The 135,744-nt window shown below is 35.3% G+C and overlaps 4 protein-coding genes and 2 non-coding genes across 6 annotated transcripts; all 6 read right to left on the bottom strand.

The window, feature by feature from the left end:
* Nucleotides 1-56,269: 56,269 nt before the first annotated feature.
* LOC126973752 (uncharacterized) lies at nt 56,270-81,039 on the bottom strand. Its single transcript, XM_050821071.1, has 9 exons — nt 80,796-81,039; nt 79,603-79,779; nt 63,126-63,189; nt 62,824-62,880; nt 61,436-61,583; nt 60,044-60,155; nt 59,259-59,408; nt 57,545-57,701; nt 56,270-56,343 (listed from the first exon to the last, which is right to left on the bottom strand). Exons 1-9 carry the CDS (start codon nt 80,922-80,924, stop codon nt 56,270-56,272), a joined length of 1,068 nt encoding a protein of 355 aa, XP_050677028.1. The 5' UTR covers nt 80,925-81,039.
* Nucleotides 81,040-82,525: 1,486 nt separating this feature from the next.
* On the bottom strand, nt 82,526-98,651 carry LOC126973729 (uncharacterized). Its single transcript, XM_050821061.1, has 9 exons — nt 98,487-98,651; nt 96,158-96,337; nt 93,357-93,627; nt 91,990-92,059; nt 90,582-90,747; nt 90,280-90,375; nt 90,071-90,169; nt 89,772-89,983; nt 82,526-82,780 (listed from the first exon to the last, which is right to left on the bottom strand). Exons 1-9 carry the CDS (start codon nt 98,640-98,642, stop codon nt 82,555-82,557), a joined length of 1,476 nt encoding a protein of 491 aa, XP_050677018.1. The 5' UTR covers nt 98,643-98,651; the 3' UTR covers nt 82,526-82,554.
* An 8,916-nt stretch (nt 98,652-107,567) lies between these two features.
* LOC126973708 (uncharacterized) lies at nt 107,568-125,384 on the bottom strand. Its single transcript, XM_050821036.1, has 8 exons — nt 125,186-125,384; nt 123,097-123,223; nt 121,895-122,000; nt 113,444-113,591; nt 111,947-112,039; nt 111,311-111,409; nt 110,027-110,241; nt 107,568-107,806 (listed from the first exon to the last, which is right to left on the bottom strand). The coding sequence occupies exons 1-8, from the start codon at nt 125,333-125,335 to the stop codon at nt 107,590-107,592; spliced, it is 1,155 nt and encodes a 384-aa protein (XP_050676993.1). The 5' UTR covers nt 125,336-125,384; the 3' UTR covers nt 107,568-107,589.
* Nucleotides 113,789-113,862, bottom strand: Trnac-gca (transfer RNA cysteine (anticodon GCA)). The gene has a single exon. It is a non-coding gene; the product is annotated as a tRNA-Cys (tRNA).
* On the bottom strand, nt 114,615-114,688 carry Trnac-gca (transfer RNA cysteine (anticodon GCA)). The gene has a single exon. It is a non-coding gene; the product is annotated as a tRNA-Cys (tRNA).
* Nucleotides 125,385-132,340: 6,956 nt separating the features above from the next.
* On the bottom strand, nt 132,341-134,553 carry LOC126973690 (uncharacterized). Its single transcript, XM_050821011.1, has one exon. The coding sequence runs from the start codon at nt 134,465-134,467 to the stop codon at nt 132,365-132,367; it is 2,103 nt and encodes a 700-aa protein (XP_050676968.1). The 5' UTR covers nt 134,468-134,553; the 3' UTR covers nt 132,341-132,364.
* Between the last annotated feature and the right edge of the window lie 1,191 nt (nt 134,554-135,744).

Raw genomic sequence — 135,744 nt, 5'->3', positions numbered from 1 at the left:
TATTATAATAAAAATGTAACTTTTATGGAAAAATGTAATGTGTAAATACAGTTACAATAACACGTTCTTAATCTTTTCAAAAAGTATTTTATTAGTATGAATTAATTCAATTTTTTTATATTATCATTTGTACAACAGTACTCCAAATCACGACACGACATTGAAAGAAGAATTAAGATAAACTTTCTCGACTGACACTCGATCGGCACAATCTCACAAAGGTTCTCTATGTTCATGTTGAAGTAAAAAAAAAACAAAAAAAAGTGGTCAGTGTTAATGGCTGATTCATTATTTTAGTTAAGTCAGGCGCTTGCTACAATTTATATTGTTTGATAAACTCGATTTATTACTTACATATTTTATTACTTGATTATTAATGATTTTTATCGAGAAAATCATTTAGCAGTATTCAACATTTCCCGTTGAATCTTAAAATGTTAAGTTTTAAAAAAATTGGTATTTCATTAAACTACAGCGGACTTTAAACTAAAACTCAAATAGTGTCATATACTAACTATTGCTTGATGGTAAATAGTATAAAGTGCAAAATTGTGTTAACTGGTTATTTTCCTACTGTGTTCGTACTTTAGTTATTACATTAATAGCTTTCTTAATGATACCATAGATAGAGAATGGAGCGACCGCCCTTATTTTATTATCGATATTGTCATTAAAAATCTGATTATTACGAAATAAAAAAAAATAGCCCGCTGTGTGCCTTGCGTCCGCCTGAGGCATGTATTTTCGAATTATTGGTAGTTTATGACGTTCAATAAATCATTTCAAATCCAATTTTAAATAAAAATATTTGAATTACAATTTAAAATGTTGAAAAATTAACGAAAAGAGTCTAACACAAACAACTTTATAATTAATAATTCAAACAATTTTTATTAGTCTTTAATGGATACATTCGCGACCTGATCTTTCTGACGATAACACAATAAATGATTTTGTAATAATAAGATTTGTCTTGTGACAGAGCTTTGAAAGAACTGTCAAATAAAAGTTTTACTTAATGGCACCGCTATCGAAAAACTTTGGTACAAACCTTTGAACGGCCTCTTGAACCTGGACACAGCCTCAGCATTTCACAAGAATATTAAAGATTGTAGATTCGCGACTTCTCCGCAGAAATTGCTTTTTAATCAAATAAAATTTTCACTTACCCTCGGGGTGAGCGGCGAAACTCGGCAAGGGATCGCTGGAGAGCACTAGTCCGCTCATCTCAACCCTCGGCGTTCAACTGATTTTCCACCGAGGAAAACTTAACTTGGAAGCGACACAACTCACCCCCTTCACGGCCGACCAATGGTTCGACGGGAATTGCATCGGAGGCTTCCGGATTCATGCGAATGTGTGCTGCGGTGGGAGATCCTATTGGATCTTTTAATGTGAACGTAAATGCATATGAAAAGGAATTGCGAGATCCTTCTGTGTGTATGTAGGGCACAGCTTACGTGCAACAGGTACGACTTCCTCCAGAATATCTCGCTGGAAATATTTGATAAGTTTTCATGCGAATACACAATTGACTTTTATTAGTTTTCGTGTAATTTATGAGCTAAATATAATTTATTTGTTCTTGTTTTAATGGAAGAGGAGATATAACCGTACGGGTTACCTGATTTTAAGTAATCACTGCCGCCTGCATTATCTTGCAACACTCACCTTCACCAGTGGGAGGCTCCTTTGCACAGGAAGCTGGCTAGATTATGGGTACCACAACGGCGCCTTTTTCTGCCGTGAAGCAGTAATGTGTTAGCATTACTGTGTTTCGGTCTGAAAGGCGCCGTAGCTAGTGAAATTACTGGGCAAATGAGACTTAACATCTTACGTCTCAAGATGACGAGCGCAAATGTAGTGCGGCTCAGAATTTTTGGGTATTTTGAGAATCCTGAGCGGCACTGCATTGTAATGGGCAAGTCGGATCAATTACCATCAGCTGAACGTCTTGCTCGTCTCGTCCCTTATTAGCATATAAAAGAAAACTCTGGAATCATAGGCCTTTAGGGAAAGTATCGTCCTGGAAACGGATGATATACTAATATGTGGCATGTCGTACGAAGCCGGAAATCGGCGGCAGGAACCAGGTGAAACAGCTCTTTGAAACGCTCTTCCATACATAATTGAAAGTTGATCAGAAACATACATACATACTTCGGAAACAAATGGCGCTCTGAGAGGGAAGATGCGGCGCAAGAAACTCTCCAAGCATTCTTTTTTGCGCTTTGTTTAATGAAATATACAATATTGTACAGTCATTTCTATCGCTATAAAATAATCACAATCTAGTCCCAGGCTGTCGAATCACTTAGATATTCAGCTGTGGAGTAATAGGATTTACGACAGAGTGATTTTTTTTTATAAAACATTTAAATTTATTTATAGATAATGCCTGTATATGCTTATAGTGGCTGGGACTTTATTATAAAAGTATACCTTTGCCCTTAAAGCTATATGTATCTTATGAAGCCTACTAAAATTAGTTACAAGCAATCCCTTATTGTGTTATAATAATGAAAATCACTATTAAGAGCAAAAAGGTGACGATTTTTATGAACGTATATTAAATTTTCATAAATATACTGACAATGAAATGACTTGAACAGTCATTATATTAGTCAGTATAAGGGATCATCCATATATTTCGTGCAACAAATTTTATGGATTCTTAACACTCTTCCCCATGCTTGTCACAGGTGCTGTGTGTGACCTTTGTAAATTTTTTCCAATTTTATTTTAATCTATATATATATATATATATATATATATATATGAGAGATATATATCTCTGGAACCATTAAAGCTAAAGACTTGAAATTTGATAGGAATATTCTTTTCACCGAGTAGAGGTCAGCTAGTTTTCGGATTTTTTCAAAATTCCATCCGCAAGAGTTTTTTTTTATTATGAACAGAACAACGTCTGTCGGGTCAGCTAGTATATATATAAGAGATTTGCTCTTATATATTGACTCATCACGATATCTCTGGAACCATAAGTCGTAAAGACTAGAAATTTGGTAGGAATATTCCTTTCGCCGAGTAGAGGTCAGCTAAGAATTAATAAATATTAATAAATTCTAACCGCGAGGGTTTGCTTTATTATGAACAGAACAAGACGTTGTTTCGGTCATCGGGTCAGCTAGTAAGTAATAAAATACAACAAATAGAGCTTGTCAAATTTGGTTGAAAATTGTTACGTAATTTATGGATAGTAGCTAAAATAGAAATGCATTTATTTACAATCATTATCATCAGCCGGAAGACGACCACTGCTGGACAAAGGCCTCCCCCAAAGATTTCCACGACGATCGGTCCTGCCCTCATCCAACGTATTCCGGCGATCTTGACCAGATCGTCAGTCCATCTTATGGGGGCCTATCAACACTGCATCTTCCGGTACGACATTCGAGGACTTTATTGCCCCAACGGCCACTGTCTGTATGATGTATATATTCATATATCCATCATACATATTTACAATAGGAAGTGACAATATTATAACATACTGAAACTACAATTGGTAAACGTTATGGAGCTAAATCAATTCGGAAAGGGGTGTTGACATGGGGAGAAGAACTGATAAGATACTCGCAGCCCATCTAATAATAGCTAATAACAAAATTAATTTATTATATTTTTAAACCCTCACTTCTAGCATTAATACACAAATAAAATTTGACAATAAAATTTTATGAACGATGCGGGACTCGAACCCACGACCTCTCGCGTTCCATGCGAGTGGTCTCCCAACTGAGCTAACCGTTTGAGTGACGTATCGTCGGTAAAATCTTGTATGCTTTGTTCATCTCTCAGGTTGTGGCTTCATCTACAGGATATACTTTACAGTTGATAACCTGCTCAACCCCAATATTTGCATATTAGGAAATTGACATGAGATGTCGCTCTTGCTTATCTAAACAATTTTTTATGTTTTTAAAGTGATAACCCTCACTTCTAGGATTAATACACAAATAAAATTTGCAAACGAAATTTTATGAACGATGCGGAACTCGAACGCACGACCTCTCGCGTTCCGTGCGAGTGCTCTCCCAACTTTAAAATCAAATCAAAATCACTTTATTCATGTAGGTCAATTAAATGACACTTATGAAATTAAAAAGTAGCAAGAAACTCAATGCCACTCCTTTAAATCATGATTTACATGTCAATAACAATATAAAATGTAAAGTGATGCAACAAACAAACTCAAACGTCAAATAGTCAATGCCTTACAAGAGTAAGTCAAAAAAGTATATGTTAATTAATACAAAACAAAAGTTAATGTGTACTGTAGCTGCATCATCCACATACACCGTAAAAACATATTAACTTTTAAGAATCCGAGCAGAGCTTCCAGTAACAGGATCATCCTGCCACCACAAGTAGCGCTCATTCACGAGCAAGACGCATGGGTCAGCCATCGCCTCCCTCGACCATATTTTAGGGAAGGGGACGACGTCCCATGTCGCCGCCACAAGCAGTGACATTTAAGCGACTGATGACTCATAAATGAATTGCAAAAAAAGAACACTAAAGTTAGCTCCACTCTATTAAAAGTTTTTTAAGATTCTTATAAACAATAGATCGGTTTAGGTTTTATAATATTGTTATATTCGCCATTTTAAAACTAAGTATGTTGATCTGTCAAAATCACTGAATTAATAATTAACAAGTCTAATTATGTCTATAAGAGTCGTCGGTCGCGATTTAAGTGTAAATTTATTCAAGTCGAGAGATCTTTTTTGTTAATTGCCCGCGGGTGATTTTCCCGCCATTTCCCGCCCTAATTGAAAAACCTATTCGCACTGTAAATGCAAAAAATATTGTTTTATACAACTGCGGTTCATTAATGCGAAACAAAGCAAAATTACAGCGACAATAAAAATTTATTTTGGCCTTAAATTGTAACTGTTTCATAATCCTCTTTGATTGCGTTCACCGCAGGATACAAATATGTAATTGAAATCCCTCGAATTGAATTGTTTGACCGGTACGTGTGTCCAGCTTGACTTGTTTGGTTCTTGACCAGGGCGGCAGCATTGGTAATCTGGCTGTAAACTAAATCTTAGAGCGCGTCTCACATATCCCAACTAATCCTGATTTGCTTGCTATCTGAATGTTTCTCGAACGACCACAAATTAGTATGCGCGTTCCATTCGCTCCAGAGTCCCACCGGGATCCGGGATTATTCTGTATAATGGTTGTAATTATTTAAGCTATAGCGCTGTCATACTTATAACGCAATTCATATCGGTTTGTTTGTTAAAAGCGGGGCTGTCGTGAATTCTTATCGGTATGGCGAGCAAATTATTAAGTTGCTAATTAAATGGTCTTTCTTATAGAGGAGGGGGACGAACGTATCACAGGAGGAGGATCACCTTATGTTATGTGATCACCGTCGCTAACAATCACTTGCAACACCAGAGGCATAACAAGAGCCTTGCCGGCCATATAGAAGTAAACCTTTTACAGCCGTTCCCAATATACTATCTACAGATAGAGTTAAATTACTACCTTCTACTGTCAGTCATTAGCTGTCAATAATCTGAAGCTGTCCCAATATACCCGAAGTCATTCTTATCGCCTTATATTGGGACACGTGAATTTCAATTTCCATACAAACTTCTATCGCTAGTAAGCTTAAGATGAGTTTTTATCAACGATCAACGAGTCAACGATACTTACTATTTTTACCTCAAGTAAGAGATAGACTGAGTATTGGGAACGGCCGTAAGTGTTCCATATGGATGTCAAACATTTTTTTGTATGGAAAAGGAGGACAAACGATCGTACGGATAGCCTGGTATTAAGTGATCACCGCCGCCCAAATTCTCTTGCAAAACCAGAGCAATCACAGGATCGTTGCCGGCCTTTAAGGATGGTGTACGCGCTTTTGAAGGTACCCATGTAGTATTGTCCTGGAAACACCGCACAAGGCTCATTCCACAGATTTGCAGTACGTGGATGAAAGTTCCTTGAAAACAATACTGCGGAAGAACGCCACACATCCAGTGCCACTCAGGATTCTTAAAAACCCAAAAATTCTGATTCTTATTATATTATTATATAATTGCCCTCGTCTCTTTGAGACATAAGATGTTAAGTCTCATTTGCCCAGTAATTTCACTAGCGACCGAAGCATAATAATGTTTACACATTAATACTTCACGGCAGAAATAGGCACCGTTGTGGTGCCCATAATCTAGCCGGCATCCTGTGCAAAGGAGCCTCCCATTGGTAAGTAAAAGTAATAAATCTGGCCTGGCAATAAGCTCTTTCTAGACATATAAATACTCTAAGTTTTTGACATTTTGATCATGATTATGATCCTACATTTACGGCCGTTATCAATAACCTATCTATCCTTAGTTTAGCTTACTAGAGGTAATTCAAATCTATCCTTTTACGCTTACTTACATTTCAATAACTTATCGACATTAAGCATTGAACTATAACTATATTGAACATAACTATGGATATATAAGGTCTTGTCATTAAACAGTGACAACAATGTATCCGTTACTAGAGATACGTTATTGAAAACGGCCGTTAGTAATCACGTTTAATCCAACTTGACATATGCCTGCTTTCACAAAACTGTATTTTAAAATAATAATTATCGTACACTTGATATGGGCAAGGATCTCAAGTTAAAAAAAAATATTGAATTAGTCGTTACTTTGCGGAAATCCATAATTATACAAATGATTTAAGTTTTCTTTAGTGTTAATTCCGCCAATATTTGTTTTTAAAACAATTCGACACGTGTTTCGCCTCTACACGAGGCATCCTCAGGACGCGTTGTCTCGCCAAAATCTGGCGATACCAATATCTGAGATATTTGATTTGAAACAAATATTGGCGGAATTAACACTAAAGAAAACTTAAATCATTTGTATAAGATCTCAAGTTCTATATTGTTTCCAAACAAGACACTCATTTATGGAGATACAATATTTATTCGAGGGAATACATTTGTGAGCATAATATTTACATTATTCTAGAGAGCGTGCCTTGGTCGCTACAATCATTTTGTACTGGCTGGTTACGTCTAACACGGGTTGCATGTTCCTGGAGATCCCACTTACAAATTGAGGCAAGACCGAGCTTTATTCTGATCACTCTGATCTCAAGCTAACCAAGCTAACTTTTATAACCAGAACTGTTACACGAAGGGCTAGTCATATTGAGCTGCCAATGGTGAGAAGTAATTATGGAAAACAGACAATAACCTTTGAGGGAGTTCAGATATATAACAACCTGCCCACAGAAATAAGAAATGCCAAAACATTGACTTCTTTTAAAGCGAGCCTTCAAAGGCACATACTCAATAATTATGAAATGTTTCAATAACATATGTAGGTTGTTTTATGTCTTATCTGTTTGCCTAACATTGAATTGCATTCTGTACCCACCATAATCATTGTTTTACTTTACTTTGTAAAATATTAATTTCTCATGTAAGTGACAATAGGTCTTAATGAGAATAAAGTTATTTAAACCTAACTTTGCATCACTTTTTTTAATTAGTAATTGCTGCCTTTGTTTTCATCACCCTTAAATAATACAATTATCACATATTTTGACTCTATTGATTGGATTAGACAATAGTCCATTTAAAATTTTGAAATTGATATAAAACAAAATAAAGAAAATGTTTAAATGTATCGAGATTCAAGCCCGGTGACGTATCGTTCATAAATATTGTATGTTTTGTTGAACGCTCAGGTTGTGGCGTCACTCGAAGGGTTGGCTCAGATCGCGAAGCGCTCGCACGGAACGCAAGAGGTCACGGGTTTGAGTCCAGCATCGTTTATTTGTTTTCAAAATGATGAGAAAGAGAAGTGTTATCACTTTACAAAATAAGAAATATTTTATACTAATTAAGTTAAGGAAAACATCGTATGCTATTTGAAAGTATTGTGTTTGAAGTTCACAACTAAATGGCGAGACGCTTGGAACTTTTGAAGTACTTGAATCCTGGGCGTTTTCACGCAATGTAAGCGCACAGTAGAGTTACAGAGCATAACTTATTTTGGACTTGTCTCGCACTTTCACAAGTAGGGGAATGTGGGGGGATACCGGATATTTAAGACAATGATGCCGTAACTTAAATACTACATGATTTATTAACTTTTTCAACATCGTAAGTCTTTAAGTATATATTTGCCAATACTTTGATATGCAAAAAATTGAGATCAATCTTAATGGATAGGAAATACAACAGATTTATTAAAAATATATGTATCCAATTTCACCCCATACCTATGGGTCAAACCGGATAGGTCTTTTATATTAAGCAATCACGATTTTTAAAGCCAAATGAGCATAATTTCTTTAAAAAAAATACTGCATGTTATAGTACAAGGCTGAACAGAATGATGATTCGTAAAAAAAAATGGAAATAATAGATCAATAACCTTTTTTTTTTCAATTTTCATTCATAGACGCACGCGCTGCAGTTTAACCACCGCCGCCATTTGCAACCGCACTGAGTAAGCGATCGCGAGTATTGTTCAACAAGCCAAAATGTGACAGCTTAACGCGCAGTAATAAAACACCAACTGTCCGTATTTACCCGCTATCCGATTTCCCCTCACATTCCCCTACTTATTCGCTTTAGAACTGTCATGTATGATTTGAGATGAGTACTTTTGAAAAAAAGCGCATACATGTAAAAGGCCTGCATATGCAAAGGATGAAAAAACTTGTAACAAGTTTCTTACATCTCAAAATGATCACGTTGTATCGACATTCTTGGTAGCTTATTTTAAATGTATTGACCACAGTAGTTTGTTGTGTATTATTTGCAAAGTGAGTATATTAAAAAATAAAAATTGCTACCGAAAATTACTATTATACGCGCACGAAATCGTGGGTAAAAGCTAGTATAAATTGACACATTTTTACACAGATTATCTTGCCCCAAACTAGGCATAGCCTGTACTATGGGTACAAGATAACGATATATTTAATACAATATACCTACTTAAACATACATTCATACTTATAAACATTTTACCAGTGGGACGCTCCTTTGTACCGGATGCCGGCTAGATTATGGGTACCACAACGGCGCCGATTTCTGCCGTGAAGCAGTAATGTGTACGCATTACTGTGTTTCTGTGTGTGAAATTACTGGGCAAATGAGACTTAACATCTTATGTCTCAAGGTGACGAGCGCAGTTGTAGTGCTGCTCAGAATTTTTGGGGTTTTTCAAGAATTCTTAGCGGCACTGCAGTATTATAGGCAGGGCGTATCAATTGCCATCAGCTGAACTTCCTTCTCGTCTTGTCCCTTATTTTCATAAAAAAAACATCTATGACTCGAAAACAAACATCCAAATTCATCATATAAATGTTTGCAACTACCGGGAATCAAACCTAGGACTTCTAGCTTAGTAGGCAGAGTCACTAACCACTGTGCTATATGGATTGTCATTATAAGATCTAGTTGTAAATAAAATCTGATCTTACGTTGGGAAACTTATAGACGGTCGCATGTTTTGCGTAATCTCCGTAGTCCGTGTCACGCCACGTGATTTTATTGTGTGATTTATACATCCTTGTTGTACGGGTTCTGAAAAAGCCAGAGGGTTACAAAATATTATGTTGTACTTTTAACAACAATAATCGGTTTGATAAGTCGATATTATTAACAAACATTAGGTTGGAGGTTTGGGGCTATGCGTGGTATTTCTCAGAAGGTTTGAATAAGAAATGAGGTGAACTGTCAGAGAACTAACACCACAAATATAGCCTTTTGAATAAGCTCGTTGAAAAGGCAAGTACAAAATCAACCCCAGGTAGGTAGGAGTTAGAGTGGCTGGTAGCAGCTAATTGCTGTTCGCTAGTCTGGTTTAAGATCAAAAATGTCATGACAGATTTGAATATTTCAATAAGTATTTTATATGTTTGAATACGGGGGTTGTTTAATTGAACGATGTGTGTTGCCATTGATGACATACGGAACGCAGACGTGGTCGCTAACTGTGACCCTTATGAAGAAGCTCATTGTTGCTCAGCGGGCAATGGAGAGGGTTATGCTGGGAGTTTCCGTATGAGATCGAAGAGTTTCCCTACGAGATTGAATCAGAAATTAGAAGATCCGTAGGAGAACCAAAGTCACTAACAATGGGCAAAGATCTCAAGTTAAAAAAAAATATTGAATTAGTCGTTACTTTGCGGAAATCCATAATTATACAAATGATTTAAGTTTTCTTTTGTGTTAATTCCGCCAATATTTGTGTTTAAAACAATTCGACACGTGTTTCGCCTCTACACGAGGCATCCTCAGGACGTGTTGTCTCGCCAAAATAGAGAACCAAAGTCACTAACAAAGTCCAAATGATTGCAAAACAGAAAAGAAAGTGGGCAGGGCACATAGCTCGACGGAGTTGGGGCCGTTGGAGTAGTAAGGTCCTCGAATGGCGACCACGTACGGAAGGCGTAGCGTTGGTAGGTACCCCACAAGATGGACCGATGATCGCAGGACCGATCATCATGGCGATCTTTGGGGGCCTTTGTGCAGCAGTGCAGTCTTCTGACTGAAATGATTACTTGAACGAAAAATTAGAAAAGTTCCAAAGAACTAGCTGAACAATTAATTTTGTACGGGGTATGCGAGAAGAATTGATAGCATTACATTCTGTGACAGTTTCACGGTCTATAAATACAATACGATACATATATGAATATTATTTATTATTTCATACATTTATTTATTTATCAAGAAAATGTGTGAAATAGCGGAAAATAATCTAAGTCTCTAATAATATAAACGCATTAAATTTTAATTATAAAAAAAATTCTTTGAAGCTATATTTATGGCCAGTCTAGTTATACAATTGAATACGATACATAATTTTGCGAAAAATAATTTAATTGAAAGTGATATTAGACTGAATTGTGTCATATATTTGATGTACACAAAGGCAAATTATACGAATTTCCGTCTGCGTCCTTTGTGATAATTCTTTTTTAAATAGGTTCCTAGTATTTTTTTGCATCGAAGGATAGCTAAGAAAACGGCCATATTAAATAATTTGTGAGCCAAGTTTCAATTATCATTTGTTTTGTGTTGAAATAATATCATTTTTTGTCTCGCGTTTTAATATTTGCATCCATAATTGATGTTTTAATGTTGATAAATAACCAGTGTTTAATCTTTTCTATAAACCAGAAGAAAAAATGGGATTTAAATTGATACATTTTTATAAATAATTTTTGGTGTTACATTTTTGACTTAATTTAAAAAAAGGTAACAAACCTCATAACTCAAAAGTGGTTCACTTTTGCGTTATGCATATGGGAGTTAAAATTATCGCAAATAGTGACCCCTATCACCTCCTTGCGAAATACGTCGAATTACCAATAACCCTGTATTTGAACTGATTTTTTTATGACAATAAGGGATGAGACGACTGACGGGCAGGACTTCAGCTGATGGTGATTAATACGCCCTGCCCATTACAATGCAGTGCCGCTCAGGATTCTAGAAAAACCCAAAAATTCTGAGTGGCACTACAATTGCGCTCGACTCCTTGACACATAAGATGTTTCTCATTTGCCCAGTAATTTCACTAGCCGTAGCTAGTTTTATAAACACAGTAATGCTTACACATTGCTGCTTCACGACAAAAAGAGGCGATTATTATTTATATTGATGGATATGTACAAGGAGTGGTGGTTTAAAAACTTTCTATCAAAGTATGTTGTTAGCTCTGAAAACAGACAAAGAATAAAATTTTGCTGCAACATTAATATAATATCGTTATAAATTTCGATTTCATATATAATTTCTGTAATAATTATCCTTGGTTATCACTTTAAAAAATAAAAATTTGTTTAGATTAAAAAAGGGCGACATCTCAAGTCAATTTCTGATCAAATGAAGCCACAACCTGAGAGTTGAACAAGACAAACAAGATTTCTGAATGTTACTCACTTGGCTCAGTGGAAAGAGCGCTTCCACAGAACGTGAGAGGTTGCGGGTTCGAGTCCCGCATCTTCATAAATTTTGTCATCAAAATTTAATTTGTGTAACATTAAAATATTTTTTTTTATGGAAAAGGAGGACAAACGAGCTTCCGGGTTACCAACTGCATCAATAAGATCTTATCATAACATGATAAGGAGAACACATCACCGTCACCTAGAGACTGTAATAGAATGACATCTTAAAGGTTCTGAACCTAAACTACAGGTACCGTACATCCGTTTAACGGGCTATATCTTATAAGCCGCTATGGTTACAAAATTTCTTATCCACAATGCCCTAAGGAATCAAGAAATGCAGGAAGCAGCCAGTGACTGCTCCTCGCAGCAGCAGGCTAAGCTGTTACTAGGCAACTATCTACGTAAGCGTGCCAAACAGTCATAAGCTTGGACGGGAGGCAACTGAGAGCCCTCACAGGGTTCCTCTCAGACTATTGCAAGCTGAATGGGCACCTAGCCAGAATGTGTCTCAGTGAATCAAACCTGTGTAGATTCTGCTACGAAGCCTCTGAACACCCCAAACACATCCTTCTGAAATGCGAGGCCATTGCCAGAATCAGGCTGGGGTGTCTTATAATACCTTCACTTAAAGCAGAGGACATGCCCTGCCTGGATCCTCTGAGGATCCTACGCTTCTTAAAACTAATAGGTCTTGAGAATACAATTTAAACCCCGGCACACGATTCCTAGTCAGTAGCCTTGATTTTTCCACAGCAACAAGCAGGGGGCACAATAGCAATCTGAATACCCTACTCATAATAATAATTACAAAGATTTTATTTTGAAAAAATAAAAAATGGAGTGTTAATTTTAGCGCGTACACCTTTAATAAGACCGGCAACGCTCCTGTGATTACTCTGGAATTGCAAGAGAATGAGGGCGGCGGTGATCACTAAACACCAGGTACACTCGTTTGTTCTCTTTTACTAATTTTGAGTTAGGCTTTGTAGCTGACAATTATAATGATACAATGATAATGTAGTGTCTTATTGTTAAATTTTCACTAAATGTCTTCAAACACTGTAGCTTTCGTCGTAGTCTCGTAGCTTAGTTTCGTAGCAAAGTCTTGAGGAGATTCTTAGTCGTATAGTCATATTGCTATCTTCATTATTTGACATCCCTATAACCAATATTATATCTGTATATGTTTTAAAAAACGATTATTTCTTACGTTTTACGTTTTTATCTATGACCATTAGGGACGAGATGATCAGGACTTTCAGCTGATGGTCACTGATACGCCCTGACTATTACAATGCAGTGCCGCTCAGTATTCTTGAAAAACCCAAAAATTCTGAGTGGCACGACAATTGCGCTCGTCACCTTGAGACTTAAGATGTTAAGTCTCATTTGACCAGTAATTTCACTAGCTACGTCGCCCACACAATACAAAATAATACACATTACTGCTTTATGGCAGAAATAGGCCCCGTTGTGGTACCCATAATCTAGCTGGCATCCTGTGCATAGGAGCCTCCCACTGGTTGAAATACAATTCAAAAAATAATAATCTGTTATTCATAATGTTCATAAGCTAGCAGATGAGATAATCTTGAAGAAAATTGTTAATGATAATGTCGTGCTTCGAGCGCCGGTGAGTTAGAGGGTCTACTCAAAGTTCCTGCTACAGGCAATTTAAAAATTTGTCCCAAAGGCGACGATTTGTTGTTTACATTATACGAACAGGATACCGCCCGCACCCAGTGTCTCATACCATAGACATATTGTATTTAGACCGGGCCGCGTCACATCTAAGTCCATAGTCAAAGTCGAAGTCAAATAAACTTTATTCAATTAATTGCTTTTGAATCGTCACTATAATAATTATTTCTTTTAAATTACTGAACCTACCATGTGTTCGCAAAAAGTAGAGCTCGTGAGAAGAACATACAAGAAAATCAACGGCCACTCGTTTCAATCAAATAGATTTATTTTACAATGGTTGTAATATACATAACAAACAAGTTCCAATAATATCAAATATTTCATTATGTAACACACTGTAAAAGTAATGAATGTTATCTGCATTAGAAAAAAATTATTTTAGTATTAATGGCAAGATTAGGTATAGAAATGACATAGGCTGATTTTTTTAAACATAAAAGATATTTACGAAAAAAGCATAAATTTGATTACAAAAGTGTACTACTATGGACACTTGAAATAATTACTTATACGTATGAACCTGGCGAGTCTTTCTTTTGAGTAAAAACCTTAATTCAGCATTAATAATAAGTAATAATAATATAGACACACTTTTTACACAAATTATCTTGCCCAAATTGTATATAGCCTGTGTTATTGGTTACAAGACAATGATATATTTAATACAATATACTTACTTAAACATACATAAATTCATGTAAACATACATAAATATATTTAAACATCCATGACTCGGAAACAAACACCCATATTCATCATATAAATGCTTGCACCTACCGGGATTCGAAACCGGGACCACTAGCTTTTCTTTTTTTTTTTTCTATGGGATAGGAGGACAAACGAGCGTACGGGTCACCTGGTGTTAAGTGATCACCGCCGCCCACCAGAGGAATCACAAGAGCGTTGCCGGCCTTTAAGGAAGGTGTACGCGCTTTTCTTGAAGGTACCCATGTCGTATCGTCCCGGAAACACCGCACAAGGAAGCTCATTCCACAGCTTCGTGGTACGAGGAAGAAAGCTCCTTGAAAACCGCACTGTGGAGGACCGCCACACATTGAGATGGTGGGGATGATATCCTAACTTGTGGCGTGTCGTGCAAAGGTGAAATTCGGCGGCAGGAATCAGGTTGAACAGCTCAGTAGGTTTATAAATGATTTGCCGAAACGCTTACAACCAGTACATCCAATTAACACACACATCACATATAATTAATTCTACAATAAGCTCAATTCTAAATAATATTCTTCGACTAAAAATCTAATGAATTGAATCGAGCAGTATCTAAGTGAACTTAATTTATATTAAATTAGGCTTATTATGAGCATACATGTTAAATATGCTGAAACTTATGGGAGTGGCTTAATCACATGGTACACCTTTTCACCACAATAGTAGGCAAAAGAGATAGCAAGTGCGCAAAACAGTCCAGAAGCACATAACTTAAGCAACATATATTTTTTTTAAATATGATAATTAATACCTCTAAATAGAGCTGTTAGGCAACGAATGAAAATAGACCAGGTAGTTTAGTGTATGTGACAATCTACGTCTTACACTCGCGATATGAATGTCACTTTGATTTTAGTGTGCGTGCGCTACTGAAAATAGAGCTTAACAGTTCGCCGCTTTATTAAAATTAAATTATCCTAGCCCAGGGCGTACAATGTCAGATGACCGATAAAAGAAATATTCGTGTAAGTAATAATTGTAACGATTTACTCGCAAAGATTGTATCAGCCACGTCTAAATATTATAAAGTCTACGTAAAGTGTGGTACGCTCGGGTTGAGGGGGAGAAGAGTTGATTGGAAACCCTATTCCATATTTATTATGGGCCCATTTCGTCATGTTTATTGACATGCTTGTCAGTAAATAACCAAGTTTACTCACTTTTAAATATAATATAATAATGTTTTATAGCTTTTCTATTAATATTATTAGTATAAAAAAGGCATTTATTTTCTCAAAATTGATTCCTTTAGAATTCTTTTTGATGTCATTTCTTATACTACTAGATACTACTACCGCTTCGGAAACAAATGGCGCTCTGAGGGAGAACAAGCGGCGCAAGAAACTCTCCCAGCATTCTTTTTTTTGCGCTCTTTTCAATAAAAATATACAATATTGTACAGTCGCTATAAAATAATCACAATCTAGTCCCAGGCTGTCCGATCATTTAGATATTCAGCAGTGGAGTAATAGGATTTACGACAGAGCCATTTTTTTATAAAACATTTAAATTTATTTATAGATAATGCCTGAACAGTGGCTGGGACTTTATTGTAGAAGTGTATACATTTACCCTTAAAGCTATTATGTATCTTATGAGGCCTACTAGAATTAGTTACAAGCAATCCCTTATTTCTAGTGTTATAATAATGAAAATCACTATCAAGAGTATAGTGCTTTTAATTCGCTTATTTAACAATAGCTGACCGTACATACGTTGTTCGATTCATAATAAAAAAAAAATCTTGCGGGTGGAACTTCGTTAAGATATCAGAACTCTACTCGGCAAAATGAAAATTCCTACCAAATTTCAAGTCTCTAAGCGTTATGGTTCCAGAGATATCGTAATGAGACAATACATAGGTAGAAACCTCTTATATATACAGATTAAACGTAATAATAACACACACTCACTCACATACACACACACACACACAGTTTTCAGACTTGTTAAAACGTGCGATAATTGTAAAGTTATTAATCATCTTTGTTTATTTCTTTAATGATTATCAAGTATTGAGTATCCGCTAAAGAAGTTGCGAGATATTCCCAATACAAATGTCCTAAGACAACTTACTGGGAAGTCTCAACCATTAAAATATATATGCAATCATTGAAATAAACGAAATTTATTTATTTAAAATTATTTAGATTTAATTTATGTGTTCGACGATCATATAGAAACTATTCAAAAAAGTTAGTGTTATGGTTGAAAAAGATATAAACAGATATCATGGCCAGGGCATCATACTTAAAACGAACTTTATCATTTGCTTAAAATAATATAATTAATTTCACTAGCTATAGCGCCCTTCAAACCGTAAAACAATCAATAAATTATGAAACGGAATAAATCGAAAAGTATACCTTTTCAAAAGAAGTTGAACTCATATAAATGAGTGACGTAGGTTCTGAACAAACATAAATAAAAAGAAAAACACACCACCAGTAGGATGCTCCCTTGCACAGGATGCCGGCTAAATTATGGGTAACACAACAGCGCCTATTTATGCAGTCTATCAGTAATGTGTAAGCATTACTGTTTTTTGGGCTGAAGGGCGTTGTAGCTAGTAAAATTACTAGGCAAATGAGACTTGACATCGTATGTCTCAAGGTGCCGAGCGCAATTGTATTGCTGGCCAGAAATTTTGAGGTTTTTCAAATATCCTGAGCATTACTGCATTGTAATGGGCAGGACGTATCAATTACCATCAACTGGACGTCCTAATCGTCTCGTCCCTTATTTTCATTAAAAAAAACAGGGATTGATAACCTCCTTTACGAAGTCGGCTTAATACAATTCTAGTTCATTATTTCAATATGTAATACGTCATATAAGCAATCAAAGTGTTAATTTATCACTTAATAATTTATCTACAAAGATCGTCTTTAACACCAGGTAACAGCCTTAAAGGCATTATTATCCGGGTGGTCGCCCTGCAAATAAATTGTCTGCAGAATCTTTCGATTTTCTTCAAATCTTCGTTACACCGACATTATTCTCTTATGCTTTGGCCATAAACTATCTTCACATTTATTTATTATGCCCTACCTATTACAGCTTTATTATAGAGATTGATTTCATTTCTAAGCGGTATTAAGAAACTGTAATCATTTATGAAAGTTTAATATACGTTCACAAAAATCGTCACCTTTTTGCTCTTAATAGTGATTTTCATTATTATACACTAGAAATAAGGGATTGCTTGTAACTAATTCTATTAGGCTTCATAAGATACATAATAGCTTTAAGGGTAAATGTATATACTTCTATAATAAAGTCCCAGCCACTATTCAGGCATTATCTATAAATAAATTTAAATGTTTTATAAAAAAACGGCTCTGACGTAAATCCTATTACTCCACTGCTGAATATCTAAATGATCCGACAGCCTGGGACTAGATTGTGATTATTTTATAGCGATAGAAATGACTGTACAATATTGTATATTTTTATTGAAAAGAGCGCAAAAAACGAATGCTGGGACAGTTTCTTGCGCCGCTTTTTCTCTCTCAGAGCGCCATTTTTACCGAAGCGGTAGTAGTATCTGGTAGTTATTAGAAATGACATAAAAAAGAATTCTAAAGCAATCAATTTTGAGAAAATAAATGCCTTTTATACCTTTTTAAATCTAATATTCAGTTAATTTATTTCAACACTGTAACGTACAACTGTAACAGAGAGTTTCGTAAAAAACTAATTATGTTTTTAGGGTTCTGTTGTTTGTTCGAGGTATTAAATACAGTCGGACTAGCCCATAAAGGGTTCAGTATCAGCAAGTAACATACTATAAAATTTATATAGAAAGGAAATTAGTATTAAATTATTTAAATGGAAATGGAAAAAATTCTTTGCTCAAAATCATACAGTGCAAATGAGCTTATCATTTAAACGTATTAAAAAAACTACTTACTAGATCTCGTTCAAACTAATTTTCGGTGGAAGTTTGCATGGTACATCATATATTTTGTTTAGTTTTATCATTCTCTTATTTTAGAAGTTACAGTTTGGGGGTGCACACATCTCGCGCACACTATTCATTTTAATAAATGATATTAGAAACCTCAATATCATTTTTGAAGACCTATCCATAGAAATGGATACACGTATGGGTTTGATGAAAATACTTTTTGAGTTTCAGTTCTAAGTATGGGGAACCCTCAATATTTATTGATTTTTTTTTCTATTATTGTGTGAAAATGTTAATGCGGTTCCAAGAATACATCTACTTATAAAGTTTCAACAGTATAGTTCTTATAGTTTTGGAAAAAAGTGGCTGTGACATACACGGACAGACAGACAGGCATGACGAATGTATAAGGGTTCAGTTTTTTGCCATTTAGCTACTTAACCCTGTGTCTTGAAGTTGTGAAAAAATCAAAGTTCTAAATTAACGGAAAAAAAAGATACGACCGTTTATGCCACAAAAAAACGTATATCGACACTGTCAAGGGAAGCTAAATTTATATGGTATTTTCCGTTGACTTAGAACTATGGTATTTGTAATACCGTTTTATGCTTCAAGTATATAAAAAGTCTGAAAATAAAACATTTTTTATTTAATATTTAACGAACAGGGTTAATCAACTTAACCGTGTCATGTGGGGTATCTTATGAAAGGACTTCATTGGCTTTGATAATTAAAAGAGTCTCTTGCTGTTAGACAACCGATAAAAACAGGCCAGGAATATTAGTTTAGTGTGCGTGACAAACTACGTGTTACACACATTTGTATGACACTTTGTGTTAGTGTGCGTGAAATGCTTAAAAAAGAAGTTAGTTGTAACTAAATTCTATTTTTTTTCGACGTTTTCACAGCTGTCATAGTCTTTCTAGCCGTATAAATAATCTAAGCTTAAATAAATATTTATTTTATTTTTGTGCTCGAAAAGTATATTTTATTCATTCGGTAAACTTCAGAAATATCATTGTATTGACAGTGTTATAAGCGATATAGTTAACATTTTGCATGTTCGTTTTTAAACTTTTATGATCGGGGAACTTCAACATTGTAATTATTATGACGGGTACTCACGATACATATTTCATTTATTTGATGCCGGTATTTTGATCCAATTGCATGAATCGTGGTCACGACGGAACTGCGCTGGCGGCGAGAAACATATATCTATCTAAAAACACATATCTTAATATATATAAATCTTGTGTCACAATGTTTGTCCTCAATGGACTCCTAAACTAATGAACGGATTTCAATGGGGATTACTTCATGGAGTGCAGTTTAGTCCAACTTAAGAGATAGGTTAGTTTTTATTTCGATTTGGGACCCATAATTATTTTTATTTCCAATATTTGTTTTGTTTGGACATATTTTCTGTGAGAGTATTTTTAAGAAACAATTTCATTATAACAACAAGGAGCATATTATTAAGTTACAAGAAAAATTATTGACAAATTCATCAAAAACGGTATTTTATTTATTATGTACAGAACAACGTCTATCTGGTCAGCTAGTATCTATATAAAATACATATCGTGAGTACCCGTCATAATAATTACAATTTTGCATATTCGTTTGTTCTCGATGGTTTGTTCTAAGGTATAGCTTTATACAAAGATTATTTGTAAAGTAACGTAAGTTTCTTATTTATAATTTTGTAGTAATGTTAAAATATTCTATCGAGTCCTCTCTTGGGAAGATCGTGGAATGGGGTAAAATGAACCTAGTCCAATTTAACCCCCAGAAAAATCAAGTTTGCTTGTTACCACTAAATAAAACCCCATTTGTCGTATCACCGCTTTTTGAGAACACTTCACTGGTCTCACCAAGTGTCGGAATATTTAGTCTCGAAACCTGGAACGATTACCGATTATGCGGTCATCTGGAAAGAAAAGCCAAATTGGCTTCGAAGAAGCTGTGCTGTGCGTCATAAATAGAGCTCAGTAATACTCTACTCTATAAAGCGCAGGTCCAGCCATATTTGGAGTATCCTTGTTATCTCTTATATGGTGCACCTCAATATCAGCTCGAGCCATTTGACCGCGTGCAATGCAGAGCTGTTCGAATTGTCAGGGATCCAGTGCTCTGTGAACGGCTAAATCACTTGGTGAAGCATACATCACGGGGAGTGTTCCGAAGAGCTGTGTAACCTGATTCCTGCCACCAAATTCCATCTTCGCACGACACACCACAAATTAGGTAATCGCCCTCTCCATCTGGATGTTTGGTGTTGCCCTTTAGCTATTTACGGTGTGTGTGAATGATGCATCTACTGTACACAATAACTTTTGTTTTATATTAATTAACATTTACTTTTTTGACTTACTCGTGCAAGGCATTAACTATTTGACGTTTGAGTATGTTTGTTGCATCACTTTACATATTATATTGTAATTGAAATGATTTGTAAATCGATGAAAATGTAAATCTTCATAACAGAGTGGAAATGAGTTATTTTTTTTTTTAATTTCATAAGTATAATTCCCGTGATCTTCATGAATAAAGTATTTTGATTTGATTTGCTCCGCAGTGCGGTTTTCAAGGAACGTTTTTTCCACGTACCAACAAGCTGGGGAAAGAGCATGTGCGGAGTTTCCGGGACGATATTACATGGGCCCTTCAAAAAAGCGCGTAAATCTTTCTAAAAGGCTAGCAACGCTCTTCTTTTTTTCCGGTGTTGGCTTGGTCTATGAAGCTTTAAATAAACGTGCATATATATCCTCTGAGTTTCTTGCGCCCATTCTTCTCAGGTCTGAGGCAGTCTCTTTTGAATGGGTGGTAGATTTTGACGTTCAATAAGTGATTTTAAATCCTATTTTGAATAAAAATATTTGAATTTGAATTTGAAATTGAATATAAATTCGAAAACCGAAAATACATTGGTACGTGACGTTAATATTAGTAGTATAAACATCGGTGCCAAGGGTGAAACTCAGTAGAGTAATCCATTTTATAATTTAATCCAATTGAGTCGAACCGGACCTCGATACATTAAAAGGTACATTATTAATTTAAGAGAAGCGTATCGCAACTTCCTAATAATCTACGGCAAGTACGTTAGACTAACGCAATTCCAATAGCGCTCGTGAAAATTAATTAGTCACAAGTTTGTCACAAAGCTTGTATGGAGATTGCAGCGGAAATGAGCTTCATTGGCCTTTAAATCAATATCCGGTTTTCCGTGGGTGTGGCTGACCGTGGCTATTTGAAAACTCTACAACCTTTACTTTCAAAATAATTATATTCCAGCAATTCGATTACCATGTACGGGAAGCTTGCTATATGCAATTACTGGCTACTTTTATTGAAAAATTAATAAATGGAGTGACTCGTAGTTTGCGAGCAGAGTTTAAATTGATTATCAGATGGTATAATATAGTATTACTTTACAAGTGGAAGGCTCTCCGGGAAGCCCTCCCCGATTAGACCCCTCATGGCTAGTGACGGAACCCCACGTTACCGAGCTGAGGATTGAGTGGAGATATTTGAGGACCCAACGGCGGATGTGCAGCATGAGGCGTGGAGACCATCGAGCGACATCTGAAGAACTACTTCGAGTCGCCAATAGCGCCGACAGAAGATCCCGTAGTGTTCTCCACCGGACAAGTCTAAAGGATGATTCGACGTACTAGACTGCGCAAAGTCCCCGGCCCCGATCGAGTCACCACGACGCTGATGCGGCCCTTCAACAGAATGCTCGTCGTGGAAGCTCGACCGAGTCATCTTGATTCCCAAGCAAGGCAAGAATATTACCGTCTCATCTTTCTTCTGTCCACCACCTCGAAAGTCTTCGACAAGCTACCGTTGCTGCACATCACGCCTCAGCTTCAGCCACGCGACGAACAGTTCGGTTTTCGTGCCGAACACTCCACCACTATACAAGTGACGTGGGTACTGCACCACCTCGCTTCCGCCTACAACAAGCGAGAGCAGTCAGTTGCAGTATTCCTTCGATATGGAGAAGGCGTTTGATCGAGTCTGGCATACCGGCTTCGTGTACTAGCTGTCCACGTCTACTAGTCCCCGCCGAGTAGTTAAGTCTGTGGCCACCTTTTTGGAAGACAAACGTTTTCAAGTGGCAGTTGAAGACGCTCTGTCCACGGATCGCCCAATCCGAGCCGGGGTGCCTCAGGGAAGCTGCCTGTCACCCGTCTGCTATAGCAGATACACGGAAAACATCCCAGTCGCCGACGGCGCCATTCCAGTATCTGCGTGGCATTCCATATCATCGACGACCGCCGGACGTAAGAGGACTTCCACGTGACCTAGTCTCCTAAGACACAACTGCTGATGGGCGCTCACCGGTATACTACTGACGGGCTCGACCTCGCTGCCACAGTCGGCAGATCACTCGTGACACTACGCGGGCTCGATCTCACTGCAGCAGGATACCACCGGACATGGACCAACCGGTTCCACTCAGAGTACTTGTACAACTGTACTTGCAGGCGAAGTTTATATCACTGAAAGGCGCCATAGCCCCGAACAGTTACCTTGAGGCACGTGAGGGCCTACGCGGAAGACCCAGGAGTTAGAATTTGTATGAAACCTTTAATTCAAGAGTTGAAGTGCCGTACACATAGTTAAAAACGTATATTATATTATACAGCATAATATCATTTCAGTTTATCAGGTAAAAATATTATGAAAATTTAAATTACATTTAACAAATACAAATTTACGATCGATGCGTCACTTGGACCGTTGGCTCAGTTGATAAGAGCGCTCGGATGGAACTGTCGAGAGGCACGAGGTCGAGTCCGGCATCGTCTATAAATTTTAGTACAAATTAAATTAGTATATGCTAAAAAAATAATTTCAGGAATTTGCAAAATAGTTATTATTATTGCGTATATTAACTGTGATTATCAAATAAAATCTCAACACGTGATTTGTTCAAACAAATCTGTTTAATGCTCTCTAAACGTTTGATATGATATGCATAACATCAGAGGGGCGTCACGGATGGAAGAATCGAGCACAGGAGACTAGCATTTCAATACATCACTTGCGATGGATGCGGCATTATTAAAGCCGTTTTAAAACCGGATGTGCTATTTACTTGAGCGTGCTTATTTCATTTTTTTTTATGAAAGAAAGGAATGAGACGAGCAGGACGTTCAGCTGATGGTAATGGATAGTCGTGCCCATTACAATGCAGTGCCGCTCAGGATTCTTGCAAAAATTCTGAACGGCACTACAATTGCGTTCGTCACCTGGAGAGATAAGATGTTAAGTCTCATTTGCCCAGTAATTTCACAAGCTACGGCGCCCTTCAGACCGAAACACAATAATGCTTACACATAACAGCTTCACGGCAGAATAGGTGGCGCTGTGGTACTCATATACTTGCCGGCATCCTGCGCAAAGGAGCCTCCCACTGGTACACTCCCACATCACAGAGCTTACTAGCCAAATTAGCTTTTAAGTGATGGTTTAATTCTCATCGGAATATTTAAACCAAAATTGATTTAGTTGGAGTGCCATATAAGATGTTGACAGAGTATGTATATTCGTTTTAAAAGAAAACAAAACCACTATTGTGATTTTCAAAATGGCCACCATTGAAACGAATGTTTTATTTAAATTATTTTTTTGGTATGTTATATACACAAACAACACAATTACATTCGAATATAATTTTCATAAAAAATGTTTAATTTACAGAAAAAAATTGCGTCTTTGTTTTTGATGTATAAATTCAAATACTGTTTAATCTTTTTCACCAACTCAACCCCCGATACAAAGCTTCATTTTCAGCGAGTTACATCAGCATTATTGAATTTTAATTTCAAAAATAAGGGATTACTACGTACGAGTGCTACTAGTAAAATATATGTAGTGAAATCACTGTTCAAATGAGACTTGACATCTTATGTCTCAAGGTGACGAGTACAGTTGTAGTGCCTCTCAGAATTTTTGGGTTTTTCAATAATCCTCAGTGGCACTGCATTGACATGCAGGGCGTATCAATTATCATCAGCTGAACGTCCTGCTCGTCTCGTCCCTTAATTCCATAAAAAAAAATTGCTGTTTGCTAAACCTTGATGTAGTAGTAGATGTTCTTTAATGTAGCTTATACGAAGATTATAAGAAGTACTTTAAGGATGACAGTTCTCGGTCATATTCGTCTTTGCTGAAGGCCGTCTCTGGGTGAAGGTCTGGGTCACGATTTTAACCAAGTTTATCCACTCCCTCCTAAGCTAGACTTTCGTCACTTGGAGATCGGTAGGTTGCTAAATTCTGACCTCGATAGGCCGCGTGTTCTTTCCCTCGACTTCGCCTATCACCATCAGATTGACCAGGCTGCCAAGCAGCCTTCGAGAAATACGTACGAAATAGCGAAAACACTCTGGTAGCAATATGTTGACAGTTTGGTTTTTATGCCAAGTTGTTCCAGAATCGAGACAATGGTTCTCTTTTTGCAATTTTCTCACTCTCCAAAGAGTGAATTTTCCATTTGTTTTAATGTAAGAGGGGGCAAACGGGCACGAGGCTCACGGGATGGGGAGTGGTGAGGTAACTGCCTATGGACATCCGGAAAACTGACATGAGATGCATTGCCGGTCTTTAAAGTATATGATCTCTTCTTGAAGGTCCCTAAGTCATATCAGCTTTTGAAAGAGCAGCCTGTAATAGATTCCTCAAAGTGGCTGTGCGAGGCAATAAAAAGGCATGATTTTCAGCCCTAAATACAGATTGAAATTATCTGAGTCTACACAAGCGTTTCGTATCGTGTCGGCCAGCAGGGAAAAGTGGGAAATGCTCGTGGGGCGAATCACATTTTCCCCAAAAGATATCACTTCGTGATGACCACGACCGCTCTGCCAAGATTATAACGAAGAAGATGAAGACACAAGCATTACCTTCCCTTCCCTTCTTAGTGTTCACTTTCTTTCTTTCAAGCAATTGTGTAAAATTTCATATTTGTAGCACCAGAAGTATCAGCTGTGCATTGGTGAAACATGCTTTGTTTGAATAGGACGAGTAATATACAAATGAAAAACTGCACTTAAACCTAGTTGTTGAGATGTGACAGATTGACAAGGTTAGCATTGATTTAATCTTTTGACTGGGATTATAATTCCCGTGCACCCTTTATTTTAAGTTGGTACCTGTCTTAAACCGTATTTTATATTTCTTATATATTCTTTTATATTAAAACGAAAATTATTGTTTACTATTTCATTTGTATCAATTATAACAATGAGTAATTTTAGACGTTTAAGAAGTATTTTTAAATCTTATTTTGAATGAAAATATTTGAATAGTTTCTTGTTTCCGTTCTTCTCATGTCTGAGGCAGTCTATTTAAATGGGTGGTAGTTTAAGACGTTTAATAAGTATTTTGGAATCATATTTTGAATGAAAATAATTGAATTGTTTCTTGTTCCGTTCTTCTCATATCTGAGGCAGTCTATTTAAATGGGAGGTAGTTTTAGACGTTTAATAAGTATTTTTGAATCCTATTTTGAATGAAAATATTTGAATTGTTTCTTGTTCCGTTCTTCTCATATCTGAGGCAGTCTATTTAAATGGGTGGTAGTTTTAGATGTTTAATAAGTATTTTTGAATTCTATTTTGAATGAAAATATTTGAATTGTTACTTGTTTCCGTTCTTCTAATGTCTAAGGCAGTCATTTTAAATGGGTGGAAGTTTAAGACGTTTAATAAGTATTTTGGAATCATATTTTGAATGAAAATAATTGAATTGTTTCTTGTTCCGTTCTCCTCATATCTGAGGCAGTCTATTTAAATGGGGGGTAGTTTTAGACGTTCAATAAGTATTTTTGAATCCTATTTTGAATGAAAATATTTGAATTGTTTCTTGTTCCGTTCTTCTCATATCTGAGGCAGTCTATTAAAATGGGTGGTAGTTTTAGACGTTTAATAAGTATTTTTGAATCCTATTTTGAATAAATATATTTGAATGAACACTTCACTCATTATACACAGCTCTGTCAAATGAATCTTACGTTAAGGCGGCAATAATTGATGTTTAGATTGTATCATTTATATTTTAATCTACATTTGATATCGGTCGCGTCAGTACAACAAATCAAAGCAAATATATCATAGTGCTGCGATCATAGTGAGAATTAGGTCGTGTGGGGGCCGACCGGGCGCGATCCTCTCACTCGACAGATCACCTGAAAGTGTACCACTTAATAACTCACATCCTCTCTCGGTTCACTGGGCATTCGCTGGATCGTCACATATCTCTAAATATGATCGCCCGAGCGTGATGCTCTACAGCTTATCCGTAGAGCGCGCTCGCGCCGCGTCTAATGTTTCGAGCAAAGGCCTTTACGTGATCACAAGCACTCATTAGTTGTAAATCCTTGTACTGATGCTCAATTAAACATACGTTGCTTTTGAAATATATAATTGTAATATACACTTACCCTGGCCATAAATACTGTTACAATTAAAAATAAACAAAATATTACATTTGAATTTGGAATTTGTCATTTTTATATGATTGTTCATACATTTAATTCATTTTCTTCTGAGGGGAAAATTACTTTTACGTGTCATAAGATCCTGGTCATATTGATCTCTTATTTCGGGCGTGGTTTGAAGACCAATACCGACTAAATGATGACAAATTTACCAGTGGGAGGCTCCTTTGAACAGGAAGCCGGCTAGATTATGGGTACCACAACGACGCCTATTTCTGCCATGAAGCAGTAATGTGTAAAAATTATTGTGTTTCGGTATGAAGGGCGCCATAGCTAGTAAAATTACTGGGCAAATGAGACTTAAAATCTTATGTCTCAGTGCCACAGTGGTGCCACACCACCAGTGGTTTATAGTATAAACTGCACTAGCTGCCACGACAGACGTTGTTCGGTTCATATTTAAAAAAAACTCTTGCGGATGTAATTTCGTAAAATCCTCTAAATAAAGACCTCTACTCGGCGAAAGGAATATTCCAACCAAATTTCAAGTCTCTACGCCTAATGGTTCCCAAGATATCGTTATGAGTGACTATATACGTGGAAATCTCTTATATATATATATAGATTATTTAGATAGAACAGCGTGTCGGGTGAGCAAGTGTTTATATAATAACAGGTTATATAGGTATTATAAATGTACAATCATGTTATGTGCAAGAAACTACTGAAGAGTTTAATAATATTCATTGGGTAGTGGCAATTTTCCGGAAGAGTGGAACGCGTCTTTGATCACAACAGACTGATCGAAGTTAATCTTAAGTAAATAAAGTCAATTCTGCTTTAACACTAAGAACTAGCGGACTGAAAATATTTTCAGTCTTGCAGTTCAAATTAACTGGTATGTTAACCATTTGGTTGTAGATAATAGGATAATTGATATAGAACCTTCATGGTTTGAGATATTTGAGTGAAAATTTTTTCACATGATACCTATGTAGTTATTCTTTTAAAAAATGGGCAACATTCGATTATAGACTTTTAGTGTTTTTTTTTATGCAGCTTAGACAAGAAATATGGAATCATAATTAAACAAATTTATAAAAAATGCCAAAAAAATTTAAGGGTAAACCTTAACATTTAGGGGGATGAAAAATAGTTGTTGTCCGATTCTCCATCCTAGTTGATATGCACGCTAAGATTCACGAAAATCGGTGGAGCTGTTTCGGAGGAGTTCAATTACGTACACCGTGACACGAGAATTTTACATATCAGATATACAGAACAACGTCTGTATGGTCAGTAAGTATCTTATAAGTTTTTTTTTTAATTACTACCTGTCTCAAAAAGTAAAATGAAAAGCACTTAAAGTATTTTTCCAAGCACATAATACTTATCTATTATTAAGTTGTCTTTTCGAGGTAAGAGAGAGGATGATATTCGATTTTCTGGTAAAGTTTCCCCTAGCTTTTAGCAAGTCAGTTTGATATATTGAATCTATATCGGTAAAATAGGATTTTTATCAACAAGGTTTATTAACTTATTTTTTCTGAAATACAAGGCGTAACATGCTTACATGATACATAGCTATACAAATATTATAAATATGTAAAGTTTGTGAGTTTGTAGGAGTAATCTCTGGATCTACTAAACCGCTTTTGATAATTCTGTTACGAATATAAAACCAAATTATTTGTGAGATGAGGCTTCTTTAGCCTATGAAACTCAAGCCGAAAAATGAAAAGACTTTTTCTTGGTAGTCGGATTAGCAAAGTAATTCGAAGACTACGAACTACGAAGTTTTACCAGTGGGAGGCTCCTTGCACAGGATGCCGGCTAGATTATGGGTACCACAACGGCGCCTATTTCTGCCGTGAAGCAGTTATGCGTAAGCATTATTGTGTTTCGTTCGGAAGGGTGCCGTATCTAGTGAAATTACTGGGCAAACGTGACTTAATATCATTGTAGTGCTCAGAATTTTTGCGGTTTTTCAAGAATCCTGAGCGGCATTGCTTTGTAATGGGCAGGATGTATCAATTACCATCAGCTGAACGTACTGCTCGTTTCGTCCCTTATTTTCATAAAAAAAAAAGATAAAACGGTTGAACGAAAACGTTGCTCACGAACGCTGCCTTAATGATGAGATATATATTATTATAAATGTTTTGTATATATCCATGTGGCAACATTAAAACATCAACTAATATGGTAATACAAGTAAATGAGAATGAATTCGCGGGTAAAAGCTAGTTTATACATAATACAAAACTATTAAAGATACAAATAAATTTTGACAACTGAGCCAACCGTTCGAGTAACGTATCGGTGATAAAATCTTGTATGCTTTGTTCAACTCACAGGTTACGGCTTCATAAAATTTTGTTTTCTATTTGTTTAATTAACTGCAGAAGTGAAGGTTACTTTAAAAACATAGCCAACTATTAAAGATGAAATAAATCTATTCTCATACGTGTGACATAGCACTGTAGGATCAATTTTATGGCCCTTTTTAGGTTCCAAAACACTGTATTATTTAAGTTTTAGTAAAAGTATATCGAATAATCATATGATATTAAAACTAGCTGACCCAGCCAACGTTGTATTGCCGATATTAAAATCGTGATACAAAAGTAACTGTTGATCGTAGATGGGTGAAAATTTGAAGTTGTATGTATTTTTTAATACTACTATACTATACTCAAACAAATTTAAAAAAAAATGTCAAAAAAAAAGAATTAGGCGTGGACCACCCTTAACATTTAGGGGGATGAAAAATAGATGTTGTCCGATTCTCAGACTTATCCAAAGCCGGTTCGAAGGAGTTTAACTACAATCACCGCGCCATGAGAATTTTATATATATTAGACTAGCCGTTCTATATATTAGACTAGGCGAATTTTAAAAAGAAATAAATTCAACAATAACAATAATATAAAATAATGGATCATAATCCATCTAGGATAAATTTCGCATCGAATGGTGATAGTTTCATGTCGATACGATCAGTGGTTTAGGCGTGGTTGAGCCTCAAACAATGACCATTTTCATTATATTGATATTAGATATTAATAATATTTTCTAATTAATGCTATTTTATTTTGATTAAAGAGTCTTGTTGTTAACGCTAAATTACATTTGCTTAATACGCTTATATCAGTTGTTTCTTAAAATTATTATTAATAATTTTGAGATAATTTGTACAATTTGATTGCATACATTCTTTCTAATTACATTATTATCGTCATTACCGTAAAAAACTAATTAAAATTTTATTTGGTTGAATATTTTTTTGTTTTTGCTTCAAATTTGTAAATTAATCCTAATTATTGATAAACGTATAAGGTAATAATAATAATATTGACACACTCTTACACAAATTATCTTGCCCCAAATTACGCATAGCCTGTACTATGGCTGCAAGACAGCGATATATTTAATACAATATACTTAATTAAACATACATAAATACAAATAAACATCCATGACTCGGAAACCAACATTCATATTCATCATAATAATGTCTGCACTTACCGGGATTCGAACCCGGGACCTCTAGTTTGGTTGGTCACTAACCACTGGGCCGTAGGGGTCGTATTTAATAGACTACATTACTGCAATAATCAGTAAAGCAGTATTTTATACTCAGTTGTATATAAAGATTAGAATTAATTAAAACAAAATGGCGGATACGCATCAATAGCTGCTCTTTTGTTAAAGTTAACTTACGTAATTCAAATGTATTTTAAATGTCTCATTCGTTTAGAATAGTTCCCTTTGTTTTAGCGTACAATTGACAACTCATCCGGACAGGAACACGTAATTACTACCACTTACCTTTGCAGCAAACAGTAGTGTATTAGATCTTCACGTCATTGTAACGTCGACAAGAGCCGAAACTTGTCCACTTGACCATTATTGCTGCCAATACAACTACACGTACCACAACGTAACTTCAGTTTATACCGGTTTTATCCGGATCACATATTAATAACATTACTATTTTTAGTTGCCACGGATACGGACGTTTTGACAGTAAATGATTTGGTACTATTCGCGCTTTACACTGTTTTTGAAGGGTTATGCGAGTTTTTGTAAATATCTCGCTTTTTACATTTGTTGTTTTGATAGCGATGATTTGTTTTTGACGTGTGTAAGTCACAGCAATTGTATCGCGTATGGGCAGGTCACAGGTCGTGATGACATCCGGTAACGCGCCCTTCCTGTGCGCGGGCGCAGGCGGCAACCGTGACTAAACCAACTATGCTCTAATAATCGTTCATAGAAATCGTCAGAGTGTCTAGTTATCAAATAAATTATGCTGTTCATTCTAATTTTGTGCTAGTGCGCTGTGAAGTTAAATAATTGTAATGTTAGATTCATAATTATCGACCTAATCACGAATTAGGCGAATACTTATTAATACCATCTTCGCACGACACGCCACAAGCTAGGATATCATCCCCACCATCTGGATGTGTGGCGGTCCTCCACAGTGCGGTTTTCAAGGAGCTTTCTTCCACGTACTACAAAGCTGTGGAATAAGCTTCCTTGTGCGGTGTTTCCGGGACGATACGACATGGGTACCTTCATAAAAGCGCGTACACCTTCCTTAAAGGCCGGCAACGCTCTAGTGATTCCTCTCGTGTTGCAAGAGAATGTGGGCGGCGGTGATCACTTAACACCAGGTGACCCGTACGCTCATTTGTCCTCCTATTCCATAAAAAAATGCTTTCAGATAGATATTTATATTATAAATCTACAGTAACAAGTACCTACTAGGCTCTGTAAAATAAACAATTCTTTTGCATGCAATGGCTCCTAAATTTCATAATAAATTACCAAAAAGGGTATCTGAATTATCAATAAATAAATTTGAATCTCTTATTAAACGCAGACTTATGTCGAAGGCTTATTACAGTATTGAAGAATACGTATACGATATTACAATATGGAATTGAATAGTATTATAGTTGTTTTTTTTTATTGGTTTTTATGGTTCAGCCTTGTATTGTTTTACAGGATTGCATTATTTTTAAAATATATATGTGTAAACTTTTGTGTAATTTGCATGTATTTGAATTGTATTTTTGGTTATTGACGTTGACGAGCAATCTTTTGATTTTATGTCTATAAAATATTTTTGACTTTGACTTTAATATCTACATACAGTATCATTACACTACCAATGAGCATTTAGTTCCCCAGGCCCGCTCACCTAGGTCCATTGATTGTTTGCATTGCTATTGTAAAATATAAGTTGCTGAGTTATAAGTTGATTGTGCCTACCAACACTTCGTCTTCTGATACGTGGTCGCCATTCGAGGACTTTTCTGCCTCACCGGCCATCAGTTCGTCGTAATATTTTCCCTGCCCACTGCCACTTCAGTTTCGCAATCATTTGGGCAATGTCGGTGGTTTAGTTCTCCTAAGGATCCCCTCATTTCGCATTCAATCTCGCAGGGAAACTCCGAGCATAACCCTTCCATTGCCCTATGAGGGACCATGCGAGTGTAGAGTGTTATGTTATACAACAATAAGTGTGAAATAATCTTGTGATCTTAAGGTAACTTTAGGGGTTTAAAAAAACAGGTTTTCAGAAGCGCATAATAAAAATGTAAAAAAGATTGACGCGTTTGAGATGTGGTGCTGGCGCCGCATGCTAAGGATATCATGGACGGCTTACCGCACTTACGCCTCGATCCTTAAACAGCTAAAAATAGGGAGCAGTCCACGTCTATCCACTAAATATCTGCAGCGAATCATGATATACTTTGGCCATATTGCACGACGCGGTGCTGATAACCTAGAACGTTTGATGGTCACCGGGAAAATTCAGGGAAAGAGACCAAGAGGCCGGAACCCACGACGCTGGCTGACCAAATATCCGAGCAGACTAACCAACCCATCAGCATCGCACTCCACCATGCGACAGACCGAAACAGATGGAGGAAAGCTGTAGACGAACTTAAGCGGAGTCACGATCCTCAGCAATGAGGGAACGAATGTGAAGAAGAATAAAAATGTGTCGTAAAATACCTATTGTGATTTAGTTTTAGTTGTTCTAAAGTTCAACATTTTGTTAGTAAATTGTATTTACGTATTCTCCTAATCGCTATTGCATCCGGTAAATCAATTTGAAAACGTTTTTCTTCAAAACTTGAAATGCCACTGTTTGATCCATTAAAGAGATATGATCCATTAAAACAAACAAAATAAATTTTAATTAGGCGGAATTAACACTAAATAAAACGTAAATCATTTGTATAATTATGGATTTCCGCAAAGTAACGCCTAATTCAATAAATTTTCTTAAAATAAATGGTGTTTATTACCCCAGACAATGCAACTTAAGACCACGTGATAGAAGTGAAAATATGTAATAAGAAAAACAAATATATGTTAAAGAGATTATATGTAATAGAATTTAAAGCGCAATTGAATTGCCTCACAGAATTTCAAAATCAGTCTATTTCTGCCGTGAATCATTAATGTGCAAGCATTATTGTGTTTCGGTCTGAAGGGTGACGGTAGCTAGAGAACTGGGCAAATCAGACTTAACATCTTATGTCTCAAGGTGACGAGCCCAATTGTAGTGCCGCTCCGAATGTTTGGGTTTTTTAAGAATCCTGAGCGACACTGCACAGGTGAACGTCCGACTCGTCTCGTCCCTTATTTTCATAAAAAAAGGCAATAATCCTGAGTGGCACTACTTTGTGAAGGCGTATCACTTACGATCAAGTGAATTTCTTGCTCGTTTCGTCACATTTTCTCATTAAAAGGAGTGCTTTTCCGTCTATCAACAGTCCTTATGTTTTAATTGGTTTAGTCGATTACAATAGGTTGCTACTATGACATAAGTTTTTCCCCTACCAAATAGTGCCCAAGGCGGCAAAATAAGTTGTGTGTCTTCTACCGCATTTATCACGGGGAGTGTTCCGAAGAGCTGTTTAACCTGATTCCTGCCGCCGAATTCCATCTTCGCACGACACGCCACAAGTTAGGATTTCATCCCCACCATCTGAATGTGTGGCGGTCCTCCACAGTGCGGTTTTCAAGGAGCTTTCTCCCTCGTACTACAAAGCTATGGAATGAGCTTCCTTGTGCGGTGTTTCCGGGACAATACGACATGGGTACCTTCAAAAAAAGCGCGTACACCTTCCTTATAGGCCGGCAACGCTCTTGTGATTTCTCTGGTGTTGCAAGAGAATGTGGGCGGCGGTGATCACTTAACACCAGGTGACCCGTACGCTCGTTTGTCCTCCCATTCCATAAAAAAAAAAGTTAAAGAATGTTGTTAATGTGTGGCGGTCCTCTACAATGCGGTTTTCATAGCATTCTTCCGCGTACTACAAAGCTGTGGAATGAACTTCCTTCTGCGGTGTTTCCGGGACGATACGACATGAGTACCATCAAAAAAAGCGCGTAAACTCTCCTGTGATTCCTCTGGTGTTGCATGAGAATGTGGGCGGCGGAGATCACTTAACACCAGGTGACCCGTACGCTCGTTTGTCCTCCTTTATCATAAAACATAAGACAACTTTCAACAACTCATAACTATGTATATGTTGTTTGTGAAACGTGGAGTACGCGGATGCAGCGATATAATAATGTTCTCTCGTAAAAACTGGAATTCCGCACAGACTGCGAAAATTAAGTTTATACTCCTATAAAATCGCTTTAAAATACCATTCCGTTTTGTTTCCTCTTAGTTTTATCCCTATTTGAATTTCTTCACTGGGCTTGCAGTTCACATTTTTATTTCAATGAATACATTACAATTATGACTAACTTTAGCATTGCACTATGTTTGCGTGGAATTCTACTTAATTTGTTATTATTTCAATTTTTTATGGGACCAAATGGCAAACATTCCGCATCAAACTAAAGAAGAATATCGAAAATCTTAGTGTAATTCTACTGTATAGTTAAATGAAGTATGGTCGAACTTTGACCTCTGAGCGACCAATAGTGTGAAATAATTAAGTATTTCCGCCAAATAACGGTTACTATATTAAGATTTCTTTAAAAAAAAAGTAACTTAAGAGTTAAAAAATACAATGGAGTATATATATATATATATCATTGTAAACAAAAATAAAATAAAATCTAAAATCCACTCAATATGACGATGTACTGTTCGCAAACTGTGTCCGATATAAACTCATTAACTGCACTACGTGGGCCAATAGCTTTTATACACTTAATTGATACTGTTTTAAGTGTAGCGAAAACAAACTGTGTATAAATTTAATAGTGACTCACTTATCGAGCACAACCTCCCGACCAGTGTTATAAACATTTTCAGCATCAAATTTTAAGTAAATTTATTTACGCTAAAATATTATGAAACTCAATTTTGATTTTGTGGGAATGCAAATACGAAATGCTTATTTTACGTCATACTAATGGAGATAATAATTGCGCAATTGAAGTGGCAGTGAGCAGGGCACATAGTTCGACGGACAGATGGACGTTAGGGCAGTAAAGTCCTCGAATGGCGACCACGTACCAGTACGACGCAGTGTTTGTAGGCCCGGCAAGATGAACCGACGATCTGATGATGACTAATGGAGGAGCAAAACCGCTTTTTGTGACCTGGTGATCACCTGCTGACCACACATCATTAATATTATTTTATTGATCCGAACTGAGCTATCCGCATCTAGCCGTTAGGCTTTAACATTCTTAACACTCGTATACAGGCTGTCCCAAAGTTATGGGACATGAACGGAAAGTACCTTAAATATCGAAGATAGGCTATTTTACTGAAAGAAGACTTTATGTTATTTTTAAAAGTTAGTAATTCTGCATTCAAGGATTTTCTAAAAATGACTTGCCTCGTTTGGGAATCGAACCGACTTTATTGTAAAAAAAAACACCCCTACTCGTATGATGCCAATCGAAAGAATGGCCAAAAACTAATAACTCTTCTTAAGTAACATAGTATTTTAAAAGAAAGTAGTCAATTAAGTGGGTATTTTTTTGTAAATTCATTAATTAAATGCTCAAAAAGTGATCTCTCTTGTCTTACGCAAATCGCCAATCTTTTAATGAGTCCGCTGCCTCTTGATTTTCTTATCATTTTATGGTGAATACTCGATATGATATGGCACAATTCTGTTTGTAACTCGTCCACGTTCTCGTATCGCTTTTTGTATAGCATATCTTTCACATATCCCCAAAAGAAGAAATCTAATGGTGAAGGTCCGTGGATCTGGCCGGCCATCTCATCGGTCCATTCGTACCAATCCGTCGGAAAACGCCATCAGTAGGAAAACATTCATATTACGTTGTTCCTTTCTTTTAAAATGCTATGTTACTTAAGAAGAGTTATTAGTTTTTAGAAAATCTTTGATTGCAGAATTACTAACTTTTAAAAATAACATAAAGTCTTCTTTCAGTATAATAGCCTAACTTCGATATTTAAGGTACTTTCCCTTCATGTCCTATAAATTTGGGACAACCTGTTTACAAGAATAACTTCTAAAATACATAAGTGTGATTAAACCTTGGCATGTGCCTATAAACTAGATACCCCGTATAGGCAGATTCTTCACCTAAGAAGCTTTTCGTAAAAGATGTGTTCCATGGTACATATAAAGTTATGTCTATTCTTACTACAAAAAGTCCAGAGTAAAAATATATATTTTATATTCTTTAGTCCTACATAATAATAGTTTAATGTAAGGTTATTTATTACAAGGGCAATTGGCTTTTTTTATGAAAATAAGGGACTAGACGAGCAAGTCGTTCAGCTGATGGTGATTAATACGACCTGCCCATTACAATACAGTGCCGCTCAGGATTCTTTAAATACCCAAAAATTCTGAGCGGCACTACAATTGCGCTCGTCACCTTGTGACATAAGGTGTTAAGTCTCATTTGCCCAGTTCTTTAGCTCGCTACGGCACCCTTCGGACTGAAACAATAATGTTTACACATAACTGCTTCACGGCAGAAATAGGCGCCGTTGTGTTGGCATCCTGTGCAAGGAAGACTGGTAACTGACGCTCTGACGCACTGATGAAGCCCAACTGGCTTAGATGAACTCTGCACATATTATATTTTCTGATCAAAAAAAAATTGAGGAAGAAAAGGACATACGGGTAAAATGAGCGTACGGGTCACCTGAATTTAAGTGATCACCGCCGCCCACATTCTCTTGCAACATTGCTTATTATACGGCCTTTTTTGATGATTCCCATGTCGTATCGTCCTTATTAAAAATTATATTTTTTAATAATTGCTTATAAAATGGTCGCTAAATACCTCTATTTATTTGCTGTGTGTGTGGATTGATGCATCGACTGTACCATGGCCTAGTATTATTGTTGATACAGTAGTAGTCGGCCGTGACTGTACTTAATAGCTCTTGTTTTTACGTATCAATTTACATTTTTTTTTGAGTATTTGTAGTTTGAGTATTATTGCTGCATCACTTTACATATATTGTAATTGAAATGATTTCTAAATCGATGTAAATGTAAATCTTGATATAAAAGAGTGGCGATGAGTTTCTTGCTACTTCTCCTCATTAGCTCAACCATTTACGAAGTAGCGTTTTTTGACATTCATAAGTGTCATTTCAGTGACCTACGTGAATAAACTGATTGATTTGATTTGAAATAATTTGCAAAACGATCACGGAATGCCAAGATATTTTCACTATCAGTTCATTTTTGAGTGTTCATGCTATGAAAAACTTATAGAAGGCAGGTGAAGGTATTTTACTAGGTTGTATAAGGTATCTTCCTTGATTATTGAGAGTAGTATAATAACATGAAAATAAAATATTTTTATAAATTAAATGCTTATTTTGCGTGTTAATATATCTAAATTTCTATTCATTATAACATGTTTGGTAAAAATTACTATTACATTTCATTTTTTTTACCCGACGTTTCGGATCTTTCCGGGTCAACGTCTACAGTTCTTATTCCTACCAAATCATATAACGTAAAAGCACAATTTATTTAAAGTATTTAATTTATAGAAAACAAAATCAATTTTTACCAAACATCAATTGGAAAGTTACAGTTAAAAAATATTTTATTTAAAGGTTGTAAACAGCTATTTAGGAAGACGCACGAAAAAGATCGAATATGTATCTTAAAAAATTTCATCTGCTCCTTAGCACAATTTATTGCCTAGTTTTTTTTATCAGTTTAAAGCTGATTTAGTACCAATAACGGTACGCATGGTTGAAGATGCGAAACTATTAAATGAACGCGACATACTAAAGTCAACCAGCCGTGTATCCGTCTGTTTGTCCCACAACTCTCATACCGGACATTATACTATAGATAGAACGAATATTTTTAGCTGGCTTTATTACAAATTTATATTTAGTTACTATACTTTGCGCCCAACATGCGATGGCGCTGAAAATTTTGGGGATTTCCAAGATTCCTGTCAATTGTTGGCCTTATCAAAAAGCTCATGTTTTTTTTTTATGAAAATAAGGGACGAGACGAGCAGGACGTTCGGCTGCTATTTATAGATACACCGTGCCCATTACAATGCAGATCCGCTCAGGATTTTTGAAAAACCCAAAAATTCTGTGCGGCACCACAAGTGCGCTCGTCACCTTCAGACATTAGATGTTAAGTCTCATTTGACCAGTAATTTCACTAGCTACGGCGCCCTCACACCAAAACACAGTAATTCCTACATATTACTGCTTCACAGTCGAAATAGGCGCCGTTGTGGTACCCATAATCTAGCCGGCATCCTGTGCAAAGGAGCTAGACCCACTTAGAGATTGCCACAGCTTGCAAAAGAGATACTAGTTAGAAGCAGAAGAAACAGAAGAGGGACAAGATATTATAAGATCCAACAAGCTGTAACAGTCAACTAGGTGGTTCTAGTACAATGAACAAATAACACACAATAAGAGCTATCTTAAAAAATAAAATCAAAAAACCTAATAATAAAATTTTCAAAAACCCAAATACGAATAAATTGAAATAACATAAAATACAGAAAACATTCCTTCAATGGCAACCATGTACTGAAAGACGCAGTGCTGTTAGTAGGCCCTCCAAGCCCGACAAGATGAATCGGTAAAGATCGCCAAAATAACCAAAACATAGCTTATAAAAGGCTCACATAGTGCCTTTATTTATTTTCGGATATATGTGAATCGATGCATCTATTGTACTAAATAACTCATTACTTTTTTTTTAGTAGTTTACATTCGCTTTTTCTTACTTTCTCGTGTAAGGCATTAAGTATATTTTTTATTATGAAAAGAAGGGACGAGTCTGAAGGTGACGAGCGTAATTTTTTTTTTATAATATTGACACTTTTTACACAAATTATCTTGCCCCAAATTAGGCATATATAGCCTGTGTTATGGGTTGCAAGACAACGATATATTTAATACAATATACTCAAACATACATAAATACATAAAAACATACATTTAAATATATGTAAATACATATAAACATCCATGACTCGTAAACAAACATTCATATTCATCATAATATAAATGCTTGGACCTACCGGGATTCGAACTCGGGATCTCTAGCTCAGTAGGTAGGATCGCTAACCACTCGGCTATACAGGACGTCGTGCCAATCGCAATTGTAGTGCCGCTAAGAATTTTTGGGTTCATTAGAACGTATCGTCCTCTACTGTCATAAAAAAAAAGCGTGGTACAATGAAATATTGAATATACATTCAAAATACTGCTTAGTATGACTTGCATGTGTGTAAGTTATTGATGTTTAGATGCTGTAACTAGTTTGTGCCTAAGATGGTCTGCTAAGTGCGGCTGGTCCGAGCGGAGTACTTAACCTAATATTCCATAATTGTGTTATAGGACATGTACGTTAATTACCTGGCTCTTAGCTGGTCAGCTAAGGACTTTACATGCAATACTGATACCCAGTATTACGGTGTATTATTGGGTTGGTGCATTTATTACTAGGAGACCAAATAACTAAGTAATTTGTTATCATATATCTTTAAACGAGCAATTCTTGTATATAGATTTCAGATTATATCTATTCATATAAATAAAATTGGAGTGTCTGTTTGTAATGTTAAAATAATCGTTTTTTACTACATGTATATGAATAAATATACGATATAACTGAATTCCTTCTTGACAGAGGAACTGAATTCCTTCTTGACAGAGCACGTAGTAGCGACATTTAAAACAAAACTTTTATTAAATGTTTTGTATTTACCCATGTATATAATATATACAGTATAGTACAACGTTAATACTTCTTAATTAATTAAATAAAAGTGTTATTATTGGTGTTTTCTAACTGTGTTGTGTTAAATTTTAATATTTAAATATATTGCACTTCGAATTATTTTAAAGTACCCACAACATTTGTTTTGAAAGTGTTACACGTTCTGATATTATAATTATTATATTAAGTAGTTTCTAAAACAAATAATGCCTAACAAGTGTCCTGATTGTGGGAAATTCTTCGCAGTGGCTGACAGTTCTAAGTGCAGTAAGTGTTCTATTCTATATCACCGACAGTGCAACAATATCAGTCCTGATTCGAGAATCAGTAATAAATGGGTATGTAAGTCATGTAAAGGAAGATCAAACAATAAAAGGGTAGACTGTAACCGGTCTCAGGATGGCGAAGATGTCACCATCGATTCTGAACCTAGCGAGACCCCGTGTCTAATTCGAGAAATTCAACTGTTGCGCTCAGAGTTGTCGGGCTTTAGAGTTGAGATGACAAAACTGTCATCATTGGTATCTGAATTTAATACAAGGCTCGATACAATAGAACAACGGGTGTCAAATCTTGAGGACGCCTCAAATTTAATTAAATTCGAAGACGTCCAACAACAAAATGCTCAGCTGAACAGTTCACTTGATGCGTTACGGAAGCGACTCAATAATAGCGAACAAGAGCGACTACTGAACGACGTAGAAATTACCGGAGTAGAGGAAAGTGGAGGCGAGAATCTCCTCCATGTCGTCATCACCGTAGCGCAGAAGATAGGTCTAGCCATCGACGAGCGTGACATCGTCAACGTGCACCGGCGCGGGGCCCTGCGAGCCGCGCGGGGTGAGGCGACGTCGAGCGGGCCGGCGGGAGGTGAGGGCACGCGCCCGCGAGCCATAGTGTGTAGGCTCGCTCGCCGACACCTGCGTGACGAGCTGCTGCACGCGGCCCGGGTACGGCGTCACGCTGATACGTCGGGGACCGGCATAGGTCACAAACCGCAAAGGTTCTACGTTAACGAACATTTAACATTCGATAATCGTAACCTGTTCTATAAGTCGCGTGAACTAGGCCGAAAACTAAATTGGCGTTTTATCTGGACTCGTGATGGTCAGATATATGCTAGACGAGACAGTTCGTCTAAAAAATTTATAATTCGATCAGAGTCTGATTTAAAAAAGGTTTTTTGTGTTTAATATTTATTTGTTATTGTCAGTTAGATTTCAGATTTGTTAGTTTTTTTAATATTTATTTTAATTTCTATATGTTTCATTTTAATTTTATATTATATATTTTTTCCATAGGTTTCTTAGGAGTGTTTAATTTTATGAATGATATAGTAGTATCGAATTTATACAAAAGAGTACTGTGCGGCAAATCTAAATATTATTTAAATTTTAAATTTTCAAATGGGGTGATGAGTCACGTTTTGCGTATTAGAAATTTATTATATTATATTCTCAATTTTATTAAGATAAATTACATCAAAAATAAAATGCGGTCTAAAATCAGCTATATTATGCAGTTTAAATGTTATATATCAAACGAGCTTTATTCTTTTATAATATTATATAATTATCTTATAAATTTAAAAGTTTCGTTATTGTATGGTTGCTTTAATGCTATAGTTTTTGATCGTTATTTATTAGTATTTTATCACTTTATTACACATATTCAATATACTACTTTAAATATATTTATATATTATTTAATTATTATATATAATATTATATTTAAAAATTATGCCAAATAGGAAGGACAAATTAAAAATTGGGCTACTTAATCCGGGATCCCTTGGCACAAATCACGACGAGTTTCTCGTAGCAATGGATCGGCACAACGTGGATCTGATGTGTATCAATGAGACGTGGCTGCGCGCTGGGCATGAGGGCCTCGCTCCAGCCCCGGCTGGCTACAGACTGCACCACGTGCCGCGCCCTCCCAGCGTGCGCTCGCGCGGGGGTGGTGTTGGCTTTTACGTGAAGAAAGATATTTCGATGCGGATTCTGTCGCACCCTATTGCTCCTACGGTTGAACAAATGTGGCTCAAGGTCGAGGTAAGTGGTAATAAGCTTGTAGTCGGTACAGCATATCGCCCTCCGTGGATGGACCCTGAGACATTTTTTGATGCGTTAACGGAATCTTTGGGATCGTTTGTCTGGTGTGACAATGTCGTTATATTGGGTGATTTCAATATTAATGGGTTGTGTAACAATCATCCGAACTTTAAAAAAATGGAACTTTTTTTAAATTCGTTTAATCTAATACAGCACGTCTCGACACCTACGCATTTCACTGCTCACTCAGAAACACAACTAGATTGTGTGTGTGCTAACAGAACACTTTCTGTCACACATGTTGTTGTGGATCATATAGAGGCATTAAGTTCTCATGCGTATATCACATGTATCTTGGATTTTCCCAAGCATCAAATGAAACCAAAATTTATTACCTACAGACCCTTCAAAAATATTGATAGAATTAGTTTTCAACAATCACTGGACAGCATTACATGGGACAAATTATTATTAATGAATAACGTAAGTGATATAGTTCTCAATTTTACTAGTATTATTATATCTTTGTTTGATTTTTATGCACCTAATACAACACGATTTACTCGAGATACTCAATACCCTTGGATTACGTATAATATAAAATTGATCATGAAAAGGCGGGATGAAGCATTTAAAAGAGCTCGTAAAACTAATAATGTAGCACATGTACAGTTTTATAAGGACTTGAAACGTTATGTTCCTCAAGCACTGCGTCGTGAAAAACAAGTATACTTTAACACATATATAAACTCCAATATTAAAAAACCGAAAATATTGTGGAAGCATATTAAGGACCACATTAGGCTAAAAAATAAAATTTGTAATTTACCTCATCATCTTAATGATCCAAATAAAATCAATTCCCACTTCCTTCAAATTCCAGGCACTGGCCATGTGACATTATCAACTCTGACTTACTATGAATTTCACAGACACAGTAATACAACATTTGAATTTAAAACGATTGATGATATTATAGTACGTAAAGCTCTTTTTGAACTTAAATCGCAAGCGATTGGTATTGACGAGATTTCACTTGACATGTTACTACTGACAATGCCTAAAATACTATCCGTACTAACACATATAATAAATGTCTCCTTCCAAACTAACTCATTTCCAAACTTATGGCGTCATGCTATTATCCGTCCTGTGCCAAAAAAAGACAACCCCGATGACTTTAAAGACCTCCGACCCGTTAGTGTTCTTCCTTGTCCTTCTAAAATAATTGAAAAAATTGTCTATAAGCAATTAATAAATTATTTAGAAACCTATAAAATTTTACCAGAACATCAATCCGGGTTCAGAAAGAAAAGAGGTACCATGACTGCACTCTTAGACGTAGTTGACAACATTCTAGCAGCTCAGGATGTGGGTAAAGTAACCATTTTAGTATTGCTTGATTATTCTCGTGCTTTTGACACCTTAAATTTAACTCTATTACTATCAAAATTAGCCTACTATGGACTCAGTGAAAATGCTATACAATGGTTTCATAGTTACCTCAGTCATAGAACTCAGAAAGTTGTAACCACAGAAGAAGATGGTAAAGTTCGCTATTCAGACTGTAGTAACATGAAAAGAGGAGTTCCACAGGGTTCTATATTAGGCCCTCTTTTATTTATTTTGTATAGTGCGGACATATTGCAAAATATAAAGCACTGTAAGTATCAAATGTATGCAGATGACATTCAACTATATTTATCTTTCAATCCTCACGACATAGTTGATGCAATCAATTTAATTAATTCAGATTTAAACGAAATTTACAAATGGTCAGAGAAAAACTCATTAATTCTCAACCCAGCTAAAACAAAATATATGATTTTCGGTACACAGAATGGTTTAAATACAATTGAGCGATACAATCTTGATATAAAAATTAATAATTATAAAATTGAACGTGTGCATGAAGCAAAAAATTTAGGACTGATAATGGATGAAAGTCTGCGATTCGAGAAATATATAAACTTGACAATTTCAAATTGTTTTTATCGTCTTAAAGTCTTATATAAATTAAGACAATACTTAAATTTAGAAACACGCATCCGTCTGTGTGATGCTCTCGTCCTTTCTAAATTTAATTATATGGACACCGTTTATGGCCCACGACTACTTAGTAAAACTAAAAATGCCATACAGCGAGTGCAAAATGCGTGCGCTAGATTTTGCTGGAATATTCCTCCCCGTAGTCACGTTACACCATATCTCAAAGAGGCAAAAGTACTCAAGATGGACGGAAGAAGGCATTTACATCTTGCTGTGTTACTCTTTGGCATAATTGCTTGGAAAACACCAGCATACTTATACCAAAAGCTAGAATGGCTTGGACAGCATAAAGCTTTGAATATGGATACGAGGTCAGCTTGTCGGATATTAGCTATTCCAAGCCACCGAACTGCTGCGTTTCGGGGAAGTTTTAGATATCAAGCCACCAAGTGCTGGAATGATTTGCCACCTCAACATAGTAATACCATTCAAAATTTCAAAATAAAAACTAAAAATTACCTACTTAATGATATTTATAAACCTGTTTAACTGATTGTACCTCTTTTAAATTTAATATTATAATATTAACATTTATACTAACCATAATATATATTAAAACTTATTTATTATGAATAACCTCATTTTTTATGATTTTTCCGTCGTTAGAAGATCTACATGATCTTCTTTTAACGTTAATATATTATTATATTAATATATTTTTTTAAGAGTTAAATTAAAAAATTAGATCTATACTGCATTTATTTATTTATATTCATAATTATAATTTAAAAATTACTAGTCGCTGCTACTCCCAGACTCAATAATGTTGGGGCTACTGAAAACCAGTGCTACATTGGCACCACGCTATTGCAGCTTTTTACTGAGTTAGCTCCATTTGGTGACATTCACTGCCGCACAGTACCTTTTTAGTTTTAAGCTATAAATTGTATTATTTAATTTGTTTTATTTGTTAGTTCTAAGAAATTATTACTTATTTTGGTTTGTATCATTTTAATAATTGTGTGGTGGTGGTTTTTGTTATCAATAAATTTTTATTCTATTCTATTCTATTCTATATATACACCAAAATATTTTTTTTTTAATTTTTATCTGTCTGTCTGTCTGTTTGTTCCGGCTAATCTCTGAAATGGCTGGACCGATTTGGACAGCACTCTTATTGGAAGGTAGCTGCATTACATAAGAAGGAGTAACTTAGGCTACGTTTATTTTAGAAAAATTCTTTTATTTTAGTAAAATAAAGTAATGTTGCAATGTCCAGGAAACGGTCTAACTCTAAGAATAATTTATATGGCAAAACAACGTTTGCCGGGTCAGCTAGTGTATATATAATCTGAATCTCGGAATCGGCTCAAACAATTTTCAAAAAATTTTATACAAGGGATTTCGGGGGCGATAATTTGACCTGCTAGGTTTCAATTTAAAAAAAAAATTAGTTTCATCCGTGTTTTAATGAGAAACAGCTATAATAACATTAGAATACAAAGGTAAATTTCATTACTGTATACAAGACTGTAATAGCTCCGATGGGATATTGGCTGATCCGGAAAGCAGAAGACCCCTGTTCGAATCCATATGTCCTATTACATTATTTTTCAAGTTTTGTACATTCTTCAAATTCCGAGCTAGGCTCAGTCGTCCTGATATTGTTTTTAAAGTGATAACCCTCACTTCTGGGATTAATACACAAATAAAATTTTATGAACGATGCGGGACTCGAACCCATGGCAAGAGTTTAACAAAGCATCCACGATTTTATGGCGATACGTCGCTCGATCGGTTAGCTCAGTTGGAAGATCACTCGCACGGAACGCGAGAGGTCGTGGGTTCGAGTCCCGCATCGTTCATATAATTTTATTTTCAAATTCTATGGGTGTAACTGAATAATGCCAAACTAAACTGGTTCAATGTTTTTTAACTCAATAAGTAATTTATGGTAGAAAGGATTCCTACCTTATATTCTTTATTCATCTAGACAGACTGTAATAGCTGTGAAAACGTCGATATAAATTGAAGTTGACTTTAACCTCTATTTTGAGCAATGTACGCACACTAGTACAAAGTGACATATAAATCGCGAGTGTAAGGGGTAGCTTTTCACGCACACCAAAGTAATAAACCTGGCCTGTTTTCATCGGTTGTCTAGCAGCAAGAGACTCTATCTAGACGTATATATTATCTATGATTCTAACGAATTGTTAGTGTAATTATTCGGTGATTTTCTATACTGTGAAATTATTATATAGAAATACTGTTGTATGTTTGGTCTTGTACGTTTTAATTATTACTTTGATCTGTACCTATTTTTGTAATGGAGTTCGCACCTACCAGGGTTCGAACCCGTGACGTCAAAGTAATTGTTACTAGACTATGAGGTTTGAGAGATTTAGATGACGTTTGAGAGAATTAATCTATTTATAATTTCAATGAAATGTAGTATGAAATATGAGTAATTTTAAGTCGATTTTTTTATCGAAATTAAATGCAATCTGACCATTGAATCTAATGTCCCAAAATAATAAAATATGTTTTATAAACTATAGTTGCTTCAGTTAAACAGTTTTTAATATGAGGAATTTTGCATGTGTCCATTTATTTCTTATAATTGTTAAATTCAAATGCAAATTCAAAAATTTTAATCAAAATAGGATTTAAAATCACTTATGGAACGTCAAAAACTCATTCAAAAGAGACTGCCTCAGACCTGAGAAGAATGGGCGCAAGAAACTCAGCGGGCTTTTTTTTAAATATAAAATATGGATTACAATGTGATATCGTACAATAAACATTTATAATTAAAGAGCCTGAGGGTATTCGCTTTATTCCCAGTCCGTGGTGTCACTAAGAAAATCGTTTATGCTATAATAACCATTCCCACACAAACGTTTTTAACCAATCCTTTTAAATTTCGTAACACATTTGTTTTGTACATTTTCTGGGATCATTGTAGAAGCATATACATCGCCTAACAAAAGACTTACTAACTCAACCCAACCGAGTAGTAGGCATAACAAGTTTATGTTTGTTCCTCGTGTTAACATTATGAATGTCACAGTTTCTAGAAAATTCCTCAATGTGCTTATGAACGTACAGAACACTATCAAAAATGTATTGAGAAGCAACGGTCAAAATGTTTATTTCTTTAAATTTTTCTCTTAATGATTCTTTAGGACCTAGGTTATAAATCCCGCTAAAAATAAAATACGTTTTGTTAGTATATTTATTTAAATTACTATATTAGATTTGTCATTGATAGACATCAGTGACCAGACCCCGGCTTGTACGCAGCGTCCCATATATCAGAAAAGCATACGCTTGAGTGGAATCTATAGAACATGATCAGCGGCAGGGCAATATGACCCAAGATACTCCACAGCACCTTCCCGTAGTACTTGTAACGTTCGTCTAAGGACTCTGGCGATTTGAATGAGAACGTATACATTATCCACATGGCTACATTTGCAATGAGAAGGAACATGAGAACTTCTCTGGCTGGCTTTCGCCTTCGGAGCTTCCGGCTGTTGCTGCAGCGACGTAACGCGTCTACAATGAAAGTGGTTTGTATCACCACCTGGATAACCTGTAATTATAATTAAAAAAATTGCCTCATTTACTTTTAAAAGGCATGAAAGGCATTTATTTTCTCAAAATTGATTCCTTTAGAATTCTTTTTGATGTAATTTCTAATATACTAGATACTACTACCGCTTCGGAAATAAATGGCGCTCTGAGAGAGAAGAAAAAGCGCTAGAAACAATAAAAATATACAATATTGTACAGTCATTTCTATGGCTATAAAATAATCATAATCTAGTCCCAGACTGTCCGATCACTTAGAGATTCAGCTGTGGAGTAGTAGGATTTACAACAGAGGATTTTTTTAATAAAACTTTTAAATTTATTTATAGATCTTGTCTGAACAGTGGCTGAGACTATATTATAAAAGTGTAAACATTTACTTTTAAGGCTATTATAAATCTTATGAAGCCTACTAGAATTAGTTACAAGCAAACCTTTATTTCTAGTGTTATTATAATGAAAATCACTATTAAGAGCAAAAAGGTTACGATTTTTGTGAACGTATTTTAAATTTTCATAAGTGTACTGACAATGTGTGTGGGGTATTGTTGATATCACTGTCCTATGTGATGATACCCTCGTCAAAGTTGTAGTAGTATGCTGGCGTGATAAATAGAGCACGGCAATACTTCAATCCGGACCACATTCTAGCGCTCTACAAAACGCAGGTATGGCCACATATAGAGTATTGCTTTTTTGTATTTGACGGCGTGTAAAGCAGTGCTCCTCGAATTGTCAGGGACCCAGTGTTCTGTGAACGGCTGGATCATTTGGTGTTGCGTAGAGACGTCGTTTCATTGTGTGTCTTCTACCGCATTTATCATGGGGCGTGTTCCGAAGAGCTATTTCACCTGATTCCTGCCGTTGAAATACACATTCGCACGACACGCCACAAATTAAGATATCATCCCCAACATCTGGATGTGTGGCGGTCACAGTGCGGTTTTCAAGGAGCTTTCTTCTTCGTACTACAAAGCTGTGGAATTAACTTCCCTGTGCGATATTTTCGGGCCAATACGACATGGGTACCTTCAAAATAAGCGCGTACACCTTCCTTAAAGGCCGGCAACGCTCTTGTGATTTCTTTGATGTTGCAAGTGAATGTGGGCGGCGGTAATCACTTAACACCAGATGATCCGTACGCTTATTTGTCCTCCTTTTCCATAAATAAAAAACTAGCATTTCGCGTGGCACAATAAGTCAATAAGAAACTTGAAAAACGTTGACTCGCCAAATCTTGGCCATGTTATTGTCAGAACTTAGCAACTTAGGTCTTTCAAGGCAAGTATTCGGATGGTAAGGAAATAATTAAATATGCACTGTTAATTTTGTATAATAATAATCTTACGTACCATAACCATGTAGTCAATGCTCTTAATGATATTCCCGTAGTCAATTACAGCGATCATAGATAAGACAGTTTCCATGAAGAATGCGGGCAGGCAGACAAACAGAAGTATATCATCCAGCAGGGATATGGGGTGCTCATTTATGTCCAGTTTTCTGGTCTGATTGAAACATATGACTACCGCAATAAGCATAATGGTGTGCATAGACAACATAGCACAGTTGTTGATGGTGTAGCCCATTTGGCGGAAATCTCTGAAAAATCAAATCACTTAATTCGTGTAGGTCAAGGAAATTAAGTACACGTATGAATGTCAAAAGTTTTCTTTCCATTTCCGAAAAGGTTGAGCTTGAAAAAATGGCAAGAAACTAATTGCCTTTAAATCAACATTTACAGCTTTACTACTATCGTTTTACAAATCATTTCAAATACAATATATGTAAAATGTTGCAACAAAAATACACCAAACCCCTGTTTCATCTGAATCCTGCCGCCGAATTCCACCGTCAAACGACACGCCATAAATTAGGATATAATCCCCCCCCCATGTGGATGTAAGGCGGTCCTCCACAGTTTTCAAGGAGCTTTACGTACTACAAAGCTTTGGAATGAGCTTCCTTGTGCGGTGTTTCCGGGATCATATGACATGTGTACCTGGAAAAAAAGCGCGTACACCTTCCGTAAATGCCGGCATTTATTGATTGTGATTCCTCTGGTGTTGCAAGAGAAAGTGGGCGGCGGTGATCACTTAACACCAAGTGACTCGTATGCTCGTTTGTCCTCCTTTTCCATAAAAAACCCCACAATAAATTTACTTACTCTTCAAGACTTCCCATTACAAAACCAAGTATCAGGTTGCCAATGACAATTACTGTCAAGATGAGACCGAGGAAGAGTCCTTTGTTAGACGCATGGCAGTCAGCGTAGATCACGATGTTACTGGTGTAGTCATTCTCCTCATTAGCAGTTGGTATTCTGTATTAATAGAAAAATAGCATAAGTTTAGTGAATATACGAAAAATACGGATTGCACTCCGGGAGTGCCGGCAGAATTGAAAGCAAAGGAAACACAAGTATAACTATAACCTTAGGGAGAGGCTTCGCTAATCACAAAGCTTAAAAACCAAATAATTAAACTTTAAATATACTTCACGGCTGATATTCGATCCCTCGACCTCGTGGTATTTCGGCTTCGCAATCACAATGATTCAACCAATAATCATTAAGTTGAAATAGCCGAACTATAATTAGTTAAAAGTATAATTCTTTCATCAATAATTTCAACGACTGTCTTACGAATTTCAGTCAGGCCACGTGTCCTGACGCGAGCTTAACATTTTATACCTATTCCAAGAAAAGTGCTCAACGCCGCTAAAGAAGTTTTCACTTCAAAAATGTTTGTGCCAAAATTTATAGACGATGACGGCATGTTATGGTGTGGTAAAAAGTCTACTTTCGTCGTAATTAGAAGCGTTAATGGGGACCATTGTGCGTGCAATTTAGGCCAGTTAGTTACTCCAGACACTTAAGCTTCTTCTAGAAGTTCAGAAAAGTCTTGGGATTTTCGTAGATATTTTCTCGTTCGTAGCACCCTGCACATTTCAGCATTACATGAGTGACCGTATCATCCATAACCAGAGATCCCTGCACTTAGGCCTATCCTTTACGAAAAGGTGCTTGCTTGGTGGTACGCTACCCGTTAGTTTAAGCTGATATCATGACGTATCTTATCGCAGGGGCCTCACGGAGCAGAGTTTCTTTGTTGTAGTTCACAAAAACTATTGGCTTAACGAGACTTCATCTTCTCTCAAATTTACGAGTACATTCGCTCAGAACTTTGAGTTTTTATGTTTATTATGTATTTGAAGAAGTATTTTCTGTCTATTCAGCGTTTAGTTCATAATCTTATCCAGAGATGACGCCAATTTATTTTATACTAATGATTTAGATTCCTAAGAGTATTTGATTATGTAATATTATCCTGAAAGGGACCGTTTTGAGACTGTTGTACACTATCTATGTGTTTTCTGTTTATTTAGCGCACATATCCAAAGCTACTGAACTATCTTGAGCAGAAAGACCTTGTTTACATAAAATATCAAATTAATTTTTCTTTACAAAAATGTGATATATCGGCGCAAATACTACAACACGAATTGAAAACACGTGCACGTGCACCTAAATACGGCCGCATTTCAAAACACGTAGATTAGCACGTGCGCCGGGTGCTATAAATACAGCCGCACGGTCGAGACTTGGATCAGTCGTGCTCGGGTTGTCGTACGGTACGGACCTCTCTGTGTAACGCTGCCCGTTGAATAAACGAAAGGAATAAAATACCTACTCGTGTAGTTTTCTTTAGAAGAACCAATGAGTGATCTTCAGCAAGGTAGCAATTGTGATGTCAACAGTAATGTCGTCACACCTTTTAAAAACAGAGGTTCTTTCCTCGTCAGATATGAAAAGTTATTTTTATGCTTCTTTTTGCTTCTCTCTACGATCTAATGCTGAGCGCACAAGCATAAGGTCCGGTATCCACAAAAGCGGAGACGAGAGGAGATAACCTCGAAGCTGTAACGTTATTTCCACCAAAGCGGAGAGAAAATGTGAACTGTTATAAATCAAGACCAGTCAAGTGATGTCTACGAAAGGTATATGTCTACACGCATCTCCGCACAATATTCTATACAAAAATGAGACATCTTCTCTCCTCTCCCCTTGATCCATTTCCACCGAAGCTAAGCGGAGAAGAGATGTGGAAATAACGAAATCTGATTGGTTATCAAAATATATCTCCTCTTATCCCCCTGTTTTTGGATACCGGGCCTATGTAGTAACATAATTTTAAGTGCACCTACTTGCAAATTAATTGATTGTCTGCATAGCTGGAGTTTCCATCAGATGAATCCATATTTTCACAGTTTCCAATATTACTCCATATTATATAGTACACAGCAACTGGAAAATAAATGATTAACTTATGTAACCTTTGCTTACAGTGATATATTAACATACGTTTTAAGCACTAAAGTTTGTATTTCAAAAGGTGTCTAGATTCAGGCTATCCATAAGCAAGTATATTTGTCTCTGTTTCGAACCAACATGAAGAATCTGATAACAATACTATTGATCATGGAATACTCATTTGCGAAGCTCAACTGGCAGTGGGCAGGGCACATAGTCCGACTGACAGATGGCCAGTGGAATAGTAAAGTCCTCGAATGGCGACCATGACGACATGCAGTGTTGGTTGGCGCAAAATGGACCGACGATCTGTTCAAGATCACCGGAATACGTTGGATGTGGGCAGCGCTCGACCAATCGTCGTGGAGATATTTGGGGGAGGCCTTTGTCCAGCAGTGGAAGTCTTCCGGCTGATGATGATGATTATGCAGGAATGCATTACGTAATGTACTGCGTGTTTGGTATATAACCGTTTATTCTAGCCATGGAAGGGCTGATTGGAATTGCCATGACTGTCAAGGACATGTTTTCCTAGAACACCTCAAATTCGAATAGATTTTTCCCATAATAAAATTTTGCTACTTGTACCTAAGTCACATTTGTGTGGACTTGATTGTCCTACATCAAATGCTGCACTAGTTCTACGAAATTTTCTCTTCACTTATCTCCAGAATTTTGTATACTAAAGTATGTGTATTCTTAAATTCAAAACTGTTTTCTCCTATATTGTATTTACTGTGACTAATATATAAATACCTCGGTTCGGCAACGGAATTAGATTTGGTAGTAGATTTAATGAACTCCCAGCTTTGTTCGTTTTAAGATCAGGATCATAAAAATTTGCATGTTTGAATGACTTACCTATTAAAATGTTGAATTCGATTCCAAATGGATACAGATAAGGGGACAGATTTTCAACTATTGTTATTATAATCAATGATCCCCGGCAGTCGTCATTTCGCAGACTTGATGTATTTAAATTAAAACGAAATTCACCTGGAATATAAATCAGAAATATTCAAAAGTGGGTATTACCAATGGGATGCTCCTTTGTAAAGGAAGCCGGCTATACGTACCACAACGGTGCCTATTTCTGCCGTAAAGAAGTAATGTGTAAACATTACTGTGTTTCGTTCTGAAGGGCGCCGTAGCTAGTTAAATTACTAGGTAAATGAGACTTAACATCTTATGTTCAAGGTGACGAGCACAATTGTAGTGCCTCTCAGAGTTTTTTAATATCCTGAGTGGCACTGCATTGTAATGGATAGGGCGTATCAATTACTGTATCAGCTGAACGTCCTGCTCATCTCGTTCCTTACTTTCATAAAATTTTAGAAAAGAATAAGTTTTATGGACATTTTGAAAAAGTTTTGCTATGTTTTTTTAAGTTATGTCCCTCACTTCAGGGATTAAGTATACAAATTTAATTTGTATCAAAATAGATTATGCGGGATTCGAACCCGCGCCTCTCTGATCACGTCCCAGCGCTCTTACCATCTAAGCTATCCGCATGCCGCATGATCCGTAAATCTTAGTATGTTTGTTCAACTCTCGGGTTGTGGATTTTATGGATTTGCGGATTTTTATTTTTTTTATATAAGAGGAGGATCACGGGATGGGTAGTGGTGAGATAAACGCCCATGGACATCCGTAACAACAGGTGTCAAGAGATGCGTTGCCGGCCTCTAAGGTATGCTCTTTTCTTGAAGGTCCCTGAGTCGTATCCGTTCGGGACATAATCAGCTGGTAATTGATTCCAGAAAGTGGCTGTGCGAGGCAAGAAATTTCTTGCAAAACACGCCGTTGTGGAATGTCTGACGTGACACACGTGATGCGGGTATGCATTTTGCATTTGGACGTAATGTCCAGTAATGGAATTCGGGCGCTGGAATCAACCCGAACAGCTCCTATGAGCATTTCTCGTGACAAAAGTGGTAGAAGATGCAGAAAGAACCCATATCTCTACGAAACGCTAAAGAATCAACTTGACTTGATGACTTGATGATTCGAACCACTCTTCGTTGCATGCAGTCAAATGGAAGAAGCTGGTACTGGGGAGCACCGAAGAGAGACCGTGAGGCCGAATTTGCGCCTTATATATTAATTATTTACTATTTATTTAATCTAAATTCTAATGTATATTTACCTGAAAGTGATTCTAATTCAGTGATAGTAACATTTTTAGTATTTTCATAAATCGTAATCGCCAACACGGTTTCACGCACTATGTTGAAAATCCAAAAACATAAGCTGCTTCCAATCATATGCATGAATCCAAAATATGCTAAGCTCTGTGAAATTTAATAATATTAGTAATTTCATAGTCAGTCATATTATTTACTAGTAAAACGGTAAAAAACATCGTTTCTACCTTGATGTTATTTTATTGAGAAATTGTATTACCACTAACTGTAGTACTTTTTGATTTATGAGACTAAAATTATATAGCAAAAATATACATTTGTTTAAAAATACGATATCAATTTTATGTCTTTTTCGAATAATATTCGTTGTCCGTTTGAACTTTTTATTGGTGCTACAACTAAATTTCATGGATATCAATGAATGATTCAAGTAATTATTAATTCCAGTCTTCCAAATTAACTTGCAGTCGAGCATTCTATAATGTCAATATAGTAGATTGTTATATTAATAAGGTTATTAGGAAAAGTACCAACGATATGAAAGTATCACAAATTGATAAAGATTACAATTATATCCAGCCATTTACGACTCATAATCTTAGCGAGATTAAAAAGTATTCCACATAATACGATGACAGATAAAATATTTCATTTCAATCTCTTCAAATGATAAATTACTACAGTGACATTGCAAAACATAATAAACTTACCTGCGATCTTAATATCAGAACATTGGAGTACTTGAAGATGAAGTAAAGTTGGAGGAAGCAATAGAGAGGTTGCACAATGTCGAAAACAACTTGAAGTATGTTAACGCAGTCGTCGTTGCTAATAGAGTCATCGTAAATGTAGCTCACTTGAACAACGATCAGTAGCACAGAGTGAACCAGATGTCCTAAAGCAAAACCTGAAATAGTGCACAGAGTGAACGAGATGTACTAAAGCAAAACGTGAAATAGTGCACAGAGTCAACGAGATGTACTAAAGCAAAACGTGAAATAGTGCACAGAGTGAACGAGCTGTTCTAAAGCAAAACCTGAAATAGTGCACAGAGTGAACGAGATGTACTAAAGCAAAACGTGAAATAGTGCACAGAGTCAACGAGATGTACTAAAGCAAAACGTGAAATAGTGCACAGAGTGAACGAGATGTACTAAAGCAAAACCTGAAATAGTGCACAGAGTGAACGAGATGTACTAAAGCAAAACGTGAAATAGTGCACAGAATGAACGACATGTACTAAAGCAAAAACTGAAATAGTGCACAGAGTGAACGAGATGTACTAAAGCAAAACCTGAAATAGTGCACAGAGTGAATGAGATGTACTATAGCAAAACCTGAAATAGTGCATAGAGTGAATGGGATGTACTAAAGCAAAACCTGAAAAAGTGCACAGAGTGAATGGGATGTACTAAAGCAAAAACTGAAATAGTGCACAGAGTGAACGAGATGTATTATAGCAAAACCTGAACAAGTGCTCAGAGTGAATGGGATGTACTAAAGCAAAAACTGAAATAGTGCACAGAGTGAATCAGATATCCTAAAGCAAAACCTGAAATAGTGCACAGAGTGAACGAGATGTACTAAAGCAAAACCTGAAAAAGTGCACAGAGTGAATGGGATGTACTAAAGCAAAAACTGAAATAGTGCACAGAGTGAACGAGATGTACTAAAGCAAAACGTAAATTGGTGCACAGAGTCAACGAGATGTACTAAAGCAAAACGTGAAATAGTGCACAGAGTGAACGAGCTGTTCTAAAGCAAAACCTGAAATAGTGCACAGAGTGAACGAGATGTACTAAAGCAAAACGTGAAATAGTGCACAGAGTCAACGAGATGTACTAAAGCAAAACGTGAAATAGTGCACAGAGTGAACGAGATGTACTAAAGCAAAACCTGAAATAGTGCACAGAGTGAACGAGATGTACTAAAGCAAAACGTGAAATAGTGCACAGAATGAACGACATGTACTAAAGCAAAAACTGAAATAGTGCACAGAGTAAACGAGATGTACTAAAGCAAAACCTGAAATAGTGCACAGATTGAATGAGATGTACTATAGCAAAACCTGAAATAGTGCATAGAGTGAATGGGATGTACTAAAGCAAAACCTGAAAAAGTGCACAGAGTGAATGGGATGTACTAAAGCAAAAACTGAAATAGTGCACAGAGTGAACGAGATGTATTATAGCAAAACCTGAACAAGTGCTCAGAGTGAATGGGATGTACTAAAGCAAAAACTGAAATAGTGCACAGAGTGAATCAGATATCCTAAAGCAAAACCTGAAATAGTGCACAGAGTGAACGAGATGTACTAAAGCAAAACCTGAAAAAGTGCACAGAGTGAATGGGATGTACTAAAGCAAAAACTGAAATAGTGCACAGAGTGAACGAGATGTACTAAAGTAAAACCTGAAAAAGTGCACAGAGTGAATTGGATGTACTAAAGCAAAAACTGAAATAATGATGGATAGAAATAAGCTTTTTACAATTATTTGGCGGATTTTAGTGTACATATTTTGTCTCAAACTTTGACCATAAAAAGTTATTATCTTATTCCCCGTGAAATCTAAGCTCAATATACGATATCAGTTTAGACAAGAAAGCTGTTTAGTGTGCATATAGTTCACTTTATGATGTCCTAAAGCAAAGATGCTTAACGATGGTTATTTGTAACAGTATACGTTAGAAATAAACTTATTGTAATTATTGGGACAATTTTCACACTTTTTTTCTCGTACTTAGGCCATGAAAAGACTACCTTCCCGTGAAATTAGATTTATTTTTGTTCACTGGTATAATAGGTCGAGTCTGTTTATGCCGTATCTTTCACCGCGCTTCGAACATGTGCCCTGAGTAGACCCCAGCGCTTATGCATTTTGTCTCTCTCTCATTCTTGAAATTGTAGCCGGACTAGGCTTGGAATAGGATACAATTAACCAAAGTGTAAGTATATTATTATTTTTAGTTAAAAATTGTAAGCCTAATGCACAATATATTATGAGTAACTTAAATATTAGTTGAAATCGAAGGAAGATCGGCGCTGGACATACATAATATGTGTGTCAGCATATGCCGAGCTTGTGCCTATTTGCGGCTGATATTTGATCTACTTTTATTTTAATATGTTTATGTTTCATTTTAATTTTAAATCTAATTATATTTTGTACTAAATTTTTTAGCTGCAAATAAAATATCTTATGATGATTATTATTATTAACAGGGGAAGATCGTGTGCCATACGAAAGAAAGCTAGAGGAGAGCTAGAAAGTTTTCCTGGATTTCGCATATCTTTAATCTTTAGTGCAAGGCTTTTGTCTTGAAGGTTCCATCCAGCGATGCTTCTCCTTCTTGAGAGACTTACTTGTCAAACCATCGTGAAAGTATCTAATGGTAAATGATCTTGATGAATGATCGAAGCTGCTGTCTTGCAACATCTTAATTTATATTTCAATCAGCGTAATAGTTGTTGGTCCATTGTTACCTGCTGCTCCTAGTTTCAAGTAAAAACTGCCAGAATGCCTTCCAGAACTGAAGCAATAGTCATGGTTTAGTGGTAAAAGTACTGGTGTAGGGAAGCCAATAGCTTTATTTCCCTCTGGAGTACGGTCACCCAGTTCCCCTGTTGTAGCATATTCTTCCTGGTGAATTAAATGAAATATTTTCACAAATGGTAGCTTTTGAATATGCAATTTATTGGTTCTTACGTTGTCAACAAATAATAATAATAATTAGTGCTACAAATGATACGAACAACAAACTTTTAAATTAAAATAAAACCACAAGGAAATGAAAATAAGAGGGAATATGACAAAGCAGATGCATGCCAGAACCTATCAGAATTATTTCCACTACGGTCAACTTTTAAAAGCAAATAATAATTAATACAAAGTCGGAGAAAAAAAGTGATGGTGATACGAGTAAATAAGTGGTTTATAATTAATTTGGTAAAAACTATATACAACATTTCTTTATGTGGTATTTTGGCTAGTAATTTGAAAGTAGTTTTCAACCCAACAACGGTTACGGTAATCAGCAAACCTGGTTTTAATAATTGGCAAACTATGGGTATTCACAAAAGCCGTATACGCTTATAAGTAGTATTATGAAAAACAATATAATTATATTGAAGAATTTAAAATCTACAATATACTTATATACAAACTACTCCAAGTTTAAGGTGGTTTTGACGAAGAAAAACACGGTCCATTAAAAATATAATAATACAAAAAGTAATTATTATACAAATAAAACAAGAAGTATTAGGAATAAACAATGAAAATGGTATATCAAGCGGCTGTGAGTCTATATTTTGTAGTTATTTATTTAGATTCACTAGCAGCTTATCAATTAATTAATGTGCGTTTTAGACTCTAAAACACGTCTTTGAGGCCTAGGAAGTGGCACAGCATGGATTATGATTTGTCCAAAGCATTCGACTGCGTGCACCATGAAATTTTTCTCCTAAGAATTAAACAGTGCGGTGTTGCAGTTACAGATTAAAATCTGTTATAGGAGAAAATATAAGGGTTAAAGTAGTCGACGTAAGCTGTGAGTGAGAGAATATAACTTGCAGACACTACGAATTTCTTAGGTATAACTTTTGAAAACAAAACTGTGCAGTGGGACACATTACCCAACTAGCAGATAGTCAGTTCTGCGTTATTTTAAGAGATCTTTAAGAAGTATTTATATATAAATAAGATTATAGTTTTAAAATGAGTTTCAAGACCAGATATTGCGTATATAATTTAATTAATATCTGGACGACTGAGCCTTGCTCGGATTTTTAAGAATGTACAAAACTTGAACAAAAAAAACTTATAGGACATCTGGATTCGATTCAGGGTCTTCTGCTTTCCGGATCACTCAATGTCCCATCTCAACTATTACAGTCCTGTATATAGTGGCGAAATTTACCTTTGTATTCTAAAGTTATTGTAGCTGTTTCTCTTTAAAACACAGATAAAACTACATTTATTTTTAAATTAAAACTACCTGTATACTTAATTTTATTAAAATCGTTGGAGCCGTTTCGGAGATTCAGATTATATATATACAAGAATTGCTCGTTTAAAGTATTTTTTATTCCGATGTTCTGCGAGGTTCACATGGTAGAAATTGAAATAAAATGGCAAATAAATAACGATTGTTTGGCAAAACTCATTAAAGTAGTTTTTTTACAATTTTTTACTTACATCTTGTTTTCGAAAATATTCTGAGAGCTTTGTGTCATGAACTTCTTTCGTTTTTTGATTCTTCAGTGCTATAATTTTGTATCGATTTATGTCGTAGAGCAAGAATATTTGGTAAAGAAATCCTATGCCTACCAGACAAAATGCAAAAACCTGAAAATAACAGTTTAAGATTAACTTCGTTTCAACCTGTTTATAATAAATTTACTATAGATATTTTTTTATGGACTAGGAGGACAAACGAGCGTACGGGTCACCTGTTGTTAAGTGATCACCGCCGCCCACAATCTCTTGCAATACCAGAAGAATCACAGGAGCGTTGCCGGCCTTTAAGGAACGTGTACGCGCTTTTTTTGAAGGTACCCATGTCGTATCATCCCGGAAAGGAAGTTCATTCCACAGCTTTGTAGTACGTGGTAGAAAGCTCCTTGAAAACCGCACTGTGGAGGACCCCGACATATTCAGATGGTGGGGATGATATCCTAACTTGTGGCGTGTCGTGCGAAGGTGGAATTCAGCGGCAGGAATCAGGTTAAACAATTAATTATATCAAAATACATATATATAAAGAAATGTACCAGCCATTAAAAAATTCCCAAAAATTTGCAAACTTCTGCAATCAATTATTGAAGACTAAATTATTCTGTGCAAGCTTTATATACATAAGATAGTAAAAATAATATCTAGGTCATAAAATAAATAAAACAAAACCTATTATAATAATAAGCATTGGTGACTGAAAAACTTTTCTGGCTTATAAAATGAAATAAATAGGTAAATGAACTTACTATTGATGGAGAATTATCATAACTGACGAAAGGGTCTGACGGAAAAATTATGCAACCTAAAGTAACTAATAATACAGCGTATATACAACTCAATATGAGCGAGAGATATTTTCTGAAACAAAAAACAGTGAAATAGTTATACAATTAAATTAAAAAAAAAATTTAAGGACGATGCGGGCCAAAAACCCGCGACCTCTCGCGTTCCGAGCGAGCGCTCTTTCCAACTGAGTCTTCCGTTCGAGTGATGTATCGATTATAAAATCTTGTATGCTTTGTTCAACTCTCAGGTTGTCGCTTCATCTACAGGATCTACTTTACAGTTGATGACCTGCTCAACCCCAATATTTGCATATTAGGAAATTGACTTGAGATATCGCTCTTGCAAATATAAACAATTAGTTATGTTTTTAAAGTGATAACCCTCAATTCTAGGATAAATACACAAATAAAAATTTGAAGACAAAATTTTATGAACGATGCGCGACTCGAACCCGCGACCTCTCGCGTTCCGAGCGAGTGCTCTTTCCAACTGAGCCATCCGTTCGAGTGACGTATCGTTTAAAAAATCTTGTATGCTTTGTTCAACTCTCAGGTTGTGACGTCATCTACAGGATCTACTTTCCAGTTGATAACCGGCTCACCCCCAATATTTTTGTTTTCAACCAAATAGTTTTGTTTTCAGTTTCATTTGTGTAAATTATCCCAGAAGTGAGGGTTATCACTTTAAGAACATAACAAATAATAAAATGGTTTATTATATTCATAAAATATGAAGTTTGTAGAATTGACTACACGTATATCTACCGTAAGTCATCACGAGCAACACACACTGGTTGAAAACCTTCGTCTTCATACACTCATTTCCAAAATAGTTAACAACCATGTCAATAATACGGAGCTACTCGATAAAATATCTTTTACCGTGCCTTCGAGGTATCCGCGTAAAAGTATTCATAATACATTTAGCACACCTCTTATAAAATCTAATTTAGGACTGAATTCACCAATTATCAGAGCTGGCGAACAATATAACATGCTTGTTAGAAAACACCCAAATGTATATTCAATGACTCTCATGGCACACTTAAGACTAAAATACTAACATACTTTTAAGTCATTCTATAAGCTAAACTAGTAACTTAAATTTAATTTTTCACATTATTTTTTATGAGTAATTAATTTTGAAACACCTACTTTAAATTATTATTAGTCAATGCTGTGCATTTCTTTTATAGGTGTGCATATTAGAATTGTAAATAATGTTAAGTTTATATTTGTAAATGTATTAATATGTATTCTGTTGAAGTGCCTAATAAATAAATACACTAGCTATCATTTTCAGATACTAATTTATGAATGCGTTGGAGTGATCTAGAGCAATATTATACGTACTTCGATAACCTAGCATTATCCTCTGGACTGGTGGGTGGAGGCGCATGGGTTTCCACAGATCGAATGGATTGTGCATCCATGGTAACCACTGACCGCTTCCGAGGCGTAGCTCCACCCCGCATATCGTTAAGTGGCAATCTGTAACTATCTTTTAACAGATAAAATAATACCATAAAAAAGTGGCAAAATAAAAACCTTCACAAACAGTGTGAATCTTAAAAGATTAGTGTTGATTAACATATATAAATATGGGTTACAAATAATTTATTCTCATAATGCTACGGGGTTATTTTATCTTAGTTATCCTAAATTTACTATGTGGTTATATATTCTCCCGCTAAAACGTCTGACTGTTAGGAGTATTCACATTTAAGGCTGGGTTGTATCATATTAGCTGTTATAATTAAGGTTTAAGTCAAATTTCACGTGAACAGTAACGCTGACTTTAACATAGACTGCGGAATGTGTTGCACCATCGTTATTCTTGGGATAGTTAAAGTTAAAAAGTGACATATCACATCACATATTTGACAGGACGCTATTTAACATTAACAATAGCTTTAAACAAAGATTGGACGGTTATGGTTAACAGTTAAAGTTATGATGTCATCAAAAAATTGTCAAATGGTGCAACAAATTTTTTGCTTAACCGTACTTTAATATGTTTCTTGTTGTTAATGTTAGTTGGTGCAACCCAGCCTAAAACTGACAATTAATACCATGTACGTTGAGATAAGGATTGACTTGAGCATAAAATATTGAAGAAAATTTTGCTAATCATTCTCGTTAAGTATTTTGAATTAACATATAACTAAAAAGTTTTTTTCTATGTGCAATGTAAGCAAATGATGTTAGTGATCTGCAGTTAATTTATAATAATATTTTATTTTTTACTAGCTGACCCGACAGACGTTGTTCTGTACATCATAAACATTAAAAAAAACTACGTTTAGAAAAACCAACTTCAAAAACTCAAAAGTATAAAATAATATAGATTTAATTTAATACACCTTTTATGCAAATATTATACCTTTAATATTAATAAAATCCTATTGTTTGTATGTGCTACCTTTTGATAGGGTTAAAGTCTATAATATATTAAATAGAAAAAGTTACAAATATATAAAAATTCAAATTAGTTACTCATGTTAAACTATTCTTTCAATTTGATTTCTGATCGACGTGGACATATCAAAAGAAAAACAAAATTTTAGTTTATATTTATTGTTTTTCGTGAATTTTCATTTTTTTTACCTTTTAAACCTTCCCTGGACTTCCACAAATAATTCAAGGCCAAAATAAGCCAAATTGATCCAGCCGTTATCATGTTTTAGCGAGACTAAAGAAATATAATTAATTTTTATATATATAGATTAATTAAAACTTACTGAGAGATTTGACATCTCCATTTCTATATATATACGGCCCCGGACTACGCCTTTCCCCTAAAAATGTAAAACACTGAATTAAATAATAAATCAGTTAAGAGATGTATTTCTTGAAAACATATTAATATTTTATTCCAACATCCATAAAGATTATAATGAAATATAGACAGTTGCGTGTATGGTACCTGTCTATATTTCATGAACCATGACATTTGTTAGATAAAAACTTTAAGGAAATTTGTAGTACTTGTATCCAAAAAAGAATTTGTAAGAAATAATAAATTGATGTAAATTCTACGTACCACTAGGTGTAGGTGGAAGTGAGAGGTCATTGTTTGATATGGGCGTATTTAATCTGTCGTTCATCTGGAAAGGAGAAAAAAAGACTTTTAGTCATAACCATAATATCAAGATCGTTAAAATGTGCGATAAATTAAATAGGTTTTAGTTTAAAGGTACGAAGTTATTAAGACATTATATAGTTTAGGTTATGCATATTATAACAGTTTCTTGAAATGAAAGTCTTTTCGCAATATTTTGTGTGATTGAACTTGTAATAAAAACTCCTTGGCTGTATTATTTTTATCTGGCTAGTTTTGATAAAATTAAAAAGTTACACAAATTAAATTTGAAAACAAATTTTATGAACGATGAGGGCCTCGAATCTCGCGTTCCGTCCGAGCACTCTTTCACTGAGTGAACCGTTTGAGTGACGTATCGTTGATAAACTTGTATGGCTTGTTCAACTTTTAGGTTGTGGTATCATCTACAGGATCTACTTTACAGTTGATAACCTGTACAACCCCAATATTTGCATATATAAATTGACTTAACATGTCACTCTTTCAAATCTGAACAATTTGTTATTTTTTAAAGAGTTGAACAAGAGCGCTCGCACGGGTTCGAGTTCCGCATCAATCATAAATATAACTTTGAAATTTAATTTGTGTAAGTAATTTCAGAAGTGAGGGTTATCACTTTAAAAATATCAAATTGATTAAAAAGGTTACATTAAAAAAAACAAATTAGTTACATAATATTAGTGTCAGCATTCGATTTTGGTCCTGTCATTATGAGTGAATATAATGGAGATATTAGACACATTTTAAAAATTTTATTCCAGAAAAGGAAAATTTCAACGAAAACTGCGAAAACATTTAGTGTCGTTTATTGTTCTAATGATGTTTTAGCGTCTTCAATCTGGGAATTTTGATTCCAAAGATACACTTTTGAAAAAGTGAAGCAAATTCACCATATCAGTTGTTACAATTTCTTTGACCCATCAGTAAAAAGACCGCGTCTGGCATAAAAGCCTGCTTTGCAAAGTGAATCAAATGTTACCCCACTCTTTCTTCAACATTTTAGCCTCGTACCTAGCCGAAAGAATAAATAAATAAAGAATAATTCAACATTGAGAGTACTACAGGGTTCAGTGATAGGTCCTACTTTCTACAACATATACACATGTGACCTGCCAATATGAGATACACTAATAGCTCGATATTTGGGTGCCACTCATTTGCGATTCATTATTGATACATGATGAAACCGAACCGTTTCTGAAGAGATTTTCGAGAGGAGGAGAAAGAAAAGAATTGAGATATAATATAATAATGATTACACATCTTTAGCCATTCAGCAGAAATTATGAAGGAATTGTTCATATCATCAATGTTTCACAAGGAGTTTTAGAAAGGAGACCATTCACATTTCATACTAACTTGGGCCCAAAATCAAAAGAAATACCAATTGATTGGCCCAATTAATCTGATCATTTCATAGTTAGACACCAATATCCTAAAGTCAACATGATGCTCACAGGTAATAAAAGTTGGATATTTTCATACACTTTTTCAAGGAAAAAGAAATTTTCACATTTGTAAAATATTTTTGTTATCTCCTTCAGAGATAATTCGCAACATTATTTCCAATTGAAAATAGATATCCAACAATTAAAGCCGTGTTTGTTCAGTTCTAGTAAAAAATAAAACAGATAAATAAATTTTAAATAGAGTTTTTATTGATGTACTACTTACTAATATATATATTTATATAAATGCAGTGTCCTGATGTTTCTTTCCAGTGAACTCCTAAACTAATGAACGGATTTTAATGAGGATTTCTTCATAGAGATAGTTTAGTCCAACTTGAGCGATAGGATAGTTTTTATTTCGATTTGGGGTTCCATTATTATTTTTAATTCTAATATTCGTTTTTTTATGGACATATTTTCTATGAGAGAAATTTGGTTTGACAGTTCTGCTGTGAAACAATTTCATTATTACAACAGGAAGCATATTTTACGAAATAACTCTTGATGTTATTAAATAAAATTGACAAATTCATAAAAAAACAGTATTTTATTTATAATGTACAGAGCAACGTCTGTCGGGGTAGCTAGTATCTTATTTAATCCAATAGCTGGAGGTTGTCTCGAAAGGTTATTGGCTCAATTAATGAGAATATCAAAACTTAAATATTTCATAACAGCTAAAGTTCTACTCTTGGGTGCCATAGTAACAAATGATAAAGACAATATTCTTAACACGGTTGAATTGTTTAAAGATAAATATTGGCGGAATTAACACTTAAGAAAACGTAAAACATTTGGATAATTATGGATTTCCGCAAAGTAACGCCTCAATATATTTTTTTTTATCATGCAGACCACGGACGAGTAAAAAAAGAAGGACTCCGCGCCGTGATATTAGCAAGTGAAGCACCGTTATGTTAGTGTGTCTGCGGTTATGGGGGATACTAGTTACACAATTTTTTCTCCCTTAAATAATCATATATGGCCACAAATCCTTATATAATATCGTTTTAACACGTTATCACAACGCACGATGGCATTTTTAAAATATTTTATTGAGATGCAAACTGATCTGTCAGAGACGATGACAATTCTCATAATGACCGCCTATCGGCCTGTAGTAGTGTAAGTGTGTGCGTGGGGCTATGTATTTACACGTTAATATTTTGGTGCTACACTGTTATGTAAGATGACACAGAGTCCTTATTTTTTTACTAGTCTGTGATTCCTTTTTTCATTGACCGGCGTTTTAGGTTCTGGGGCTAAAATCAATGGTCACATTTATTTACTTGTATAACAGCGACCTGCTACTAAGTGTATCTGTTATAAGTTCTTATCAATTAATTATAAACATAACCGTTTTGCAAACAGACATGCGGATGCTGTACAAAATCGGATTAATAACTTTACCATTACCTGTTTCTCCGATCATCCCAGCGCTGTTATTCACAATAATCCCATTACCCAACACAACAATTTTGTCAACCATTCCCTTTATAAAAAGCGCTCGCAAACATCATAAAAGGGTTTTATTTTTACACATAATATGAACAGTATGGATTTAACATGCAGTGTCAGTGTTTCGGCAATACTTCATCAAACAAAGTGCATGACGTTTATACGCTTAAATCGAGAGTACGCAAATATATGAAAAGGTTAATCACTAATTGAATAGGTATCAAAATATACCACCCAATAACCACAAATTTACCAGTGGGAGGCTCAGTGGGTACCACAACGGCGCCTATTTCTGCCGTGAAGCAATAATGTGTAAGCTTTACTGTGTTTTGGTCTAAAGGGCGCTGTAGCTAGTGAAATTACTGGGCAAATGAGACTTAACATCTTGTGTCAAGGTGACGAGCGCAGTTGTAGTGCCGCTCAGAATTTTTGGGGTTTTTCAAGAATCCTCAGCGGCACTGCATTGTAATGGGCAGGGCGTATCAATTACCATCATTATTTTCATAAAAAAACCCAGTTGGAAATATATGCATCAGATCAGAAGAATGACAAGAAACCCAAAGGAGATGCCTTTATTTTATATTATACTAGCTGACCCGGCAGACTACGTACTGTATCAATCGATAAATAAAACGCCTAAACTTTGGTATAAAATAAACTTAAAACAAACAAAAAAACCCTTTTTATAAAAACAAATAAAAAAATATGCTCGGTAGGAATGAAATTTTATTATTAATTTCCAATTTATTTTCGATTAATTACACACGATATTCCTTACTTACGAAACAGAGTTTTCCTGAAATACTGGCCATTTATAAGGTTTCAATTTGATATTGATAGATACACACAGTTATTAAACAGCCTGATAATCAATTCAAAGCTTTCTGATAAACTTTTTGTTTTGTTTTGTTTTGTTGGTGCGGCTAACCGCGCTAAGTTCAAGTTAAGATTGATCAAATTCAAATTCAAATATTTTTATTCAAAATAAGATTTGAAATCACTTATTGAAAGTCAAAAAAAAACTACCACCCATTCCAAAATGAATGCCTCAGGCCTGAGAAGAATGGGCGCAACAAACTCATCGGGCTTTTTTTTTCATCAAAAATATGTTTTACAATTAAAGTAACATTTACGAAGTAACAAAGTCACATTGTACAATTAAACTTATTATTTAACAGCCTGAGGGCGGTCGCTCCATTCCCAATCTGTGGTATCATTAAGAAAGTCATTTATGTTATAGTAACCTTTACCACACAAACCTTTTTTAACAATTCTTTTGAATAACGTTATACTTTTGTTTTCAACATTCTCTGGGATCCTGTTGTAAAAGACTTGTTAACTCGACTTAGCCGAGTAGCAGGCATTATAAGCTTATGTCTGTTCCTGGTGTTAACATTATGGTTATGACAGTTTCTGGCAAATTCACTTATGTGCCTATGAACATACATTACATTATCAAGAATATATTGAGAAGCAACAGTCAAGATGTTAATTTCTTTGAATTTTGCTCTCAATGATTCCTTAGGATCTAGGTTATAAATAGCGCGAATAGCCCTCTTCTGCAGCACAAATATTGTATTAATATCGGCAGCGCTGCCCCACAGCAATATACAATAATATCAATCTGCATAAAATAATTTAATAGTTAACAACTACTGAACTGAGAAAGTTCATTCATTATTCATTTTAAACTAGAGTTTTAATTTGATTTCTGAACGACGGGGAACACATCAAAGGAAAACCAAAGTTGTCTGTATTTAATTCCGAGTATTTTCATATTTATCCGCCGTTGAAACCTACTGGACTTCCACAATAATTCAAGACCAAAATAAGCCAAATCGGTCCAGCCGTTCTCGAGTTTTAGCGAGACTAACGAACAGCAATTTATATATATATATATATATATATATATATAGATTTAATTACAATAATAAGTATTATTAATTATTAAGCAGACTGAGGGCGGTGTCTCCATTCCCATGATTTAGAAAATCATTTCTGTTATACCTTTACCTCATACACGTTTTTCATAAATTCTTTGAATTTCACAACACAATTATTGCCTTAAGTACATTTTTCTAGGATTATGTTGTAAAAACATATTATATACTATTAATAAGATTAATAGCCCCAATAAATAGTTACTCCGAGTATAAAATCACTTCTCCCTGTCATGTAGTTCCGTAGTGACAAAGGAAAGACAATAGTTTTTAATTTGGAATACTTAACACTTTTACACTTTTACTTAGCGTTTCACAGAAGAATAACCCGACTTAATCAATAATAAAATTGTTCTGAAATAAATTAACTCCTTTAATTTCAACTGTATCTACTTAAAAAAATATAAAAAATAAGGAATCAGCGATTTATTCAGTAATTTGGAGGATAAATTATTTAGAATTTTTTTTGAAATAATTAAATAGATTGGATTTTATGTTTCAAGGATACTATACATGCACATGGATTCAAAAAGTTTTTTTATTTTTTTTAATGACAGTAAGGGTAATACGCCCAGCCCATAACAATGCAGTGCCGCTCAGGATTCTTGAAAAACCCAAAAAATTCTGAGCAGCACCATGATTGCGCTCGTCACCTTGAGACATAAGTTGTTAAGTCTCATTTGCCCAATAATTTCACTAGCTACGTCGCCCTTCAGACTGAAACACAATAATGCTTAGACATTACTGCTTCACGGCAGAAATAGTCGCCGTTGTGGTACTCATAATCTAGCCATTTACACATTTACACTACCACTGGTAATGTAAATGTATGTAGCCGGCTTATATTGAGTTTTGCAAAACGTTATTTTGTAAAGTTGCATTTCGAGGTTGTTTTGATAGCGCGTCTTTTAAGTGCGACATTGTTATTTTGATTCTTCTGGAGGTGCAAACAGAGTATAGGCGGCACTGTCTCCTCCTGTACCAAAAAAAACGGGTTGCACTCCGGGAGTGCCGGCAGAAGTGAAAAATTGAACAAAGAAATACAAGTATAACAATAGCTTTAGGGTACATATGTCTACTATGCTTACGGAGAGTTTTCGCTAATGAGAAAGCTTAAAAACCAAATGATTAAAAAGTAAAAATATTTCACGGCTGAGATTCGAACCCACGACCTCGCAGTGTTTCGGCTTCGCAATCACAATGATGTTCAATGACATAAAATAAATAGCCGAACTGTTATTCTGTGGCCTGGTACTAATAGGGGCAATATCAAAAATCATTATTTTCTTAGCGGCTTAAGTATACTGCAGCCCTTTTATCATTTTTTTTTTACTTACCTGTAGGAAAGCGCACACTACATTGGCCTTTTTTACATAGTAACTTTTGAAAGATTGTTAATACACTAACACCCTTTTAGCACAAAAAAATATCATACTTTTACAATAAATTGGCATTACAATCTCGTTTCATACAAAAACGTACTTTAGCCCTTTTAGCACCAGGCCACAGAATTAGTTAGAAATATAATTCTTTCATCCATAATAAATTTCTAAGACTGTCATACGAATTTTGATCATGCCACGTGTCCTGACGCAAGTTTAACATTTTATACCCATCCCAAGAAATGTGCTCAACACCGCTAATAAATACTCAATAATGGCATCAGGTTTCCTTCTTCATTTGAAAAGGGTCTATTCATTGATCTTAAGTGGCTATCGTATATAAAATAAAAAATTCTCTTCCGTGGAAATTATTAACATTATTAAACCTTGTATATTCTTTGATTAACGCGAGTTTTACACATTTAAATAAAACATTTTTAAAGGATTAAAACGCGAGTAATTGTAACGGTTTTACATTAGATGTTTGCGTAAAAGTTACATTTTTATTTTAGTTAACCCGACGTTTCAAGACCTTTCCAGATCTCGTTTTCAGGGGGACTGGAGATGAAATGACTTCATCCCATGACTCAGTCCCCCTAAACTAAAATAAAAATGTAACTTTAACGCAAACATCTAATGTAAAACCGTTACAATTACACGCGTTTTAATCCATTAAAAATGTTTTATTTCAATTATTAATACGCCTACTTGACGCATTTATTCATAATGCGAATATATGTATATATACAGATACAGTACTATTGTTGATATTATCTCGTGATTGGTAATTCCAAAAAATGTTTGATAAACCTATTACATATAGTTATAAGTCATAAGCTGATAGAGAATGTAAACGACAATAAGCATATAAAGACACAAAATATATCACTGATTGAATGTACGATAAGTAATGGCTGAGAATATTTCGGATAGGTAAGTAATAGGCATTTATATATCTAATTAATTGATTGGAATACTTCGTGATTTAACACTAACTTTTACCAGCGGGAGGCACCTTTGCACAGGATGCCGGTTAGATTATGGGTACCACAACAGCTCCTATTTTTACCGTGAAGCTGTAATGTAAGCATTACTGTGTTTCGGTCTGAAGGGCGCCGTAGCTAGTGAAATTACTGGGCAAATAAGACTTAACATATTATGTCTGGTGACGAGCGTAGTTGCAGTGCCAGTTAGAATTTTTTGTTTGTCATGAGCGGCACTGCATTGTGATGGGCAGGGCGTTTCAATTACCATCAGCTGAACGTCCTGCTCGTCTCGTCCCTTATTGTCATAAAAGAAAGATTTACGCTTAAAGCCCTTTTGTGTACATGTGTTGTGAATCTGATCATAATAGTATTGTCTTTGAATGAACAGATTATATTTTGCAATTATAACTATTATTGAAATATACGCCCGTTACAGACATGAATATTGTTTTTTTTTTCTAGAAAAAACTTAGATGATTTTTATTTATTACAGAATTCAATATGACTTCAATATATGGTTACAAAGTAAAGATTGAATTTTCATTAGGCAAGGCGTTGAAGCGGCACCGGGTATTTACGTTGAGCGGGATCGCTGCATGGGCTGGTACGTACGGTGGGGTAAGGCGGTTAGGCGGCAAGGGTGGTTTGTGGTTGGTTGCACTCAAAAAGCTTTACAGTTGGATGCGCGAGAGTGACCCCTACAAACACGGCCTGTGGTTGGAGCTGTTATAAAACAGGGATTTTATAATTGCATACATTATGTTTTTATAACAGTTAATTAAGTAAATTAATTAAGTACAAATATGTTGAAAGATGACTATTTTTAACTAACTAAACACTATAAAGTTTTACATAAGGAAAATCTTATTTATCCTATCAGAATTTTCTGAAACTTGGTAGAATAAGCATTCCATGTCGTTATTTATCATTATCATCAGCCCGAAGACGTCGATTGCTGGACAAAGGGCTCCCCCAAAGATTTCCACGACGATCGGTCCTGTGTTGCCCATATCCAACGTGTTCCGGCGATCTTGACCAGATCGTCCGTCCATATTGTATTGGGCCTACCAACACTGCGTCTTTCAACGTGGTCACCATTCGAGTACTTTACTTCCCCAACGGCCATCGGCCCGTCGAACTATGACCACTAAATAAATTTGAAGAAGACCGTTGAGTTACGCTTCCACCAATTGGTGGCTTGTAATACCTAAAGTGCTTAACGCTTACCAAATTGTACGGTACGAGTGAAGCCTAGGGGCGTATCACTCGTCCCAATTAACACGCTCTATCTCCTCTTTCAAACTTTCGTCTGACCTGGATTGCCAGGTACCAGATACATGTAGTCTCACCTCCCATTTGTGATCATCCTTCGGATATCGCGAAGTCCTAATTCGATAGCACTGTTCGATCCCAGCGGACACTCCCAAGGGAGTACCGCTTGCGCCTCGGCGTTTAGTGGATAGGCACTTAGGTTTTTACGTGAGTCCCACATAACATGTTCATGCATACCAACGAAGACAGAGGCTGCGTTGGTATGTATTGCTATGCTATGGTGCTATTTACCACCTCCCTCCCGTCGTCCCCTCTTTCCCATTGACTGGGCGCAAAATAAAAATGAGTTTCGCAACTGTTCTATTACTTGCCGCCGATGATCTGGTCAAGAGGACCGCCCAGGACCGATCGACGTGGAGATCTTTGGGTGAGAGGCCTTTGTCCAGCAGTGGACGTGAAATGATGAACAGTTTCTAAAACTGTCACCCATAGCAAGGTTTGACCGTATCCTCAGGAAATTAATTGCCATATTGCAATATTGTTTCAACCCGAATTGTTATTTGATTTTATCGTAAAATTAATAAATCGATACACACTTATTACGTAAATGTATTTCGTATGCCAATCGCACGTCATGATAACAATACATTGATTATCGATAACAGGCAACATAATCATAATTAATTGAATTCTAATATTTTAATAAGATGTTGTGATAAAATTGATCATCTGCGTAACATAAAATCAATTTCCGATCAATGAATAAATGAGACAATTTGTTTTTCTTATTCTAATGAATAAAAGATTTATTTATTTAATTAAATTGCGTTACATGCGACTTAGTTACTAAACAACTAAACTAAATAATTGTCACATGCACCTCGTAATAAGGCATAGCAATGAACGACAGAGGGGCAGACGTTCAAATAAATTTTCCTCTAGGTATTCATTAATAGAATAGTAACATTTTTCCAAAAGTAATTTTTTCATACAGCTTATGAACTATCAAAGAACTAAGATATCAAAGTCAAATAAACTTTATTCAATTAGGCTTAAACTAAGCTCTTTTGAATAGTCACTATAAATATTTCTTTTAAATTACTGAGTTTACCATATATATATTCGTAAATAGTTGAGCTCGTGAGAAGAACATTATATAAGAAACTCATCGGCCACTCTTTTCAATCAAATAGTTTTTTTTTTGAAGTAAATAAGGGACGATACGTGCAGGACGTTCAGCTGATGGTAATTAATACGCTCTACAGTGCAGTGCCGCTCAGGATTCTTGAAAAACCCCAAAAATTCTGATCGGCACTACAAATGCGCTCGTCTTTTTGAGACACAAGATGATAGGCCTTCAGACCGAAACACAGTAATGCTTACATAATACTGCTTCACGGCAGAAGTAGGCGCCGTTGTGGTACCCATAATCTAGCCGGCATCCTGTGCAAAGGAGCCTCCCACTGGATTAATTTACAATGGCTGTTATATACATAACAAATTAGTTTGGAAGGTGCTGTAACCAATATATGAGTCCTCTGTAAATTATATAAACTAATTCGTAAAAAGTAATAAATAATTAACTGTATAAATATAAATTATCTTATATTGGATGCATCAACCTTTAGAGCTTGAACTCATTGTTTGTGTAAGGATGCTTTGTAAACATGATGGTCGAGATTATATTTAAGAGTAAATATTTATGTTAAATAAATAAAAAATAACTAAAATATTTAAAATCTATTGTATTGTTTTGGTAACGTCGACTTTACATGATAAGACTTAATGTATACATTTGTTTCCCATTTCTTTGTAAGCAACATGTTTTCTTTTAATAGGAAATATATGGAAATAAATTTTTTTCTTAGTTCTGCAATATAGTATATTTAAGAATATATTTGTATTAGAATTGATTTAATTTACATGATGGCCAGTTTAGAATTTATGTTGTTTATCTTTAAAGCAATAACCACATATATAGACACACTTTTTCAAAATTTTAACTTACTATTGCCGCTTATGAGACTGATAGACTTACAGTTGGACAGACTGACAGACTCTCCCAGCATTCGATTTTTCCGCTCTTTACAATATTGTACTGTCACTGTTTTTGCTAAAAAAATAATCATAGTCTAGTCCCAGGCTGTCCGATCGCTTAGATATTTACGACTGTAATTTTTTAATAAAACTTTTATTTATAGATAATACCTGAATAGCGACTGGGACTTTATATATACATTTACTCTAAAAGCTATTATGTATCTTAGGAAGCCTACTAGAATATAAAATTACTAGCTGACCTGACAGTCGTTGTTCTGTACATAGTAAGTAAAATACTTTTTTTTATGAATTTCTCAGTAATATTTCATAACATCAAGAATTATTCTGTAAAATATGCTCGTTGTTGTTATAATCAAAATGTTTGACAGCAGAACTGTCAAACCGTGCGTCAATAAATTCTCCCAAAGAAAATATGTCCATACAAAACAAATAGGGAAATAAAAATAATTATGGGTCCCAAATGGAAATAAAAACTATCCTATCTCTCAAGTTGGACTAAACTGCTGACAAGATGCTCGTGAACGGGTGCTACTCGTGGTGGATGGATGATCTTGTTACCGGGAGGTCTGCTTGATGTGTTTTTATTATTATTATTCCCTTTAAAGTTAAAGTTATTATATATTTTATTTTATGAAATGCTCACATAATACCTCTATTTATTTACGGTATGTGTGAATTGATGCATCTACTATACTCAATATCTCTTGTGTTTAAAAGTATTAATTTACTTTTTTTCATTTTTGACTTACTTGTGTAAGCCTTTCAGTTTTTGACATTTGAGTATTTTAGTTGCGTCTCTTTGCATATATTGTGATTGAAATGATTTGTAAAACAATTACAATGTAAATCTTGACTTAAAAAAGTGGCAATGAGTTTCTTGCTACTTCTTCTCATTAGCTCAACCCTTGACGAAGTAGCGGTAAATTCAATAAGAAACAATTTTTTTTTGACATTCATAAGTGTCATTTCCGTGACCTACATGAATAAAGTGTTTTTGAATTTGAATTTGAAATAAAGATTTACCTACTTCCATATTACATAGTAAAATAGCTGCCAAGTACATAAAAGCATAACTAAAATTTAATGAGCTTATCTATATTATCAAGAAGTTAGATGCACTTATAATGAAGTATCAATTTAACTCTTCATTTCGATTGCTTATTAGAAATCTATTGATTATAATAATGAATTAAAACGTCAAGTTTATGTTTTGATCAATATATAATTATTCTAACAGGCGATGCTTTAAAAGTATATATAATATAAGTGGCATAATTATTTGCTAGAATTTAAGGAAAGCATTTAGAAAAAGTAAAGCATATATTATTCATTTTCAACATATACAAGGTAATATTTACAAAACTTATGAGATATGAAGACAACTTGAAAATCTCAAATAAATGCAACTCTATATATACCTAATTTAACGAAGTAAAAAACAAATACTAGAAACAACTAAGGTTAATCCTAGTTCAACAACGGTCCAGTATTTTGTGCCAAAAGGTTCGATACGTTGATAATAGTTATAATATTCACTAACTACCTACAAGAAGGTAGCAGTCGCGATCACACAGTCACAAGTGTTTGGTGATTTTTTTTTTAATAAATGTGTAAAATATTATGGTGATAGTCGGCAAGTTTGTAACAAAAGTTGTATGAAATTAAGACTAGTAAATAAAGATCTAAGAAAATATTAAAAGAATAAATTTGTATCTTATTTTGGAGAGATTATTACTTTGTTCTGAAACTATCAGATTTTTATGTCAAGAATATCACTAGAACGTTTATTAATTAATGTTAAATGGAACCGTAGAGTAGTAAGTGGCAGACAAAACTGGCAAGCCCAAAACAACAAAGGCATTGAATATAAAAAAAATAAGAATCATAATGTTAATCTACAAAAACTAGTTTATGAAAATAAGGGACGAGACGAGCAGGACGATGAGCTGGTGGTAATTAAAGTGAAAGTAGTACGAGATGGAGAAGAAATCCAAACTAAATGAAAAATACGCCAAGATCACCCCTATCTCCCAATCTAGTATCATAGATTAGTGCAAGATTTTGGTTTGAACGCAAACAGGAAAAGACATTAAACACTTGCTGATGATCTTAGAATGTCCTCAACAATGGCTTCTGAATAAACAAGCATGGTTCAGAACCACGTAAGTATTAATAATAAATATGTACAGATGATATTAAGCAAATACTTTTATTTTGTCATGTTCTTTCCACCAACGAAAGTTAAGAAATAACCCTCTGCACATTATAACGCAAATACGGTATATTTTCGCGTAGCTTTAACACGTGTTTCAAGGGCAGTATAAAAAAGTGTGTTCTTGTTACAAACTATTTCTTTGGTTTGCGTAGAGAACATACAAAACCAAATCTATATCCCATTGATAACTAACTAACGATTGATCACCTAAAAGAAATGTACCTGAACTTAAGACTCGATAATCTAAAAATTATCAACATTATTAAATGAATTCACACAAACACAGTCAAGATTGGCGGTGTCGAGACGAGTGTTGTTATTATTATAATTTGTAATTATCGACTAAGCCTCTGATTAATTGATAAAGAAATCGTTGAATTTTAGTCATGATTTTAGTATAATCCTGATAGATTATCTACTAGCTTACTGTTACGTGATTTACGTATTACGTATATACTTATTCACGTGAGAATTTTGTGGATAAACTACATACACAGGATAAAGGCATGCTGAGATGGTTTGGACATGTTGAGAGAATGAATGAAGAACGATTGACAAAGAAAGTGTATAAGGCCAGTGTGAATGAAAGTGGACGAAGCGAAACAAGTATGTAAGGATCGTAGCAAGTGGAAAGAAGTGGTCTCTGTCTACCCCTACGGGAAAGAGGTGTGATTATATGTATGTATGTAAGGGATGCACTGATATAGACATATTATAATTGCATAGATATCGCATATTATAATTTTTAGGTTTTGACTCCTACAAACTTGCTGTTATTCATTTTCAAGGTTTTTAATGCAAAAGATATATGTACAGGTTATAGGGGTACCTACCTCCCTAATGATATTAGAGTACAAAAGAGAAAAGTAATTTTACCAAATTTGTAAGGAATACTTTATTTTTTATTTATTTGTTTATTCATATTAACCTGCGATAAAGTCTTTATAAGTATTGGCATACTTGGCGTCAATATATCGAGCAACGTTTAGATCGACGTGGGCACGTGGAAGAAAATGCCTGATTGGCAAAAAAAAGTCTCAGTACTTTCATGTGACCACATACAACGAAATCTAATTCGAATCATCGATAATCAAGTCATCAACTTCTATCTGTTTGATTATCTAGCGTTACAAAATGATGTGGAGTATCTCCGCATCTTCTACTGCCTATACCGCGAAGAGTGTTCAAAGGATTTGTTCAAGTATATACCAGCAGCCGATTTTCCTGACATTGCGAGTTTTTACCCGCATCACATTGACCTTCAAGTCTCGGAACTGTTTTCCAAACACCCCGCGCCCATGAGATACACATTTTTCTACAGCTTTCAAGCTGCCAGCATAGAGGAGGTGTTTAGTCAGTAGGGGGTATCACCTTACGCGAGCCCGATAATTGGGCTTGTTTAAGGACCTAAATACTAAAATGTATTTTTGTCCTCTCGAAAAAAACCTTCATGTCTAGAGCATAATCCTATCTCAAGGTCCGGCAACGCATCTCTTGATCTCTTGTATTTCTGATTTTTTTTTACTTTCTATCAGATAAGCAACTTGGATGCTTGCCCTTTCTATAAAAAGTTATTATTTTTTATGTAATTGGAAGTTAACTATTTTAAGACTCTTTGATCTTCGTCTTGGTAGGACAGTTTAGAAAGAGGCGTTTATGACGGTTGAAAATATTTTAAAAATAATACAATGAGATGTAAAAAATATTTTTTCAGTTTATATATGATTATTCGTAAACTACGATATTATATTTGTGGTGCCATATTACAAATATTATTATATTTTATACTCAGGATAAAGATAGCCTATAGTAGGTCTACATACTGTCATTGTTATGGTTCGATGACGTACATCTATAGGATAATCTGATAGTTTTGTCAGTAACTTCGTTATAAAATATTATATATATTATATTAAATACATTGGATCCAACAATGAGACAATCAAAACATTGATTTTTATATTGCAAATAAGATACCTCCAACTAACCCAAAAATAGATTCGATAAAATAAATATATCGATGTTATCTGTGCTCATGAATAAAGGAATCGGCATTACCTGTGAAGATAATTGTTTTCACCTTCAGTAAAATTTTAGCATTTTGATAAGCACCTCTGTAACATTATAAAACTATAAATAAATACGTAGTATTTGATATTGAATGAATAATACATTTCATTGGAAATGTGTTTATAAGCGTACATTAAAAATGTATGACAAACGAAGTAATATATAAAGTACCTATTGTACAAAATCGACTGAAACTAAAAGATTTTCTTTGTTATATAACAAATTATTATCCAAATGTTTTGAATTTTCTTTAGTGTTAATTTCGCCAACATCAGTCATCGTCATCATCATCATCAGTCTCGTGCCAGATTTTGGCGAGTCTACATGTGCTGAGGATGCCTCGTGTAAAGGCGAAACACGTGTCGAATTGTTTAAAAGACAAATATTGGCGGAATTAACAATAAAGAAAACTCAAAACATTTGGATAATTATCCATCTCCCCAAAGTAACGCCTACTTCAATATTTTTTATTATATAATATTATGTAAAATTTTAAATTCTTATAGCGTAGCTGATATTGACATATTTGCTGATTCCTTAACCAAATTCCGCAAGACCATTTGCACCAACATTGGTAAAGGTAATTGTGTATAACTATGTAATCTACTCATTTATAAATTAAAAAAAAAACTGTTTACCCCTTAATTTGTTCTGTATAATATTTAAAATTAATTAATTCGGGTCATGCTGTTTTATTTGTAAGTAATCACTACATTTTGTTTCTAGTTCTTAGTTCTACTTTTTATAATTGCGAATATTATTATAAGTTATAAGTGATTGTAAATAAACCTAACAAATAAATAAAAGTTGATGCGATTCTGTAATGCCTGGTACTAGTGATTAGTAGTGAATTATCAGCATGATAATTATTTCAGTACTGTCTTTTTACCATTACCTGGAGTAAATAGTCATAGAGTCGTGTAACAAATTAAATGGGTTGTTTGCATTTTTCGTTGCAGTAAAATACTTTTTAAATATATTTAAATGGTGGAGTTTAGTACTGCTTCTATTCAGGCATTTGTACGTGCATTGACACCAACATCAGATATGGTCAGGGGCGTAGGTACCGATGTATCTACCGTATCAATTATAAGGGGGCCCCCAACGTGCTTTAAAGCAAAAATTATAAAAATATTTTGCTATTTGCCGAAAAAAAGGCAAGAAGAGTGTATATTTAATTTGGATTGTTTGTAAAAATTTGTATAAAGTGTCAGATAGATAATTATAATAAATAAATATTTCTCTTAATTTTAAGCAAACATTTTTTTTGTTTTTATGCGGGGCCCCATCAAGGCACGCTATGCCACTGGATATGTTTATAACGATTTGAATGTGAATTTTACTGGAAGGGCCCTTCATAAGGGCCCCCGATAAAATTTTTATGCGGGGCCCCATCAAGGCACGCTACGCCACTGGATATGTTTATAACAATTTGAATGTGAATTTTACTGATGCAATACGTTAAGCTTAATATTTATAGTAATATTTTTAAAATATTTTCAAAAAACACAAGTAAATCGAAATAATCCGAAAGGGAGCGTCTGTGAGTTGAAGTAATTAAACTTAATGACATGGAACTCACCCCTTTTTCAATGTCTGAAGCGTAAACAACGTTGCGTGGTGGACGTTTTCTGGCCGTTCGCGCGGCTGTGGCTGTAAGTAAACTTCCAGATATTGGACCAGGCTGTGACATTGTGCGACGTCTTCCTGGGATATCTTCCAAATTTTGGGCTGACGATATAATAGAGATATTTTGTACCTGAAAATGATTAAATATTTCTGTATCCTGTGAACTAAATAATAATTCCGACAAACCTTTTTTTTATGACAATTATTGCCGAGAAATTTCACTAGCTACGGCGCCCTTCAGACTGAAACAGAAATGCTTACAAATAGCTGCTTCACGGCAGAAATAGGCGCCGTTGTGTTACCCATAATCTAGCCGCTATCCTGTGCAAAGGAGCCTCCCACCTTTCCAGTAAATTGAAATAAAATTTTAACGCATAGAAAAACTTTATCTATTGATAGTTTTGCAATATGTCGGTAGCTCTAAGGTCTAATCTCAAGGTTTCAAATAAGTTACAAAACCAATGAATATTGTGTATCCGAAATAATTAATTTGATAAAGTCAATCTTACAAATATAACTCAAGAGGAACTACCACACTTCTATCAAGCTTAACTATCTTAAATAGAGTTTTGTTAATAATACAAAAATACCTCTTTATTGTTAACAATTTCGAGATTAGCCATAATTCGAAATTGATTACAATTGGCAAGATTTGCACTATTCATTTTTAGCATAGATTCTAATTATCCTTAATTTTTTTCTGAATCAGTTAGTATATGGTTATTAAGTGTATTCTTAATCCACTAAAATTATTTTTTTGTAATATTTTTGCTGTTCATAGCTATATTTTTAACTTTTCGTTCGAGTTAGTTCTATCAGGGAGGCTCCTTTGCACAGGATAGCGGCTAGATTATGGGTACCAACGGCGCCTATTTCTGCCGTGAAGCAGTAATGTGTAAGCGTTACTGTCTTTGGATCCTAAGGGCGCCGTAGCTAGTGAAATTACTGGGCAAATGAGACTTAACATCTTATGTCTCAAGGTGACGAGTGCAATTGTAGTGCCACTCAGAATTTTTGGGTTTTTCAAGAATCCTGAGTGGCACTGCATTGAAATGGGCAGGACGCATCAGTTACCATCAATTAAACGTCCAGCTCGTCTTGTCCCTTATTTTTATTAAAAAAAAAGATCGGTCTTAAACTACATACCCCTGGATCATCGGTAATTTCAGTATCCTCATCATCATCGCCGTATTTCTGTAAACTAGTGTCTGAATGAAATTTTTTATCCCCCATTTTGTTTTGATTCAATTCCATCGAGAGCTCATTTCGAGACATATTCGTTTCAAGTATTTTCACATCCACTTATTCAAAATTTCAGATTCATGTCAATTTATTTTTGTTTTAAGTAATTTAACGTTCACTATTATGGATTTGTATGTGCAGTGATCCAGTTGTGTTGCGAATGTGTTAATAAAAATATTATTAATCTATTGTTATCTTTGGAGACTATCAATTATTATTATCAATTTGTCGCTTACTTCCTTTTCATTCGGTTATTATCAAATTGCTTAAGATATTTAAATATAATGAATATGATTTTTTCAAATTATTAAACGAAATATTATAAGCATCTATGGTATTGGGTTTTGACTTTACTAATCACTTTAAAGCGTTGATTGAGTATCAAATAAATAGTACAATTATAGAAAAAGATTGATGTTATTTGGTTTTGGAACAAATTTCGTTAATTACTTTATAAAAAAAAAATCTAGTACTTTTTGTACAGTACATCAAGTTTTCATTTAGCGATCCATAAGGAGTAAGGCCCATTTTCCAGACTAATGTTTGATCATATCAGAATAAAAATGGACTGGTTTTCTCTTCCATTTCTCCTTTCGGTGAGCAACATGTGAATGTATTTTATACAAAAATGCATAATGTTATTAACTCTTATCCTCTTGCTAGAGTTAAATCGTTCAAAAACATCTGTAAGGTTCTGTAAAACTTTAATTAAGTCTCTAACACGCAATTTCACCATATGGGCCTGTTGGTAAAACTACAAAAACCTGCGCCATTATAATTACGCCATAAGGGCATTTATTTTCTATAAATTAATTACTTTAGAATTATTCTTGATGTCAATTCAAACACTACCACCACTTCAGAAACAAATACCGCAAACATGGAATCCCGTGGTCTCTCTCTGCAGTACAAATGCAAAAACAAAAAAAACCCGAAAGTATGAACGTGGTCAGTAGAGTGTGTCGTCAATTAGGGAATTAAAGACCAAAACGAATTAGGCGCCACGTGGACAGATTGATTAGTGTCAAGTGTCAAGAGTTTCTCGCTGCCACCGCAGTTCTGCCGCGACCACGATTCATACAATTGATCGAAATATCGACACCAAATTGATAAAATATATATCGTGAGTACCCGTCATAATAGTAACAAAGAAGAAAACAAACCAAGGGATATAATATGTGTCGACGCCAGATTTCCTATCGTCGACTGGATTAAATTTAATTTTATTATTATATCGAGTCATACACACTAAACCTATCAAACAATTACTCTAATATTACTCCAGTTACCTACTCTGTCAATCATACTTCATCCTTCATCTATCTGTCAAATACAACATTCATTCATTTCACTCTTCTACTTCAACTACTTGCACACGACATCTCAACTACACAAGAACTAATTTATCTAATCCTGTTAAGACAGACGATATATAAATCTTTAAGAAGATATCAATCTTTCTTTGTTCATCGCGAACAATGTGACTAATATAATTCAAGGTACATACAGGACTTAAAAGTAAAGTTCAGTAAAGATAAACTGTGGGAATTGAAAAAAAGTTATCCTTTTTAATAAGAGATATTTATTAAAATTTGGAAAAATCAGCATAAACATTTAAAATAAACTACAAATTTTTAAATGGCACATATAACAAAAACATTTATTAATTCAGGAGTTTGCTCAAGACTTCCTTCAGCTCTAAATCGAACTCGGAAATTGGTAACGCTAATTCTTGAGCAGACGTCGAAGAACTTCTGTCGGTGACCACAAAGTCGGATGGAACAACGAATGGCTGCTTCTTATCACCAGGTTTTTCCAAGGCTTTGAAGAATGGCGGCATAGGTAGATATGGCTTTGTTTGTAGCCACTCGTGGAAGGCTTTGCTTGAACTGAAATCAGGTACAGAATTGGACATTTATAACTATAACTATAAATAAGTGATGTGAAAAGACTTTATCCCTTTTTAATTTGGGCGCACGGAATAATGTAAGTATGTACATCTAGCCTTTTGAAAGAAGACTGTTTCACTGTGACCAATGTGATCCATTATGATAGCCACGGTTAACTATAGCTCATTGCTAGGATCGATTCTTTTCATAAATCTTCACATACTTTTGCAGTGAGCTGACGTATCTCAAGTGGTTGAAGAATTGGACTTTTATTATTTATTTATTTATTTATTAGGCACTTCAACAGAATACATATACATTTACAAATATAAACTTAATATTATTTACAATTCTAATATGCACACATTTAAAAGAAATGCACAGAATTGACTAATAATAATTTAAAGTAGGTGTTTTAAAATTAATTACATATAAAAGTTGATGTGAATATTAAATTTAAGTTACTAGGTTAGTTTATAGAATGACTTAAAAGTATGTTAGTATTTTATTCTTAAGTGAGCCATGAGAGTCATTGAATATATCTACATTTGGGTGTTTCCTAACAAGCATGTTATATTGTTCGCCAGCTCTGATAATTGGCGAATTCAGTCCTAAATTCAATTTTATAAGAGGTCTACTAAATGTATTATGAATACTTTTACGCGGATACCTCGAAGGTACGGTGAAATATATTTAATCGAGTAGCTCCGTATTATTGACATGGTTGTTAACTATTTTGGAAATAAATAAAATATCAAACATTTTACGGCGCGCGTTTTGGGGATTTCATCTTAAAGAAAAAAAGGCGCTGTGTGTAAGGACATCTGTGGCTAATTCCACTTGCTAAAAAATCAAAGTGTCTGCTGAATGATCTTTGAATGGACTTCCCAAAGAGATACTACATTTACGCATCAAGGGCCACATTCAGAGAGGATGTGTAACAGGGTTTCATCTCCACTATTACAGAATCTACATGCTCTGCAATCTCTGAGCCCTAAGATTGAGAGGTGTCTGTTTAATCTGGAGTGCCCCGTTGTATATTAACTAGTATGCAAATAGAGTTATATTAAATAATAATAAATTGCAGAATTGGAATCCACCTCAGCATAGTACTGATCATATCATAGTGATATGATCAGCGCTGGTCTTCCAGAGAGCCCCAGGTGGTCTAGCGGATATATTATTATAAAACAACAATGACATAAAATTTCGTGACCCATCCAATTGAAGGTAGTAATAAAAAATTATAGCAAGTACATCTGCTTAATCCACTGATATTATAAATCTCTCTGGAAAAAAAACCATTTTGAATGTATTTTGCTATGACGTTCTATACATATAGACAATGCACCTAATACAAAATCAAAACCGAAATATGGCACATGCCACAAATGACACCATAGTAAGCTTCCACTGCATGTCTATACATTTCTGCGTTTACTCCAGTTGATTTAAAATATTATCGGTCAATAGGCAGCAATGTAAACTCTATTTCAGTTTCAGCCGCGTATTTTGAATTGATAACCCAAAATGGACAGTGACATCGGTGGAGTAGCATTGAGGTATTTTTTTAAATCCAGACGAAAAAAAGGGTTCCTTTAATTTTTACGTTCGTCAGTCTGCCCCTATTTTCCGATCAAGATCTGTTCAGTCGGAGGTTTTTTACGTTTTTAATCAAAAATTACTTTCATATTCTAAAGGGGAAATTTTGTATGTTTATTGATTGGCTTGTGTTTATATTTGTTGCTTATTTACGTGCTAAGGGAGGAGGTAACCTTTAATGAGAGAAACTAATACTCAAATATAATATTTTATTCACATGAAATAATTAGTTAAACTGGTTATTTTAATGTTAGGTTCCTTGAGTTAAATAAAAAAGAGTGTGTGTACTTATGTACACGCGTTAGAAGTTATACTTCTTTTGCGTATGGAAAAATAAATCAAATTTTAACAAATAGTTAAGATCAAAGATAGTATAAACACTCAGCATTTAGGGTTAATATAAGCAACGAAAAAAAAAAATTTTTAAATTATAATGTACTAATTTTTAATTAACGATGTAAATAAATTATACATACCGACAATTAATCTCAAATCTATAAATGCACTCAAAATAGTTTATTCAAATCAGTTTTATCACTAATATTCAATATATATAGATATACTAATAAATTATTAGTAAATACTATCACCGTCGTATATGAAATTGATTTAATAAAAACACAAAAATAATATTTATTTATTCACACTGTTTAATTGTACTGTTACGAAACACGTGTTCTCAATATGAAAATACTAGAATATACAAGTTGAACATAGTTATCGATTTTCATGCCACCTAGGATAGAACTTCACGATGTAGAACTCATATTTTTTTTCCATCGCGCCAAAAGAAGTATAACTTCAAAATTTGTCCTTAAGACTTAGATATATTTTCCAGGGTATCTTTTTGATATATGTTGTGTAAAAGGACACCAACATATCTTGGTATGACAGCTTTTGTGAAATTATAAATATGGCTAGTTGGACTTTTGTATGTGCTTCAATTTGACTAAATTGATAAAATATATTGACTTTTGAAAGAGTATTCAATATTTTTATTATTATTTTTTTATCATATGTTAATGAACATGAATTTTTAAACGCTCAAATCTTTTAGTGGTGTATATAATATAAATAATAAAAACCACGAGGAAATGATTCTAGCAAATTCCGCTCGATTTATTTGGTTTGTAAAATTATTCACATCTCTCTCTTGCTACCAATTGACGCCAAATCTCTTTCACTATCTCGTGTACGAGAAAGCTGAAAAATATTACCTTTTACATATTTGCGATGTGCATAAGTATCAATTATCACTAGGTAACGATATTTCCGTAATAACGTGTAAATAGCACTAGTATGTAATTGTTCACGTTCTTGTAAGCCGTTCTCAATACACAAAATACAATATTGCTAATCATTGTTCTAAACTTTGTTCTAAGGCCTTTAAAAAAAACAACTGACTTTAAAAACACTATTCCAAAACAATAGATATAATATTCACTAAAAAGTATAAAAGTAATTGCGTATTTTTATACGATCTAATTAATAAATCTAGGAACGATTATTGTTATTTTTGAATTGGTATCCTCCCGCCGCGGCCCCGCTCTCGCCTCCTCAAGTCGCGTGTGCGACTCAAGCACATGACCTGTAACTATGTATGTAGTTAAAAACCTACCTTGGCTGACACCGACTCCAAAAATAGCAATTATCGTTACTAGAATTAGATTGTTTAAAAATACGCAATTATTTTATACTTTTTAGTACATATTAAATCTATTGTTTTGGAATAGTGTTTTTTGTTTTAATTTTAGATTCTTAGTGAATCTGAACTACATTAACTACCAATTTGTCTAAATTTGTGTAGATCTACTAAATTTTGCAATGTAGCACTGAACATAAGCGCATATCAATATTATTACAGACTGCTAGAAATTCTGCCACAGATCGCACCCTTTCTGTAAGTCGTTACGGAGTTCCATTGATCATCATATTTTACTACGACATTTACTTGACTATAACGACTTTACGGTAGGTGCTTCAAATATCCGCATAGCATAAAAGAGATTCAGTCTAGTATCGTTGATCCTAAGAATTGAAGAGTTCGGCTACTTTGTCATGGATCCCGTGAGCAGAACCTAATCAAACTATATTTGAAGTATATCCTTTCCAATAAAAAAAAACGAATTATCGAAATCGTTGCGCATATACTTATAGCAAATTTAAGACTTTTATGGTTTTCTCATGGTTTCCTTTGTCAGATCTGGACGAAATGTAGGGACACGGGAAGCACCAGCTTTCAAATAAAAAAGAATTATCAAAATCGGTTCACCACTCGAAACCCCCTCCTTTTTTGAATTCGGTTAAAAAGAGCTACTCTATTGTTTTCATTTCTGACTGTGTCCTTTCAACTGTCCCATTCTGACAAGCGGGTCTTGTCTGGGAACTTGTCAATAATTGTAGTACCATATTTAATGAAAAATATTCGTTTTTATTAAATTAGTTACGCTTTTTGCATATCAATCTTATATAAATAAAAATAACCTTACCAATGATAAGTCACACCATCTTTTTTGAGTCGTTAATATATTATTTAAGCCCTTTTTATAGCACACTTAGGCTTGTTGATTGACATACAGTTGACACTTGACTACACGAGAAAAGTGTGCTTACATTGTCTTTAAGCACACTTTTCCCGTTCCGTTGTCAGGCTGCGAATGATATGTCCATATGTATAGAACGTCATTGGTATTTCGCTTAGAAATCATATTTAAATAAAGTCCTATCAATAAATTCAAAGTTTAAAATTTTATACAGCAATTCTGTTCTTCTGTAAGTTGTCCTTGTAAACTAAAAATATCATAAAAATAATAATTTTAAGGACAGTCTGGATTATGAATTCAACAAGTGATAATATAAGTGCAAAATTCTTTAATTTTTTGGAAGAAAATAGAATACTGGGTCAGTTTCTTTCGTATTTTTTTTTGTCTCTCTCAGAGGCCAAGATGGCAGCTAAATAATAACCAGTGCTTTAACTACATATCACCAAAAGGAATTCTGAGGAAGGTTATTAAGAAATACTATTATATTAGAAAATAAATCTGTTATGACTTCTAATACTTTGGTAATTAACATCATAAGATTTATGAGCACTATTATATCGTAACTTAATTTTTATAGTTCGCGTAAGCACCTACTCCTAAAAACATTTGAAGTAATTTAAGTTACCAGATCACACCAAGCGTTCGACGATAATAAGAGCACACCAGTAATGTAATATCAATTTTAGTCAGCGAAATTAATACATAATAGAGACACAAAAAGAAAATGGAGCCAGGTAGTGACGGAATGGTATCCAAGGGATGGCAAGCGAAGCCTAGGTAGGCAGTACACCATTGGGAGAATCCTATGCACAGGATGCCGGCTACATTATGGGTACCACAACGGCGCCTATTTCTGCCGTGAAGCAGTAATGTGTAAGCATTACTGTGTTTCGGTCTGAAGTTGTCGTAGCTAGTGAAATTTCTGGATAAATGAGACTTAACATCTTATGTATTAAGGTAACGAGTGCAATTGTAGTGCCGCTCAGAGTTTTGGGTTTTCCAACAATCCTGAGTGGAACTGCATTGTAATGTGCAGGGCGTATCAATTACCTTCAGCTGAACTTCCTGCTCGTCTCGTCCCTTCATATCATAAAAAAATGGTGGAGTTAGGAAAGGTACGTAAGATCAGCATTTTACCTACTAAAACTGGGCCAGGAAGCCTGAAAGGGCTTGGCTAGATGTTGCTTGAAAAAATTTTAGCCGAATTTACCTAATGAAAGTCTAAAAGATATATGATACCTATCTACCCCTCATGGTAGTCAGATTTGATTAAATATACAGTGTGAACAATATATGTTACAATGCTCAATGTTCTCAAAATAAGGTACAAACTTAGATAAAGAATTGGTCTCCGCTACGCTCTAACTAGATACCACACTACCTAAGAATAATTGCTGTATTACTACGGCAAATTACGGGTACATATCAATTTAATAAAAACTAGTCGCTTGACTTTACATCGTTCTAGTTGAATTTGAAAAGTTAAAATGTAACGCCTTGCTTTTTTTTAATAGCAAAATATTCCAAACCAATATTGGGGAGTTGGGTACATCCAATGTTTATTTATTAAATTCAAATTTAATTGTAATATTTAATATTACAATTTTCGTAGCGCTTCTGTAAATGTCCGTGTTTTAAAGTGCGAGTCAATGTTTAAGTAACCTATTTTATATTTTTTTTTTACATAGGTTAATTAGTTATCAAACAAAAAGTTACGCACAAAAATACATTTTATTGTCTTGTAATATTAGCATCTGCATTTAGTTAGTGCTCGTCGGACGGTCAACGCTGACGTCGCGTCGGTCGAGCGTAGCGCGTATCCAAACGCGCTGACCATGTTGCGTTCAGTGTTCAGCTGAGAGCAACTTTGATTGCGCGTGTTACAATTGACAACGCAGAAAAATTAATCCAATTTTAACCTTTGATCTGTGCGTGCTATTTACGCAAACTACTACGGAATAAAAGAAGGAGAATATATCATGTTTACCCAATTATTATAGAGCATCAAATTCAAGGAGAAATTTATACAATGTATTCGAAATTGCCATAACACGAATTTTTGTTTACGATGTTATACGTACGATCGGTAGCTCGTTCAGCGTCAAACTGATCGCACTAATTTACTGCCATAGCGCGTCAGCGGACCGACGTACGCCAGACCAACTAGCTCGACCGACGATTCTCGTCGGCGCGACGCAGCGTAGCGATTTAACAATGCTGGACTGAACGCGTATTCATTGTTACAGCTACGCTTGACCGACGACAGCGCTGACCATAGTTCGAGCACTAAATACAGTCCTAGATTAATGTATGGGATTGATAAACTCCTGTCCCGTTTTATCCCCACTAACTGCTAACTAACGGCTATAATCGACATTGAAAACCCAATTGCCACCTACTATTTGTCAATTTGTGAAAATGTCGGACCACTTGAAAAATCTAGGAGGCGAGAAGTCACTATCGAAAAACATATAATGATAGTTTCTACTTAAAGAGCTATACAAATATTGTAATATAATGTTGCTCAAGTTACCATCTTTGAGTAAGAGTGGTACTTAAACACCCGAAGTGAATACCAGTTAAAGTGTAGTACACGACTTATTTAGTAAGATATTAAAATACTAGCGACCACAAAATAACTGCCCGAACATTGCTTGAATAATACTAAACAGACATAAAACAATTAAGAATTCTTAGATCTGTATTACTGAATAAATTCCTGGATTCAAATTTAAGCCTAAAACCACCAGATATAGCACATCCAATCTGATAACACCGTTTATATTTTAGGAACAGTTCAGTGATAAACAAAAATACAGAATTATTAAACATAATGTCACACTTACGTGAGATGCTGTATTTCCTCCCATACACAGGCCATTGTCTTAAGATCCTCAGGTATCTTGACTGGATGCCACATCTCTTTTGTATTGTTCCTGGGTGGGATGTGTTTGTACTTTTGTGGTAAACAAGTGCCAAATGCCAGGACATGGGCAGGACTTGTCTCAGCATGAACGTCCCAGGCAATCTGTCGTTTTAATACTCCTGGACATGCCGCCTAAAAAGAAATTGTATAACTTGTATCTAATTTTTAATGAGATTATATTGAAATGAAAGTTTCTCTACTATGTGAGAAAAACCATACCTCCGGGGCATCAACGTAATCAGCAATACTCTGGAGTACACACGGCAGAATCTTTGGATCAAGAACCAAGCTTCTTGAAGCGTGCTCATCAAACCAGACCTAAATACACAAAAATCGTTTTAAATACAGTCAAATTATTGTCTTCAAACCAGTTTACTATCAATGATGATGATTTTAAATAATGTTTTGTTGATGAATTTTTTAGTTACTTGGAACAAATCTTCAATATCCTCTGGCCTCCTAATTTCACTTTTGAACTCGACATTTCCCAGTCCAGTCCACCAATCATAAAATTCCTTGGCAATCTGCAACACATTTTAAATATTCAAGTCACCATAGTAAATTGTTACCATATTTCCCAAAAATTTTTTGTTAAAAACTTAGGAAAATTTGAAAATTTTAAGAATGGGCAATTTTACTCCCTTCTAACTCCTAAAGTGGAACATTAATTGAAAAAAAAACTCTCGTGAAGAACCATGTTGCGATTATCATAAGTAGTAATGTTAAGTACCTTCTTTTTCACAATTTCAGCCTTCTTGCTAAATTCGTCTGAGGCGGATACGTCAAATGCTTTCTTTTTATAATTTGAATTATATTTTATCATGTCCGTTTCAGATTTGTTACAATAAAGCATATCAAAATGTGGATTGTTCACGGGAAGTCTTCGGTTTGGCTTTCTGAAAAATATAGTATTTCATTTGCTTGGGAGAACGAAAACAACATTCCCTTCTTTTTAACCCCTTCTCTGCTAGTGCTGTCAATAATACGACTTTAAATACAATATTTTCATTATATATCATCTACCTTTTTAGTATCTAAAATCGTGTAGGTTGATTTTTAGGTATGTTACTTCAATTAATGTTTTTATTTACAAGATGCCGGCTAGATGGGTAATTGGCTACCATAGCGGTGCCTTTTTCTGTCGTCAAGGAGTAGTGTACACAATTTATATTTCCTAGCCAATGATGTTCTATAATACATAATAGACAAACCAAAATCTGAAATATGAAATATCCCTCAAATTACACCATAACAAGCCACAACCACTATATCTATACATTTCCGCATTTACTGCAGCTATTTATAAGTCTTGGTGAATAAGCCGCAATGTAAAACATTTATTTAGTTAAGATTTGATTCGGAAAGTGACAGTTGACATAAAAATATGACGAGAAGTGTGCTTACATTGTCTTTAAGCACACTTTTGCCGTTCCGCTATCAGACTGCGAATAATATGATCTTTTAGAATGTCATTGGCCGTAGCTAGTGAAATTACAGGGCTAATGAGACCATTTTACGTCTCAAAGAGACAAGCGCAATCGCAGACGATTTTTAATTTTTCACTTATCCTGAGCGGCAGTGCATTGTAATGGACAGAGTGTATCATTCACCATCATCATGTAAACAAGAAACGAATCCAAAATGGCGGCTTTTAATGATTCGCTCGAACTCGCACACGTAACATCACCTATCTGACATCCGACATGACACCTATATAACATTCCCTATTTCTCTGTCAGACCGAACTGTACCGCTGCCATTTTAGATTCATTTCATTATTGCCACGAGTTATATTTATTTCTAGTGCTTTTTTTGGCCACACAATATAATGTGTATAACCAGCAAATATCACACAATACTAATATTGACAATGCATTTTTTTTATGTATCAAATAAATCACTTTTATAAACATTTACTAGTTGCACCGTTTTCGAAACACAATCGATACAAAAATTTAGTTATCGAAACCGATCTCATTCAAATTCTTTATTTTGAAATAAATAAATCAAATAGTGCAATGAATTGCATAATTTCAAAATTACCAGACGGTTTCGCTAAAATGTTGCAAATACAAAGCATATAGATTATGTTTAGGCAGTCCTTGAAATATTTGCATTCAATCAAAACTAAACCTTACCTTGTTCTTGATTGGGCATGGACAATAAGGTCATCTCGAGAGCTTGCCGTTTTTTCATCCATCGATAATACGAGGGGAGGTCAAAAAGTTCGCGGAATGACTGGGAAAAAAGATGAAATGATACATTATGTTATTTTTCCTTTTCAATATATTCCCCCTTAACACGAATACATTTTTGGGATCTGGCATATAACTTATTAATACCGTCGAAAAAATAGGTTTTGTCTTGGGCGTCAAAATACGCCGAAATCGCCGACTTGACTTCATCATCGTCTCTAAATTTTTTTCCACGCAGCTCTTTCTTCATCTTTGGGAATAAATAAAAATCGCTAGGGGCCAGGTCTGGACTGTAGGGTGGATGGCGTAGTTGTTCAAAACCGCATCGATGAATGGCAGCCGTCGCAACATGACTCGTGTGAACGGGCGCGTTGTCGTGCAAAAGGAGTACACCTTTTGTCAGTTTTCCTCTTCTTTTTTCTTTAATAGCTTCTTTTAATCGGTCCAATAGGGAAGCGTAGTACTCTCCCGTTATAGAAACACCACGTTCTTTATAATCGATCAAAAGAATACCTTCAGTATCCCAAAAAATAGTCGCCATGATCTTTCCGGCCGATTGCGACACTTTAAATTTTTTTGGGGGTGGTGTGCCTTTTTTGTGCCACTGCATCGACTCCTGCTTTGACTCAGGCTCATAGTGGTGAACCCAAGTTTCATCACCGGTTACAATTCGGGCCATAATTTCTTCCCTAACTTCTCCACAGCGGTCCAAATACTCGCGGGAACAGTTGACGCGCTCACGTTTTTGCAGCGGCGTGAGCATTCTCGGGACCCACCTTGAACACACTTTACTCATGCCAAGATGTTGATGAAGAATATTTAAAATTGTGGTTTCTGATACTCCAACTGATGCTGCAAGTTGTTTCTTCTTCAACCTTCCGTCTTCCAATACAAGTTTTTCAACTTTTTCAATGATTTCCGGCGTAGTGGCCTCAATGGGCCGTCCAGGTCGAGGATCATCTTCAATTGACTCCCTTCCTTGCTTGAAAAGGCCGTGCCATTTGTAAATCATGGTTTTACCAGGAGCAGAGTCTCCGTAAACAGCTAACATCTCTTGCAAAATAGTTTGAGGCGTTTTTCCTTGTTTGGTGAGGAACTTTACGACGGCGCGATGTTCAATTTTCTCCATAGTGGCTAGTTTGTTCCCGATTTACTTGTTCACTCGTTTGTAACTCGAAAGCTAATGACCCAATTAGGCTAGAAATTGGCATATATAGTAATTATGAGTTACTCAAGTAGCGGCTACCTGGAGGAGCGACCTCACCCCCGCCAACCCCGCCATTCCGCGAACTTTTTGACCGCCCCTCGTAAATCTGACTTGAACACCTTAGACAGTCTCGATCCTGACTTCTGCATACCCTTTGACATCGACTTTGACATCTTCCTTGCCTTTGTTGATGCACTCATCGTCACAGACTTCGACCTGTTCATAGACTTTGATCGCGAGAGTTTCCTCAAATCTGCGGAAGGTCCACTTGACATACTCCACTGTGATTGTTCCTCGGCGATTTCTTCCTCTTCCAATTCATCATACATTGAGACATCGAAGTCACTGGCAGAATAGGTTGGCTGAATTTGAACCTAAGTCAAACGAATGATATTAAACAGAGTGTAAAGTTGTACCTCATATGATTGGCAAGTTGCAACCAGATAATTCTGAATATATCTAAAATTAAAAAATTGTATAAATTATGATACAAGTAAGCTAAGTTACTCATTATACATGAGGCTGTGGGTTGCAACCAGAGCCGTAGGCGAGGGCGTACATCAGCCGAGTGTCTAGTTAGAAAGTTGCTCATGAGCTTCAAACGCACTTTTTCAACACACTTGCGACACTTTTGCAACAACAAACAAACATATAAATCATACAATAATTATTAATATTTGATGGCAATTTCATAGATTGTGTTACATTAGTACTTGACACTTCTTTAGTACCTTCATTTATTTCTAGTATAAATCATACAAATTACTGGAAGGGAATGACCCCAAATAACTCATGGTACGAAATGTATATGGTTGTGGTTCGGGGCAAAACATTTTTGCCTATGGCTCCAAAATAAAAGCTTGCTTCATTTTGTCACTTTTTTTCTGTTTTACGAATGGATGGTCGTCTCTGTACGATTCAGCGACTGCGCTATCCACCATGTCGATTTAAAGTTATTATATCAGTCCCCGAATCAGCCAACATTGTACCCGAAGTTCTTCTGAATCTGTGTCTAGTGTAAAAATCAGCTTCAACCGATCCTAAATACTACGCTATTACTCTAGGCAAGATGAGTTAGTCAATCATTTGAGTATGTTTTTGCAAAGATGTGATTTCAATAAAAATAGATTTTAGGACACGATTTACTATATTCTATAAGTACGTTGACTGGCCAATAAACTGGCGCTCAGCAAAACTAGTGTAGAAAGTAATGGTGCGAGCTACTTTATCATCTCTATTACGGATCAGTTTCGCGTGATCTAGCGGAAGTGATTTGAGGACGGCTAAAATGATTTATAGAACATAAAGTTTTCCTTGTCACGACTGTCAAGAGATTCAAATAACTAAAGTGTATCACTTGGAAATCTTAAAGGTTCAATGTGCATGACCTTCCGAAGTGGTATGGAGCTCGTTTCAATTCTAAGTAGGTTATATTCGTTGCGCCACCTCATACCGGGATGCAGTAGGTGATCGCTGACTGAGCCAAAGTGATGTATATTTTATTTAAAACTGTGGTATTCATAACGTGCTGCAGATATTTAAAAATCCCGGAATGTTTTCTTATGCTGCAGGTTATAATCAGTTCGATTTGGGTCTGTTAACTTAACAGCTTAACCTTTGGTCAATCAGAATGCCGAGATATTTCGTACAATTAACTTTTCCTATGGGAGTCATATAACTACTGGTCAAGTCGTGTGGGCTGAAGCACTTATGGATTCTGATATAGAAGTCTTGTCCGGGCTTGTTTCTGTCACATGGAGAGAAGCAAATTATATTATTTGCTTTTGGTATTTTCAGTCTAACCAATTTGAGATTATTTCAAGGCCCATCCCAGCCTGCCTCTGAACAGCTTCCCATAAGACACCAGAAAAAATAGGCTGTGGCTGTGATACTCGCATAGGTGAATATCCTCGCCCCGCCGATGTGAAGGTTACATAAGTCGTTATACAGATTATAAAGAGTATCGGGGCAAGGACACTACCCTGCGGTATGTCAAATTTCATATTTTCCCTAGTGCCATGCTAAAAGTCAACCTAAACTTCCGGTATTCGGTCATTAAGATAGATAATTGGTGTATAAGAGTGACATTGTCACAAATTCCTAGGCCTTCTAATCAGCGCAAGAATGGAAACAAAAACTGTGTCAGTCCTTTATTATTTCTAAGAAAACTCCAAGACATTTATTGCCCCTGTCCACTTTAACTATAATTATTGGTCAGGTCTAAGGTTAGTGTAAAGGAAATAATTAACTATTTATAATGTATCGTCGCCAAATACAAATAATGAGTGTATAATATTTGCTATGCAATCGTAATCTCATCAACTGACAATGCCATTGTATTAATTCTAGGGAAAAGATAAGGCTATCTTTAGAATCGAGTTTGCATATCAAAGCCCCAACTGCCGCATTTTTAAACATAATGTCAGTACTATCAGTTCGTGTGTAAGAATTTTTCTAAAAAAAAGGAAATAAATAATTTATCTATACAGCGTGCAGACAGCTCTAACTTAACTGTAATCATAAAAAATAAACTATTAAACAATTCCTAAAGAAATCAAAGCATTAATAATATTATTTCGCGTAGCGTTGTGTCGATGCGTATTATTTTACGTGTATTTATTTATAAATTGCTTATAATTAGGATCATTTGTGTGAATGTATTTGAAAGCTATTGAAACAAGCCATAAGATCATGCAATATAAGCCATCTTATAAACAAAATAGGGGCAGATCTTGGTGAGGGAATTGTGTGCCGTACTGCACTCTCGGTTTTGGTGTATCTGAAATAACTAGTGCCCTGGGCCACTGCTGATTACAGAAGGATATAGCTCTTTGGAACACCCTCTGCAGATAGATGAGGAAGTAAAAGTAAAATGATGATGAAACCAAAAATGAGTTAAATTACCCCTGAAGTTGGGTGAACAATGTCATCTTGATAAAACATATCCGACGGCTGTTGTGAAGATACTTCAGACGGAGGTTCATACGATGGATCAATTGAAGGTAGTTTGAAAATTTTAACTATCCTTTGATATATCACCGGCCCCACCAGGTCTCTTACGGTTTCACTTTGCGATTCCCAAAACTGAAAAAAAATTTAGACAGGTATTTAAAATACAATAAATCAAATTTAAAAAAAAGCAATTGTGTGGTTCTAGGAAACAACGATGCGAGTGAAACCTTCGACGAATAACATATTAATATCAGCATAGAGAAAAAAACAAAATGATATATTTGCTTTACATATTTATAAAAATAATAAATTATGTAATAAAAAAAAATTCGCTTAGGGGTGGGGTCCGAACCTACAACCCACCCACTCGGGAACCAGAAATTAAGCCTGGCGTCTTAGACCGGCCAAAGTGACTTAAAATCTGTGATTGAAATTACGTTTCACTTTAATAGCACGCCAAAGGGTATAAAATTATCTTAACATATCATTATTTTACGATGGAATGTCTAATTACACAATATGTAGTAGTAAAACTATTAGCTCTATTCATCTATTGTCATAAACAAAAAGAAAATGACTAAACATTTAGCCCGAAATTTCGAAAAAGACAACTCCGTCTATTACTCTACAAAAAATGATTTTCCCTTCAAGAATTTAATTGTTATGGGAGTTTGGAGACTAGCACTGGAGAGGGGATAAATAATAAATTTAACATTCATTAGACTTACGCTGAGATCTAAAGAGTGTACTTACTTAGACTTTGCTCAGACTTTACTTACGTAAAACGTAGCTGAGTGGAATAAAACGCTTACGTAAAACTTGAGTTTTGCTTTAGGCTTAGCTCATTATAACTTAGTTGTCAGTTACAGGTGGAACGCTCCTTTGCACAGGATGCCGGCTAGATTATGGGTACCACAACGGCGCCTATTTCTGCAGTAATGCGTAAACATTACTGTGTTACGACTTGAAGGGCGCCGTAGCTAGTGATATTACTGGGCAAATGAGACTTTACATGGTATGTCTCAAGATGACGAGCGCATTTGTAGTGCCGCTCAGAATTATTGTGTTTTTCAAGACGGCACGGCAAGGGCGTATCAATTACCATCATCTGAACTTCCTGCTCGTCTCGTCCCTTATTTTCATAAAAAGGAATCTTTAAAAATGAAATCAAAGATTATGCTAAGCTAACACGTCCACTTAGTATTTCATAAGTAAAGTCTGAGCAAAATGTAAGTACGCGCTATATATCTCAACCTTAGACCATTTTCGAACGGTGCCGTAGCTATTGACATTGCTTGTTCACTACTTGTTTAACACTCGTAACTATTTAGACCGAATCCTGTAATAAGTGCAGCCTCCCCAAAAATAAACCTGATGAGAACAGGACTTTCTAACCGTCTGAGTATGCTCTTACATTGAAGGTCACAAAGATCCCAACCGAATCGGTTCGGGAACACCAATCATCACTATAATGCGCTGGTGAAATCTACACTAATAAATTGCGAGCCGTTTCCTTCCTTCAGTTATACTGCGAAAACTACTGAACCGATCGAAATTAGATTTATACCATTAGATGCAGCGTGTTTCGGAGAAGGTTTTAGTATATGATATATTGGTGATTACTTATCTGGAACCTATTTTATATCTAAGAAATATCTATATATTCGCAATACAAATAGTTCAGTCAATGATATTTCATTACATATGACAATTCGTACAATGAGTGGGCGCATGCTACTTATTTTATATGAAATTTAACATCTTGACTGTTGCTTCTCAATATATTCTTGATAATGCAATGTATGTTCATAGGCACATAAGTGAAATTACTATAAACTGTCATAACAATAATGTTAATAACAGGAACAGAGATGAACTTATAATGCTAGTATGCTCGGCTAAGTCGAGTAAGTCTCTTATGGGGCGAAGTATATATGCTTTTACAACAAGATCCCACAATTTTAAAACAAAGGCATTACGATATTCAAAAGGATTGTTAAAAAACGTTTGTGTGATCAAGGTTACTATAACATCAATTACTTTCTTAATGACAACAAACGATATTAATTTGTAACCATGTATCCATTTTTATGGAAAAAAAAGCTCGCTGAGTTTGTTGCGCCCGTTCTTCTGAGGCATTCCTTTCGAGTGGGTGGTAGTTTTTGACTTTCAATAAGTGATTTTATGTCCTATTTTGAATAAAAATATAATATGAATTTGAATTTGGCAAAACAACGTTTGCCGGGTCATCACTTGTATCTCAATATTTGTAAAACATTACCGCTTCGTCTTTGTACGACATTTCCAAGGAATGTATAACATTTTTCCAATGCGCTTTAACGGAGGCTTCATTCTTTTCGTACCGCGATTGCGTAATAACCCTCAACTTTTTTGGCCTGTCCCAATTTTTAACTAAAGGCTTTTTCCCACAAGACATAGGCAAATCCTTTTGTTATAATTTATTATTAAAAATGATAACAATAACAATTCCACAAGATCACGGTTGTTGTGAAAATTCCAAAGAGAATTTTAACACTACGTTGGAAAATTCGTTGTCAAAAGTCACAGTATTTTTTAAGAAGTTAGTTATACCACAGAGTACATGTAGATATTTAAGAATAAAGTTATATTAGGGGTATCTACTTGTATTTATTATTTTTTTATTTAATATATTATTGAAGTGATAACTTCTTATGGGAGGATCAAACGTAACGCGTTACGGCGTCAGTCTGTCTAGCTTCCCTTTCCCTCACGCATACGCAGCGGTAGGCAGGCTCCTCCTCTCTCACTCTAACCAATTGTTACTTTTATAGGATTTAATAATGATACTTGTAATGTGCATATTTAAGAATTGTAACTAAGAATACTATATAATATAATCAATGAAATATTTGATTAATGAATAACCTTTAAGGAAAGGGTACTTAATAAAAAGGCATTTATTTTCTCAAAATTGATTCCTTTAGAATTCATGATGTCATTTCTAATAACTACTAGATACTTCTACCGCATCGGAAACAAATGGCGCTCTGTGATAGAAGAAGCGACTAAAAAAACTCTCCCAGCATACTTTTTTTGCGCTCTTTTCAATAAAAATATACAACATTGTACAGTCATTTCTATCGCTATAAAATAATCACAATCTAGTCCCAGGCTGTCCGATCATTTAGATATTCAGCAGTGGAGTAATAGGATTTACGACAGAGCCATTTTTTTTTATAAAACATTTTAATTTATTCATAGATAATGCCTGAACAGTGGCTGGGACTTTATTATAGAAGTGTATACATTTACCCTTAAAGCTATTATGTATCTTATGAAGCCTAATAATCATACTATTAATACATAAAATTTAACTAATATCCTAAGTTTTTCTCATGTTAAACAATTTCAATACTAAAAGTTGAACTTAGATTAGTTTAAGTTATCACTTCTGCCGGGCGTCCTAACACGCACACCTTTTTTTTATTATTAGAAGTGCGTAAACCTGAGACTTACATTAAACTAGCGTATAAACAAACAAAGCATGTAAGAGAGATAAACATTTCAAACGGAAATACAGAAAGATATAAAAGGAAAGATACGAATTGTTACTGTAACCTAATTTTAATTGATAAGTCGTAAACAGTCAGCCACGCTTGACTAATGCCAAATGGCTGACTGTTAGCTTCGTAGTACTTTGAATATATTTTTACCAATAGCTAACTCACGCATTGACAAATCAACATAAGTCACACATAATCGTACTGTCATGTCCGCTATACGCTAGTGTATTATATATATTAAATAAATTATGTAATATATAAAAAAAATAAAAAAAGACGTTTGGCACTCGGGGACTGCCGCGGTAAAGCTATTGCATAGTATTTTTTATCAACTTATGCAATTATAATTATTTATGCAGTATTTTTTTATTATTAAAATTAATTTAAAAAAAAAGCAAACGGAAAGTTAGTAAAATTTTACTTGCAAGATTTGATTACAGGCAGACAACGGGACAGGTGAAACTAAATAAAAATGCTTGTCATAATAATAAAAATTAAAAAAACGAGATAAAAAAATTAAGAAATTAAAAAAAATCAAGACGTACCCCAGGCTCGAACCTGGGACCTTCTGCACATAAAGTATACATAAAGCATACGTGATGACCGCTGTTCCACGGCAACTGTAATGACCGTGGCGAAATATCTATATAGATCTAGTAAGTAAGTGTTAGGTTATTTTTGTTACGTAATTTCTGGATTCGATCTCCATGCTCAAGGCCCGCGACAGAAGCTATGGAATAGCTTAATATATTTAATCAAAGTATTTCCCCTCGTTCTTGAATACATTTTTGCCAAATGGCAAAATGTGATCTTGCTTACTCCATTGCTGTAGAACTCCGAGGAGCTGGACTCAACAGACTGTAAAAGCATTGTGTTTTGCTTCTACAGAATATTTTTTACCATGGCAGAGAGTTTCTAAATGTAGGTACCGCCGTGTGTGTTGTTGCGTTACCATAACGAACAGGCAATAATAGGGCTGTTCTTTCTGGAGTTTAAATCAAATCAAATCAAAATCACTTAAATCATGTAGGTCAAGGTAAAACACTTATGAATGTCAGAAGTTTTCTTTTATTTTTCACTTACCACCACTTCGGAAAAGGTTGATCTTTATTGAGAAGTGACAAGAAACTAATTTAACTTTTAAAACTTCATCGTTTTACAAATAATTTTAACTACAATACAATATTATGTAAAGTGATGCAAAAAAAAAATACTCAAAAACCCCTCCCCTATATAATCCCCCCCTAACCCCCTTATTCATAATAGTCTGCTAACTTAAAGCATTGCTAATTCTCACTCTGTCTTCTTCTATTGACCTAAGTCAGAATGAGAAAAAACACTCCTAAGGGGCTGTTTAAAGTTAGCGGACCATTATGAATAAGGGGGTTATACGGTCTACTCAGTGCCTTACAGGAGTAAGTAAAAAAAAATGTAAATAAGGTAAATTACTAAGTAAAAGCGCAAATCATGGCGCACACGGTTTTTCAAGCATTTTTATTTTACCAATTTGATGTAAATCAAAGAGGATGTAAATACTACGTAATAAGAGGCGGGACTTCCTAAGTTAAAATTGAAATTAGTATGAAACGTGCAGTGATTTGACATAAGTTTGAAATAGTAGTAATTTCAGTATGGCGATTGGGGGCGAAGTATAATCCGGCTGAGTTTGAAAGAGAAGAGTTGCTTAAAACGTAGTGGATTTCGGCTATCTCCGTTATTTACAAGATTATAGCCGTCATCTGCCAATCTATCAATCACTGTCTGTTTCATATAATCGAGTGAATCGCTTTTTTCTTAGAGAGTTTCGCTAGGCTGATGTTAATGGGTTAATATTGTGGGTATACTTCATTTGACAAACTTAAAATTACACTAATTTTTGATGAATACAATCTTCTTTTTTTTGTCTGTTATGTGAAAAACGTTTCACTCGTTAATCTCGCACCAATAAGGTTTTGTTTTAATCCAAATTAGCCAGTACGACAAAACGGTAATTAAGTATAATTAAACTAAATGGACATTTATGAATTTTTATTCATTAATTTAAATAATTTTGTTATATTAATCATAATTAAAGTAGTTTATCTAATTATTTAAAAAAATAATATAGCTAGCTTACACATATTTTTAAATAAAGCTGCTCTCTAGTTAGTTTGTGTTTCAAACCGTAGTAGGTATAAAATATAAATGTTGCCTGCCATGAATTATTATTGATTTATTTATTTTAAGTGAATACACGATGTTGTTAAAATGAAACTCTTTTATTTTTCATTTCAATATTTAAGTATGTAAAATTATTAAAAACAAAATGACTCAGTATTATATAAATTTATTATTAAGCGATAAGTATGTACTTAAGTAACAATTACAATAAATTCATTATAATTAAGTAACAAAAGCTATATTCAAAACAAAACAACAAGAATTTATAAAGAAATACTATATCATACCAACATTACACAATAATTATTCTACTATACGCAATTCACTCAAGTCCATCTAGCGTATATTATCCAAACAATCAAACAACACAGATGACATTCTTGTTTAAGACCAATTTAGCAGATGACGCTATTTATGCAAGAATTTGCCTTTCATACACCATCTAGCGATATGTATGCAAAGCACAAACTAACGAAGCAGTTGCTCTGTTCAGTTATAGTAGTTTTAAAAAGCCTCGGTAGATGGCGGCTTTTCAATAAATTCTGTTGCTACATTAATTTGATAAGATTGCTTTTTTTTAATTTGCAATTATTATATAATAGCTGACCCGACAGACGTTGTTCTGCTCATAATAAAAAAAAAGTCTTGTAGATGGAATTTTGGAAAATCCGTTCTTAGCTGAGCTCTACTCGGTGAAAAGACCTACCATATTTCAAGTCTTTAGCTCTAATGGTTCCAGAGATATCGTGATGAGTGATCAACCGAGACATCCGAGAATAAACAAACTGCTTTACTCCCGTGATTTTTCCCGTTTTTATTTGCAGGAGATAAACATTGCTGCACATGATATTAGAGAAAACAAGTAACTAGGTATCAAAAATAAAATTAATATTTGGGCTATTAGTATAGGTAGTATAGGTACATTGAATCGTTTATGTAGCAATATATTAAAATAACATAACCAGGTTATTGTAAAATAACAGGTACGGGATGGGTGTTTTTTTTTTCTACTTTATTGGTAGTGCTAGGGTAAGTTCTCCAATTCGCGTCTATTGCCCAGTAGGGCTATTCTACTGAAAAACTGTAATCTCCAGCTAAAAAAGCAGACGCTATTGCGGGTAAGCCAAGAAGTAATATGTTGACTAACTGAAACTTGCCAAATCCACCCACTTCTCTATTCAAAACGTCTTCAAACTCCTTCTGTGATCTAGCTCTTCCTGCTTTTGACATTTTCACATATAACACTCAAAAACTGTTTACATAGAATTGCTATTCTACTGTACTTTACATAAGTAACGCATTCATTTTATTAAAATCCAGAGGGTCCAAACTAACACATATTATCTTTATTGTATCGCGATGTTACAAAGAAACCAAGAACGCTTTATCAAGGCAAACATTTCTTTAATCTACGCAACAATTTATACTGCTAGCGGCGTATCCTAGATGTTCACTGATATAATTGAAATAAGAAATAGTATTTACGCTCTCAGATGACATTGGAGTTTGAACTGTAACAGATATAATATGTTGTAGATCTAATATTGTGATCTAAAAATACAGAAATACTCGAGTTGCTCTCGAGAACGATTCCATTCGTGGATTTCAAATAACTGGTTTGTAGGATTGTACCTTTTAAGTACCTAATGTAAGAGCAATACTTATAAGTAAAAATTCATAATCAGTTCGTTAGCTAGCCACATAAATCTATTCTTAAGACATTTCACATTTGACAGCGAGTTTTTATTATAAATAAATAAATAGTGACACACTTTTATATATAATACATACATAATTGTTATATAATCCCAACTAATATTATAAATGTGAATATTGTCAGTTTGTTTGTTACGCTTTATTATTATAACACTAGAAATAAGATTTTGCTTGTAACTAATTCTAGTAGGCTTCATAAGATACATAATAGCTTTAAGGATAAATGTATACACTTCTATAATAAAGTCCCAGCCACTGTTCATTATGTATAAATAAATTTAAATGTTTTATAAAAAAAATGGCTCTGTCGTAAATCCTATTACTCCACTGCTGAATATCTAAATGATCGGACAGCCTGGAACTAGATTGTGATTATTTTATAACGATAGAAATTACTGTACAATATTTTATATTTTTATTGAAAAGAGCGCAAAAAAAGAATGCTGGAAGAGTTTCTTGCGACGCTTCTTCTCGCTCAGAGCGCCATTTGTTTCCGAAGCGGTAGTAGTATCTAGTAGTTATTAGAAATGACATCAAAAATAATTCTAAAGGAATCAATTTTGAGAAAATAAAAGCCTTTTATGCCTTTTTATGCCTTTTTATGCCTTTTATAATACAGATATACAAGAGCTTGGGAAAGGACATAGGCATGAATGCTTTTTCTTCTTCTACTCGAATAAATAATTGGCGGGATTGGAATAGGGGTTGAAAATTTGTATAAAAGTTCGTCATTATCGAAGATAACACTGTGAAAATTTATATTAAGGCACTTACTTATGTAGTTTTTTTTATAAGCTTGAAAGTTTTAATAATTTAATTAAGGCACTTGATAAAACATAAATAAATATTTGTTCTAGTGTTTTTTAAATTTATAACCTGTGTGGGGATGAAAAAAGGGGGATGACAGTTCCGTAGCTGGTAGCTTATAAAGATGTATTAACCACAGCAGTTCGTTGTGTATTATTTGCAAAGTGAGTATATTAAAAATAAAAATGCTGTCCAAAGTACTTAAGGCGAAGAGTAAGCAGAAAACACGAAAACATGGTGTTTTTAGACAAGTTTTGTGGTAAAAGTATAGCATTTCGAGCTATGAACACTACTTAATCCTGTTACACATATCTTTAAGTCTTATTTGTAGGTTGCTAATGCTTGCTGTTGGTTATAGTTAACACTGCCGAGCCTTTTTGAACTACCACTTTTCTTTGAAGTTAAACAAGTTTTTTGGCATAGCGTGACGCATTTTAGTGGTACTTCTCTCAGAAAAGTTATTCTTATAGCTTGTACTTTTTTGTGTAGGTTCATTTATTCAGATTAGTAGTGAATAACGAGGATTGTAAGCATATAAACTGTTTTCCACGCAATAATTTTTAAAATATTGGCTTTGTTACATTGAAGCCGTGAACTCATACCGCTCAAGGTCGCTGGCATTTAGTGTCGCCTTAACTATTGCACGCGCAAGAAGTCGCGAGTAAAAGCTAGTATTAAAGCTATGTTATATGTTGTACGCTTGGTCGTGTGCGAGTTTGATCCGCACTTTCGTTTTCTGTATGTTCGAAGTGATAACTTCATCAATTTCAGAATAATAATACCAATTACAGGATTGTATTTTTTTGTTCTTTATAATACACATATAAAGGTAACATTTGTATAAAAAACACTGCAGCAAAGATAAAGTGAATAATATTTGTAATACATTATTTCTCAAACGTGTTTGTCGGAACGCCATACCATCCGCAATTCTACATTAAATTTAATAAAACAAAATTGTATAACATATTAATATTATATTAAATGAACAAACAAATAAATATTTTATGCCGATATTGATGAAAACCTTTAAATGACAGAATTTTCAAAAAAAAAAAATATAAAAAAAATAGCGTTGCAGTCCTATAACAGTTGCATTGTTAGTTCAAGATTACGCGAAAAGCAAGCGCCATCTATAATCAGTTTCGTATATTATTTTATCTACACCCATGCTTTAAATCCTCTATTAAAGATTCTGAAACAGTTAGTTTATTACCAACATTAAAACACCCAATGTTCTAATAACCATTACATCATCCAAACGAGTGTTGTAATGTTGTACTGAATTTCATAACAACACTCCTTGGTTTTTTTTTCGATCCCTTCATGCAAAATGAGTTTCAACAAATAGCCACATTCTTATTGCTCGATGCGTGGTTTCTGTATGAATTTCAAAAGAAGAACATATTTTTCGTTTACACGCGTTCCACACTACCAGAACATGGCGCGCTGTAAAAAAAGTAGATTATTCGAAACCCCGCCATTTTTCTTGAAAAAATGAGCGATTCAAGTTTGACAACACACCGCCGGATATTTTAAACGCTGTAAAATAACATAATATTCAAGTGAATTTTAATAATTGCACTATAAAAAATGTAAATTACTACTAAAATTAATAATTCTTTCATTAATACTTAGTTTATTTGTATATAATCAGTAAGGGATGATATTTGGTTACTGCTAGGACTGGCTGTTTTAATGTTAGCAGTAAGCTAACTGTTTCAGAATCTTTTAGAGGATTCATATCCTGGGTGTAGATAAAGTCTTGTATGCAACTGTTGATAATTAGGTATTAAAACACTCATGTGATACTATTATCACCCACATTCGTGTTTTAATACCCCTTATTACACAACAGTTGCATAAATAACTATTAATGGGGCCGTTTATTACATGTGAAATACATATTCGTTGTTCTTACCTGTGGTTCTTACTGCACTTAAATGCACAAAATTTTAAGAACGATGCGGGACTCGAACCCGCATGACTTCCCGCGTTCCGTGCGAGTGCTCTTCCAACTGAGCTAACCGTTCGATTAACGTGTCGCCATTAAAATCTTGTATGCTTTGTTCAACTTTCCAGTTGTGGCTTCATCTACAGGATCTACTTTACAGTGGATAACCTGCTCAACTCTTGTGTTTGTATATTAGGAAATTGACTTGAGATGTCGCTCTTGCAAATCTAAACAATCTGTTATGTTTTTAAAGTGTTAAACCTTACTTCTGGGATTAATACACAAATAAAATATGAAAACATTTTTTTAAATAGAAGTTTTAATAGAAGCTTCTAGATCGATTGATGAATATTGCATCGACTGAGTTGAGTCTGAGTTGGTTTTTAGAAACTGGCATCGATCATGTAGTTTTGGACATCATATAACACATAAGCGGTAATAGGCCCTAGGCTCCCGCCCGACTTCGCTGAAAAAGCTTTTAGGGCTGTCAGCACAGAGGAGGTTTTTAGTCGGTCGGTGTTTACACCCATATAGGCCCCGTTTCGAGGTTTTCAATACGTAAATGTATTTTCCGCCTCTTGACAAAAATTTACATATTAACGATCGTTACGAAAATTAATCAATAATAATTCTTTCACTTCCTCTCAAATGCCATCAAATTAAAGTTTTGCTAATGGCAATGGCATGTTAGTATTATTTATCATTATAATTATGACTTAGGTATTAAAATGCACTTAAATCCTAGGATCTATTGTGCCCCCTGCTTGCGGTAGTGCGTCTTCCCTCAACTCGAAAGTTAAGGAAGGGAATCGAGGCTACTAACTAGGAAACGTGTTACTGTGCCGAGATTTAAATTATATCCTCGAGACCTATTACTTTTAAAAGGCGTAGGATCGTCAAATTACTGGACAAATAAGACTTAACATCTTATGTCTCAAGGTGACGAGCGCAATTGTAGAGCCGCTCAGAATTTTTGAATCTCATGATCCGCAGACGACCCAGGACAACGTCACAACCCAACTAAAATTAGATAGTGCGAGGATAAAGAAGAAGAATCCTGAGCGGCAGTGCATTGTAATGGGCAAAGCGAATCAATTGAACTGAACGGCTTGCTAGTCTCGTTCCTTATTGTCATAAAAAAAATATAAACAATAATTTAAAATCAAAAAGCCGATGAGAATAATTGTTAAGCCAAATAATCTTTATTTTTGTTCGGTTATATCGGAGAGTCGTTTTCGTATATTTTGAACAGGGTCAGGTAAGACTGTTTCAGACGGTACTACTACGGGTTCATTTTGTGTCTCGAATGTCAGTCTGGCGTTGAGGACTGCTGAGTCGAACATGCCGAGACTACTGAGGTACGGCGCTCGGCGATACTCCGGATGGTTTATCATCCAACGACAATATTCCTTGACACTTCTGAAAGCAAATTTACTAGCTATTTTAGTATTACTTGCCAAGAATGCGTCTAAACTCTAAATAAGACTCTAGAGACGTCACTTAATTGTGCATCTTCTACCGCATTTATCACGGCGAGTGTTCCGAAGAGCTGTTTCACCTCAAGCCTGCCGCCGAAATCCTTTCCGCACGACACGCCACAAATTAGGATATCATCACCACCATCTGGATGTGTGGCGGTCCTCCACTGTGCGCTTTTCAAGGAGCTTTCTTCCACGTACTACAAAGCTGTGGAATGAGCTTTCTTGAGCGGTGTTTCCGGGACGATACGACATGGGTGCCTTCACAAAAAGCGCATACACCTTTATAAAAGGCCAGCAATGCTCCTGTGATTCCTCTGGTGTTGCAAGAGAATGTGAGCGGCGGTGATCACTTAACACCAGGTGACCCGTACGCTCGTTTGTCCTCTTTTTTCCATAAAAATATAATCCTCCATTACCATCGTTCAGCGCCATCTAGTATAAGTTGTGGTAAGTAATATAAGCGATATTACAAGCTTCAGCCAAAGACAATTTTGAATTAAACTAACTTCATCGAGTAATGAAATATGAAAATTTATTGAATGCAAACACCATCATGTATACAAGGCTTTAAAAAATGCGTATGACGTAAGCAATCCGTATAAATTATTTCTCTTATTCGGTCTACTCTTTGTATACAACCACAGAGTACGGATGGTTACTTACTTATTAACTTTCACTATAAAACCTACTGTCCATGCTGTGAAGATTATAACCATTAGATAATTTACTTTCATGCGGAGGTCTAAGCATTTCGTTTATATAAACCCAAAGATAAAGAACTTAAATGAGAAATATCATTTAGTTTTTAACCTAAGCTATTTTTTTTAATGGGAATGTAAACTTGTAATAACCAAATACTTCAACATACCCCTCTACTCTGTAACCTGCAGCATTAGCCGGGTAGTATATAATTCAATAAAAAGACAAAGAAAATTATGTATAAGTACTCCTTACACATAATTTACGAATTAATTTCTACATTTTAATAGCGTGTCGTTTTTGTTTTTTAAGGCCAAAAAATCGCCTAAAATATATTTTTACAAAAAATAATTCTATATCTACAGAATACGAAAAGAAAATTAATTATTTCTTTCCATTTCTATTTTTTTATAGACAGTGCGAAAAAAAATACCCTTAACATACACAGTTGGAGCTATGCTAATCATCCAATCTACTTAACTGTACTTAATTACACCAAAGTTAAACTACACCAAAAATACTATTTAACATGCCATAGTTTTGTTAGTTTTGTAAAGAAAATCGTATTATGTCTGTAATAAATTTGAAATACATCTAATTCTGAATTAAAACTAATTGCTTGATTCATCAGTGCCGCTGGATTGGTAACCAGTAATATCTTATTTTATGCGTCTAAGTGCGTGACAGTAGTGGACACGTCGAAAAATATAGCTGCGAGCTGTTAACATCTATTTTCAGCAACGCACGCACACTTTAGTAATAAATCTGGCCTGTTTTCATGCATTGTCGAACAGCGAGAGGCTCTACTTAGATGTATAAATTATCTAAGTCTGAAATTAAAATAATAGGTACTACTTGTCAATAATTATAAAATACTAGCTGACCCAGCAAACGTTGTATTGTCATCATAGTTAAAGCTGTAGTTAATCCACTAAGTATAGGGAGCTAGAATAAAGTTCGTTTTTTACCTCCTGAGAAACAAAGATTCTAATTAGTTATTCATTTTTAACTATTCTTTCAATTTGATATCAGAACGACGCGACGGGAGCACATCAAGGGAAAATAAAAATCGTTGTTTTTATTTAATTCCGAGCATTTTCATATGTATTCACCTTTTAAACCTTCTCTGGACTTCCACAATTAATTTAAGACTAAAATTAGACAAATCGGTCCAGCCGTTCTCGAGTTTTAGCGAGACTAACGAATAGCAATTCATTTTTATATATATAGATGTGCTCAATTATAATCAATATGTGTTTCGGTCTGAGAATTAACATCTTATGTCTCAAGGTGACGAGCACAGTTGTAGTGCCGCTCAGAATTTTTGGGGTTTTAAATAATCCTGAGCGGCTCTGCATTGTAATGGGTAGGGAGTATCAATTACCACCAGCTGAAAGTGCTGCTCGTCTCGTCCCTTATTTTATTATAACAATATAATTATACAGTAACAAAAGTATACCTCAAATTAGTGATGTCCTCCCAAACCGCTTTAAGAGTTACCAGATCTTTTGGTACATGTCTCGCAGATCTCCATAGATTCTTTGTGTCATTTTTAGGAGCTATATACTGATCTTTCGGTGGTAGCATTTTATTGAAACCCTTGGTACGGTTTGGTTTTGCCTCCGCCTTGATATCTTTGGATACTTCACGCTCTAAAGTGGCGTATTTAGATTTCTAAAATAAAATGTTATTCATTTCTGGTTTTCTGTATTTACACTCAATGATACTAAAGGGATATAAGTAAAAATTTTTCAAAAATAACTGGTTTTTTCCATATCCCAGGTCAACACAAGTCTGATTATAAAAAAATATAAATATTCATTATTTAGACATGTTCTGAATATTTTTCTTTTTAGGATTCACTTTTTTTGGATTGCTGACATAAAATAATATTCCGGTCAGTATACTTGCAATGCTGATGAATAAATCTTTAAAAATTTTAAAAAAGAACTAAATACGTCAGAGGCCATCCATAAATTACGTCACAAGAATGGATTTTTTGACACCTCCACCGTCTATGTCACAGTTCACCTATTTCGCAATTTCACATTTAGATTTTTACGAAGTTTAATCAGCAATGTTCCGAAACTATTTTTAATTCCATTTAAATTCTTTTTCAATAAAATCTACATAAAATTAAACAAACAAAGGCGTGAAAATTAACAAAACATAAAAAATATAATATATATTGCAACCACAACCTGAGAGTTTAACAAAGCATACATGGTTTTATAAAAGATATGTCACTCTAACGATTGGCTGAGTTGGAATGAGCGCTCGCACGGAACGCGAGAGGTAGTGCGTTCGTGTCCCGCATCGTTCATAAAATTTTGTTTTCAGTTTCATTTGTGTAATTAATCCCAGAAGTGAAGGTTATCACTTTAAAAACCTAACAATTTTTTTAGATTTGCAAGATTAATCGTTAGTTTAAATAAAGTGTTTTATCCGAGTAGGATATAAAGTATTATACTTAAAAAAAAATGTGTTGTCACAAAATTTGTGACCCCTCCCCACCCTTGTCACATAATGACACACTTATTTGACCCTCTCCCACCCTTTAAACGTGTGATGTCATTTTTGAATAGCACACAAGATGGACCGACGATATGGTCAAGATCGCCGGAATACGTTAGATGAGGGCAGCGCAGGGCCGATCCTCGTGGAGATCTTTAGGGGAGGCTTTTGTCCAGCAGCGGACGTCTATTGGCTGATGATGATGATGAGATGTGAAAGCTTGACTTACTCTCTTATTTCCAGTAACATTTGCAACTCTTTCATCAACCGTTGGCAGTTCTTTTGGCACGACTTGAAGACTTCTGGCGGCGTGTGTGTCGAACTCAATCTAAAATTATCACATGGATTGATTGTACTATATTTTGTTACTAATCTTATTAGTTACGGATGCTTCAGATTCATTTGGTAATGAGTAACCCTACCTTGATGGACCGACGGTCTGGCCAAGATCGCCGGAAAAGGTTGGATGAGGGCAGCGCAGGACCGATCGTTCATGGTGACATATCATCGATCTTTGGGGGTGACCTTTGCCCAGCAGTGGACGTCTTCCGGCTGAAATGATGATGATGATGCCAAATGTTGAATATATCACTGACAACACTGTCAAATAATAATAATTCTGAAGTTTTCCGAATGTTGGGCAGCCTTGCAAATAAACGCGGGAAACGTTATACCTATGTCCGAATAAAACTATCATATCCAAAATGTTTACTAGTAAATATTTTGCATATTCTTGGTATATTTTCAGGTATAACTTATTATAAAGTAAAGTATATTTTTTTTTCTTAGCCGGTACTTTAACATGTTTGTTATTGATAACGTTAGTTGGTGCAACCCAGTTTTAGTGTTTCAAATAATAACCTACCTGGAACAATTCTTTGATGGTTTTAGGTGTGAATAATTGCGATTGTTGGTCTCCCCCAAGTTCCTTCATAAAATCACAAAACTCTTGGACTATCTGAAACGTACAATATACAATACAATTAGTGCCGCTCAGAATTTTTGGGTTTTTCAAGAATCCTGAGTGGCACTGCATTGTAATAGGCAGGGCGTATAATTACCATCAGCTGAACCTCCTGCTCGTCTCGTCTTTTTTGTCATAAAACAGTTTTAAGGAATTCATCAAAAGTTTAAGACATTATTAATTAATACGGCTAAACACACGTCGTCTAAATCAGTGTAGGTAACGACTTGTTTCGGACCATAGAAATTCAAATCTGAAGAGACTAGAAATGACATTACTCGCTCACAGGTGACTAAATTATAGACCAAAACCAAGAGACATTGAATATCTCGCCTCAGTGGTGAAAGCCGAAGTTTTGGTCCAAAACGAAAGAACGACGAACTTCGCATTAAATTCTCTTACCAAAGTTTTTCGGATCCGAAAATTGCGAACGAATATCGTTTCGGAAACAAAGACATAACCATAAATACCGTGTGTCTTCTACCGCATTTTCACGGGGAATGTTACGAAGAGCTGTTTAACCTGATTCCTGCCGCCGAATTCCACCTTCAAACGACACGCCACAAGTTAAGATATCATCCCCACCATCTGGATGTGTGGCGGTCCTCCACAGTGCGGTTTTCAAGGAGCTTTCTTCCACGTACTACAAAGCTGTCGAATGAGCTTCCTTGTCCGGTGTCTCCGGAACGATACGACATGGGTACCTCCAAAAAAAAGCGCGTACACCTTCCTTAAAGGCCGGCAACGTTCCTGTGATTCCTCTGGTGTTGCAAGAGAATGTGGGTGGCGGTGATCACTTAACACCAGGTGACCCGTACGCTCGTTTGTCTTCCTATTCCATAAAAAATGTGACATAACCATAATAATGTCAAACAACGAAAAAAGTGAATGTCAAGTGAATTTGGGAATAAGGTAAACGAAAGAAAAATGTCTGATCTCGAACTTCGTATCGACCTTCGGATCCTATCCTATCTCTCAAGTTGGACTAAACTGCACTACATGAAGAATCCCCATTAAAATCCGTTCATTAGTTTAGGAGTTCATTGGAAACAAATTTAAGGACACTGTATTTATACATATATATATTAATCAGAATGGATTATTTTAAGCGCACAATTTTCTATGTTATTATTTTAAAAATAAACCTACTTTAAATAGTCCAAACAACTATTTATTAATAATAAACTGCATACGCAAAATACCTATATAAAGTATTTCATATAAATTCAAATTCAAAATCACTTAATGTCAAAAAAAATTTTTTTTTCTTATTGAATCTACCGCTACTTCGTAAAGGGTTGAGCTAATGAGAAGAAGTAGCAAGAAACTCATTGGCACTCTTTTAAATCAAGATTTACATTTGAATTGTTTTACAAATCATTTACAAGAATTACTTACTCTGTTAGTAAGATCGTCAGCCTTCTTGACAAGGCTTTTTTCATCTTCCTTCTCCGGTTCTAAAAATCTGGTCGGCCATGTTATTTGTTCACGAACGGGCTTCTTAAGAAATTCTTGGTGAATATTAATAGAGCTCTCTTTGTCATCACTGAAATATAAAGTTTTCTCGTACTGAATTTTCTATAAAACATCAATTTTACTGGAATACCTGAGTGTTGGTAATATCATATATCATAATTCAGTGTATGAATATAATTATTAAATAACTTAGACTTCTATAGACTTGAGGGTTAGATGCGTAAAAAGTAGAATTTATTAGTATATTTATACACAAATAAAATTTTATGAACGATGCGGGATACGAACCCACGACCTCCGGCGTTGCGTGCCGGTGCTCTAAACCACTGAGCTAACCGTTCGAGTACCGCCTCCTTATAAAATTTTGTTTGCTTTGTTCAACTCGCAGGTTGTGGCTTCATCTACAGGATCCACTTTACAGTTGATAACCTGCTCAAATTTTATTTGTGTATTAATCCTAAAAGTGAGGTTATATATAGAGGAGGCCATATGAGCATACATACGTGTCAGCTGATGGTATGCGATCACCGCAGTCTATAGTCTCTTGTAGTACCAGAGGAATCATAAAAGCGATAGCGGACCTTTTGTTACTGGATAATGATGAACTGATGAACTTTTGTTATGAGTTCTCGTGACAGGCATCGTCATGCTCGCTTAATGCTACTGCTTGTGGCGGCGACGTGGGGCGGGTCATTCCCTTCACTAAAATATGGTCGAGGTAGGCGATGGCTTGACCATGCGTCCCGCTCGTGAACGGGCGCTACTTGTGGTGGCTGGATGATCCCCGCACTGAGTCTGTTTCACGTTTTTTTTTATTTCTTTTAATTTTTTTGAGTTAAATTTATTATATATTTCTTACATGTTATAGCTAATAAAATGTTATCATTAATATGTATCTCCTTTAATAAATCATTTTTTCAGTACAAATTGTTTAAGTATGTGTTTATTGCTATAAATATTAAGAGACATAAGAGAGAATAAGCAAAATATTAAGTATTTGTAATTATTAAATAACTTAGACTTCTATAGACTTGAGGGTTAGATGCGTAAAAAGTAGAATTTATTAGTATATTTATACACAAATAAAATTTTATGAACGATGCGGGATACGAACCCACGACCTCCGGCGTTGCGTGCCGGTGCTCTAAACCACTGAGCTAACCGTTCGAGTACCGCCTCCTTATAAAATTTTGTTTGCTTTGTTCAACTCGCAGGTTGTGGCTTCATCTACAGGATCCACTTTACAGTTGATAACCTGCTCAAATTTTATTTGTGTATTAATCCTAGAAGTGAGGGTTATCACTTTAAAAACATAACAAATTGCTTAGTATATTTATGTAGCAGACGGGATTTTTACGATTTTCAAAAAAAAAACAAATGCATGCATGCGTCCTTGGTAGTTATGCAACAATACTCCAAATTCCAATATAAGATAAATAAAATTTACTCATTGTGTTCTTTATTTTTAAACCGATTCCCGACTGGACCACTCAACTAATCTATGGAATGAGCTTCTTCGTACAGTATTTCCAGGACGATACGACATTGGTTACTTCAAATACGCAACGGCATCACCAGTGCTGTCGTCTGTATAGCAGTATATCTTGGAGGTGTCCAACATATCATTGATATGCAGAAGAAACAGTGTAGGAGATAGCACACAGCCTTGGGGCACTCCAGCTTTCACGGGCTTTGGTTCGAGCAATAACCGTCGACAACGACTTATATGCTGCGCCCAGTGCTGTAGGTCCCCTTGCATAATTTTTCGAGAAGCCGAAATGATGTAATTTTTGAGAGAAGCGCCTTGTTTCATACCACTGGCTAACTGCCAGGCCTTCTCGCTTGCTTTCGATAGCCGCCTCCCATGTATGTGTCAGATATACCAGAAGATCGGCTGCCGATCGACCAAATCGAAAGCCGTACTTTTGGTAGCTGATCAACTAGTGACCCTATAGGTATATTATGAGGTGGCGGTTAATTATGCTCGCCATGATTTTGGCGAGCAGGGATAAAATAGCTATAAGCCTGCAGTTTGCCGAATCCAATCTGTCTCCTTTTTTTTGGATTGGATGGACAAGGAAAGACTTCCATGAGTCAGGGAACCCCTTTTGAATGAGTGCCGGTATAAACGCGTTAGCACCGGCGTTAACTCAGGGGCACACGTTCTAAGCACGATTGGAGATCTGCGATCCAGCCTGCACGACTTCTATACGTCCAACAAAAACAGAGCTCGTTGAACAGTTTTCTGTCTGAACTGTACTTAAGGCATAAGGCTCTGACACCGTGGGATGGCAAATATCGATCGAGTTGAAGGCAAAAAGAGTGCAAAGAAGATTGGCTTTCTCTTTTGTCATATCCGCTGAGGTGTCATTTCTCATTTGCAGCGGCAGCAGGGATGGCTTGTTGAAGTTACCTAGAGCAACTTACGAGAACGACCAGAACTTGTGTGTTCCAATCGGGTAACTCAAAAGCTGATCGCCGATTTTGACGACGTCTACATGCAAAATGCACCTAAAGCCTAAACGCATAGGTCAGTGTTAGGAGTTATACTCTCATTCTATTGTTCAGTGAGTCATCAGCTCCTGAGGATGCCCATGTAGAGGTGAAATTCGAATCAAATTGGTTTGAGCAGAATTTTACGTTGTTTAGTTCAGTGCCTGTTTGTTCGGTGCAGGACGCGTTCGTCTTCTAACTCTAGGGTGAGCTAGCGGAGGTTCATTCTGCCCGTAGGCTAACATATTTTAGCGGAATTAACACTTAAGAATCAGAATCAAAGAAGACACTTAAGAATAAATCACAACATTTATATATATAGGAATAGGTTTAAAACAAAAAATAAAAGATGCAAGTCAATAAAAGTTGGCAACTCAATATAAAAATCTGAACTTAGTTGGAACGAGGCCAGAATAAGTTTGTTTTGGTGCAGTTACACTTTTAATTTATTAGAAGTTTACGTACACCGACATGTCGATCGAATCATGGCAATGGAGCAAAAATAAATTAAACCTGAAACTTTGAGAGTCGATCAAATGTATATTGAATGTTATTTTTAAATGTTAGTATGATTTTTTGAAGTGAATAATTCCTTGAGCCGCGTTGGGCACTTTTTGATATGGGAAAATATTATGGGTTCGCGTCACCGACAGTTATGTTATGTTATGGATTCGAATAAATATTTAAAAAAAAAAATGTAATATATATCGTTAGACACCTTTTATATGGGTGAAATCTCCCGAATTCGCGTTACCGAAATGCTTAAAGCAGTATATCTGTCGCTATACAGCTGACGTATTGTGCATTATCATTGCTATGTTTATCTTATTAATGAAATAAATTGGGTTTAGTGATTCAATTTGTATAATATATTATATACTGTCATCATCACCATCATCAGCCGGAAGACGTCCACTGCTGGACAAAGGCCTCCCCCAAAGATTTCCACGACGATCGGTCCTGCGCTGCTCTCATCCAACGTATTGCGGCGATCTCCACCAGATTGTCGGTATATATATACTGTGCATTGATGAAATCATGTTTTTGTTTGATTATTGAAAATAAATTGTAATTAATCTTTTTATTGTTTTTAAACACTATGAAACTTCAAATTTTAATACGTTTAAGTTTTCACATCTACCGGCAGTTTCTACAACTGCCAATTTTTTAATTTTAAACACAGCTTCACTTTTTATTATGAAAGAGGAGGCCAAATGAGCATACATACGTGTCAGCTGATGGTATGCGATCACCGCAGTCTGTAGTCTCTTGTAGTACCAGAGGAATCATAAAAGCGATAGCGGACCTTTTGTTACTGGATGATGAAGAACTGATGAACTTTTGTTATGAGTTCTCGTGACAGGCATCGTCATGCTCGCTTAATGCTACTGCTTGTGGCGGCGACGTGGGGCGGGTCATTCCCTTCACTAAAATATGGTCGAGGTAGGCGATGGCTTGACCATGCGTCCCGCTCGTGAACGGGCGCTACTTGTGGTGGCTGGATGATCCTGTTTCACGTTTTTTTTTATTTCTTTTAATTTTTTTGAGTTAAAGTTATTATATATTTCTTACATGTTATAGCTAATAAAATGTTATCATTAATATGTATCTCCTTTAATAAATCATTTTTTCAGTACAAATTGTTTAAGTATGTGTTTATTGCTATAAATATTAAGAGAGATAAGAGAGAATAAGCAAAATATTAAGTATTTGTAATTGTGTTGCAGTGAACGAATTAAATAACTTTTAATTTATATATCCAACGGCTATTTTATATGTATGTGCATATAATAATTAAAAGCTTTTTCTTAGTGTATGTATATACTAAAATATTTTTATTGATTTGTTATTTAATAATAAATTTATGAAATAATGAAGAATATATTATATTTTAACTAAAGCATTTTTTTGAGTTATAGTAAAAAAAAATACACTATATCATTAAATTAAAATGGATACGTTCTCTATACTGTAATTTACTTGGTAATCTATATAGATGCAGACAAATATGTGAAATTTGTTATCAGTAGTTACTAACACAGATTATACAATCTTTACGGTAGGTTTATATCTATAAACGTAATCTATATATATCTACGAGTATATATAATATACTAGCTGCTCAGACAGACGTTGTTCTGTAGATAATAAAAAAACACTGTTTTATAGAAATTTGCCAATAATATTTAAGAACATCAAGAATTATTTCGTAAAAAATGCTCCCTGTTGCTATAATGAAATTGTTTCACAGCGGAACTGTCAAACCGTGCGTCACTAAACTATCCCAAAGATATTATGTCCATACAAAACAAATATTAAAAATAAAAATAATTATGTGTCCCAAATCGAAATGAAAACTATCCTATCTCTCAAGTTGGACCAAATTGCACTCCATGAAGTAATCGCCATTAAAATCCGTTCATTAGTTTAGGAGTCCATTGAGGAACATGTCACGTAATTTATATATATATATTAAGATTATAATATAAACGTCATTATAGAATGTTATGTGAATACGAAGTTTATTGAATACAAAGATATATCTTTTCAATGCGACGCTTATCATTTTTTTTTTTTATTATCTTTAGTAATGGTGCGCACACATGCTTCAGGGTATGGTCCGTTTTCTAGAGTTACAAGACAGTACGAACAAAAATGATATACTATGTAAACGGAGATTGATACTTCGTAATTCACTCTATATGAGAAGCCCAAAGAGGCCAATTGTCTGATAATTTACTAAACTTGAGAAAGTGTACTAAACATAATTTTGAATTACTCTAGTTATAAAACGGCAATGAAGCTCGCGCAGAGGTATGCTGTATAGAATATAAACAAATACCCTTTCAATGCGGCGCTTATCATTATTTTATTTATAATCTATAATTAATAATCAATAATGGTGAGCACACACGCTGCAGGGTGTGTTCCGTTTTCTAGAGTTGCAAGACAGTACGAACAAAAATTATATTACACTATATTAACGAAGGTTGATACTTCCTAATCCGGTCTATATATGAAGTTCTAAGAGGCTAATTATCTGATAAATTCGTAAAAGAATTTCTAAATTATTTTTCGCATATGTAAGTATAAAAATACTGCGTGAAATACTGCGTACTCTAGTTGTAAAACGGTAATGAACATCGCGCAGAGGCATCCTGTGAGGTGTGAAGGTGTTAAGAGCGCGCTAAAATAACTGCCATTTGAAGAAAACTTCATAACAACCATGGTTCCCGAAAATTTGATAGGTACTAAAGATATCTTGACCTTATCATACCTTATTTTTTAATAAGCTATGGAAGAGTGGAGTCTTCTAACACAGGCGCTATAGTGCTTAAAAGGAGGCTCCAATCATGAATATTGATTTATGTACATACTTGCTAAGGAAAATAAACATTTTGTATTTGTATTTTTTTTTCTTACCAATGTGTACATTCGCCGAACTCGTGTATATTCGAGATTTATTCTTACTTGTATAAAATATAGAGGCTTGAAAAATGAAGCCAGAAAATTAGTTTCTTAAGGCGTTAAGGTATGCTTGATCATAGGGCATTTAACGAAAAAGAAAGATAATTTAAGACTTAGAAAAAATATTAAGACAACCAATAATTATGTTATTGGGAATAATATTAACCGAACGGTTAACTTTAAACTAATTTTTCCGAGGTCATTTATGTATTTTTAGTTAAAACATGTGATTTGCAAATATTTTTAACAACAAACTACTTACTTGAAAAAAAAAACTTCTCCAAAACAATAGATATAATATATACTAAAAAGTAAAAAAATAATTGTGTATTTTTGTACAATCTTATCATTATTTTATTCATTATCTTCAATAATGGTGAGCACACACGCTTCAGGGTGTAAAAATTGAAGAGTTCTATTACTTTGTCATGGATCCCATAATCAGAACCGAACCAAATTCTCACCAAACAACCCTAGTATAGTCTTTATAATAAAATAATAATCATCGAAAGCGGTTGGCGCAATACTGAGTTATTCGTCCATTTGTCGAGCACATACTTGTATTAATATAAGACTTTTATGGTTTTATCATGGATGCCATTGTCAGATCTGGACCAAATTGTAGGGACTACATGGGAAGTACCAGCTTTCAAATAAAAAATAATTATCGAATTCGGTTCTCCTTAATTAATATATAAAAAGAACATACCGACGTATTGAGAACCTCCTCCTTTTTTGAAGTCGGTTAAAAATTAAAAGGTAAACCAACCATCCAACTGTTATATCAAAAACTATAATATTGATCTTTTTAAAACTGTTAGTTCTATTAATTTGTAGAAAAAAGGTTATATGTAGAGTGAATTTTCGGTATTCAGAGTCAATTCGAGCCTTAATTATTTCAGTGACTGAGCGATAAAAGTGAACTTTTAGGGTGATACCTATATAAGCAAAATTAGCGTATTATAGCTTAATATATGATAGGATTTGCCCTAACCTAAACCCTATTTTTTGGAGAGGAGGAAAATACATTTACGGATTGAAGTCTCCGAAATGGGGGAAATCTGTCGGGCTTGGGTGTAAACACCCCCTACCGACTAGAAACCTCCTCGGTGCTGATAGCCCTAAAGGCTTTTACAGCGACGCCCGGGGCCTTGGAGGCCGTACCGCCATCTAACGCGGTTCGGTACCGGACCACAATTTGTGTATATGTAGGTAGCAGTATAATACTGACTGCTGCGATGTGAAAAAAATTATTGGTAGAATTGTACTGGTGTCTCCAAAACCCCGTAGTCTCGACACTTAACAATATTACTCGTATTCCACAAACCTTAGATCATGTACACGTCTAGACTATGACAGTTGTGAAAACACCTAAAAAATTAAGTTTAGAACTAACCTCTATTTTGAGCAATTCACGCACACTAACACAAAGTATCTTACAAATTGCGAGTCTAAGACGTAGCTTGTCACGTTTACTAAACTAATATTTATGGCCTGTTTTTTACGGTTGTCTAACAGCAAGAGACTCTATCTAGACGTATATATTATCTAAGCCCCCTATGTAACCCCTTATTTCATAAATTTCTCAGTAGAATTGATTTCCAATATGGGCGTACAAAACGAACATACAGTCAATTGCTTGAAAGTTATAGAGTTCTTAGCTTACGCAATCGGCGTACTCTTTTGGGTGCAATGACATTGTACAATATTTGTAACAATATATATAATTGCATCGAACTTAGCAACAAACTTAGTTACGCAGTCCCACGCGTAGCGCATAAGCGGGCGGTACGCACGCAGCGGATATTTGACACGCCGCGACCCACGCACGCTGGCAGTCGCGCCCAACATTTTCTTTACAATAAAAACAAAATTTTAAAAGCAAGTGATTGACACCTTAATTCATAGTTTCTCAACCTTATTTTGCTCACCGCCCACTTTGAGAATATGTTTTTTTCTAGAGTATTTTCGTGTATTTTTTTGCCTTTTTAGACTATATTTTTTAATCTACCCACGCCCCATCTGCGCCATCTCAATGCCCCCTAATTTTCTCTGGGTCTTCTACTGGCCCCCCGAAAGTCTCAAACGCCCACAAGAGGGCCTTTTCGCCCACGTTGAGAACCTATGCCTTAAGTGAATAGGATTAATATTTTTTTTTGTGTTAAATCTCACTAACTCTTTTGTTTTAATGTATTATTACAATTATATACGCCTACAAATAATGATAGTTAAGACGAGCATAAAAACATTATATTTATTTAATTTGGTAAATAATTTAGTTGTAAGACATCTAGTTTTGTATATCTTTCGTCTTATTGTATGTACATATTACTTTAATTATTGTTAAACTTTTTTAATTCACTATGTATTAGATACTAGTAATACTATAAAATCAACCTGTGGTCCACAAACCTGCTTCTGATTTCAACTTCCATATCAGACTCCACATCAACATCAACTTTAAACGTTTGTCTCAAGGATAAGAATGGTTCTTTTTTACTTCTGCCTTGTTTGATTTCTGAAAGAGTTAATGAGTAATTTATTTATTCAAGATTATTTACAGCAATTCATGATGGTCCAAAGGAACTAACCTTGGTAACCTAGGAAGCTGCATTAAATGATTTTCAGTAACCACAATGGAAAACTTGGGTTTAAATGTCAATTAATTATAGAGTCATATATAACAAAATGGGTAGCTATGCAATAGCCTGGTTCGTCATGTTCACAAAGTATCCTTGCAATACTTCAAGTCCTGCCACATATGAAGTATTGCTGTCATCTCTGGTCTGGCGCACCCCAGTATTAGCTAGATCCATTTGACCGCGTGCAACGCAGAGCAGCTCGAATTGTCGGGGACCCAGTGCTTTGTGAACGGCTGGATCACTTGGCGTTGCGTAGAGATATCGCTTCATTGTGTGTCCTCTACGGCATTTATCACGGGGAGTGGTCCGAAGAGCTGTTTCACCTGTTTCTTGTCGCCGAATTCCACCTTCGCACGACACGCCACAAGTTAGAATATCATCCCCACCATCTGGATCTGGATTGTCCACAGTGCGGTTTTCAAGCAGCTTTCTTCCACGTACTACAAAGCTGTCGAATGAGCTTCCTTGTGCGATGTTTCCGGGACGATACGACATGGGTACCTACAGGTGCATCCAATATACGATAATTTATATTTATACAGTAATTTTGTTTACGGGACGAGACGAGCAGGACGTTCAGTTTTCTATCGTTGACTTTTCTGTCCCGATAAACTTATCGACGGTAACTCACCTTATCCGTACACGCTGTCTCTCAATGGGACGACGTATAGCTTACCATCGATATGTTTGTATGGAAATTTCAATTCACGCGTCCCAATATAAGGCGATAAGAATGACTTATCGGGTATAGGGACAGCTGACAGTAGAAGGTAGTAATTTATATCTATCTGTAACGGCCGTTAGAGAGTTTCGCTAGGCTGTTTATATAAGTCATCTCTGTAAATCGACATGTGAAACGCAGCAATGACTTATGTGCATTGTTGTTTAGATTTCAAAGGTTAGAGGAAATACAAATGTAACTACTATAGCGAGAACGCAAAATTTCTAAATACAACACAAAATTCCTGTTACCTTCATAAACTGTTTCATGAGCTGTCGGCTCTTGCGAGATGCTTCTTATATGCAGAATGTCACAAACATTCTCGAATGTACGTTGTGGCAACGCTTCGGATAACAAGCGTATTTCATGGTTTTTAAGCTGAAAAAGTTTAAAAATGGTTTGATGTCATCCAATAGCAATGACTTTAATCATTCTAATCTCAAAATACGTGCTACCCCTTTTCTTATGAAAAATAGTAATGAGCTAAGTAAGTCATTCCTGTTGACCCGATTGTGAGTGATACGCCTTGCCAATTACAACGAAGTGCCCAGGATTCTTGTAAAACCTGAAATTGTGAGCGGCATTGCAATTGTGCTCGTCAAATTGAGATATAAGATGTTATGTCTTTCGAAGAGCTGTTTGACCTGATCCCTGCCGCCGGATTCCACCTTCGCATCTTTTGCGGTGTCTCCAGGACGATACGACATGGGTATCTTCAAAGCGCGTACACTTTACTAAATGGCCAGCAACGCTCCTGTGATGTCTCTGGTGTGGCTAGAGAATGGAGGTGGCGTTGATCACTTAACATCAGGTAACCCATACGCTCGTTTGTCTCCCCTTCCATAAAAGAAAGTCTCATTAGCCCACAAATTTCTCTGACTACAATGCCCTTCAACCCGTCAAATAGTGCTTGTACACCACTGCTTTACAGCAGAAAAAGACTCCTTTGATATCCACCCAGCTGGCATCTTGCAAAGAAGCCTTCTACTATTATGGTCTATTATCATCAGCCGGAAGACGTTCACTGCTGGACAAATGCGCTGCGAGGGCAGCGCATTTGTCCAGCAGTGAACGTTTGTACGTTGGATGAGGATCCAACGTATTCCGGCGATCTTGACCAGATCGTCGATCCATCTTGTGTGGGCTACCAACACTGCGTCTTCCGGTACGTGGTCGCCATTCGAGGACTTTACTGCCCCAACGGCCATCTGTCCGTCAAACTATGTGCCCTGCCCACTGTCACTTCAGTTTCGCAATCATTTGGGCTATATCAGTGACTTTCATTCTCATATGGATCTCCTCATTTCTGATTCGTTCTCTCAGGAAACTCCGAGCATAGGCCTCTCCATTGCCCTCTGAGTGACCATGAGCTTTCTCATAAGGCCCATAGTTAGCGACCACGTCTGCGCACCGTAAGTCATCACTGGCAATACACTGGTTGAAACCCTTCGTCTTGCCTATAACAGCTTTATACTAAATGTATATAAATTCATTATTTTTTAGTAATTACCAATAAGTTGGCCCGTAAGTTCGTTGGTACCTACTGAAAAATAAAAAATGTCCGTATGCAGGTCTGTCTGATTTAGCTCATCTACGAAATGGTTGGACTGATTTTGGCGGGACTTCCACCGGCAGATTGCGGCGGTGATCACTAATAGGACGTAGGCAACAACTTTTTATATAAAAGCAAGAGAATCACATGATGGGTATGATGCCCATGGACATCCTCAAAGCCCAGGGCTCAAGATATGTGTGTCTTTAAGGTGGGCGTATGCTGTATGCTTGAGGGTCCCTGGGTCGTATCGATGGAGGAAAATTGTAGCTGGTGTTTGATTCCACAAAGTGGCTTTGCGGAGCAAGAAGTTACTTGCAAAACGCGCGGTTTAGAATCCCAGACGCAAACATGATGCGGATGAAATTTCGCATTTTCAAGTAATTTTCCCGTGCATTGGTGGAATTCAGCTCCTGGTATCAACCCAAACAACTCCTCTGTGCACTTCCCGTGATATTTAATAAGGTTAAACAAAGAAAAAACACAAAAACGATCAATATGCTCAATCACATCGGCGCTATTCCTGCCGTGAAGCTGTAATGTGTAAAAATTATTCGGTCTGAATAGCGCCGTAGCTAGTGAAATTACTGGGCAAATGAGACTTAACGTCTTATCTCTCTAGGTAACGAGCGGAATTCCAGTGCCGTTCAAAATTCGTGGGATTTTCAAGAATCCTGAGTGGCACTATCAATTACCATCAGCTGAACGTCCTGCTCACCTCATCCCTTATTATCATAAAAAAAAGTCACACTCAGCCGCTTGTCTTGTATAAGATAAATTTAACTTACGGTTCCAGAGCCGGATGAATCTAAGTTTTGAAAAACTTCCTTCCAATATTTAATATTCGTGTGTATAGCCTCAGATGCTTCATATTTAGACGGTTTAACATTTAAAATCTTTCTAGGCTTCAACGCTTTCTCTCGCTTGCGATAATTCATTGTATAATTTGGTACAAATTACGGAACTGTTATTAAACCTACTAGATTATAGCTGACTTTTAACAATCATTAACCTCCTGTACTAATGCCTGTTTATAAATGAAACAGTTTGTGGGTTGGCTTGCACGGTTGCAATAGTTTGATCAATATATTTTGTGTTCATCGTGTCTATACACGGTATCTATATACCGTTGATGAATTATTTTACTACTCACTTTTTTCAGCCTATTATTTATTACAGTTTACACTTAATACTCTTTTACAACCAAGATGAATTTTTGGAAAACACCTACTACCTAAAATATGAGGCACACGCAACACGTTATTTTATCAATTTATTTGTAAATTAAAAAACATTTAAAAGCTCTTGATTAGCCGAGTCTACTTGAGCGACTGTTAGCAAGTTATGAAAATGTATAGAAGTAGGCATTATTGAGTGGAAATAATTAATTTTTATTTTGTGAGAAAATATCTAGTGTTATTTGTAAGTTACCGTAGAATCCCGTTTGTTTTTTGTTAGAGAAGATCAGTAACGATCTAATATATCTGTTATTCCAATGGACGTTTGAAGAGACTTCTTGAGAGGTTATATAATGTACCTATGTGTGAATGTATGTGTATAAGTGTGTGACTATTTGTGTGTAGTGTTATTGTAGGTGTGTGATTTGTAATGTAAGTGTGAGTGGTGTTAAACGATTACAGGACGAGGACTATCTCGTCGGGCTTCTAACAAAGTGTGTGAATTGTATTATATTAGGTTCCGACCGCTGGAAATCATCAAAGTGACAAGTGACAGCACTTTGTACATGGCCGCGCCTACGTCTCCGAGGACAGTGCTGTTAGTTTGGTAATGGTTTCGGTGATGGTGTTGGTATCGCGTTCGCGATGGTAATGTAGTCGTCCGGGTCGACTAGTACGTATCGAGGTCGCCTCTGTTTGTTCATACTTTGGTCAAGTGGAGTGTAAGCACATGCCTCCCTCACCAAGACATTAGGGTGCTCGGCCGCCTTATCAAAGTAGCGTCGCAAAATCTCCTTGAAATGTTGAGCGATGGTCGGCAGCTCAAGATCGCGATGGAGATCTACGTTACGAACGAACCATGGCGCTCCGGTGGGTAGAATCTCACTGAACTCTCTGACAGAACAACCGGGTCAGTTGGTAATATAAAACCCTGTTGAAACCACGGATTTGGGACTCTGTACGAGGCGTCCTCACGAAATGTGGACTCGCCGAACGAGAGAAGAACGAAGTTCCAGAAACAAAAACAATATTTCAGTTTGTTTTTGTCATATTAGACTCAGGACTCAAGTCCTTGATATCTACACATATGAATAAACAAATAAACTTTTAATAGGATTATAAAGTACCTTAATAAAATGAAACAAAATATTATTAATTTTCATTGTAGGTAATAATTGTAAGTAAGCTATAAGATATTAGTAATTTTGGTCATTTTTTTTAAATAAAAATAAGGGAAGAGACGAGCAGACCGTTCAGCTGATGGCAATTGATAAGACCTGCCCATAACAATGCAGTTATGGGTAGAAGAGAACCTACAATTCTGAGCGGCACTACAACAAAGTATTTTCACTAGATGCGGCCCTTCAGACCGAAACACAGTAATGCTTACACATTACTGCTTCACGGCAGAAATAGGCGCTGTTGTGGTACCCATAATTTTATCGGCGTCCTATGAAAAGGAGCCTCCCACTGGTACAAATGATGTACGATAACAACATTAATACAAGTCGCATCACAGCGAAAGTGATTTAACTAAACAGAACGACAATATCATAAATCTGAATAATATTTATTCAAACTAGTACCTACGTCGTTTCCTAGAACTAACGTTTAACAAAATATTATGGCAAAACGTCAACTCAGCATAATACTGTTTAACTTGACACCGCGATAGGAAAATATGGCCACGATTTCTTGGAGGCTCTTGTTGCTGTTGATTCTAGACTACATTATTTCCGAATACTTACATCGTTTTTTTTTTTCTATTGACTTCAGCGTGTGTCGGGTCAGATTTTTACTAGTGGTAGGCTCATTTGCACTGAATGCCGGCTAGATTATGGATACCACAATGGCGCCTATTTATCCGTGAAGCAGAAGTCAAATGAGACTTAAAATCTTATGTCTCAAGGTGACGAGTGCAGATATAGTCCCGCTCAGAATTATTGGGTTTTTAAATAATCTTGAGCGGCGCTGCATTGTAATGGGCAAGGCGTAACAATTACCATCAGCTGAAAGTCCTGCTCATCTCGTCCCTTATTTTCATAAAAAAATAGAAATGACATCAAATAGAATTCTAAAGGAACCTTTTTTAAGAAAATAAATGCCATTTATCGTGGTATTTTCCATAGACAAGTAAAGGCAATAATGCTCAAAATACCTTTCAAAGCAATGCCATAACCAAAAGTTTGTATTAACACGAATATCACGTCGTTTGACGACTTAATAAGTTATGTTGCGCGGGATGAGAACTTTAAGTGAATTTACGCACACGATACCGTGAACCTTCTCACACCCCTTCACATTATTCTTAGCTAACAGTGTAATTTGTATAATCACGTAGAACACGCTACATTTGTTAATTGTTTTGCGTTTTAATTAATGTTGATGAATTTAATGCTTAGTAGCTTACCTGCAAACATAATTATTACATATCTCTTTGTATGGGCGCGTGCGTAGTAAAGATATGATTAAAAGAAATGTCTAATTAGTTATGGCTAAAATAATATGTCATCGTACCTGGTATTCCTGGACGCGATTTTTTTAGGGATAGGAGGACAAACGAGCGCACGGGTCACCTGGTGTTAAGTGATCACCGCCGCCCACATTCTCTTGCAACACCAGAGGAATCTCGAGAGCGTTGCCGGCCTTTAAGGAAGGTGTACGCGCATTTTTTGAAGGTACCCATGTCGTATCGTCCCGGAAACACCGCACAAGGAAGCTCATTCCACAGCTTTGTAGTACGTGGAAGAAAGCTCTTTGAAAACCGCACTGTGGAGGACCGTCACACCGCGATATTCTGCAGTTGGGGGCCCCCGCTAGTCCTTTAGGAACTCCTGGTGGTAAATGTGCGTCCGACTTCTTTGGAGGCGCGTAGAAAAAAAGTTTTTGCGATGCGTTACCCGGAGGACATCTTGATTATATTTTACCAGTGATTAACGGCCAGAGAATTTACCAGAGATAAATAACTACCTTCTACTGTCAGTAATTAGTTGTCAATAATCTGGAGCTGTTCCAATATACCCGATAAGTCAATCTTATCACCTTATATTGGGACGCGTGAATTGCAATTTCCATACAAACTTCTATCGCTGGTAAGCTATACGTCGTCCCATTGACAGACAGCGTGTACGGATCGGGTGAGTTACCGTCGATAAGTTTATTGGGACAGAAAATTCAAAGATAGTTTCGATTTTTATCTCAAGTAAGAGATAGACTGAATATTGGGAACGGCATTAAGTCATCTGAATGGTCTTGATTAATTATATTATTATTTTATATGCGTATGTGACGATTTGCGTGAGAACTACATATTATATTGCTCAGTGGCTTAGTGACAATTTTGGTTATGTATTAGCAGGCGGCCAAGGAGACAACTGTAATTATGTTAACGTCACAGATGTCAATGCTTCGCTTGTCTATGGTATTTCTTTGTCTACTGGCGTCGACCATAAATTAGCCACAGCCAAACTGACAATAAAATAATAATTGCGGCGCATCCACTCTTCATATTCCCTTTAACATTTGTTCAAATAACACCTCGTAAAACCCAATCATAAGAATGTATCGCTTTTAATCTATCTATATATATAAAAATGAATTGCTGTTCGTTAGTCTCGCTAAAACTCGAGAATGGCTCGACCGAATTGGCTATTGATGTGTCCCTCGTCGTTCAAAAATCGAATTGAATGAATAGTTTAAAATAAATAACTAATTAGAATTTTTATATCTTTCTAACTTTCTCACGAGGTAAAACTTAATTTTTGCTTTTATTTCTCTATTACAAGGCAATTTTCGAATATCAAACAGAATTTTAAATATTTCTGATTTTTTGTGATAGTGACACACTACTGTAAGTGCGCGAGAACTTTTCTCACTTTGATTAATTATAATTTACGATGCCGAGGAGATGGCGACCTGACTTAGATCGTTGCAGTCAATGAAAAGTGTTAAGAGCTACCTCACGTGCTAACCGCAATGATGGCCAGAGAGAGACAGATCAAGAAAATAGTCGTACTCGTATTGCGTTCTTTAGTGAGTGACAATGAAGTACATAGACTTAGAATGCAACGAGGTCGTGCACATCAAACAGCCATAATATTGTCATTCGAGCTGACAAAACACCTGCTGGTGAATACACAAGGAGGTTTAATTCACCCACCATTGACGAAGTGGCTGTTGTCAACATTTAAAGTGAGAGTTAGAAAAATTTACAGTCTAAAACAATTGTTCTTATTTCTAATATTTCTTTTGTATGGACATATTTTCTATTAGAGAATTTATTGAAGCACGGTCTGACAGTTCTGTTGTGAAATAATTTCATTATAGCAACAGGAAGCATATCTTACGAAATAATTCTTGATGTTGAGATATATTATTGACAAAAACATAAAAAACATTATTTTATTTATAATTATTTACAGAACATCGTCTGTCGGGTCAGCTAGTATATGATAAATATTTAGAATCATTGGACTACAATGAGACCGAAAATTTATTGAAAAAACTTATTTGACCGGTAGGCACAAAGGCATCACTTCCCCTCGGTACATAAATTCAGTACACATATCACCCTTCACACATACACACATCCTTAAACATTCACCATACACATACACACAACAGTCATAAAGTAAAAAGTCTAGAACAGGTCAACAATTTCACCTGTCTGGGGTCTAGTATTAGCAACAACGGAACATGCGAGGTGGAAATCAGGCGTCGCATTGGAATTGCCAAAACTGCAATGTCTCAACTCCGAAAAATATGGCGTCTCACGAAATACTAAAATAAGGCTAGTAAATAGTCAAATTATTTCCATCTTCACCTATGGTGTTGAGACATGTCCATTAAAGAAGGCCGACAGAGATCGGATTGATGCCTTTGAGATGTGGTGCTGGAGGAAGATGCTTCAAATCCCTTGGACAGCATTCCGCACGAACCAATCCATCCTTAACACTCTAGGTGTAAAAACCAGACTCTTATTCATCTGTCTCCGTAGAATCTTAGAGTTCTTTGGAAATATCGCCAGAAAAGATGGCCACAACCTGGAACTGCAAAGGTAGATGGACGACGCCCCAGAAGTCGCAGCCCTATAAGATGGTCTGACCAAATCCGCACATCTCTGGATACTGGACTTCATGACGCACTGCACGTAGCCAATGACAGACACAGATGGCGAACTATTGTCAAAAAGATGAATCCTCAGAGAAATCACGAGGTATACGACGCGAGGAGGAGGATCGAATTTGAACACTATCTAGTGCGTAGTTTGTATAAGTTTCAAGTACACGCACCTTAAGTTGATCTAAGGACGATGAATACTATCCTTTCGTGATACAATATTTACTACTGCGAAACGATAGGGTTAATCAGTTTAATGACACCGACTAAGTTACCTATAATAATGAATGTTAACTTTGAAAAATAATTAGTTACAGGTATTGTGTTTAGTTAATTGTCTACATTAAGAAGCTGTATAATGGTGGTTCAATTTCACTCGCTACGGCGCCCTTCAGACCGAAACACAGTAATGTTTACATATTACTGCTTCACGGCAGAAATAAGCTCCGTTGTAGTACCCATAATCTAGCCGGCATCCTGTGCATAGGAGCCTCCCACTGTTTCACGGTTTACAGTCTATCTAGACGTATAAATGATCTATGAATACAGTAATGGCTTTTGGCATCTTATATACACAATAATACTAAAGAACTACTTAACAAAACCCCACAGTATTGTCTCCAACATCTGTATTTGCCATTTAAACTCGTGTAAACAAGTACTACAAACTACAACAAATGACTGCAACATTGTACCGGGACCGCGAGACGTTGTAAGCAATTTGTGATCTCGGTAAATGGAGCACATTCCCACTTCTGCTATTCACACCTGTTTAATTTAGATACCTGCTGACTTAGTTACTACTTTAATATTGTCTTGCTACGAGAGTGATGGATTTTAAAGCATTTTTCTGTATTAATGCCTCATATACATTTGAAATGTAATTATCTATGTTCCAATTTCTGTAAGGGAGAAACCATATCGTAGCGGGCTATTTTCATCAACTACACATCTTACATTCGTGTTTTTTTTGCGTGAAAATGGCCTTCTTGTTATGTTATTACAATTAATAATAGTTGGTTAATTTCACAACCACATGACGATAGTTAAATTTATAATTTCCTTTTTTTTAAATTAAAAATATAATTTCTCTCTAATTGTATATTTTTTTTATAAATGACGTTATTTAACTAAAATATGAGGTATAATAATTTTGTATTGGTTGTATTTAATACCTTTGGTTGCGCCGCAATTATCTCTTATTCTCTTTATTCTAATTTTTTTAATGGCAAACTATACCTGTAGAGGTAGAGAGATAACTATATACAAACTGCTTTTTATTCACACCATTTTAATATGTGATTTTTGATTATAGTTACCGTGCGGATGATCGAATCCGTACGTACACACATTCTAGATCACTCAATACATACCTTTAATTCTTTTGTATTAGTTAGTTGCTTGATAAGTTAAGTTCAGTTTCTCATGGCCATAATACGAACGAACCGTAATGGGCGGACATTTTCCGTATATAATTTTAATAGTATGTATGATCGCTGGGGGATTAAATATGTAAAAAATACTAAAACTCCTTTTTGCTAATACTGTCTGGACCGGGTGATGAGATACTATGGTTTTAAAAGAAATTATATTATTTAATTTTTCGAATTTAAAGAGATTCACAAAATTGGTAAGAAAAACAAATCGTTAGAGGGGTATTAATATAATATTTTAAATTTTCTTATCATAACATTCGTCTGTGAAGAGCTTCAACAGTTCGGGATTACTATTGAAGAGATGCTGTAAAGATATTTTACGTTTAGTAAAGGCGTCGTGCACTTCAATATCTGATGTGTTAGCGTCTTTTACGTTAATATTGGAGTTGCTGGCAATGCAAGTGCAACTGGCAGTATTTACCATATCAAGATCTTCTGCGCTAGAGCACTGAGTTTCGACAGTATGAAACTTTTCCTTAGTAGCAAAAAATGGTGGCTCGGAGTATACGATATCTTTTGGTCTCATCAGAACGGGCCTTGTTCTTCGTCTAAAGTTTTTACCTAAAATTGCAGTAACCCTTGCATAGTTATCATCTGAGTAGTTAACATAAGATTTTAAATTAAGAAAAGATTGTTTCCTTAGCCAATTCATACAACTTCTCGCTGGACATTCTTTAGAACGTTTGTAATGGGCTTCAGATAATAGAAAACCTTTTGAAAATGTATGATCGTCCATGGGTATTCTTGAAGATATTGCACCTTTTAATAGCCATGCTGACGATATCGTATCCTCTGTAGTTGAATCTGTTGTTGTTGTCGTATCGTCGGTTGTTGATTCTGAAGTTGTTGTATATTCTGTAGTCGTCAGTGTTGTTATATCCTCAGTAGATTGTAATGTAGGTTCTAAATTCGAGTGTAATGTATCCGATGAATGTATTTCGTCTGATTTAGGAACTGTATAGTGACACATTGGGCATGTTTTAACATCAAGAACTTTTTTAATATCTTCAAATCCATGACATTTTGCGTAAACAAACTGTCTTTGTACCCTAAATGAAGGTAAATCTACATTAGAAGCCAACGTTTCTCTACTACCATACTGTGGGGGAATTGGATCGGATAAATCACCTACTAATGTAAACGGTTCATTCTCACATGGAACTTTCATTTCATTTTCCTTTTGGACAAAGTTGAATTCATTGATTAAGTTTGACTCATCAAGTAGCAATGTTTGCGGGGCATCTGGTTGCTTTTGTATTTCGTTGAGTTGTAGTATTACTAGTTTTTCTAAATCTAATAAAAATGTTGATTGTTCGGGTAAAAGTTTTAAAGAAAACCCAATGAATTTGAGAAATAATTGTAAAATTTTGTTTATATTTTCAGTCCACTCTTTGTTTATAGCTGGTATAGTTTTCTCTCTAGTTTTATAATCTTCTATAATATCCCGTCTTTCTTTGATCTTCTCAATTCTTTCTTGTATTTCTTCATTGTGATAATTTTTTAATATTATCTTTTTAACTTTACATTTCTTTCTTTCTAAGCTCATAACGTACATATTGCTGGTGATTTTATCAGCTTCCATTAATCTAACAAAAGCATTGAGTGTGTCGTTTTTATCAATTAATGCATTATTAATAAGGTATTCATTTTTATCAATTTCTTCACGCAAAAGTAGGCTATAATAGTGATTTATCTTCTTAACCTCATTTAGTAGCCTTTTTCGAAGGATATCTTCTAGAGATTTTTTTTGCTGTTTTAGTTTTTCTCTTATTTCCGCATTTAAAGTAGATATAATATTTGCCTGAGAACTTTCAAGTACCATTTGAACTTCTGATCTAATATGATCTTCTAGCTCTTGCAAATTACTTTCATAAAATTTGGAGATTTCATTCGACATGATTAGACTTTTTTCTTTGAAGATTTTATCATATATTACCTTTACTTTATTTGTAACCTTTTCGCTTTCATGCTTTAGAATTTGCTCCCATGCAGCATCATTTTCCGCTATATTTTTATTAAGAGATTTAAGAAATTTTGAGTGTTCCTGTTTTAACAACTCATTACCAATTCGGCATATTCCTTCATGAGTCTTTCCACGATTGATTTTAGATGTGAATGGTGGTTTTAGTTCGATTATACCAACAAGAAGATCACTAGGCGACGTCCATTCATCTTCAATATCTAATTTCTCAGTTTCTTGCCCCCGGTTACTTAATTCAAGCCCACCCTCTATAGTATCAGATTTGATGTGGTTACAGTAAGTATCGTCAAAATAAATCTCAGCGTAAGTACTACTTACCCTGTCACCTTTTAATGTATTTATGATATTGTGTTCCATTTAAATAATTTGTGTAATAAAATGAATGTAAAAAATTACAATATTATTTTTGTTGAAATATATCAGTCAAAATGATTTTTCTAATAATTGTCATAGACTGTCATATTCTTTTTAAAGCCAGAACTATACATTTGAAAGGTGCGGGCTTACTATAGGTTTCTATATTTTTTGACATAATATTTTATATCTTTAGAGGAGCAATTCTTGTATATATATAAATAATCTGAATCTCGGAAAAGGTTTTAATTTAAAAAATGTAGTTTTATCCATGTTTAATTAGAAACAGCTACAATAACATTAAAATACAAAGGTAAATTTCGCCACTATATACAAGACTATAATAGCTCAGGTGGGGCATTGGGTGATCCGGAAAGCAGAAGATCTCAGTTCGAATCCAGATGTCCTATTAGTTTTTAATTTTCTGTAAGTTTTATACATTCTTAAAAATCCGAGGAAGACACGGTCGTTTTTTTTTTGCGCCCAAACAAGGGAAAGGGCTACCCTCTGGGATAACGACGGAAGTGAGGTGGGGAATGCTCATGAATACCAACGCAGCCCAAGTCTGCGTTGGTTATGTGGGACTCACGTAAAAACCTAGGTGCCTACCCACTAAACACCACCTGAAGTTGGCTTTTGGCAGGTGCCCTCTAAGCCTTCATATCTCCCTATGGAGTATCCGCTGAGATCGCACGGTCGTCCGGGTATTACGTTTTTAAAGCTTTATTAGCGGGGAGCAAGTATGGTGGCATAGCTACATATATAGAGTTCGAGTTTGCTGTATTTGGGTCATGCTCTTTATACATGATGTCGCTGAGCACAAAGCTTGTTGTATATATGTAAGAAAATAATTATTTCATATTATTGAAGTTTACATGAATGTCATGTAACGCTGACAATGTGGCCCTTCTTGGGTATCCGCTTCTGCTCTGGACAGCAACCATCTGGTAAGCAAGACATCACCTTGTTTAATTAATGTTTCTGCAGCGTCACGAAAGCGAAAGGTTTCAAAGAGTGCGACCTCTAGAAAAGTATGTACGTTTTGGTGTTCAGAAATTTTAATGTACAAGTTTCTGACGAACGTTTCTTCACACTTAAAGATTGTTAAAGTACTCTTGGTACTGTCCTAATGAAACTTGAGATAAGAGATATACACCAAGAGTAACAAAAACTGAAACATCGCTAGAAAAAACATAAAAAAATAAATGTTAATTGAAATGATACGCTTACTTCACGGGCAAATATTCGGCTGTTTGTAGTTAATATTATACTAAGACAAA

This window comes from Leptidea sinapis, chromosome 30 (genome assembly GCF_905404315.1).
Source record: "Leptidea sinapis chromosome 30, ilLepSina1.1, whole genome shotgun sequence".
Taxonomy (NCBI): Eukaryota; Metazoa; Arthropoda; class Insecta; order Lepidoptera; family Pieridae; genus Leptidea; species Leptidea sinapis.
The sequence above is the reverse complement of the archived record's forward strand: the minus strand, read 5'-3'. Positions and strand labels throughout refer to the sequence as shown.

What these genes read in the sequence shown, in the direction of transcription:
- LOC126973752 (XM_050821071.1), bottom strand. Translation starts at nt 80,924, where the DNA reads ATGTCTCGAAATGAGCTCTCGATGGAATTGAATCAAAACAAAATGGGG. An exon ending in AAATTACCGATGATCCAGGG is followed by an intron (nt 79,780 to 80,795) that starts GTATGTAGTTTA and finishes AATCATTTTCAG; the next exon opens with GTACAAAATATCTCTATTAT. An exon ending in TGGAGATGTCAAATCTCTCA is followed by an intron (nt 61,584 to 62,823) that starts GTAAGTTTTAAT and finishes ATCTGTTAAAAG; the next exon opens with ATAGTTACAGATTGCCACTT.
- LOC126973690 (XM_050821011.1), bottom strand. Translation starts at nt 134,467, where the DNA reads ATGGAACACAATATCATAAATACATTAAAAGGTGACAGGGTAAGTAGT.
- LOC126973708 (XM_050821036.1), bottom strand. Translation starts at nt 125,335, where the DNA reads ATGAATTATCGCAAGCGAGAGAAAGCGTTGAAGCCTAGAAAGATTTTA. An exon ending in GAAGTTGAAATCAGAAGCAG is followed by an intron (nt 113,592 to 121,894) that starts GTTTGTGGACCA and finishes TTTATATTTCAG; the next exon opens with TGATGACAAAGAGAGCTCTA. An exon ending in ATGTTACTGGAAATAAGAGA is followed by an intron (nt 110,242 to 111,310) that starts GTAAGTCAAGCT and finishes ATTTTATTTTAG; the next exon opens with AAATCTAAATACGCCACTTT.
- LOC126973729 (XM_050821061.1), bottom strand. Translation starts at nt 98,642, where the DNA reads ATGTCTTGTGGGAAAAAGCCTTTAGTTAAAAATTGGGACAGGCCAAAA. An exon ending in TGTCGTACAAAGACGAAGCG is followed by an intron (nt 96,338 to 98,486) that starts GTAATGTTTTAC and finishes ATTTTTTTTCAG; the next exon opens with TTTTGGGAATCGCAAAGTGA. An exon ending in GAGGAAATACAGCATCTCAC is followed by an intron (nt 82,781 to 89,771) that starts GTAAGTGTGACA and finishes ACCTGATTTCAG; the next exon opens with TTCAAGCAAAGCCTTCCACG.